The sequence below is a fragment of the Electrona antarctica genome, assembly GCF_951216825.1.
Source record: "Electrona antarctica genome assembly, contig: scaffold_26, whole genome shotgun sequence".
NCBI classification, from domain to species: domain Eukaryota; kingdom Metazoa; phylum Chordata; class Actinopteri; order Myctophiformes; family Myctophidae; genus Electrona; species Electrona antarctica.
In genome coordinates, this window is record NW_027636995.1 from 2,095,925 (window position 1) to 2,210,895 (window position 114,971).

Sequence of the window (114,971 nt, forward strand, 5' to 3'; positions counted from 1 at the left end):
CTGACCTAGAAGAATGTATGGGCTGCTTAGCCCCTCTTGGAACCCTTTCAGAAATTTGGATGTTACTTTACGTAGGGTCCATATGCATTTATTCCACGCGTTATGGTACACAGATGTACATACCCTCCGTGCAGGTCGTGCTGCGGCCTTTTGGTGGTGGTGAGATGTTTCAAAAGAAGCATAAATCGGCTATAGGAGACAACGGGAGAGAAATTAAATTTGGCGCAGAAGCCGTAAAGTATTTTTTTTGACCGTTTTGGCTGCTCTGAAATTCTCTCGTCCTTCCTTCCTTGACTTCCTTATTGACTTCCCATTGTACCGCCTCCCGCACCAGGACTGGCTAGCTGAGACAGAGCAGATCAGAGGCAGGAACGTAGGGACGCGCAGCTAGCTGGAGGCGGTACAATGGGAAGTCAAGGAAGGAAGGAAGAGAGAATTTCAGAGCAGCCAAAACGGTCAAACAAAGTAAAAAATACTTAACGGCTTCTGCGCCAAATTAAATTTCTCACATTTCCGTTGTCTCCTATAGCCGATTTATGCTTCTTTTGAATCATCTCACCACCACCAAAAGGCCGCAGCACAGCCTGCACGGAGGGTATGTAGCCTACATCTGTGTACCATAACGCGTGGAATAAATGCATAGGGACCCTACGTAAAGTAACATCCAAATTTCAGAAACTTTACGGAAGGTCCCGAGAGAGGCTATGGGCTGCTATAGTATGACGTTTAGACTCAAATTAATTAGTGATACTTATTTTTATTTTTTTTACCTGAGAGTGTGTGGCACATTGTCTTCCCATTTAGTAATGTCAATGTTGACACATCAGCCTCCTCTTCCATGGTCTCCTCTTTAATGTGTGGAGGTTGTGGTTCCTCCTTGACCAGACTGGACCTCCTCTCCTCATGTTCAGGGGAAACCTCTTTACACACAGACACAAGGAGAAGTAGACTAGGTCCGTTTCCCAAAAATATGAACCCTGAAGGCAAATCGTGTTAATTTATTACATACATGTTTTCTAGGGGTATTAAGGTCTGCTGAATCCAAATCTGCTGTATGTATAACTCAAAAATGGCCGCTAAGCCTTCAAAATGGACCATTTAAAGATGGCGGCCACCACTGTGCTGAAACATAATAAAACTATATATGTTTGACTAAATAAGGTAGAAAATAGACTGAAATGTCATTTTTTATGTTTTCATATATGGAGAAAACATTGACATATTCATATTTAAGATAAATTGTGAAGGAACCACTTTTATATCATTTATATTGTGAAAATTGGCCTCTTAATAATTTATTATTTTTTTAATTATTTTTTAATTTTTTTTTTTATGATGAATAATTGCTTCAAGCCTTAATTTGTGTTTTTGACTTGTATTTGCATGCAGCAGACACATGGACTTAGTCCCAGTCATCCTCGGTGTTCTGGCAGGTGTTGCCAAGTTTCTTGCAACTGCACGCTTCAATGCACTCCATGTGTCCTTTCCTGCAGCCGCAGCGTTGACTGAGACACCCCTTTGTGCAACTGCATGACGTGATCTCCCTGCATGCTTTTGGCATTGGTGGCAGGGAAAGCAGCCGTGGCACCAACTGACCATTCAGGAGCATCCATCCCATTTCGGTCACTGGAGGAAGACCAGGGTGTGGCAAGTGAGCTTGGTTCCAGACAAGAGCTTGATAATAGGAACGCATGATGTGAAACTTTGCTGCATCTGAGGTTGGTGGCAGAGTCTCTTGTGGACGACCCATACAAAACAACTTGACTCTTGCTTAATTGCATGTATCAACTTCAGGCACACCGTATATCTTACAGATGAATTGCTCTGTTGACTTCGCTATTGCTGCTGTGAGAGGACCTTTTCCAAGCCCAATGAGATCTGTGTGATGTTGCTGGAACACCTTCCAGGCTGTTTTCTTACCATGGCCACTGAACTGAGACACGCTGTCACAGCCAGTGACAGCATGGAAGGCAAGTAGTGTATCAACTTGAGCAGAAGGCAACTTGCGAATTTCATGCACTGGAAGATACTTGGGAGCCATGGAAACCCTCTTCCGGCGAGTGCGCCTCTTTTGTGACGGCGTCTTGGGCATGAGGTCCGGCTCTGTGCTGACCTCCCTGCATTAAAACTATAACCCTAACCCTAACCCTAACCCAGCTTTCATGTAGAGACGCTTGCATTGCATTCTGTCATAGTGTGCCAGAAGTAAAAGAAGAACATCTGTATCACGTGCTGACACAACTAGTGTTTCCATTTGAGCATGGATGCAGTGCAAAATCAGTTGTGTGTCAGCTTCCTCATGGTCAGCATTTAGGGAAGAGATTTCAAGATCTGGATCAGATGACTTGACAGTGGTCACTTCAGCAAACCCCCCTGATACAACAATGACCGGAGAATTCGGACTGTGTTTAATCAGATGGTTTGAAAGGAAGAGAGCAAGGTCTGCTTTATTTTCCTCAAGTGCCATGAAGCCAGACCAGTCTGATGGAAGAGGAACTGACTCGTTCTCTATTTTACGACGTATTGGTCTGTGGCGCTTCTTGCGTTTAGTCCTCGTGCCTGCCTTGATTGTTTCCTCTTGATACCTGTCAAAGAGTACATCAATCCTCTGGCAGTTTTCTCCCATTTTAAACACAGCTCCAGCAAACATGTTGCCATATTCACCAAATGTTCTAATGCCAGGTGGCTTTCCTAGTGACATCACGAGTGCTCGGCCATCGATGAGCAGGCAGCTGGAATTGTCAAGTGTAACTTTTGGAGGGGTTTGAACTTGTTCTGTTAGTATGTTTACTAAAACAGATTTGTTGGTGGAATGTAGACTACCATTAGTTGTGGCCAAAGACAGTGGGATGGGCATGAGCTCATGCATAAGGATGTTTTCAAGGTTTACCTGGCGCCCTGCTCTGTAAGCTGTAATGAGCCTTTGTAGAATGTTCCTATCTACTTTGACAGTGTTTTGCTTGCCCTTGGAAAGTTGCACAACTTCATATAAAGAGGCAAATGTCTTGGCTTTATTCTTTCGAATGGGTGATTTCAGAGACAGGTGCTGGTCACTATCTGGAGGCTCACACAGACGTTTGTCGACAAAGACTTTCATTTGTGCTTGTCCAAGTTCTTCTGCATTAAGCAGAGATTCCTGAATCTCAGATGTGACTATACATCCTTGTTGATCATGTTTTTCAATGTGTCATCTTGAAACACCATGCTGTTTCAATGACACAACTATTCTGCCTTCATCAGAGTCGTCTTTCTCCATTCTTCTTTTTGTGCACTCATTGTGTGTGTACTCATCATCTTCATTGCCTGATGTCATTCCTAGCAATGCTGTTGTCTGAGAAACTATATCTGTCCTCAGATTATATGACAATGTCCATCTACTCAGTGCAGATGCTATTCTGGTAATACCTACTAAGCCTCCACTCTTCTTTCCTGTAGCATTTAGCCATTCTGTACTTTGGTCCGCCGATACCTGATTGAAGTGTCGATCAGTGCGTTTTACCACAAAGTTGCCTTCCTGGAACTCAAGGAGAACCTCTGGTGGAAGAACTGACATCTCAGCCAGGTATACAGTACCCCATCTGGCGTAGTTAACATGATCATACCTGAAGAAGAATGGCACCATACGTTTGAATGCATATAGGTGGAGATCCCATAATCCATCACGTTGTGCTCTTGTGAAGCAGAGTAGGATGCTAACCATAGTCATATAGTTCCACCAGAACTCAGCATTTGGATCATCAACTACAAGAGCTGCAACAAACTCTTTCAAGGGCTGCTGAAATCTGTTGCTATTCAGTTTGTCGATCATCTGTGCAATGTGGTCAGCATCTATGGATGTACAGACATCTGACAGTTCGGCTCTCTGTGTAACATCAATGTCATCCAGATAAGTATAGAGCTTTGGGAGTAATAATTGCCAAAGAGCCTGTAGAGTAATTTTGTGCGCCCTCATGGCACGTGCATAGCCCTTTCCTGCCATTACATGTTGTGCAGCATTAGCTCCCAAGAGATCACACACTACCCATAGCTCACTTAGGCCAGAATCAGCCATGTGTCGTCCTATTATACCAAGAAAGTTCATGGCAATATGAAGTCCTCCAAGGCAAGGGATAAGCACATCCTTGTATTCCTCTACTGACCACTTCAGCTCCATCAATTTGGGATACAGTGCCTCGTCCACAGTCAGAACGACATGCTGCTGTTCCATTGCTTTGGAAATATGGATCACTCGCTTTACAACTGTGTTGTGAGTGCGTGCGTGCGTGCGTGAGTGAGTGATTGTATTGTTTCTCTTTCTGCAGCTGAGCAGCCTTTCTGTGAGGTTCAGCTCCTTCTGAGAGAAGCAGCAAGGTGTTAGTAGCTGATATTTGAGTTAGGCCATCTGTTAAATACCACATGCTTGCTATATGCTTTTTGAGCAAGTATTATGGAGTTGGTTACCTTTATATAATGACACATTTATGTATACAATAATTGGGAACATATTGTAAGTTATCGGATAATGTTGAAAAATATTCACCAATAAATGACAATTTTAACAACATATGAGTTTTACGCAATTTACTCACACTTTATTTGAAATCAGAATATTTAATTGGATTCCCCATATATGAAAACCTAAAAATGTTTGGTCAAAAATATGCTATGTAATATATTTCAGTATAGTGGTGGCCGCCATCTTTAAATGGTCAATTTTGAGGGCTTAGCATCCATTTTTGAGTTATACATACAGCAGATTTGGATTCAGCAGCCCTTAATACCCCTAGAAAACATGTATGTAATAAATTAACACGATTTGCCTTCAGCACTTTAAATAAGCACATTTTCTTAAATACAACCTAGTCTAAAGAGAAGAGCTATAGCATTTCTAAATGTATGACATTTATTCTCCTATTATTTGATTTGTCAGCTTAACAAACCTGGTCTGTATAATATGACTTGTGGCTGTAAAAGGACGTCCAGAAGTTTGTCTTGTCTCTTCAGCAGAGTTTCTAGTGTCTCCATCTCTCTCTGGAAGAGGCTGAACATGAATCCTGCAGCAGTGCTGAGGCGCTCCAACACAAACACTCCGACAAGCTTCAGCTGACCAACATCACTCTGCTGTTTTTCCAAAACACACAATATCTCCTCTCCCACCGACGTCAGGTGTTCATTTATCGACAGCCTCAGCCTTAGAGAGTCCGTTTGACGCATTCTACCTCGTTTGTAAGACATTTTTCACCACGCTGATTTGTTCCTCTCCGCCATGAAAAACAACACACATGCACAACAACGTGGTTCACGCATGCGCACTAGCAGCAGCGTCTTCTTTGCTTTACGGAAGATGGCAACCATGGCAACCAGTTTTTGGTGCATTACCGCCACCTTGTGACCCAAATCTTGGATCAACCTAAAATCTACCTTTACTACTATATCAAAACCCTCTTCCAACCAATACGTGGTTATGTGGCACTGCTAAAAAAATATGATAACTAGTCCTTACACGTTCAAATATATGAACACCAAATTATGTACAGTGTGGGTACAGCGATGTAATAGATCCTATTATTGATGTATGTATTTTGAGGTGTAGGCCTGATTAATCAGTCTGGTGTCAGAGGCGCTTGCCCGGTGTTGGGTGAAATCACCCCTCAGCTAAACACCCGCGTGCCACTTGCCCGTGGGGTGCATACGTTGATTAGACATACCAACAGTCCTACAGTCATTAGTCCGACAACAATGTTGCACCCCGACATGCGCTGCAGGTTAAAAGTAACCCGTGCTGCAGGTTTAAAATCACCCGTGGCTCCCGACATGTGTTGCGGGTTAAAAGTAACCCGTGGTGGGTTAAATATCACCGTGCCGCCAGCGTGCGGTTAGGGTTAGGTTAGGGTTTTGGGTAGGGTCTCGGACTTGACTGCATAGGACTGTTGGTATGTATAACCACATTGCCGTTTTTAGCCCAAGAGTGTTTTTTGTGCAAAACTAATGGATTCAGAATAATGAAACTTTGACATTTTTGCCTTTATATAGGATGTCAATGGTGGTCACAAATAAACCCTATTTATTTGTCCCAGGGACCCCACACGGTAACTCTGTAATTTCTCAACCATTTCGGACGCGGGGCGGCTCTCCGGAACCGGGCCAGCCCCCTAGGCACGTTCCTGGTGGTCTGGATGTCCCAGGGACCCCCAGGGACCCCCCCCCCCGGGGACCCCCACATGATATCTGTCATTTCTCGACCGTTTCGGACGCGGTGCGGAACCGGGCCAGTCCCCTGGGCATGTTCCTGGTGGTCTGGATGTTCCGGGTACCCCCCGGGGACCCCCAGGGACCTCCACATGGTAACTCTGTCAGTTCTTGACCGACCACTTCGGACGCGTGGCGGCTCGCCGGAACCGGGCCGGCACCCTGGCCGCGTTCCTGTGGGTCTGGAACTTCCGCGGACCCCCGGGGGACCCCCACACGGAGTTGCACCACTCACTTCACACAGGTGTGATTGTTTAATGCAAAATGAGTTAATAGCACAGGCAGACTTAAGAGCATATATCTAACAGGGAGATATAATTAACAATAGATGCCACATTTATATGGATAAATTCATGAATCAATCGTGGTTTCATTCACCTGTGTCAGTTGTTTTCAACCCGTTTCATTTCAAGGGCCATTATTTATTTGGCTTTTGAGCCACCGCCCACCATTTGATGACATTTAGCCTCTCAGACCCAAAACTAAAGAATATGTTGTTGTCGTTGGATTAGATTTGGTCTACAATTCCATGCTTTTGGCAAACGTTTATCAAAATAACAATTCTTCTACATTCTACATATACAATTGTGTAGACTTCTTGTAAATGAAGCAATGCAGATGTTTAACCCCTTTTGGACTGAATTAATTTCTAATGATGAAAAAAATAATTTATTTGTGTTTCTGCCATCAATCAGATGCTATATTAAGTTGAGATACTCAATTTGAATTTAGCACAAACAATAATATAAATGTAGGTATGTGCCAAATTTGGCACATTAGGCTATTAGGGTTATTATACTATTACACTATTTTCACAATTACACTATTATACTAATTATACTAATTACACTATTACTCTTATTACACCTATTACACTAGTACACGTATTACACTTATTATACGTATTACACTATTACACTTATTGCACTATTACACTATTACCCCATTACACTATTACATGTATTACACTATTGCACTTATTACACTATTACACTTATTACACTATTACAGTTACTACTATCTCTATGATGTGATGCCATGTCCTAGTGCCTGATGGGTCAAATTTGTCCCAAACAGACAGTAGTCCTAGTGCCTGATGGGTCAAATTTGTCCCAAACAGACATTGCCAAATATCTCAGACAAAAGTAAGGTCAAATGTAATCTACTTCAATATTTCTATAGTTGAATCATCGAGTTAGCTGGTGTGTATTTTTATTTTAGCACAACTAAACTCAGATTTGGGCAGTAAGTCTTACACCAGCTATAGAGCCATGTGCTGTCATCTTTTTCAAATGAATGTAATTTATTCTCCAAACCACTTGATGGCGCCAAAATGCTTCCAGTCCTACCTTGGCATGTGCCAAAACTGACCCTTCTTTTTCTACATCGCCTATATTTGGCCATTAACTGGTATGTGCCAAATTTGACCCAGTCGTCCAAAAGGGGTAATGTAACTCTTGAGAGCGTAAAGTGACACAAAATGGACCATTTGGTTTAATTTTACATTCTCAAGAGTTACAAATCTATAAGGGTCCATTTGGTTACAAACTCTTCATCGGTCAGCTGGGGACCACCTGGAACCCTCTCAAGGACCACTGGTTTTACCACTACCTAGACCACTGGTTGAAAACCACTTATAGCGTGCTATTTAAGTTTACAACAGGAACATGAACGTGAGCTATAATATGAATGGTCATGTAACATCTGAGGTGACAAATCTGAGGCGCCAACGCAGTAACATAGACAACACTGCCTCTCTCTCTCTCTCTCTGCCTCGCAGAGCGAGCGCGACACAATAGGCAGTGTCGTTTTACATCCCATAGCCCGAGGTTTTTTTTGATTGATTGATTGAAATATTTATTAACAGTGTGGTGAATTATGAATCCATAATTCTTCAATATCTCATGTTCTCTTACAAAATGTGACATGTGTTTACATGCAGTAGACCTATTTTAGCTCATCCTATTTGGAGGTGTCGGTCCGAGATGCTTGTCTCAAACTTCAAGCACTTGGCTCGGGACCCCCGGGGTGTGGATGGCTCTTCAGTGCCTTTTGTTTGAGTTCAGTTCCTGAGTCACACACTCACACCTAGGGCCATCAAATGCTAAACATGGGTTCAAAGTGGCCACTCAACAAATGGCTGATCAATGCGTAAGCTGGGGTTGACTTCAGGGGAACAGTGAACACGCCTCTATTCTCACCTCTTGTCTGTGAAAATTGTACTTAATGTCATGCAATTGAATGTAATCAGTTCAGTCAGTTGGCCAGTCACTACCTGGTGGCTGGTCAAGGCCAGCCAGGCCTATGCTATGCTATGCTGTGTACTTCGAAATAAACATCAAGGAACATCTCACTCTGTCTGCTGCCGTCTCACAATTATCTCAATGCTCTCCCGTTTTGGTTAAGTTTGTATGGTCTCGTGTCATAAGATACGACAGATGGTGCGCGATCCCGACCTTCATGGTGTTTGCACCAGTTAGGAGCAGAATCGGCGGCTTTTTTATTCAGTCTAATCAGCGAGTTTTTGTGAGAGACGGCGACGACGGGTTCCAGCGGAACGGGGACGAGGATGACGACGGACCACCGCGATGAGGAGTGTTGCGCAGCGGCGACGTGCGTCTCTTTCCACACGGCCGGTGGACAGCGGTGCAGTCGGCGAGGAGCGGACAGCCACACGGAGGCCTTCGATCATCAACTCTACGCAGGGGACGGCGAGCAGTGGAGCGATACGGCACGGGGACGCCAGCGGAGGTCCACGACGGGGTGAGGCGACCACTCGACGCTTGGCGCGGCGGTTTCCACTTTCGGGGATTCATTTCGGAGTGGACAGGAGGACAGTGTCAAACAGCGGCCGTGTGGTATGCGGTGTACTGATCACACATTGCACGCACGACACGTGCCGAAGAAGGACACATCTCCGTGGCGGCGGTGGCTTGGCTTTCCATGGCCGACTGACGACGCAGGCTGAGGGCCTTCACGGACCTGAGCAGGGGTCTGTGATGAAGATGTTGCCTTTTCTTTCTCGTTTTCCCATCTCTGTTGTTTCAGAGCTGGGAGGGGGGGAGATGGTGATGAGATGTTATGAGAACTTTCAGCGAGAGAAGCGGTGAACATTTTCTCAACTTGGTCCATGCAGCTGAGCGAACTTTGAGGTAACGGAATGCAGAATACAGAAGACTTTCCTTTGTCCGTACAGAGAAAAGATGGACTTTCCTTCTCTCTGGTTACAAAATTGTGCGTCATGTTTGTTTCAACATGAAAAAATAGGCCTCATGTTGGTATGTTTTGTCGTATAATTAGGTAAGTTGGTTCATAAGTAGCCTAATTGTGAATCAAATAGGTGTTTTCCTAGAGACGTGAAGAGAGTATTAACTAGTTAAATATTGCTTAAACTCTGGCCTGTTAATGTATTTGTTTATGGTCAGGATAGGTCTGGAGACTTATTTTGATTTTGGTCCTGTGAAACTCCAAAGAGAGAGTTTCATGTGATTTGGTGTGTATGTTCTATATACCTTAGTGGAGCAGAGTTTTATTTAAAGCATTATAAACGTATAGATATGTTATGGCACGTCCTAAATTTCCTGAAAGCGGCAATGTCTTGTTTAAACGTCAGCTAATTGTAACTTACTAATCATTTTCCATTATCCATTGTTTAAGATTACTTGCCAGGATAGTGATTAAATTACAGGGCAACCGAATATTACAGTGTTTTAAAGAGGGTTTAATTTCACTCTTTGAGGGGTCCATGTGATGTGTTCATTGTTCTGTAACATTTTTAGCCATAAGAGATACGAAATTGTATTTGTACCTACTGTAATGGAAATCATTTATGTCGAGTTGTGTAATCTTGAATGTCTGTGTTTGAAAACCATTTGGGAAATTCTGTACTGTGGAGCTGTTATTCTGGTGTCTTAAATGTATTGTTAAGCTGAGGGTCAAGGGGGGTGGTAACTGGTAAGATAATTATGGTTTCATATTCATAGTGACAAACTGAGTTTGTCAAAGGGGGAATGTGGTGAATTATGAATCCATAATTCTTCAATATCTCATGTTCTCTTACAAAATGTGACATGTGTTTACATGCAGTAGACCTATTTTAGCTCATCCTATTTGGAGGTGTCGGTCCGAGATGCTTGTCTCAAACTTCAAGCACTTGGCTCGGGACCCCCGGGGTGTGGATGGCTCTTCAGTGCCTTTTGTTTGAGTTCAGTTCCTGAGTCACACACTCACACCTAGGGCCATCAAATGCTAAACATGGGTTCAAAGTGGCCACTCAACAAATGGCTGATCAATGCGTAAGCTGGGGTTGACTTCAGGGGAACAGTGAACACGCCTCTATTCTCACCTCTTGTCTGTGAAAATTGTACTTAATGTCATGCAATTGAATGTAATCAGTTCAGTCAGTTGGCCAGTCACTACCTGGTGGCTGGTCAAGGCCAGCCAGGCCTATGCTATGCTATGCTGTGTACTTCGAAATAAACATCAAGGAACATCTCACTCTGTCTGCTGCCGTCTCACAATTATCTCAATGCTCTCCCGTTTTGGTTAAGTTTGTATGGTCTCGTGTCCATAATAATACACGACAACAGTTTGCAGAATTACAGTACATTTCAAGCACAAACTCAATACAAAGGCTGTTAACTGTGAGTGGACGACCCAATTAAGCATTAAACTTGTTTCCAATAGGGTCCACCATGTTCAATTCATCAAAAACATTTAGAGACGTACAAATAGACACTTCTATATAGACAAAGAACAGAACAGGAATTCATCATAATGGAGGTAAAAAGGGAAAATAAACATATACAGTGAGGGAAAAAAGGGGTGGGCGGTGGGGGGGATTCACGTTCAGCTCCGTTCATTTGTTTGTTTTCCTTGGAGGAGCTGCGTTGGGTCCCCAAGTCGGCTCCGTGGCCGTACCTTGAGTTGGCTGTGTGGCCGTGACCGTATCGAGGGAGGATGGTAGACTGTAATTGGCTGAGATACAAGCAGCCTCTGTTTGACTGGAATTTTCACAATAAAGGACGCTGGGGGGAAGAAGCCATTTCATGACGTCTTTAATAACAGTTAATTGTTCTGAGAGAGGTTGAAGGGGTGCGGGGTGGGGGGTGGGGGTTAATGGGTAACAGGAAAAAAAAAACAATGCGTGTTGTCGGTACATTCCTCATCTCCTTGAGTTCACAATCTCGTCGACCGCCTCCCTCTCCTTTCACTGAACATTTTGGCAACAGATTTTGGTCATGCAGGTCCCACTCCCTCGACCTCATTTCAGTCAGAGTTTAAGTCTGCTGTTTTGGCGTGCATCCCAAGTCCACCTTCAGAGCCGGTTGATGTTATATGGGTATTTATGAAGGAAATAAGCTAATGTCGGCTATTTTCACCATGCATACTTAAGTTCATTGTTGCAAGTGATTGACCAACATAGGGGTACTTAGACATTCACTTAGACGTCACTCATAGCCATGTTTGTTTCTTAGATAGTTTTGTCCTGACCACAAATGATACAAATATAATATAACAATAAAATAATGATAATAATAATAAACTTTATTTTTATATTTGAGCATCTTTTCATGACATGAAAGGCAGCTCAAAGTGCTTTACAAAGCAAGAGAAATAAAGAAAAGTAAAGACAAAACATTAAAATAATAGCAGTTATGCAATACAGTGAGGACATGAATAACAACTTTTAATGTTAAAAGCTCAACTGAAAGCAAGAGTGTAGAAGTAGGTCTTGAGCAATAATGTCTACAGAGGCTGCCTGTCGAACGTATAGTGGGAGTTTGTTTCACGCCGTCGGTCCGTAGAAGCAGAAAGCTGCTTCACCTTGTTTTTTAGTTGCCACTTTTTAGGCACATTGATCAGGTCACCAGTGGAGGACCACTATTACCTGATTTTCTTGAGGCCCAACAGTGTTATTTAGACAGATGCCAGGTTCATGGTTCACATGGTGTCCGAGTTCATTGAGGCCCTACCTACACCATCTCTCTGCATTCTAAGGCCCCAATCCCAATCCGCTCCCTTGCTGACTCAATGAGCCCTCACTGACTTAGCTGCACGTTCATGTGAAATCTGCGAGGGCTTGAGGGATGTCCCATTTGAAATCGGTAAGTCAGTAAGGGCTCAGCCCCGCCCCTTTATGTGCCCTTTGCGAAAGTCAGCATTGATGCCGAATTTGGCTGACTTTGGCAAAGAAATTACCCAGTTCATAGCATTCATGAGGGGATCCTCCGAACGACACTCATTTAAAGGGTAAGACCACTTTTTTTAGAGGTTTGGGTTGTTTTCTTACCTTATTATGGGCAAACTAGTCCATTCCATGAGTTATTTCGCTCCGTTGTGTTGTTTATTAGAAATTTGAGAAATAAAAAAAGTCGCTCATTGACTTCCATTGTAACGGGGAAACAGCTCTCAAAGTCAGTCTTTTAGCACATGAATCAACGCAACAAAAGCTGATTCTGACAGTTTATGACACCAGGAAAACTCATGCGGTTTTATTTTCGTCTTTTAAGATAGATTTATAAAGTTACTATTTTAGTCGGAGATAGACTGAAGCAGTGCTACGGCGTTCCCAACTCTCGCGGGTCGTCTTGCGAGGTTTCGTTTGTAAACGGAAGTCTCCACGCTGTTTGAGATGCATCCAGCTGCAGCCTCGCATATGAGCAGTCCCAGACACAGACACTTTACACACTTCTTCTAAAGTGTCTTCTAAAGTGTCTCCCTCAAACACGTCCACTGTGTATGTTTTTAGTGACAAGCGGACGAGATCAAATCCATGTGTTTACATCCCCGTCATTTCCAATAAGGAAGTGGTGTACAGTTTTGGTCCAATCAGATCGTTTTTCACAGCAGTGATTCGGTCGGCGTAGGCATACCTACCGGATCTTCTTTCTACACAAATTAGTCAAAACAAGACAAAGTTGACATTTTTTATTAAAAATAAAACCGCATGAGTTTTCCTGATGTCATAAACTGTCAGAATCAGCTTTTGTTGCGTTCATTTATGTGCTAAAATAGTGACTTTGAGAGCTGTTAATCCGGTACAATGGAAGTCAATGGACCCTATTTTTTTTTCTTAAATTGCTAATAAACAACACAACGGAGCGAAATAACTCATGGAATGGAATAGTTTGCCCATAATAAGGTAAGAAAACAACCCAAACCTCTAAAAACCCTTTAAGTATGCAAATTAGTTAGTGTATCGTGGTTAGAATGTCAACAAACACTGTTCTCAAAGGGAGACGGAATGGAAGGATAGGATATATATTTAATAACAATAATAATAAGGGAAAACATGAGTAATGAGCAAAGTAAACGAGCAAAGTAAAAGAATATGGAAATGCAATTTATAATGAATATAAATGTATTATATATGAATATTATTACAACCCCTATCACAGTGTATTTATTAAACTAATACTAAAATAGACATGATAGACATGTATAAATAGGCCAAGCATGTAGGCACTGGCTGTGAATAAGGACAGTTCTTATAAAGTGATGCAAAGTGTCATGAATGGCAGACTCATCTTGAAAGTGCAGTTCCTTTCACAACAATTTGTACAGCTGACGTCACTAAAGTCAATGAGGGTTCAGGACTCAGGGCTTGAGGGAGGCAATTGGGATTGGGCCTGATGATTATTTACCTTGCTTATTTTAATTAGCTCTGGGTAAGATTGTCTGCTAAATGTCTAATTGGTAAATTACAATTGTAAATTGACAAAGTTTAACATGTGGTAATTGTCATATTGTGTGATTGTGTGACTATATGCTTATATCTATGATTTGTCAAAAATGTGTAGAAGGAGAAGTAGTCCGCACACTGTTTCGTAGCTCCCACAGGAAATGTATTTATTTAAAGATGACGTTTTGACCCCTTATGGGTCTTCGTCAGGCATGAGTACAACAACGTAGGCGTGTTATATACAGATAGGGGCAAGTTTAACAAGCCACTGTTTGCAATGACGATAATTACACTGACACACCCACCACGTCTATGAAGTCAGGCTGAGTAGTGTCAAGCCAAGAATAGAAAGTTATAATATATAAAAGTCAAGGGTAAGGTGGTATAGACTGAGGTACAGAAAGACTGATTTACTGCAACCAAACACAATATAACACTGCAAAAAAGAAAATCAAAACACAGCCTACATGAAGTGACCAGAATAAGGAAAATAATAAATGTGTGGATTACTTAAAAGGAAGAGGAAAATAAATCCTCGTATCAGAGGTGAAATTGACCAATACATTTGCAAAAAGCTCTAACTAAAGTGGTTCTTCCCCTGTATGCATCCTCATGTGTGTTTTAAGAGTACCCACTGCAGCAAAGCTTTTGTTACAAACTTCACAAGTAAATGGCTTTGCCCCTGCATGAGTCCTCTAAATTAGATTATTCCTATAACTATAGCTTTTTCTGCAAAACTTTACAAGCAAAGGGGGTTTCCCCTGTATGACTCCTCATGTGAACGTTTAGACTACTAAGTGTAGACATAGCTTTCCCACAAACATCACATGTAAAGGGCTTTTCTCCTGTATGAGTCCTCATGTGCACTTTTAGATAACTTTCATGACCAAAGCCTTTGCTACAAACTTTACAAGTAAATGTTTTTTCCATTTCCCCCATATGAGTGGTCATGTGGTAAGCTAGAACATGCTTACGACCAAAGCCTTTGCTACAAACCTTACAGGTAAAGGGCTTTTCTCCTGTATGAGTCCTCATGTGCTGTAATAGACGAGCTTTTAAACGAAAGCCTTTGCTACAAACATCACATGTAAAGGGCTTTTCTCCTGTATGAGTCCTCATGTGCACTTTTAGATAACTTTCATGACCAAAGCCTTTGCTACAAACTTTACAAGTAAATGTTTTTTCCATTTCCCCCATATGAGTGGTCATGTGGTAATTTAGACCAGTCTTACTAGCATAGCCTTTGCTACAAACCTTACAGGTAAAGGGCTTTTCTCCTGTATGAGTCCTCATGTGCTGTAATAGACGAGCTTTAAAACGAAAGCCTTTGCTACAAACATCACATGTAAAGGGCTTTTCTCCTGTATGAGTCCTCATGTGCACTTTTAGATAACTTTCATGACTAAAGCCTTTGCTACAAACTTTACAAGTAAATGTTTTTTCCATTTCCCCGATATGAGTGGTCATGTGGTAATTTAGACCAGTCTTACTAGCATAGCCTTTGCTACAAACCTTACAGGTAAAGGGCTTTTCTCCTGTATGAGTCCTCATGTGCAATTTTAGTAAATATTTACGATCAAAGCCTCTGCTACAAACTTTACAAGTAAATGGTTTTTCCATGTCCCCTATATGAGTGGGCATGTGGTAAGTTAGACCACGCTTAGTACTAAAGCCTTTGCTACAAACTTTACAAGTAAAGGGCTTTTCCCCTGTATGAGTCCTCATGTGCTCCATTAGAGAAGCTTTAAAACCAAAGACTTTGCTACAAACATTACAAGTAAAGGGCTTTTCCCCTGTATGACTTCTCATGTGAATTTTTAGACTACCAATTTGAGACATACTTTTCCCACAAACCTCACATGTAAAGGGCTTTTCTCCTGTATGAGTGGTCATGTGGTAAGTTAGACAATGCTTAAGACCAAAGCCTTTGCTACAAACATTACAAGCAAAAGGCTTTTCCCCTGTATGCATCCGCATGTGTCTCTTAAGAGTACTCCCTGCAGCAAAGCTTTTGCTACAAACTTTACAAGTAAATGGCTTTTCCCCTGTATGAGTCCTCATGTGCTGGTTAAGATGTGAATTCGAATTACACATTATGCCACACTCTGTACAACTAAACCTTTTCTTCCCTGTGTGACTCCTAATGGAATCAGTTTTTTTTGTTGTTTTCAGATCCTGGGACAGCTTGTTGCTCAACGACCAGGCTTGACCTTTCACATTGTGTGTCTTGTGTGATGTCGGTGTGTTTAAATCTGATGGACCTTCCCTGGTCTCATCACTGTCTTCAGTGTCAGATTTATTGTCTGATTCAGAAGAGTTTAAAGACAGGAGCTGGTTATCACTAGTTGGCTCCCACTCATCACTGTCAGATGCATTGTCCGATTCAGAAGAGTGTAAAGAGAGGAGCTGGTTATCACCAGTTGGTTGTGATGTTCCACAGTCCTCTACATCAGCTTGTGTATTCATGTGTTGGGTTGAAGTGCTGGCTAGAGGCTCTGTCTCTCTGCCTTCGTCATCATCATCACTTTGCACTGCAAGTAATGTCAATGTTGACCCGTCATCCTCCACTGATCTTTGAAGTAGCTTCTGTTTAATCTGTAAAGACTCTGGTTCCTCCTGGACCAGACTGGACCTCCTCTCCTGATGTTCAGGGGAAAGCTCTTCTTTAGGCAAAAGATAAAATGAAAGAAATCCATTAAATGTTGAACTTAACATTTTCCATGCAGTGTTTCCGCTGTTGTACTACAAGGAAGTAAACACTTCAGACACATTTCCCGTGGTAGTTGGAGGAAATGTTAGCCATGGTGATGCTCGTTCTTAACGAGCATGATGGCACACCTTCCCACTGTTTTGAGCGCCTTGCTACATTTACAAAGCTAACGTGTACATGAACGTTCAGATTTAAAATCTAAAGTGCTCACCTCCGGGATGTTAGAATTTTGCACAGATGGGTATTAGCACCCGTGTATCCCGTAATCTTCAATAAAAAGCATTTTAATCCGATCTGTGGCCATTTTCTCAAGTTATGTATCAGAGTGCAATACACCTCCCAACCGATAGGGGTGCGTAGTTGAAAGCATGGTGAAAGACTGAGAAACTGGCCGGCGGTGGGATAAAATAAATATTTTTATTGAACGCATAACGCAAAAAGGGTGCTAATAACCACCCGAGCAAAATTCTAACATCCGTGGCCCCGGGGTGAGCACTTTATATTTGGAATCGGAATGTTTATGTAGACTTAAATGTAGTCATAACAGTCATGTTTCAGGGCTAGGAGAAACAAAATCAACTCGATCAACTTTAAAGTCATTCTCATTCATCCACGATCTGTATTATACTGTACTCTGTGCTGTACTACTCTGAATTGGACTGTACTCTGTACTGTACACTAGGGCATTAACGACTTGAGATTTTTCCAAGTCGACTTGTCAGACAGTAAAGTCGAAGTTGAGTCGATTTATCGTTTTGTATGACGGGGGGGGGGACGGGGGGGGGGGTGGAGGTGCGCACGCTCAACAGGGGCGGATGGAGGTGCGCGCAATACGGAGCCTGTCACACTGGTACACAGACCAGAAAAGAGAACACAACAGGAGAGGGGGCATCATTGGCATCATCAGAATACAATCTGCATTACCTTCCACGTGAACCTTCTCCTCCTCCTTCCCCTCCAACTCGATAACGTTACGTTCTCATGTTAGTTTGTTACTTATTTTCTGAGCCATGCAAATAAACAACAACCCGCACTGACCGGAGACGGAGAGGTTCATATGATGTGCCCCGCGCGTAAAGCTAAACCAGAAACAGGAGTCATTGCGTCAGCACGGATGTAGCCTCGGAAAGCCAGACGTTTTATTTCCAGCATGGAGGTGAGGGGGATATCGTTTGGGGATAAAGTTTGCGCGCTTCTATCTGTTACTTCTCTGACGCAGCGCAGTTCAAACTTCAAATTCAGCCAGTCAATAGTGGGACACCGCTCGCTGAGAGCCACATACACAGCTGCAGTTGGTTTTTAATTAAGGGCGCGTTCTGAACTTCGAATGCAATGCAAACTAATAGACCAATTATTTGTTTACAAACATTGGGACTGGGCGCACGGGTGACTGTTTCATGTAATCAATTCCCAACAGTGTTGCGCACAGAGAACAGCTGATATACAAGCTCATATCGCATCGCAGATGCGACTGTTGTGACTTGTGAGCGTAGAGGTCTGCGTGCGCGACACCATCGCGGGACGAAGCATAAATTATACTTGATGGGCTGCAGGTGCACGTGCAGCCGTGCACAAATAGGCTCTGCTGCCGTGTTCATGAGCGCACCTCCCGTTCTTATGACAGCGACTGGAGGTTCTGTTTTGAATTGCTATTATTGTTCAAACACAACAGAAACCAAGGATTGACTTCTGTCCGTGACAATAATCAATGCTACAGTTTGAATTCTGTACGCACGCACACAGAGCAAAAAATATGATATGGGCCCTAGTGGTAAGAGGAGGGACTACAGGCAGACCCGTGGATTCATGACCGGGAAACCCTGTGCAGCTGGGCTTTAACATTGAGCGCTCGGTTGCACTTCCGCATTGGACCACCACAATTTGGTGGTCCAATGCGGAAGTAGACGTTTTGAGACGGTCCTTCCGGGTGCTTCAAAACGCCACTGAGCAACTTCCACTGACATGAATAGCGGAGGGGGCGGAGCTTCGCGCCAGATCAGTCTCTATCCTTCTTTATACTCTATGCTGGTACCACGGAACGTTGCACGCAGGTGCATGTGCACATCGTGGCATGCACACAAAACAGCTGCATAGCCTAAACCTATTGTTAAATAGTGTATGAGTTTTAGAAACACAAACAAAACACAAAAGTAGACTTAAAATGGTCAGACAAACATCTTTACTGCACACTAGCGAAACTAAAAAGTTAGGGGGAGGTGGGCGCCAGCCACGCCAGTAAACCTAGACCACTGGGTACTTGGTGCGTCTTTGTGGTGACTTCTCTTGAATAGGGGGACGCATTCTAGCATGCACGCACGTGCACCGTTCCGTCCCTGTGCGTGAACGTCAAAAGATTACTGGCACCATGGCGTGGTACTGCGTTCTACGAGCATGACACCACTGAGGAAGAGTGCAGCAACAACAATGAATGGACTAACCTGTCATATCATCTACAACAGATGTAAACAAAAACTAAAAGCACGATTGAATAAAAGTTCTAGCGGTTGATCCACCTGGACGGTAAATCCGCTAATTTGGTATGGAACCATGTTTGTTTTTAATGACGAATGGATACGTGTCTTCATATACGGTAAGAAAACAGCTTGTGCGAAACTCTCCTTTAAGTAATGAAGGAGGTTCTTCAATGCGGTGCAACACATTTACGTTTATTTTACTGCACTGATCTGAATACTACTTCCGGCTGTCTGTCGTACAATACAGTCAATAGAAATCAGTACAGTAACTGTAAAGAGTAAAATACTCTTTTCTAAACGCACCATTCCAATAGTTATAATAAACACAAACACCTTTGTTATAGACATAATATTTCAAGTGCCAAACCAGGCAAGGATCTAGTCCTACACCTACAACATAGCAGAATAAAATAAAACTTACTGGTTTCCAGGTGGTCGTCATGTTCCCGTTTCTGTACAGTGCAGGCTGGTTGTGGAGAACTCATGATCACCTGCAGGCTGGACTCCACACACTGGTCTGGAATGAAGGAATTGAAGGACTTAAACAAATATCATCTGGTGATATGGTGTGATAAGAATTAGGGATGTCCTGATCGGATCGGGTGATCGGAAATTGTCATTTTCAAATGATCGGGAGAAATAAATCGGAGATTTTCTTTTTTTATTTCAATAAAAAAGTGTGTCTAAATAGGCTTGTGTCTAATGTAAATCTGAGAGAAAGATGTATAAACAATGATATTTTGTGAAAACTGTCGTGTTTATGCTTGATGTTTGTCCTCCTGGGGCACTAGTTCCAGCAGTGGCAAACACTTGGTCTCAAAGATTATGCAACAAAGACATTCACACAGGCGTGAAATAGTCCCATGATGAAAACAAAGTAACGCAAGCCCCACTATGCATGATATGATAATGTCCTGTAGTAGGCCTACTATCTATCTCGATAGATAGTCAAATGATAGCCAAAGCCATGCAAATGGTGTTTTCTCTACAAGAGTTTAACTTTTACTTCTGTTCCATAAGCTGTAGTTGCAACTGCAAGATTCACTCAATCTAATTAACCAATACATAATTATTTTTGCTATGATTCCCTGCTTTCATACGACATGAAAAAAATAAAAAGTCCACAATGTCCTTCTATAGTTCTAATAAAAGTAGTCACATATTTTTGCCTTTGCACAATTGAAAGGCAACTAACTAGACTAGAGTGACATATAGTCCAGAGGCTTAGTGCACTTTTTTAGGAGAATAGTGCACTTGCGGATAAAAGCGCCAAATTTTGTATGAGGCTTCTTTATGTCATGCTAAATGATTTTAGCCTAGGAGCCCTTGTCAAATATCTATTTTAAATATCAAATTGCAAGACTATCAATATCAATGAAATATGTGAAATATGTGAAAATCCGCCTAGTATTTTTGCAGACTATATACATCATAAAATGATCAGATTACTTCCAAATGTGATAAAGTTGACTTTTTTTGACATTATTAAAGTCACAGAACATGAAATATCATCAATAACACCTTTATTGCAATGAAGAATACAAATGAATATGCATCATAGTGCGAAACATGTTATAGAGCTGTGCGCATTCTGCCTAGCTGTCACAATTGCATTTGCAAAGTGGGGGACAGTCCAAATTATAGGTATACATCACCTTTTACAGGTGCATCTGATCAGCTCTCTGCAAGCTCTGGAAACCTTTGGAATGGTCAGTAAACTAGCACCCATGACCCTTCTTCCTTGGCCCATAGTTTTGTGGAGAAGGAATCATTTGATGGCTTTGTGTGCTGGTGGCCCAGATGCCTGCTTGGTAGACTGCCCGTTTCACATGTGAGTGCACCCTGGGTGGGAGGTAATTTCTCTATCGTTCGATTTTGTTCACAGAAGAGTTATTTTCTTTTTTCGTTGATGGAGCTCAAAGGACTGGATTTGTCGTACAAAATTACTGTCAGTCTTTCAAGCTCCCGGAAGTGCTGGCAGTCAACATCTAGTTGCTGGAAGGGATGCTTTGTCAGATTGACGAATGTTTCTGTCGCAGGCAGCATCATAGGCTTGCCAGGTCCGCCAAGCTGACTTCTTACCCTTTCCATTAATAGCCGGGGAGCGGGAATAGAGATGAACCTGTGATGTCATGACATACTTTTTATTTGTGTTTTTTCTATTAACTTGGTCATTAAGGAACACAGAATGAGAGGTCTGCTCTGACCAAATGAATAGAAAAAAAAACACAAATAAAAAGTATGTTATGACATCACAGGTCCTCTCAAATTTTGGGTGACTGGCTCCCCGGCTATTAAGGCATATGTTGTGTCACAACCGGAATATGCGTGAAACATAGGCAGGGCTCGAGATTTGGGTTCCCCTAGGCTATTGCAGTCTACCAAGCGGGCATCTGGGCCACCAGCACACGAAGCCACCAAGTGATTCCTTCTCCACAGAGTTAACCCTTAGACAGATTACTACTGGAAAACACGTGGAGTTTTGCATTAGTCTTTTCTGCCCTGTACGTGATTTTCCGTAGTTCTCTTTTTTTATTAATACCAATATATTAATTCGGTCCGCACCTCTGTATATAGTATTGAGCATAAATATCAACTACATTTCCCAGAATTCCCGTGTCACGTGACACACGTGTATGCTTTCCTATTGGAAACTGACGCCCAGCCCCCAGTGAACAGGGGGGTTGGTTGACTCCTCCGAGGTGGGCACTGGAGGAAGAGTTTTTCAGCCAGGTTTGCAGTCGCCGCAAAAAAAACAATCTGAAAAATGATCCATCCGTGTCCAGTGGCATTCTCCAGTCCCAGACCGTTGGCCGGGCTGCAACATCCACCCTCGCGGATTACACGTGTGCAATGTTTTTTCTTCTCCCCACCGGAGTTACCACCAAGGCTGATGCCTTCGCTAAAAGGTAATTTTATTGTATTCGAAAATGCCCTAATATGACATGTCTAGTAAGACGATCCCTATATTTGGCCCGAGCCGACCTAGTGCTGATATCAGATAGATGTGGTAGAACCATATATGGATAGATCTAACTGGTTTAGTCATCGTGACATGCATAGTCGGAGAATATATAACAAGGGTCGGTACTATAGGTGATCGACGTAGCTAACAAAAACATCTGATCAAATGAATGTATTGTACTGTGTCTTTGTGGGCCGAATCGTGGCATCGTGGCATACAAATAGATGTTTGTATAATTAGTATCACGATAAAATAATATGGCGACGTTAGAATGACACCACCAATGAGTGATCGCGTGTAATGTAGCTGCCCAGCGTATATCCAGCACCATCACGTCACCACATTCCACTGGCTGTTGGCTAGTAGTAGTTGCTAACAAACACTGCACAAATGGTACTGGCTATTGGCCGGGCCACAAGCCCGGGCAATAGCCAGTACCAATGTTGCTGGATGATTGCGACGCAATGGTGCTGGATATACCCTGGGCAGCTAGCTACATTACCACCGATCACTCATTGGTGTTTCATTCTAACGTTGCCATATTATTTTATCGTGATACTACTTATACAAGCATCTATTTGTATTTGTCATGCCACGACTCGGCCCACAAAGACACTGCACAATAAAATCATTGATCGCCAGCAGCCGGGTAAAACGCCATGTAATAGTAGCGTGCACTGACTACAGCTAAAATGTTTATTTCTTTTTATATATTTAGAACTGGCATCAGATGAGGAGGAGGAGGAGGAGGATGAAGAGTCAAGACTGCGATGGCGTTCTCCGACACTGAACCGGATTCATTCATTCATTCATTTCAGGGGGGGGCAGTTTTTGGGTGTTTTTTTTATTTAGCCTACTCACACATAACCTGACTCCGCCAGATGGGGCAGCAGAGAGTACACTGGGTTCCCCCCTCCTGCTCCCATCTGGGAACTCTCAGGCAGACTTGATGCCCGGCCACAAAACGGCCTGGCCAATCAGCAGCAGCTAGAAGCGAAGTTGCTCACAAAACGGCCTGGCCAATCAGCAGCAGCTAGTAGAAGCTAGAAGCTGCTGCTAGAAGTTGCTAGAAGCTGCTGCTGATTGGCCAGGCCGTTTTGTGGCCGGGCATCAAGTCTGCCTGAGAGTTCCCAGATGGGAGCAGGAGGGGGGAACACAGTGTACACTCTGCTGCCCCATATGGCGGAGTCAGGTTAACTCACACACACACACACCGTCAAGGACTGGGTTTGGGGACATTTGGGAGGAGTAGCTCTGATCCATAGCTCTAAATGCGCATTTAGAGCTATGGATCAGAGCTAGGGGAGGAGTAACTGTTTTTTATGTAGGCCTATTTATTTTCTGTAATATTTATCATTTTATTATGTTAGTAGTCGTAAAAAATAAAAGACGCTTTTACAATGAGTTAGACCTGTCATGACTATTTTGTTCACTATTGTGAGGTTTATTGTATATGACTAAGCAAGTTTCAACTGTGATTTACTCTGTAACGGTAGATGGTAATAACTCAATTTCTTTTTTATAATACAGTATACATTCAAGTCTATATTTTGATACATATCATGGGCACCAAGTCATATCAAAACAATGTCCTTGGATGTGTTTTTTATCAAAACTGTGTTTCTTCATAACAGGTTTTTGAGATACATGCATGAATAGACAAGGTACTGGTAAGACTATGTAAACATGGTATATATCAAAATGTGCGTTAGAATGTCTAATTTTACCCCAAAAAAGAATTGAGTTTATATGATGTTCCAATTTCAGAGCTATGGGGACTTTTAGCTGGATAGGTCAGATTGATCATGACTGACCATGCTATTTATAGATGGCAAAATATCTACAGTGGTACATGTGAGAAACTTTTTATTTTATTTTAATTGAACTAGACAACTCACCCTTTAAAATGAGATATTGCATGGCTATGTATGCCCAGCAGAAAAAAAGTTATTTAGAAAATAAAACTTCAACCGGGCATAACTTTTTTTGGTTGTCCTAGAAACAGAAACAGTGTAAATGCAGGCTCTTTTAAATGGCTTCCAACACAAGAACTAAACATTTTATCAACTCAGTTCATTTTTTTCCTGGAAGCAGACAAGTCAAGCTTTCTCTGAAGGTCTTTCGTTGTCACACATTCACAACAGAGAATTTTCAATAAATCATTCAAAAACGCCATTCTGGCCATAGAGAAGTCTACCTACTATATAGAAATCCTTGAAACGCTCAAAGAGTTAAGGAAGAAGAATCATGGGTGCCAGTTTGGCTGACCATTCCAGAGGTTTCCAGAGCTTGCAGAGAGCTGATCAGATGCACCTGTAAAGGTGACTGTAGTGTAGTACCTGAAAATGCAGTAATACAAATTTGGACTGTTCCCCACTTTGCAAATGCAATTGTGACAGCTAGGCAGAAAGCACAGCGCTATAACATGTTTCACACTATGATGCATATCCTTGTACTATAATGGAAAGGGGGAGCAAACCAATATATTTATCCGTCCGGCTTCTCCTACGAAACTTGACAATTCTGCTCAGCAAGCCATCCTGGGAAGCAGTATAGGGGAAGGCCTCTCGGAGGACATGAACACCCTTTCTTCATACCTGAAGGACTGCCGCCTCAAGCTCAGTGTTGAGAAGACTGTAGCAACAATGTTCCACCTCTACAAAAGGGAAGCAACTCGCCAAATCAACATCATGGTCGACGGTGCCCGGCTACAGTCCCAGTCCTCACCGACATACATGGAGTGAAGCTCGACAGAACACTGTCCTTTAAACAACACCTGGACAGTGTTAAGGGAAAGCCCGTGCCGCACTGATACAGCATCTAGCTGGCACCACGTGGGGAGTCACCACAAAGACACTGCGCATCTCCACCGAGGCCCTAGTTTTCCCTGCCGCTGAATACTGTGCCTCAGCCTGGAATCGCCCCAGCAGAGGTCAGGCGAGAAGCAGCCACACTGGCCCTCACTCGGAAGGCACAGTTGAGCAAATCTCACCTCCTCCACAAGGTCGTCACGGAGACACCACAGCGTACGCATCTCAAGTCCCAGCGGCCCTTTGCCACACAGGCCCAGGAACTGCTCGGCACAACACCAGCCGACACCTCCAAGGCTTCCTGGGTGAAGGCAAGATGGAGGGACCAGTGGAAGGCAGCAGATCCTTCCAGGCTTCACTACTACATCGAGGATCTCACAGATGTTCCTGGCCAGCGCCTCCCCCGCAGGGAGTGGAAAACCCTCAACCGCCTGAGGACGGGTGTGGGACGCTTTGGTGCATCCATGCAGAAGTGGGGTCTCACAGACAGTGCCCACTGAGAATGTGGGGATCCATTACAGACTGTGGAACACGTGCTGACCAGCTGCCCCACATACCGGCCACCAAATAGTGATCAAGGCTTAATTGACCTAGACAATGACACACTGGACTGGCTTGCTGCAATGGAGCTGAAGGTCTAAGGACATATACGACAGAAGAAGCACAAACAAATTCTACATGCCACAGGAATCCATCTGCACTACATTGCCTCCGCTCACCTGTCATATGTATTGTACAAATATTGCTTTTGTGTGCCATACTGTTATTGTGCAACATTTTGCTGTGACGCAAATTATATCACAATTTCCACATTTGCCGACCCCTCCCCTTTTCACTTCACACACACACACACACACACACACACACACACACACACACACACACACACACACACACACACACACACACACACACACACACACACACACACACACACACACACACACACACACACAGCAGCACGGTATGGTACAGTACAGTATGGTACGGTAACGTACAGTATGGTACAGTAACATACAGTATGGTACAGTAACATACAGTACAGTACAGTACAGTACAGTACGCTACAGTATGGTTCAGTACCGCACCCAAAATGTAGTCTGACTGAACAAGTGGGCACCCTGCACAAGTGGCCACGCGGACAACTGGCCACCTGGATGGTGTGGCGCGAGACCGTCCGATGGCCGGTCGAGTTATAGTTCATTTGTATGTATTCTTCATTGCAATAAAGGTGTTATTGATGATATTTCATGTTCTGTGACTTTAATAATGTCAAAATAAGTCAACTTTATTACATTTGGACATAATCTTATCATTTTATGATGTATATAGTCTGAAAAATACTAGGCGGATTTTCACATATTTCACATATTACATTGATAATAATGTCTTGCAATTTGATATTTAAAATAGATATTTGACAAGGGCTCCTAGGCTAAAATTCAATAACTGACCCTAACGAACCATCATGCAAAAAATTACGCTTTTATCCGCAATTGCACTATCCTTTCACTAAGCCTCCGCACTAATATCACATGGCATAAGTGTTTTCTAAAATATAAAGATCGGATATCGGTATCGGCATGTCTCAAGATCAAATGATCGGAATCGGATCGGGAGCGAAAAAACTTGATCGGGACATCTCTAATAAGAAAAGCTGCAGATCATTTATAATCATTCTGGCACCTGAGCACGTGTATGTGTACGCATCACAAGACAGCACAAACACTCATCCTCTTCATTTGAACACAAACCGTTACGTCTATTTATTAAGAATCCAAAGTGTGAATACAGAAAAAGAATCATGTCATAATCTTAACTGACAAATATGATATACAATTAATGCACTATGGCGTCATATCTGAACTAGCTTCTCTGTGAGACCAGTTATTTATGTAACATCACTGCAAAAATTTAACAAAAGCCTATCTTCCTATCACACACACACACACACACACACACACACACACACACACACACACCTTAGCCTTGACGCAGTTTAATCATTCGCGTTGGTTTTATACACACATGTATGACGTGGTGACCCATTTTATAATCATAATGGGTATCTTGGGCTATTATTAGATAGGCTATGGACAGACAGTTTATAGAAAAATAATACGTTTTATTGCTTGTAGTCAGCTTGTAGATCAGCGTGATGGGCCTATAGTCATATCCAAAGCTGGCTGAGAGACTTCATACAGTCTAGCAATTTATTGCCTCTGAATAAAACAATATTTGATATAGTTATAGCCCACATGTTACTGATTAAAGAGAATGTTAATATTGTTGTAGGCCTAATCCATTTTTTTTTTCATAAGCAATGGATTAAATAAACTGAACGGAGCCATGGCCATGCGTATAGCCTATACTGCGCATAGCGAATGCGATGGATAGCAATATTCTCATAATAAATAATAGCCTATTATACAGCCTATAGGCTAAAGGCTATGTGAATATGGTTGATATTATTTTATTGTTACGTTTGGTTTCACTGTCAATTGGGCTGCTTTATTTCTGCTTGTGACAAAATACGCTCTGTACCGCTCTTGCTTCTGATATCTCTCTCTGGAAAAAACATCAACTAATAATGCACGGACACGCTGCGCATCTGGGGTTCTTAATTAAAGAGCATGCTGTTCCCAGAGTTTGTATATAGCCAATGCACCACCTTCTAGGCTACCACAGATGAGATGACGCGGCCGTTGAAGAAATTTGTCGGTGTCACACACACACACACACACACACACACACACACACACACACACACACACACACACACACACACACACACACACACACACACACACACACACACACACACACACACACACACACACACACACACACACACACACACACACACACACACACACACACACACACACACACACACACACACGGTAGGTCGGACTAATGGGCAGTCCCCGATCTACAAGCTCTCAATGGCAACGCATTGAGAGCAAAGAGCATGTTTTCGCTGTGCAACATGCCTCCAAAGAACACATGATGATGGCTTCTATGGAATCAAGAAGACTGAAATCAGTCTTGATCACTTTTATAGTCTGACTCTGAACTGTCTGACATGTTGACTAATGTTTAGATCTAGTTTGAAAGAATTGAAACAACTATTATGTTCCTCTATGAAACAAAACGTATAAAGTAGCCGGAACGAGTCTAAAAGTAAATGTTTTCAATTGCGTTGAAACCTCTGAGTCGTAGCTACGCTAGAAACAGCTGACTGGGCCCGGGCGGCTGGCATAGGGCACCTTGGCTGGTAATCCATTCTGGCAGTGTGCCGCGGGTTCGACTCCTGATCCCGACAGCCTTTACAGCCTTTACCCCCCATCTCTCTCTCAGCCTACTGCCTATACCTCGAAAGCGAAAGCCGCAAAAAATATCTGGGGAAAAAAAAAGAAAAGGCTGACCAGGGCTGCTGAATGCTCATGCTGCCGCGATTCCCGCGAAGCTGCTGCACTCTATGCGGTGTAGTGATACTTACCACAAAAAATAGTACCAGGTGACAGAGGGGTCAAAGTTGAAAGAAAGTTGCTTTATATGGTAGAAATAGGTTAACAATACAAATTACGCTAGTTTTGGCCCACAGAACTACTTAATATTCCCAAAAAACAGAACAGAACTCCCACCACGGGACTCGGTCAGTCAATTAATACCTTTGCAACCACTATACTAATGGCAAGTATTTCATAGACTATAGTAAGTCCAAAAATCCGAACTATCACTTTAAAGCAGAAAAGACATCAATTGCAAACATTTTATGTTCAACTTGAGGTTATCGTCACATGTTGACCACCGACAGAGCCACGGTCAAAGTGCAGCTTCTGTTCACGGTTCAATTGCAAATTGTTTGCCAACAAATCAAAGTGGATTTCATGTCACAAGTTCAACCGCTCTGGATTCTGTGAAGTTATCTGCTGATAGCTGGCTGCTGTGCTGTTCTTCCATGTCGGCTGGATGTTAATTATTTTAAAAGAAATACAATATTGTCACCTTGATATTTTTCAGTGGTCGGGCTTGCATTCTCGTACTTACTCTTAATCCGCCAGCATTTATTGATAAATTGTGATATAATTCACGCCAGCATTTTTCCCTGTTCAGCTCTTATTTTGAAGAGCCAAATTTCCAGACCGGAAGCGTGTGTGACGATGCAAGATCTCTTCCTTGTTTACCGTCCGGTCTAATGGAGTCTAATGGAAGGCAACACAGAGTCTGCTCTGGGCCGTGGAATAAACCTTGTTTTGACCAAAAATGCTACCAAAAATGGGCTCAATGACTTGATTTCCGGTTTCGTCATTATAACGCGACGGCCTCGTCACCAGGTCCGGGACAAATCCGCTATTTACTTTTAATTATTTTAAAACGCGAATTAAATCGGCAGATTTTAAAGGGGTGATCGGCAACTTACCCGATCTGGAGAAACAGATCTTTTCTACCATTTAAGTGGTATAAAAGTCAATCAGATAGTACCAGTAAGACGCCTAAGGGCGCTCTACGCTCGCTCAGCGCTCACCTTCATTTGCGCATTGGGCGCTACGCGCTCCGCTCAGATACACCCGCTCAGCAGCAAAAAATGGCAGGGGGGAAAAAATAAATAAAATTCTGTTTTGCTGATATTGTCTAATTAAACACATCGTCATTATTGCCTGGAGCATAAACATGTATGCGTTTAAAAACACATCAGGGTTTCATGTTGCACTGCTGTCTCGTTAACCCAGCTGGGTGCAGTGAATAATAACCTAATGTTATCCTGACCTAATCAATCAACGTCACAGCGGTAAACTCTCCATATAACGTAAACGTTAATGTTCACTGCAGACTGCATACATGTAAGATACAGGCAAGTTACATGATGACAACCAATGTTAGGCCTACAGTCCACTGTACAGGCTATTTCGTTTCCAAAATGCTTATTGTAGGCTACCCGTCGTCGCATGTGTCCAAATCCAAAAGAACAGATCTGTAAACTGTCGACACGCCATGAGCGGTGCATTGGTGATTTGTATGTCTATTCTCATGGACAGTCCGTGACGCAGATTACGCGTATGGGCTTGAGAGGCAATGATTGATGTAAACTACTAGCCAAGCTTGGCAGTTGATAGCCTAATAACATATACGGGACTGTTGCACTTTGTGAACGGGGACTGGAAATAAAGTTCTGCGTCACTTCAGAGGAATTAAAAGGAGCTGCTACTAGTTTACTTACCCCTGGCCCTGGAAAGCCAACGTGTTGAATGTGAGTTGCATAAAATCCTTTATTTCTGCGACTAAAGTCCTCTCTCTCTCTCTCTCTTTATAACAATTGAAACACGGCCCCAGGCGCCGCGGCCAATGGCCATATGGCTTTTTTCACTTCATCATCATCTTTCTCCACTTCTCCTTCAACGTCAGGGAGGATGTAAAAATGCCTTGATCATGTTGCTGGCACTGTCAAGCAATGATATTTTGTAAAAAAAAAAAAACTCTCTATGTTATGCTAGTTGCTTACATCCGGTCTCAGTCAGAGATCATCTGTAACAAGACTAGTCACACTACTCACACGGAGGCGTGAAAGACATCCATGAATGAACACAAAGCAAATGCAATCCCCGCTATGCATGATGGGATAGGTCCATACATAGATAGAGGACTGATATGTAACTATCTCTGAATGATATAGCCATTCTCTATAAGAGGTTTAACTTGACTTCAGTTCTATAAGCTGTAGTTTCAAAACGATTCACTCAATCTAATAATAAATACAGTAGCCTATTTAAAAAAGAAGATAACAGGCAAACGACAAATGATTCTACATTCTCGAATTGTAAATGAATGGACTTCTTGTAAATTAAGTAATGCAGATGTTTAATAATAACAATATATATCTTGAGAATGTAAAATAAACTACACTTTAGAAACAAAGTGTGTGTGTGTGTGTGTGTGTGTGTGTGTGTGTGTGTGTGTGTGTGTGTGTGTGTGTGTGTGTGTGAGAGAGAGAGAGAGACACAATTATGGCATACAAACTCTCACAACTGGGTTGAACTGGCCAATAAAAATAAGGTTCTGTTCAGAATCGATAGTGGGCTTGATAAGGACCCGGCTCGATAAGCCTACTCGATAAGGTGATCATTATCAATACAAATTAACGAGCTCCATCCCTAGTTTTACATCACCATTACATCACCTAATCAACATGAGTTAGACTTTAATTAAATTATCACCCCTCACTTCACACGGGTGTGATTTTTATTTTTTACCTGAGAGAGTGTGGCACCTTGTCTTCCCATGTAGTAATGTCAATGTTGACACATCAACCTCCTCTTCCATGTTTTCCTCTTTAATGTGTGTAGGCTGTGGTTCCTCCTTGACCAGACTGGACCTCCTCTCCTCATGTTGTGAGGGTTGTGGTTCCTCCTTGACCAGACTGGACCTCCTCTCCTCATGTTGTGAGGGTTGTGGTTCCTCCTGGACCAAACTGGACCTCCTCTCCTCATGTTGTGGTTCCTCCTTGACCAGACTGGACCTCCTCTCCTCATGTTCAGGGGAAACCTCTTTACACACAGACACAAGGAGGAGAGAAGAAACCTCTTTACACACAGACACAAGGAGGAGAGAAGAAACCTCTTTACACACAGACACAAGGAGGAGAGTAGCCCCTTTCGGGAAAAAGATTAAAAATACTTAACGGCAACTCCGATTAGCGCTATTTCGCACACATTTCAGTTGTTTCCTATAGCTGTGTTATGCATCTTTGAAACATCTCACAAACACTAACCCTAACCCGACGGCGCGGGTCTCCGTGAACATTGAGTATGTAAATCTGCGTCCTATGGAAAGTGGAATAACCGATGATGGACCCTAGGTAGCTCCTTTCGGAACCCTACGTTAAAGTTTCTGACATTTGGATGACTTTACGTAGGGTTCCTTATCATCGACTTCAAGCGACATGGGATGCAATCTGACTTACACTTCTCCGACGGATCTCTGCGCTGTGGATGTGACGCTGACATATTCCAAAAGAAGCATATGAACGCTATAGGAGACAACGAACCCTCTGACCCCCCCCCCCGCGAACGGCTCAGAAGCCGTTAAGTATTTTTAATGTTTGTACGACCGTTTTGGCAGCTCTCTTCCTTCCTTCCTTGACTTCCTTATTGACATCCTATTGTACCGCCTCCATCACCGTGGCTGGCTACCTGCGACAGAGGCAGGAACGCGCAGATAGCCAGTTCCGGCGCTCAAGGAAGGAAGGAAGAGAGCTGCCAAAACGGTCGTACAAACATTAAAAATACTTAACGGCTTCTGAGCCGTTCGCGGGGGGGGGGGGGGTCAGAGGGTTCGTTGTCTCCTATAGCGTTCATATGCTTCTTTTGGAATATGTCAGCGTCACATCCACAGCGCAGAGATCCGTCGGAGAAGTGTAAGTCAGATTGCATCCCATGTCGCTTGAAGTCGATGATACCGGACCCTACGGGTTAGGGGTCCAAAGGAGCTCAACCCGGGGGGTCCGGAGACGGGCTAGACCCTAGGCTACCGCCGTACAAAATTCAGAAAAGGTAACCGAGGGTCCTGAAAGGGGCTATAGAGCTATAGCATCAGCACAACTACTCAAAGTGCTTTTCTAAATGTATGACATTTATTCTCCTATTTGTTGATTTGTCGGATTAACAAACCTGGTCTGTATAATATGACTTGTGGCTGTAAAAGGACGTCCAGAAGTTTGTCTTGTCTCTTCAGCAGAGTTTCTAGTGTCTCCGTCTCTCTCTGGAAGAAGCTGAACATGAATCCTGCAGCAGTGCTGAGGCGCTCCAACACAAACACTCTAACAAGCTTCAGCTGACCAGCATCACTCTGCTGTTTTTCCAAAACACACAATATCTCCTCTCCCACCGACGTCAGGTGTTCATTTATCGACCGCCTCAGCCTTAGAGAGTCCGTTTGACGCATTCTACCTCGTTTGTAAGACATTTTTCACCACGCTGATTTGTTCCTCGCCGCCATGAAAAACAACACACATGCACAACAACGTGGTTCACGCATGCGCACTGGCAGCAGCGTCTTCTTTGCTTTACGGGAGATGGCAACCATGGCAACCAGTTTTTGGTGCATTACCGCCACCTTCTGACCCAAATCTTGGACCTAAAATCTATCTTCTATATCAAATCCCTCTTCCAACCATTGACAAATTGATACGCGATTAATGGCACTGCTCAAAAAATATGATAACTAGTCCTTACCCGTTCAAATACTGTAGGGGAGAACGGGGTAAGATGAGCCAGCGGGTAAGTTGAACCACCCCCTTTATCTAGAAAACTGTGTTGCCATGTGACCTTAAATCTAGTAAGCATCCATCATTTACACCTGGCTGTGAAGTTGGGAAGCACATGGGGAAAGTAGAAAACATTATTTTACACAAAAAATAGGTTTTTGTAGGTCAAAGTAAAATTTCGACACATCATGTAAAATTACTGTTATACAAAGCAAAATGTACCTAGGTCTAAAATGTAATATCATACACGTTGATGATTTGCCAATGGATAGAACCATGTGAATCATTTAGCAAATAAATTGTCTGAAGTAACTTATTCTAGTCAGTTTTCTAAAATGGAGGCTGGGGGCAAAATGAACCAATGTCCGGGGGTAAATTGAGTCAATGGAAATCACTATTCATATTTTTTTTATTAAGTCTTTGCTACTCCAATTATACTGAATGACCTTTAATTTGCATGTACTCATTTAAGAGAAGTTTGCAATATTGTATTAACAATATTGCAAATATAAGGTTCTGAATAACAAACTTTTTTAATTGTCTTAATATTGTTTAAATAATAAATAAACAAATAAATAAGACTATTTGCAAAAGGGAAAACTGTTATTATATTATTATCGATAAGTGAATATCTGTTCAAGTTTAAGCTTTTAATATTCAAATATCATGTGGTTCAACTTACCCCTCGACTTGGATCAACTTACCCCTTACCTGGGGCAAAATGAGCCACATTACCACTTTTTTTTAAAAAGGTCATATTTTCATGGCCCTTTGTCATAGATGCTTACTCATCATTTCAATTGATAGAAGACATCCTGAAATATGGGTAGATCATTAGATTTGACTGCCATCTCATTTTGCCTTGCTTCCAGGACAACTTAAGCAAAAAGTGGTTCATCTTACCCCGTTCTCCCCTATATGAACACCAAATTATGTACAGTGTGGGTACAGCGATGTCACAGATCCTATTATTAATGTATGTATTTCTATTTTGAGGTGTAGGCGTAATCAGCCTGGTGTCAGAGGCTCTTTCCCGGTGTTGGGTGAAATCACCCCTCAGCTAAACACCCGCGTGCCACTTCCCTGTGGGGTGCATACGTTGATTAGACATACCAACAGTCCTACAGTCATTACTTCAACAGCACCGTCGCTCCCCGACATGTGCTGCAGGTTAAAAGTAACCCGTGCTGCGGGTTTAAAACATGTGTTGCGGGTTAAAACTAGCCTATGCTGCAGGTTTAAAATCACCCGTGGCTCCTGACATGTGGTGCGGGTTAAAAGTAACGCGTGGTGGGTTAAATATCACCGTGCCGTGGTTAGGGTTTTGGGTAGGGTCTCGGACTCATGACTGCATAGGACTCTTGGTATAACCAAACATATGGACCCGCAAGTAGGCTATAGTACAGGAAAGGTGCAATTGTGGGGCACTGGGCAAGTGTGGTTGGCTCGATAGAGACACACGGGGACTACAAATGTCACGCCCCCAAATGAGACAGCATCGCCACTTCTGGTCCGTTTAAACGATGCACTGCAGGCTCATAGACGTCAATTGAAATTCAACTGTAGCCTACTTTTAAAATAATCCGAAATTAACTGAAGACTAGGCCTATATTGATTTGAATAAAAATATCATCCAAATGTATGAAGTGTCTTTGTCAACATATATTGTTGTTTTCTCAATAAAGGATGTATTTCACATTTAATGTATACCACTTGAATGAGTTACCCATAATGTTAAAGATGGAGTGCCATGATTCTTTTCCACCCTAAAACATGATCATCAGGTCTTATTGTTATATAAGGAGGAAGAAGTTTTTCAAAAAAGTGTACAGTATTTGTTAAAATGTCGTTTTTATGTGGGCACTGACAAGGATTTTCCCATCACCAAAAGGACATTTAAATATATTGAAATGTGTCTATACAAACTCAGCTTTGAAGCTCGGAACCACGCTGTGATTCCCCTGTTCCCCCACCCCACCCCCCTACCTTCCTTAGCAAATGTTCCTTTAATCTTGATAAGCTTGTATTCACCTCTGCATGGTCCCTAAACCCCCTTCTCATCTCTCTTTCAGTCCCCACCTTCTGGGTGGGGCCTATGACTGATATAAACTGTACCTTTGAATCCTGCACAGCTGTAGTTGTATGATAAAGGCGGGGGGTTTAGGGGAGGGGCTGATAATGTGATGTCACTATATTCTGTTTCTTTCATTGCCTCCAGGAAGAAACCCTAAATACAAAGGGAATACATCATTCCACATAAAAACGAGTCCAGGGTGTCTAATGAATTACTGTCACCTCATAGACACATGCAAAACTGGAAAAATACACAAATTGTGGCACGCCATCTTTAACAGAGCAGATGGGAGACAGCAGACAGAGAACCTGTCGCTTTTAAGGGACGTCACTGCCTTTACGAGGCTATGAGTGCCGACTTTGAAGAGTGGAATTCTCAATAATAAATCCCGATCCCGACTGCCTTTGTTAATTCATGTCTATATTTTGAACATATGTCATGGGCTTATATATATGCTCTATACCGCGGAGCTCCGACGGTGTGTTTTACCGCATTGTCAACTTGTTGTAGGCTATAAATATAATTAACTTGGCTGAATAGTTGGGAAAATAACCCAGCTAAATTGAGGAGTGGCATATCCTGACATTTTCAACTAGGCTTAGTGAATTCCCCAGATGAGTATTAATAATAAGTCTTGCAAGATGCTGTTTAGATAATTTTCCACAAATACATACATAAAACGAAACACAACAAATATATCTGGGTATTGAAAACCTCAAGGGATGCAACCGTGACGTATATACCGTGCAACCCCTTTAACTTGAGATTTACAATGCTAGCACTTTTGAATCTCTGATGGAGTATATTATAGTACATTGTGGGTTGTATATTCAGGTATGGCAGGTATGTGACATAGAAAAGGACAAATCAAACATATGGGAAACTTTATTAGAACACAAAAAAATTCGCTACAGCCTCAGTAATGGACCAGTGAAATTAGGGTATTTTATGATGCCTCTCATAGGGATTGCATTGACAGCTGCAGTTGAAACGGACCAGAAGTGGGGCCGCTGTCTCATTTGGGGGCGTGAAATTTGTAGTTTGTAGGCCCCTCCCACTGATTTAGCTAGCCAATTACAATGTCAAGTCACCCCAGCTGTGATCATGTGTAAGTAATTAGGATCGGATTTATCCCCCAAAAAGCATGTTTGCAACAAACGTTTAAAAATTCCGCATTTGCGGCGCCCCCTATGGATGAAAATGGAATTGCTTTGGGCTCTCGGACGTAAAATGTTGAGGTATAGTGTGTGTGTGTGTGTGTGTGTGTGTGTGTGTACACCTATGCCTGTAACGGCATGTGTGTAAACCACTTTATAGTAAAACACCACAACAAATATAACAAAGAACATGTGAGCCATATTTATACCCGGAAATTATACAACTAAATTCACAACATGAGGAGAACAAAAGGTTTTTTTTCAAGCCATTCAATTAGGACAAGAACCCCTTTTGGTGTTTTAATGGCTATTTTTGAAAATGTGGCGCAAATCTTTGAATATATTCTTTCAGAGCTAACGTTTTTCAGATGGGGGTCCGCGGCCAAATACAGATAATTCTGGGGGTCCTTGACATGAAATAGTTTGAGCACCACCGACATGGAAACAGGTTTTTCAGAAAACTTTTAGGATTTAGAAGACATGTTTGTAGAATCAATCAAATGCACGTACGGAGTAATCTCACTGTTGTCGACCAATAATCCATGGATCCCAACCTATTGAGCAGTGCTTTTCAACCCTTTTCATATCAAGGCCCATTCAATATTCTGCATTTGAACCATGGACCATCATTTAGCCTCTCAGACCCAAAACTAAAGAATAGAGTTCCAGACCCCCAGGAACGCGTCCAAGGGGCTGGGCCGGTTCCGGCATGCCGTCCCGCGTCCGATACAGTTGAGAAATGACAGAGTTACCGTGTGGCAGTCCCTCTACTGTATATCCTCTACTGTACTGTACTGTACTTTCACTATACTGTACTGGCACACCCGAAATCATCATATATACAGTTAATACGTGCGTGTGTGTTTGTGTGTGTGTGTTAGGTTGCGCACAGGTGGTGAAAAACAACCATGCTGTTTTAGTGCTCATACCCACCCAGACACCCAGCCAGCCACCCACCCACACACATAGCTCCGTAAGGGAGTGGTTGCACCACTCAAAAAATCTACATGACAAGTTGGGCTGATATGACAGTGAATGGATACGGAGCAAATTTATGAAATTTCCACACAGACAATGTCTCCCCCCCCCCCCCCCCCCCCGGTGGGGAACCTATACTGTCCTTTACAAATCTACTGGATGGATGATCCCGCACAACAGCAATCACATAGACATAGAGAACGTAAGCAGCCCAATGCACATCCATGGTTGATCAAAGTTTATATCCAGAGATTTGATTTGAGCGTTGTAGACAAAATCAAAATAAATACAAAATAAACATCACATAATGCATCATAGGCGTATAGCCTGGGTTCCGTCCAGCCTGCATCGCTGCATCGTTCCGTGAATCTGTAACTTTCGCTCGCGAGTGACAAAACAGATTCACGGAATGCAGCGATTCAGGCTGGAACTCAGGCTATTATAATAGGCGTGGTTATTGCTGTATTCCTTTGTTTTGTTTCATGATATGGACTTCAATAATTAAATAATACTGGCATTCTAAGCAGGCGTGTAGTGGTACTTTTAGAAGTGGGAGAGCACATCTATACTGCGTTTGTTCTTGGAATGCATCGATATGGAAATTCTTGGCCGATACCGATACAGCTGGTCAGTGAGTGACACACACCTCTCAGCTGTGCTGAACTGAAAGTGACTGGAGTTAGTTTAAAAACAAAAAAGAGCCCTTGAATATGACATGATAATGTTTACTGTGATAATGGTAAGCTTACATTTCATATCACAAACACCATGGAGCAGTGGTTCTCAACCAGTGGTCCGGGGACCACCAGTGGTCCTTGAAGGGGTTACAGAAGGTGGTCCTGCAGTTAAATGGAGAGTAAAATGAAACCAAATGGACCCATACCGGCCATTTGGTTTCATGTTACGCTCTCAAGAGTTACATTATTGTTAAACATCTGCATTAATTAACTTACAAGAAGTCTATACACTATTAGAGAATGTAGAAGATTTTTTTATTTTGATGTTTGAGACGATGAGACGTTTGCCTGTTGACGTCTCTCCTAATGGTAGCAACATCAATACAGCATGAAATTATGGACACAATCTTATCCAACAATAACAAAATATTCTACGTTTTGGGTCCGAGAGGCTAAATGCCATCAAATGTGACAAATGTGACAGTCATGGCGGCAAGACTAACTGTTCAGGAGAGGAGATAGACTGATTTTCATTTGTTTTAATGCAAAATGAGTTAATAGTACAGGCAGACTCTTCACATACTAGAGCAGAAATAATTGTCAGAGCTGAAATCAATATGTAAATATTAATTAAATGCTTAAAATGTAGCTAGGTGTAATGTTAGAGGCCATAGAAGTGAACCTTTCAAGCCTGTTTTCGCAACTCGCTGTTTTCTGCAAGCCATTAGTCTATAAGCCATATCTCCAAAAGTGGTGGGTCAAACTGAACAAACAATGTCAATTTGAAGATGATTCCCTGCTTTCATATGACGTGAAAACAAGAACATGAATAATAATCCAATGACCGTATCCTATTCATGGTGGGTCACAAATGGTGGTCTGTGTGTGGCTCAGTTGCAGAATAAATAATGGGCCTTGATATGAAAAAGGTTGAAAGCCACTGCCATAGAGTAAAAACTGCAACTTTAACGAGCCGATACCGATATTGACTGATAGTGGCAAATATCGACCGATACAGATATGCGGCCGATAGACAGATTAAAAGAAGTCATGAAACGACACTTTTAGAGCATATGAGATATAATTAACAATAGATGCCAAATGTATATGGATAAATGCATGAATCAACTGTGGTTTCATTCACCTGTGTCAGTGGTTTTCAACCCGTTTCATTTCAAGGCCCATTATTTATTCGGCTTTTGAGCCACGGCCCACCATTAATGACCTTTAGCCTCTCAGACCGAAAACTAAAGAATATATTGTTGTCGTTGGATTAGATTTTGTCTACAATTCCATGCTTTTGGAAAACGTTTATCAAAATAACAATTCTTCTACATTCTCTAATGTTGTAGACCTCTTGTAAATGAAGTAATGCAGATGTTTACATTCTCAAGAGATAAAAATCTATAAGGGTCCATTTGGTTACAAACTCTCCATCGGTCAGCTGGGGACCACCTGGAACCCTATCAAGGACCACTGGTTGAAAACCACGTATAGCTCACGTTCATGTTCCTGTTGTAAACTTAAATAGCACGCTATGATATGTATCGTCATGTAACATCTGAGGCGACAAATCTGAGACAGCAACGCAGTAACATAGACATCCTTTACGGCACTGCCCCTCTCTCTCTCTCTCTCTGCCTCGCAGAGCGAGCAAGCGAGCGTGACACAATAGGCAGTGTCGTTTTACATCCCATAGCCCGAGGGGGATGGTAGACTGTAATAAGGGCCTTTCTCGGCCCCACCCCTCTCACATTGTTTATATTGTGTTTAGGATCCAAGATGGCCGCAGCACCAGGAGGGGGTGGGGCGGAGGTCAGACACTTGCCTTGTGTCCAACACCTGACTTGTGTCTGAACACAGCTTTGATGGATCTGTTCTACCCCCCCCCCCCCCCCCCCCCCATCAAACAAAATGTTTGGTCAAACGATATGGGAAATGCATTGGAGCGGCCATTATACACAGACACAAGACAGACACAAGACGGGTGTCTTGAATGTGTGAACGCAGCCCAGTAAGGCCACCCCCTCCTGGTGATGCGGCCATCTTGGAAACTAAAACACAATATAAACAATGGGAGAGAGGTGGGGCCGAGAAAGGCCCTTATTGGCTGAAATACAAGCAGCCTCTGTTTGACTGGAATTTTCACAATAAAAGGACGCTGGGGGGAAGAAGCCATTTCATGACGTCTTTAATAACAGTTAATTGTTCTGAGAGAGGTTGAAGGGGTGGGGGGGTTAATAGGTAACAGAAAAAAAACAGAAAACAACAACGCATGTTGTCGGTACATTCCTCATCTCCTTGAGTTCACAATCTCGTCGACCGCCTCCCTCTCCTTTCACTGAACATTATGGCCATGCAGGTCCCACTCCCTCGACCTCATTTCAGTCAGTTTAAGTCTGCTGGTTTGGCGTGCATCCCAAGTCCACCTTCAGAGCAGGTTGGCGTTTTGGGTTTGGGGTAAAACGAGTCCACCTTCTCCGAGCAGGTTGGCGTTAGAAGAAGAAGAAGAAGAGACGTCAGTGGAACATGGTGGTCATGGAGTGAGAACGGCAGAAAAAGCTGCATCATGCAACGCGCCGCACGGCCGCCGCGCACACCGGAAAACAGCCCGTCTACAAGGTCTAAACTAAAGCATGGTTTCTCAAACACCCCATGCCGTGAGTGACACCCTAGGGTGCCGTATAAGTCCGTGACGCAAGCCCAGGGGTGCAGCAGAACACTTATCACTTCAGTTTAACCACGTAGACCCGTCCAGACTTTGTAAAGCGGCCCGTGAGTTTTGCACTGTTCTTGATGCGTTCTTTTTCAAATCTACAGAGTACACACAAAGTACTCTTCACCAAAAATTGCAGATCTATATACAAGCTTGTACTTCCGACTATTTTTGGCGAATGTTCCCCGGAGAATGGGCATGCCGAAGTGGTTAAACGCCAAGTAAAAGAAAACACGTTCTGTCCTATAATTGGAAACGGATATTGTCTGAAGTTTTCCTCGTGACGTACTGGATCTTAGAGGGTAACATTTCACATATTTCCGTAGCGTACAATATGACTTCGTTCCTACTCTCACCTATGGCCATGAAGTGTGGGTCATGACCGAAAGAATAAGGTCGCGAATACAAGCGGCCCGAAATTAGTTTTCTTCGACGGGTGGCTGGCATCTCCACAGGGTGAGAAGTTCAGTCACACGAGAGAGACGAGAGAGAGTCGCTGCTTCTTCGCCTGGAAAGGAGCCAGCTTAGGTGGTTTCGGGCATCTGGTTAGGATGCCTCTCGGGCGTCTCCCTACGGGGAGGTCCTCGTTGCACGTACCACTGGGAGGAGACCCCGGGGCAGACCAAGGCGCAGTTGGAGGAAACACATCGACTCACTGGCCTTGGAACGTCTCGGGATTCCGAAGGAGGAAGTCAACTAACGTTGCCCCCACGACCCGACTACGGATAAGTGGTCGAAGATGGATGGATGGATGGACGGACAATATGACATAAGGTTCTAGAAATTAACACTGTTATTCAGGTGGTGCCATGGGTGATAAAAGTTATTTACAGGGGTGACCCTGAGCCAAACGGGTCCGAGAAGCCCTGCTCTAAAGCTCGTATAGATCGGTCGGTTTTGCCGATGCTGCAGCGACACCGCGACGCGCGTCTAAAATCAGGCGTTCGGTTAGTTCTGGCGTAGCCGACTCACTCAGTCAGTCACCGTTCAAACAACAAATCACAGACACAGAGATATAATTATTCATATTAAATCCGATTGCCAATACACAGTAGCCCCTGTTAGACTGTTTGGCTGCTAACACACAAAGAGGGTGTGACCAGAGAGTCGCGTCAAGAGGCGTTAAGAAAACGGCTAGAACAGCTGGCGTCTCTAACGTTTTTTTTTTAACCCATTTAGGAACGCCTTTTGGTGTTTTAAGCATATGTTATACTTTAGCTATTGAAAAATAGCACATCTACAAGCTCATAGCGCTTTTAACTCAAATCTTTGCTTCTGTCCCTGGAACTACATATTTTCAGACGGGGGTCCTTGACCTGAGAAAGGTTGAGCACCGCTGATATAGAAAGGTGGGTTTTTCAGAAAACCGATTTAGAAGCCATTTAAAAAAATAAAAAAATCTGCCTCAGGTCTAAATGGGTTTAAACAGCTGGTGGATGGAAATTACGCTAGTGCGCGGCTTCAACTTGTGGTGTGGGCAAAAAATGATAATAAATGAAATGCTTTGCCCTACAAGTTAAAGCCGCGCGGTGCACTATAGGGTCATTTCCGTCCCCCGTCTGTTTAAAAACCCAGAAGAGACGCATTTTCTCGGCGCCTCCTGGCGTGACCGTCTGGTTCTACTCATAGAGAGGAGAAGAAGAGAGAAGGAAGGGGAGGACCGGAGAGGAAGAGCAAGCGCGTCTCATCGAAAAGGTATACGGCCCGCTAAAACACAGCTGTCGTTGGTCAAACCAATTAGGGTGTTTTTTTTGTTTTGTTTTTGTCGATAAGTAAAACGCACAGATTTACAAGAGTCACACACCCTTGTCGGTCGGACAGACAGACAGACAGACAGACAGACGGACGGCAGGCAGCCGTCGTCGTCATGTCACGACACGGAAGCGAAAAGCGAAGAGTCCTGCACCGGCGCGTCAACAGTCAAGAGACGATTGGTGGGTTCTGAGAGACAACCCTTCCGTGGCGCTCTCTCTCCGGCAGCAGCAGCAGCCATGGTGTCCACGTCTTGGGGGGGAGATGCTTTGTCTTTAGGGAGAGGGAGGAACAAAGCCAAAACGAGCCTTTTTTTCCCACCAGGTCATCAGCGATGCAGCAATATGGCAGGTTACGGACCTGTGTGTGTGTGTGTGTGTGTGTGTGTGTGTGTGCGCCTGTATACCGGCGTGTGTGTGCGTGTGTGCGTGCGTGCGTAGCGGGCTACACGATGAGCGGTCCGCGGCGGGGATGCTTGGGACTCTGGCCGTCCCTCGACTCCGCCCCCGGCTCCTCCAGGTTGATGTTACTGGTGGAGACGTGATGGGGGCGGGGCTCCAAAACGGGCCTGTTATAACCCCCGACGTACATCAGTCCTGAGTGAGAGAGAGAGAGAGAGAGAGAGAGAGAGAGAGAGAGAGAGAGAGAGAGAGAAGAGAGAGAGAGAGAGAAAGAGAGAGAGAAGCAGACACGAAAAAGGAGGAGAGGGATAGAGACGAATAAAAGGGAGAGAAAGAATGCAAGAGAAAGTCAGACAGAGAGAGACAGAATACAGTACATATCCCTCTGCTTGTTGCTAATGGGACATTGCACCGTGTTGTGCTGCTGTCGCCCCCTAGGGGACAGCAGTGTAAGCGCACCCCTCTTGGACGGTGGCTGAATTTCACAAATCCGGATGGTTCTCAAAATTGGGGTCTCCGGGGACCCGTCTGGGTTCCTTGAGCTCTTAAAGGTCTTTACTCTGTACCTACTCTGAGAGTGTACAGGTCCGTTTGGTTCCATTTGTACACTCTCAGGCCCATTTTCCACTGGTTGGGAACCGGTTCAGTTCTTTTTGGTTCTTAGTCCATGAGCCAGAGCTCCAAAATTGGAATGTTATGAATTGAGTGTGCAAAACCATACCTATATTAGATTGTTATCACCATGAAACTTCCCCAGTTGATTACTTACACAAAGACAATGATGTATTGTTTTCACAAATCTTAAAATGTTAAATATGCAAATTAGGCATTATATAGGAAAATATGCACAAAAAAATATATATATATATATATATGAAAAAGCTACTACTGTGGAAGGGTTATCATATTAATTTACTTATATTGATCCTATAAACAATTTAATATAGGTATGGTTTTGCCCACTCATTCATAACGGGTTCCCATTGGGAACCAACCAGTGAAAAGGGGTCAGTGTACAAATGGAAGTAAGGGTCCGTTTGGTTCCATTTGTACACTCTCAGAGTTACCGGGGTCCATCAAATTAAATAAAGGTTTGAGAACCACTGCACGAATAGCCTAGGAAGCCTTCCTACTGAGCCATTTCAAAGGATCCTTGGCTAATAAAGACATGTATGCAACCACAACACATTATACTTTCCCTATATAACTAAGATTTTAATAAATTAATCATTTTAGAAATAGTAGTACGACTTTCACTCAAAGCAAGTTGATGTCCATTTGTGGTTCTTCAGCCCTATGGAATGTATGAAATGCATGTGCTAATAAACAACGTAATACTATACTTCCTACGGTTAATATGAGCATCAAAGCAATAAGCCTATCTCACAGAATTTCCCCGCCCCCCTAAATACGCCCCCTTTCGGGGTTAGTGGTGATAGCGTGACGTCACTCCATAGACGCTTCATGTTAACAGAGGTAATTTAAGAAGTCTACAACTTTTGTTTTCTCAAGGTACGGTTTGTTCTATCTGTTCGACCTGATTTACCATCTTGTTTGCTTCATAATAATATTGGTCTGTCACATTTTTACATTAGAAAATGTACTTAGATTCTCCAGAGAAAAAAACGTGTAAATGCTCATGTTAAAGACACCACTATTTACCGGAAGTGGGCGTGGAAAGCGGGCTGTGAGATAGGCCTATTATGTTAAATACTGTTTTATTTATTAACACAAATCCATAGGGCTGGACCACGGACGTATGACGATGACATCATCAACTTTGCGACAGGAGTTTTGACCCTATTTTACCTATTTCACCATATTGAGTGAAAGAATAACTATTTCTAAAATAAATACAATATTTAAGGTACTTTTAATTAATTATAGTTACAGAGGGCAATTATAATAACATATTTGGAGGCATATAAGTCTTATTAGCCAGGGATCCTTTTAACATTTATTTTGACAAAAAACAATCAGGTTTACACTAGCTCTGGTCCATAGCCCTAATGCTAATTCTGCCCTGCATTAAGGCTATGGGACCGATGGCATCTAGCTCTCACATGAAATGCAGACCAGCCTCTCTTCTGTAGCGGGAATATAAAGAACGTTTTACCTACACACCAATACAAAGACGGGTTGTGTCATTAGAAAGCTACTTTCCTTAGTGGACGCACTCTAAGCCCCCGACCACACGTATAATATGAACCTTTTGGCCAGAAAGGGATTGTTTTTCCACCATTTTTTTTTACTTTTAGTTACTCCACTGCGCCCTCTACCGATATGTGACCAAATTTGACTGAGGGACTGCCATTGGATTTTGTCATATCAAAGCAGGGAATCATAGCTTCAAATTGACATATTGGTTGTTCAGTTTGAGCCACCAGTTTTGGAGATATGGCTTATAGAGTAATGTCTTGCAGAAAACAGCCTTGAAAGCCCTGAGAAAACAGGTTTGAAAAGTTCACTTCTGTGGTCTCTAACATTACACCTGCTACATGTTTAAGCATTTATTTCATATTTGCACGATGGCAGGCTCTCAGTCAAATCTGGTCACATATTGCCAAGAGAAAAACCTCATAGGTGAAAATAATCCCTTTCTGGCCAAAAAGTACATATTATACGTGTGGTGGGAGGCTTAGGGCCGATTCATACTCCTATTTTAGAGCCGAATAAAAGTCGGTTCGGCTCTGTAGAGCTTACAATGTGATGTCATTTGAGGTTCGGGGGGGCGGGGACCGTCCTAAAGTCGGCTCTTCGGTGCTACTGAAAATGTCTGACGAGCCGAAATCATTTCGGCACTACAGCGCCGAAACAGTGGTAAAATAGGAGTATGAATCGGCCCTTAGAGTGTGTCCACTAAGGAAAGTAGCTTTCTAATGACACAACCTGTCTTTGTATTGGTGAGTACGTAAAACGTTTTTTTTATATTCCAGCTACAGAAGAGAGGCGAGAGAGCTAGATGTGATCGGTCCCATAGCCTTAATGCAGGGCAGAATTAGCATTATGGCTATGGACCAGAGCTAAGTTTACACATACATTTACCCTCAAAGGACCACAATGGAAAAAATAAGGTCTCGAAGCTTGTTTGTGTTTTATTCCTTTTGACAGATCACGTACAGATACATGTTCATGTAGATGAATTTCGTTCCTGTCAGTAAAAATATGATTTATCGGTTGATTGATCAAATAATTCATCAATCATGGGTTCACCATGGGCCTTTTTGTGATTTGATCTAATTTACTGGATAATAATAATAAAAAAGAAAATATCTCACGGTGGCAAATACTGTACTTTTTTAATTGAACATTTGGGAGCCTACAATAAAATACAGTTTAGGAGAAAAACTTATTTCCATTGAAGTCAGCTTTCAGGAAAGTATGACCAGCAAGTTAGAAGCATTAGACAGGTTTTCTACAATTTTGTACAAAATATTCCATAATTTCGTAAAATATTCTACAATTTTGTAAATTATTCTACAATTTTGTAAAATATTCTACAATTTTGTAAATTATTCTACAATTTTGTAAATTATTCTACAATTTTGAAAAATATTCTACAATTTTGTAAAATATATTTGGTCAGATGGGCGGGGCCATGACAGCTTTACAGATTTTGAAGTATAGGCCTGGATCCAGAAAAAGGTTTACTGGTCTAGCCAAATCAAAATGTCTGAAATAAATTGTAAAGCTACCCGAAGTGCACAATAAAATTGCAATAAAACAAGTCTACTTTTAAATTAAAATGCTTTGGTATGTAATGCTGAGCATGGTGTTAAACTGCCGGGGAAAAGCAACTACAATTCTTCTTCTAATACTAATGATTTTCAATGTTGCTTATGAGTAGGGGTCACTGAGTAGGGGTCACAATGATTAATCCAATAACCGATAAGAAATTAATACAATAAAATAAAAAATAAATTGCACCGAATTAACTTTGTTTTTGAATAAAAATATGGTGTATGGCTGTAATAGCTATTTTTCACAACGTGCTACCATGACATGTTGTGAGCTTCTGTCAAAAAAAATCGAATATTGATCCTAATATTCCTTTCCAGCTCGATTTGGCACCTGCCCACAGTACCAAAACTACTAGTAGCTGGTGTACTGACCATAGTATTATGTGCTTAAGTGACCAGCCAACTGGCCTGACCTGAACCTCACAGAGAATCTATAGGTTGTATTGTCAAGAGGAAGGTGTGAGACATAAGACTGAACAATACAAATTCATTTATCAAAGAAAACCTGGGCTTCCAGAACACCTCAACAGTGCCACAGGCTGATCACCTCCATGCCACGCCCCATTGATGAAATAATTTGTTCAAAAGTAGCCCAGACCAAGTATTGACTGCATACATCAATATATAATTAGTTAGCTATTTAGACTCTCTCTGAGCCTCCCTGGTAGTAGGTTTTTGGTATTACGGATGTCATTATGTTTGTCTTTGTCATGTCCTGTATTTGTTGTTACTGGCAGAGCTGTGTAACATTTATTTGCCTCTTCGCTTGGCCAGTGCGCACTCGTAAAAGAGACTATGGTCTCAATGTGATTTTACTGGTTAAATAAAGGTTAAATAAAACAAATAAAAATAAAAATACTTGGTCGACATTTCTCAAAGGAAAGCATCGGATTCCTTTAGGATGTTGCTATGGCAACATATAGATTTCTTAAATGTTTTGGAATAAAGAATTGAAGTTCTTCAGAGAATTTAGGATTAGGTAAGGATTTAGAAGGGGTTTTTTTAACCAACTCAGGACGGGAACCCCTTTTGGTGTTTTAAGCATTATGTTATACTTTAGCTATTAAAAAATAACAGATCTACAAGCTTGTGGATCTGCTATTTTAGAAAAATCTTGAAAATGTGACGCATATCTTTGAATATATATTCTTTCAGAGCGAACATTTTTAACTCAAATCTTTGCTTCTGGGATAGACATCATATTTTCAGATGGGGGTCGACGGCCAATTACACATATTTTTGAGAGTCATTGACATGAAAATGTTTGAGAACGAAACATAGGTTTCTTTCAGAAAACTGTCTGTAGAATCAGGTCTAAATGGGTTTTTAAAAGCGACCATATTAGGTCTAAATAGGTTCAAATAGTAATAAAAAAGTACAGTTTTGGACATAACGTACAAGGTTCCCACCCGGCAGTGACAATATATTAGCTAGTAGCACTAGTGGTTAAAGCACATCATTAGAAATACATTTAAAAGCGTTAGTCATTAGTCCCCACGTTTAGGCGACACCTAATCAGTGGCGTGCACAGATAGACACTAGAGGGTGCTAGAGCACCCCCTGCCCTTTTCCCCAATTCTTGATAAAAAAAAAAGCTTCTAATATATTATTCATGCCCCAAAATCTATAAATCTCACACTATTAATGCAACCGGCCTGTCCCACGCGCTGCACAAGGTGCCCTTTTTTCACTTGAGCACCTGCCCCTCTAAATGTCTGTGCACGCCACTGCACCTAATCCACCTAATCTCTAAATCTATCAGCTAACTCAGTGGTTTTCAACCAGTGGTCCTTGAGCTCTCAAGAGTCCTTGAGCTCTCAAGAGTTAACATTACAAGAAGTATAGAGAATGTAGAAGAACTGTTTTTTTTTTCAACAGCATGGAATTGTGGACAAAATCGTATCCAACGACAACAACATATTCTAAGGGCCGATTCATACTCCTATTTTAGAGCCGAATAAAAGTCGGTTCGGCTCTGTAGAGCCTACAATGTGACGTCATTTGAGGTTTGGGGGGGCGGGTACCTAACCTGACTCCGCCAGATGGGGCAGCAGAGAGTACATTGAGAGTACATTGATGCCCGGCCACAAAACGGCCTGGCCAATCAGCAGCCGGGCAATTTGTGGCCGGGCATCAAGTCTGCCTGAGAGTTCCCAGATGGGAGCAGGAGGGGGGAACACAGTGTACTCTCTGCTGCCCCATCTGGCGGAGTCAGGTTAGCGGGTACCGTCCTAAAGTCGGCTCTTCGGTGCTACTGAAAATTTCTGACGAGCCGAAATCATTCCGGCACTACAGCGCCGAAACAGCGGTAAAATACGAGTATGAATCGGCCCTAAGTCTCGGGTCTGAGAGGCTTAGATCTCATCTCGTGGTTCCGTGGCTCAAATAGCCGAATAAATAATGGACCGTGACAGTGTTGATTTTTTTTTGACGAAAAATGTTAGGAAGGGACTATAGTGGACAAGAGATCCAGTATAAGTCATTTTACACTTGGTTGCATGCTGAAAATAGCCAATCTACAAGCTCACAATGCGTCGCAGCACGACACTAAATGAAAAACTATTGAAGAGACTAATGACTAAAAGCTAAAAGCAAGTGTTATTAGCCAAAAACAACAACACTGGACCGTGATATTAAAAAAGGTTGAAAACCACTCGTCTCTAATCTCTAAAATCTATCATCTATTATCCTGACTCTCTCTCTCCATCATACCTATTCCTCAATGTTGACCGGACACGAGTCCTCATCTGTCCGTCCAAAAGAGAGAGAGAGAGAGAGAGAGTGAGCACAAACCCAGAGGGGTGGGGGTGGGGGTGGGGGTGGGGGGGGGGGGGGGTTGGTGAGGAGGAGCAGAGAACGCACAGAGGACAACATCCAGGGAGAACACGCACGCACGCACGCACGCACGCACGCACGCACGCACGCACGCACGCACGCACGCACGCACGCACAGGATGAAGACATGGTGATGGAGGAGGATGAGGATGAGAGATAACGCAACACTTTTTTTTACAGCAGCGCTTCTCAAAAGTGGACTTCTGGGTTCTGGGTTCTGGGGACCCCCCCACCCCAGCAGCCTGTGGTGCCCTCCTTGGGGGTCCCCAGACAAAAGGAGCATGCAAACGGCTTTAAAAAAACCCGCTACTTTATGATTTGTCTTTTAAAAAGTGAAACTGCAGATCTATAAGCTCAAAGCTGTGAGCTCGAGGGGCCACATACATGGGGCCCCCACCTTCACTTAATGCCGGCCCTCAGGTTAACACAATGAGTGCCGCCTGCTGGACGACAGTGGTATGGCGCTTGGGTGCCGGTGATTTCTGGCCATTCCACTATGACGCGCATCCGCTTTTGGCTTCCATCTTGGATGCTAAAGCATAGCATCAATGCTATACCGAGCTAAAAATGAGGTCCATCCTTGCTCTAGAAAATGCCAATGTTCCCATCGCGCTCACCGGAAAAGTACCTCCGAACATCGCCGATCTGTTCCAACACCACGGACAGTGCATTAGTTTCGGAGGAAAAAAAGCGTGCAAAGGCCCGCGACTAAAACAGAAGCTAATGTGGTTGGGTCAACGCAAACGGTGCGGGGGGCGGGGTCCTATAGCAACGGTGCACAGCAACCGGAGTGGTTAAAAGAAAACATGAAACACAGCGAAGCAATGTTACAGCGATATCAAACGCCTCGAGACAAGCCTGCCCGTCAAGAGCGCCCCGCATTCTGTTACAGAACGCTTGAGAAGTCAAGAGCACCCCGCGCATGGCGCACAATTAATTAATAAACAGGACGAGTATACGTGTCAAAGGGATCAAATGTGGCCAAATTTGACTGAGTTTTGACATATTGGTTGTTCAGTTTGACCCACCAGTTTTGGAGATATGGCTTATAGAGTAATGTCTTGCAGAAAGCGAGTTGAGAAAACAGGCTTGAAAGGTTCACTTCTGTGGTCTCTAACATTACACCCAGCTACATGTTTAAAAGCATTTATTTCATATTGACATGTCAATTTCATGCTCTAGTATGTGAAGAGTCTGCCTGTGCTATTAACTCATTTTGGATTTAAAAATAAAAGGTTTTTCTCCTCTGGTGAAAAGCTGGAGGTTGCGCGATGGCAAGCTCTCAGTCAAATCTGGTCACAAATGTGTTAATATCAGAATATTGATATTATTTATTTCAGTTACAGTTTCAAACATGCAAACATGACCTGCTTCAATTACTTCAGTCTAAATTAGTAGCTTAATGACTAGTATTAAAATGTTAGTCTTTTTTTATGTCCAATGTATTTCTATTTAGTTCACAACAAGTTGAATTAAAGGCATTTGAACGGCATTTGAAATTAAATAATTTTAAATTTTCCAATTAAATAGCAAAAAGAAAATCAGGATTTCAATTCAAATATAGCAAAAGATAGCCGATCTACAAGCTCAAAACGTTTGCTATGATTTATTTTTGGGAGGGGGAGGGGGGTTGTAGTATGGAGGGATGTATGGAAGAAAGGGTTGCAGATGGATGTTTTGGCAAAGCGGCTCAGAGTTGACATACACACTGACCTAGCCCTGAAACATGACTGCCATGGTAATCATCATGACAGTCATGACGCAACTGCAGCCTGTTTTACGCGATCGCTACATTTACAGTCCAAACGTGTATATAAACATTCTGTTTTCAAATATAAAGTACTCACAATTTGTCCCACGGGTGTTAGAAATTTGCTGGTACAGCGATTAGCATTGCTGCATCCCGCGTTGTTTAATAAAAAGCATTTTTATCCGAGCTCCCCGGCTACTTTTCTCAAACGGGGTTCGTTTGGGAAATACAAAGTTGCACACCGGGAGCGCACTCGCCTATTAGTCTGTATTGGCAGTGCTGTCAGCGTGCCTATATCGAACACACCCAGTGTTTCAGACTGCCACACTCCTCCCGACCGATAGGGGCGCGTAGTTGAAAGCCAATGGCAAAAAAACAGCTCGGATAAAAATGCTTTTTATTAAACAACGCAGGATGCAGCAATGCTAATCGCTGTACCAACAAATCTCTAACACCCGTGGGACAAATTGTGAGTACTTTATATTTGAAAACGGAATGTTTATATACACGTTTGGACTGTAAATGTAGCGATCGCGTAAAACAGGCTGCGGTTGCGTCATGACTGTCATGATGATTATCATGGCAGTCATGTTTCAGGGCTAACACTGACCATGAACACATAACCCCCGCGATGTGTCACGGACATCTCTCACGTCCGCGCACGCACACACACAATCAGCACACACACAAGCATCATGCAGACAGAAGCATATATACACCGACACACACACACACACACACACACACACACACACACACACACACATACTGTACTCACTCACATGCACCACAGCTCAGTTCACTGGGGGGCAGGAGAGGAGAGTGCACGACTACAACAACAACAACACCGAAGCACAACACCAATTGAAAAGGAATGACGGACGACTGAGGAAAGCCTAAACAAGGCTGAAGTCTCTGGACTCTGTGTGTAGAGCTGCACTCTGAGTCCCCATTTCTCTTTGTCGTTTAGATATTGATTGATTGAAAACGTATTCTGTTTGCCCTCTGCCCTTCCAGCTAACAGCAACACTATAAAACCTCTCTTATTTCTGACTGGCATACTGACAGTTGTACTCATGCAGTAATTATCTTCCTCCTCCCTCCTCCCCTCCCCTCCTCAGCACTCAATGGTCCATGGTTTTTTTTTTCGGTAAGGTTTTTGCTCAACTCACCGGCGAATCGGCTGTCGGGAGCCTGCTCATTATCCAGCCCCAAAGAGGGCGTGTCACAGAGGGCGACGCCCTGATTGTTATTGGCCAACTCTGGACACCTGCTCCGCCCACCTGCAAGCGAGGGGCAAAGGTCAAACAAGAGCAGCCAGGCACAGCGGGGGAGGGGGGGGGGGGGGGTTTGGGGTTGGGGGGGGCAGTGGTTCTCAAACGGGGTGACGTTGGAGGTGGTAAGTAAAGGGGGCGGGGGCGGTCATGCTGGAACGGCAATAACACTCGCTTTGAATGTTATCAATCGATAATCACCAATATGTTCCTTATCAGGCCATGCAATGAAGCAATATGGACATTTCCTATACTATATTAGTAGGCGACTAAGAAACACAGAAGTGAAATGACTGCCGCCGACGTGAAAACATCGTGAAACTGCGCTATACAACAACTTCGCTTTACGTTTACTCTTTTACGTGGCCGGTTAATACTGAGGTTAGGGTTAGGATTAGATGTAGGGTTAGTAATATAGTTAGTAGACGGACAAGGAGGCAAACGCAACGTCGGACAATGGCTGACAACAACGTTAGTAATATGTAGGAAATGTCCACACCGTCTCCATTGCATGGTCTTGATAAGGGCTGATGACGGAGATTAAATCGTCTGATAACATCAGACACCGCTAATGACAGCCCAATATTGCGTTAGAACAGTGTTTCCCTCTAATGCAGTGCTTCTTCCTAAAATTAACTATAGTGTAACTTAATATTTGTTCAGCTCAGTATAATGTTAATGTCCACTTCTTTCACCAGCACAAAACCTTCTCATTTCTTCTTTTGTTTGGCTGGAATTCAATTAATATTGAATGAAGAAGAAGAACTCCGGGCCACAACACTATAGGCAGCAAAAACCTTCTAATTTATTTAGTTTGGCCGGAATTAATATGAAAAGAAAATATGAAAAACTCCAGGCCAGGTAAAAACCCACTGAGGTTTAATAGAATTTATGGACCAGGGATGAATTTTTCATCACAGAGTATCAAACAAAAGCAAAAATATTGTAGTAAAGTATAGTATGAATATAGATATGAGTACCCTAAAGTAGGCTACCCGTTATGAAAAAAAGGGGAAAAAAGACATATTTCCAGGTATATATTAAGTAACTCACTAATGACACAGATGCTGATTCAATCAATGCCTGATTTATACTCATCAATACTCATTGCGCACAGATGTCACGCACCTGTCTGAAATAGCCAATCTACAAGTGCGTTTGTAGTCGGGATATTTTCGGTGCGCGACAGTCAGGCATATCGCAATGGTAGCAGGCGTGCTGCCGTGTTCTGTGCGCGCGTGCGTGCGTGCATGTGTGCTTCCACGTGTGCGACTGTGCGCTGCGTGACCATGACGGGGAAAAGATGAGTGAACGGCCAGCAGCTCAGCACAGACAGGGACGCAGGTTGAGTGGGCAACTTAAAAGGTATATTCAGTGATTCCACTTAATAAGGGCCTTTCTCTGCAAAATGTTTGGGCAAACCATAATGGGCTTCCATTGGAAATGCATTGCATTAAACACAGACACAAGACAATGCATTAAACACAGACACAAGACAAACGCAAGACAGGTGTCTTGAATTTGTGAATGCAGCCCAGTAAGGGCATATGTCAACCCCGCCCGCTCACCTCCGCCCCTAAACACAATATAAACAATCTTTTTGGATAATCCTCCTTACTATAGACTAGAGTGTGCTGACCATAATATTCCTACCTGTCCCCAGTGAGCCCCTGGGGTAAAAAAAAACCCCTAGTTTCAGTTTTGGTGGCGGGTGAGAAAGCCTTCATCCAATCAGGATGACAGAGGGGCCATCCTCCAATCATGATCGAGTGGGGGGGGGGTTTGAGCTTTTGAGTTTTTGAGCAGGCTGGGGCGCCAACCCATACTGCTCCCGGGGTGCCTTCTACATTCCGGCTGTCACCCGTCTCTCCGGTGGTCACCAGACTATACCTGGTTGTCACACTGTATTCTTCTGATAGTAATCATTGCTATAGTGTTTGATCAGAGGTTACCATGTCTCTCCAGCTCTTTAATAAACAGAAATTACATTTTCAGGTAGGTGACAAAATGTCTGCCAATCAGGAGAAAGTAGCCATTTATCAGCTTACATTTTTTATAGTGTTCCAGTTCCAATTTTGTCTGCTCATTTCTTTAGTGTCACCACTTACAATTCCACTTGTTTAATCTGTGCCCTGACTGCGTTCTCTATCCTGATTGGATAAAATTGGTATCTCGACCCATGAAAATGCATTTTCTGTTTAACAAAAAGCTGGAGAGACATGGAGACTCCTGTTACTGAGTAAACACTCTATAGCAATGAGTACTATCACAATATAGAGCTTTTTTAACACTTATTTTAACCCTAGAACACTAAACATATTTCTTTGTTATTTTACCCAATATAAAATATTCCATAAAAATATATTTCTCATAAAAATATATTGCAGTACAGCAATACATGGCAACTTGAGGTACTCTTCTTTAATATTTCATCATGACTTTTCACAAAAAAACTAAAAAATAGATTTCAAAATCGGTGAAAAACGTGCATATTATTTTTAAAATATTCCTAAAAAAAAGGATAAATGAAGTTGGGAACTTCTCCTTTGGTCCACCCATTCCTAAGACACGTGAGAATGGTCCAGTGAAGAAAAAAATTAAATAAATAAAAAAGTCCATTGTGGGTGTATTGGATTTCTCTCTATCACACCACTCCCTCACCCCTCAGACATCAGCAACATTATGATGTCACTGAGCATCATGAAGGTACCGAAAGACCCATCCACCTCAGACATCAGCAACATTATGATGTCACTGAGCATCATGAAGGTACTGAAAGACCCGCCCACCTCAGACATCAGCAACATTATGAAAATTGCAAAAAAATATAATCGACCGGGTGAAAATCAACCCATGTTTAGTGTTCTAGGGTTAAAAAGAAAATCACACACCCTACCTTTAACATTAACACTTTTTTTAGTGTAATAAACAATAATAATGAATGTATGCTTTGGAAAACGGTCTTCAAAATGGTCTCCATTCCCCAGGGACCCCAAATTACGCCCATGGTCACGCATGGACAGCTTCACGCCCTCTTTTGGACGGGACTCAAGAGGAAGGGTTTTCAACCGGCAACCAACCACCACTGTCAGTATAATAGTTCTCTCTGTCTGTCACTCCCTCTCTCATGCACACGTACCACAACACAGACAACACTCCACTACACACACAGACTACACACTCAACCCCTCAACACGAGCACGCACACGCACATACTGCACACACGCACACAGGAGTGACGCACGCAGCAATGCGGGTGGTGCACGTGTGAACTGTGAACATGTTCTATACAGTTCAAAAAGCGCATGCGGGCTGAGGAACACACGCACGCACACACACACACACAGTAATTTATAAAGCGGTGCAAAGCATTGCAAATGCCAATTTGTTAGCATGACGCTGCATCTATAGCTAGAGAACCTTGTTAATTTTCGAGTGAAGCACACGTCCACCAATTCTGAACCAAGTGGTCCACTAGTGGTTCTCAAATATTATCATGTAAGGACCGCCAAATAAATGTGTATTTGGCAGCGGACCGTCATCTGAAAACATTTTGTGCCAGGAGATCCCCATTACACGATTTGTGTTGTTAATCCCTTTCTGTGCCACAAGGTGGCAGCAGAGTGTAGGTAGACCCTGCCAGGGGTTTATGCCTATATGCAAATAGCCTCGCATAGCCAGCCTTCATGTGCCTTTGCAATGCATATTGCCCCAGGCAGATTAAGTCTGGCCCCTCACAATATTGTGGGAGGACTTCACGGCTGAAGTTGTGACGAGCTCAACCGGATTCGTCTGGAACCAGGCTATAACCAACCAGGACCCAGTATGCAAATATATGGGGTGGGACATTGCAGAAAAAAAGTCTAACACTGAGAGGGGCGAGACTAATATCTACACACTAGTGATATTAGTATCGCTACGCAAGGCTAATATGCAAATGTCTTCTACAGAATCAGTTCCACTCAACCTCCCCTGCATGTGTCCTGATAAACAGGCTTCTATAGAGAAGCAGGGATATGAGAAAGCCTTCATTTCACTTTCATACAGTTGCTGTCGGGGCAGAAACCTTGAATCTCTCCATGAAACAAATGCAGCACTTTAATACTTTGTCGTATGACGGTTGTGAGCTTGTAGATCTGCTAATTTTCTCAGGGTTTTTTTGGGGGTATGTTTTAAAAGTGAAATGACCAGCTCAGTGGCCTTGTGGTTAGAGTGTCCGCCCTGAGACTGGGAGGTTGGGGTTCAATCCCCGGCCGGGTCATACCAAAGACTGGGAAAAGAATGGGACCCAGTGCCTCCCTGCTTGACACTCAGCATCAAGGGTTGGATTGGGGGTAAGTCCCTGCGACATACTAGCGTCATGTCCAGGGGGTGTACTTGTACATCAAGCTGCCTCACGCTACAGAAACAGGAGATAGGCTCCTGCCCTATGGGCCTCATGGCTCGGCAAGGCTACTTACTTATGTTTTAAAATAAATAATGATAAATAAAGGAAAATAGGGACTATACCAAATTGAAAGTGGTCAGGTGTTTCTGTGGGGTTTTCTAAATATTTCTAAATGTCTAAATATTTCTAAATATTAACCAATTAATAAGTTGCTTCTGACTGAATAATTCCACACTGGATCCAGCGAAACACAAGTTTGTTTTTGTGTTTCTTTCGGACATAATACAAGGTTTCCACTTTCCACACGACAAAGCGACGATATGTCCGTGCATGTTGTTGCCGTTCTGCTGCTTTTCAGCCCATGAAGCGGAAGCGTTTTGAGAGGCAGCAGCACATCATCTAATCATTAGATCAGTGGTTCCCAACGTGGGGTCCAGGGACCCCCCAGGGGTCCTTGAGGGAGTTCCAGGGGGGTCCCCAGCTAAATGATAGTTTGGAACCAAATGGGACCCTTATGGGTCTGTAACTCTGAGAGTGTAGGGTCCATTTGGTTCCATTTGTATACACTCTCAGAATTAAATTAACATTGATTTTACAATATAAATTGGGGGTCCCCAGAGATAGAAATGCCATTAAATGGGGATCCGTAGACTAATGCATGTCAAACTGGGGGTCCTTTGCAATTAAACGGGTTGAGAATCACTGCAAACATCTTCTCTTATGGGGCGTCTGGCATATCTTTTCAAATGGGGGGTCCGCGGGGCTAATTAGTGTCATTTTAGGGGTCCTTGACATGAAAAGGTTTGGGAACCACTCCATGTATGGGTTAGGTTATGACGTTATATGTACGGCCATGTTGGGGAGGAAAAAATAAATCATTAGATAATGTATGGGTTAGGTTATGACGTTATATATACGACCATGTTGGGGAGGAAAAAATAAATTGTGAGTGCTGCGGGAAAAAATGAGCACAAATGATTTAGCCAGACTAATATCACCGTGGCAGATTGGGTTGGTTTCCACTCAGCTGTGTTGATTTCATCGACTAAAACTGAGACGAAAAATGTCCGTCGACTACCTTTTTCCACTGACGGAAACTAAATGGAAACTAAATAAAAACTAAGCTAAAACTAAGACTAAAATATACTGACAATTTCATCGACAAATAAAAACTAGACTAAAATGTCAGGAAGGGACTAGTGGACAAGAGATCCACTATAAGTAATTTTACATTTAGTTGAATGCTGAAAATAGACGATCTACAAGCTCACAATGCAGCGCGTCGCGTTGTGGGCTTGTAGTTCGGCTATTTTCAGTGCTATTTTCAGTGTAAAAACAGCCATTACGACGACAAAATACATTTCAGTTGACTAAATCAACTGTAGATTAAATCGACAAAAATCATATGATATTTAGGCGACTAAAAATAGACACTAAAACATTCCAGGTGACTAAAATGTGACTAAAACAAAATTAAACTATTCAAGAGACTATGACTAAACTAAAATCAAAATTTGCTTGCCCAAAACAACTTTGAGCTAATGTGACCGGAATCTCACAGGCAAACGAACTAGAACTGCGTCTAAAATCATCTTCATAACTAATAACAAAAATGATCCAAAAACTAAAACTAATGACTATTTCAAAACTATAAAAACAAAACAAAAAAACGGTTTGAGTCATATTATATATATTTTTTCTCCCTCACATGGCCCAACGAGTGACAGAGAGGGTCGACGAGGAAAGGTGACAGACAGTTCAGGGGTCAAAGGTGAATGTTCGGTTTCCATAGTTACCCTTATCGTGAGGCGGGGAGCGGCGATCGTCTTCTGTGACGTCATTTCCCTGGTGGCACGACCAGACAGACATAGACAGACAGACAGACAGACAGACAGACAGACAGACAGACAGACAGACAGACAGACAGACAGACAGACAGACAGACAGACAGACAGACAGACAGACAGACAGACAGACAGACAGACAGACAGACAGACAGACAGACAGACAGACAGACAGACAGACAGACAGACAGACAGACAGACAGACAGACAGACAGACAGACAGACAGACAGACAGACAGACAGACAGACAGAGAGTAAGGATGAATTCAGACGGCAGCGACTTTTCTCTGCAACGTTCGAATGCTTCATTTGTTCGGTTCCAGGTTCAATTCCAGTCCTCAGCCCTCAGTGTCCCTGAGCAAGACACACTTATCCCCTAAAATTTGCTCCCTGAGCTCCGTAGAATGGTATACTGTATGTGCAAATATACTGTGATGAAAAAAAAAACACCACCAAGGAGTGGGGACCAAATTATCATTCTTATTATCGTTATTTAAGGGGGATTTGACAGAACTAAATCGTGGAGAAACTGTGAATTAAATGTAAAACCAAACTAAACAAACCAGACTGTTGTAATCACCTCAGAATCCCGTCCTTCGTATTTATGCTCCTTTGGCTCCTTGGCCACTTCCTGTACGACGGAGAAAGAAACACATTTCTGAGTGAGGAAAGTTATCCAAAAAACACTCAAGTAAATACAGACACTCAAAAAGGATTGAAGTAAAACTACTTGGTAAGCTTATTTCCCCCCAACAATCAGATACATGAACGAACTGATAAGAACCAGAGCCTATCAGGGAAAAGGAAATATAGAGTATAGAGTGCTCTTTTTTGCAGTCTATATTACATTATTTTGTTTTGCTGTGTTTTTACTGTGTTTGCTGATTGATGTTATATTATATACTTGCTGCTGCATTGTCTGTAAGGAAGCCAAACAAAAACAAGTTTTACTCTCATGTACCTGTACACAAGATGTAACAATAAAGCACAACCAACCTTGAACCTTGACCGTGGTTACTGTCCACTACTGACATGTCTATAATGCCCTCTTTTCCCCCCCCATCAATAATCCTCACCCCAGGACCGGGCGGTTAGCTCAACCGTCTGGGCACCGAGGCTGCTGAGCCAGCCTGACGGCGTGCCGCGGGTTCGACTCCCGATCCCGACGGCCTTTCAAGGTTCAAGGTCTTTATTAGTGTCCCAGAAGGGCAATTAGCAGGTTTACAGCAAAGCAGTGGTTTAAAACATACAAACAAAACAAACGGTACAGGACAACAACAGACATGAGACACCATAGCATAAACAGAGGTCTGGGCGCATTTAGTGCAAGTATAGAATCTAGTATAGCCTTTGTCACGTGTCTCCCCCCCCCATCTCTCTCCTCATTTCCTGTCAGTCTACTTTCAAACTATCAATAAAAGGCAGAAAAAGCCAAAAAAATATCTTAAGAAAAGAAAAGAAAAATCCTCACCCCATCCTGCTGCGACGGCCCCCTGCTCTGCGTGCGGGAGGAGGAGGAGTCCCCCCGCCTCTTCTCCCCGCCGTCCTTTCCCTCCTCCTCGTCTTCCTCCTCTTCCTCTCCGTCCTCGGCGTCACCTCCCCCGCCGTCCCCCTCCTCCCCCCCCTCCTCCTCCTCTTCCTCCTCCTCCTCCTCCTCCTCCTCCAGGTCCTCGTCCTCCTCGTCGTCCGGCTCCTCCCCTTCCTCCGCGGCGGCCAGGTAGGACCCTGACATGGAGGACATGGAGTGTGACGACGCCATGGACATCACTGACTGGGCCAGGCTGCTGCTGCTGACCGGCTCTATACACGTCATAACGGACGAGACACTCAGCATCACTGACTGACTGGGGCCAGGCCATGAGCCATCTGATAGAAGGGTTACTGGGATATTGAGGGGGCAGAAACCGAGCGCTCGAGCGCTGTTCATGCAGCCTGGAGAGGGACAAGCTGTGAGTTTGAAATACGTTGTTTTCAAACGAGGGGCGGCGCAAATAAGAGCAATTTTAGGCATGTGTGCCGACATGCAAACTGTTTTAAAGTATCGTACAGTAACAACTAAAGTCTCTGTCATTTTTTATGTTCTACGATTACTACAAAATCTAAAATAAAGGGATTTAAGATCATTACAGCTGGGCTGTTGCCTGGGTCCAATGCATTTCTGCCTACTTCCGGTCCAGGACTTGTCCCTATTTGTTGTCCCCATTCTCAATAGAAGTCTATGTAGGAGAGCCGCCATTGGACTGGCACCATGAAGTGAACGGAGTGTACAAATGGAACCAAATGATTTACGTCATGTTGTAGTCACTGATTTGTAGTCATCAGGCAGGAAACCACAAGGTGCAATAAGAATTCCGCCATTCATAGTACTGATTTCTCCTTGTGGTTTCCTGCCAGATGACTACAAATCATTGACTACAACATGACGGAAGTTACCATCCGCTCCCGACCGGATCATAAACCCGAAATGGAACGCTGCCCAGGCTATAGGGCCAGGCTGCAGCTTACCGGCTCTACAACACGTTACGGATATGAGACACTAGCTGACATCACTGACTGACTGGGCCGGGCTGCTTGCTGCTTACTGACATGAAGACATGAAGATACAACGCTACAGGCTACCATTCATTTTAGATGGAAGCCAGCGACATGAAGATACAAAGATACAGGCTACCATTCATTTTAGATGGAAGCCAGCGACATGAAGATACAACGCTACGGGCTACCATTCATTTTAGATGGAAGCCAGCGACATGAAGATACAACGCTACAGGCTACCATTCATTTTAGATGGAAGCCAGCGACATGAAGATACAACGCTACGGGCTACCATTCATTTTAGATGGAAGCCAGCGTCATGAAGATACAACGCTACAGGCCACCATTCATTTTAGATGGAAGCCAGCGACATGAAGATACAACGCTACAGGCTACCATTCATTTTAGATGGAAGCCAGCGACATGAAGATACAACGCTACAGGCCACCATTCATTTTAGATGGAAGCCAGCGACATGAAGATACAACGCTACAGGCCACCATTCATTTTAGATGGAAGCCAGCGACGTCAAGATACGTACAAAGATACATCCGAACATTTGTAGCTGCTAAAAAAAACAAATAAAGTTGAGCTGCTTTAAAGTTCAGCTACAAAGCGACAGATACTACTATATAGCGGCACACACAAAGCCACACATTGGAGCGGCAACACCGGTTAAAAAAGAAAAGATATGCATTCAAAGTCCATAGACTTGGCCGGCCGATGACGTCATTTCGGAAAGCCATGCATTGGAAGGGGCTCTCTTTTGGGTCTTGAGCTAAAATGAGGTTTGTGAACCACTGACTTTGTTGACATCATCAAGGGCCCCCTCCGAAATTACGTACTCTATTTAGTATGCCAAATGGAACAGAACGCCTTTTGAGTTGGCAGCGCCAGCCGTCCATGTATTTGTCTACGGTGAAGACGCGTTTAGTGCGCTCCTCAACTCAGCACTATAGCCATCGCACTTTGGCACAGACAGGGCAGTGAGCATCTCAACGGTTGATATAGGTTGGAACTGTGCTGTGTGTGTGTGTGCGAGCGAGCGCTATATGGACCATGGTATCCAAACCGCTCCTCAGCTCAAAAAGGCCGTTCTGTGGGCACCGCCCCTAAGGAAGACGGGAGCGCTCGCCCCCAAACATGCTCGCCCCTCATGCAAGCGGCTCTGTTCGTTAGAAATACGTTTAGGTTTAGGCAGTTTTACTGAGGTTACGTTTAGGATTACCTGGTTGGCGACCGTTCTGAGGTCGCCGGATTTGACCCGGCCGGGGCGAGCGTGTTTTGGGGCGAGCATTCTTGCATTCCCCCCTCAGTATACGAGTATGTTTTAGAGAGCTGAGAAAGATAGACGGAGCACCGCAGCCATATCGGAAAGAAATTGGTCCTCTTCCTTACTTCCGTCACAGGTGTTACCAATGAATGATACTAATTAAGGCTCTCAAACTTTTTTTAATTTTTAATTTCAAGAACCCCCATAACTCTGAGAGTGTCCATTTGGAACCCCCTCAAGGAACCATGAGGGTACCTGAAACCCACTTTAAATGTTGTTGTTGTTTTGGTTTTTTTGGCCCTGAAACCCACTTTGAGACCCACTGGTGTAGCAGTGTTTCCAGCGAGTGAGCCAACACGCACAATAGCAGCACACTGACTCTGTTTGACCAGAATGGAACAGAGCCTTCGTTAGTATCATTACTACTGACTCTGTTTGACCAGAATGGAACAGAGCCTTCATTAGTATCATTAACACCGACTCTGTTTGACCAGAATGGAACAGAGCCTTCGTTAGTATCATTACTACTGACTCTGTTTGACCAGAATGGAACAGAGCCTTCATTAGTATCATTAACACCGACTCCGTTTGACCAGAATGGAACAGAGCCTTCATTAGTATCATTACTACTGACTCTGTTTGACCAGAATGGAACAGAGCCTTCATTAGTATCATTACTACTGACTCCGTTTGACCAGAATGGAACAGAGCCTTCATTAGTATCATTACTACTGACTCTGTTTGACCAGAATGGAACAGAGCCTTCATTAGTATCATTAACACGACTCCGTTTGACCAGAATGGAACAGAGCCTTCATTAGTATCATTAACACCGACTCCGTTTGACCAGAATGGAACAGAGCCTTCATTAGTATCATTAACACCGACTCCGTTTGACCAGAATGGAACAGAGCCTTCATTGGTGTAACTTTTGAGGCCCAATTTATTTCCGACATGGAAAGAGAGACAGAGGGATAGGGAGCAAGCAGCAGGGGGAGGGGGGGGGGGTCTGGGGGGAGGGAGGGACGGACTAACCTGGGCCAGTGCTGGGTATTAGACAATGATAAGAGACAGTACGGGCGCTGAACCCGCCCCGCTTGAACCCGACCGCTCATAAGATGCAATGGGAAAGTGGTCACAGCACTCACATGTAAAATAAATGCATTCTATTCCATCACACTTTCAGGTGCAGTTTTTCCTTCCCAGTGTGGCGGAGGAGGAAGAAGATGGCTATAAGGATGCTGTTCACCGTGATCTCCCGCTCTTGTTTTTAAACATAATACTCCTTTGGTTTCTCTTGTGTGTAAAACAATTAGTAACGATTCTCAAACTAGTGGAGGAGCATAGGGATTAAAGGGATATTCCGCACTGATTTGTACTAAAAGCGCCACATTTTGCACAGATGTAGCCCAGGGCGCGCTCGAATGATTTAGTTAGGGCGCCCGAGCCGGTGACCTTCAGGGGTCGCCACAACGGCCAAATCCATATGGCCACCATTAACTATAAGGCAAACTAAATGTCATTATGCTTTAGCCCAAGTAGCATCTGACAAGTCAAACTAGGGGGTTTTCATGATTCTGAATCCATTCCAAGCATTAGTTTCGCACAAAAAAAAACCCGCAGTAAACATGGAATGATGTTGCATCGTCACACACCCCAACATAAGATCACAACATCCGGTCTAGATTTTTGGCTCTTCAAAATAAGAGCTGAACAGGGAAAAAATGCTGGCGTGAATTATATCATAATTTATCAATGCTAGCGTTCTAAGAGTTTATGGTGGCCATATGGATTTGGCCACTGTCGGGTGCCCTAGCTCATTTTGACCTGAGATCAGATTCTAAAAATGACTTCTACATCCTGACAGTTTTCTGAAAAAGCTATGTTTCTATGTCAGTCGTTCTTCGATTTTTCAAAAATAGCAGACCTACAAGCTCTTAGCGCGCCACTCGGTGGCGCGCTATGAGCTTGTAGATCTGCTATTTTTCAATAGCTAAAGCATAACATAATGCTAACACCAAAAGGGGTTCCCGCCCAAAATGGGCTAGCTAAATCATTTGACCTGGGCAAAATGCGGTGCTTTTAGACGAATTACCGCAAAATGACCCTTATCTCTCCCTATGCTCCTCTACTAAACCATTCGTCCGGGGGGAAAAAAGACAGCCTCCAGTCTCCAGACAATTATCATCAGACAGACTGATTCTACACCTGGCGAAGTTTATCCTTGGTCATGTGAATTCTCCCCACTACTAGGTGCTATATAAATAAAGCTTTTAATAGAATTATTATTCTTGTGTGTGTGTGTGTGTGTGTGTGTGTGTGTGTGTGTGTGTGTGTGTGTGTGTGTGTGTGTGTGTGTGTGTGTGTGTGTGTGTGTGTGTGTGTGTGTGTGTGTGTGTACCTTCGGGGGAGGTGATGGTGGAAGACAGCGGGGTTCCCGTGCACGAGGACTGCTCTATGGCTCCAGACGACGACAGGGTCAGGTTCTCACTCTCGGGGGTCACGCCGCACTGGGAACGCCAAAAGAGAGACCCACATCCACAGTCAACAAGCTGAGGTGTTCCCATAGACAGAATCATAATATCATTAAAGGTATATTCAGTGATTTGACTTAATTCAAATATCACTTATTTTTTCTTTTTTTCTGGATAATCCTCCCTACTATAGAGTGTGCTGACCATATAAGGAGTTCCTCCCTGTCCCCAGTGAGCCCCTGGGGTCAAACAACCCTAGTTTCAGTTTTGGTGGCAGGTGGCAAAGCCTTCATCCAATCAGGATGAGAGGGGCCTTCCTCCAATCATGATCGAGTGGGGGCGGGCCTTGGTGCACATGCTGTTGGCCTGTTGCACTTCCCCCCACTGTAGAGCGTGCATGTGCACATTTTGTTACCGGGGCGGACTGGGTGGTTTTCCAAATCACCCAAATCACTGAATGCTCCTTTAAGCATTGCAATATAAATCAAATCGGCACCTTAACCCTGTAAAACCCGGATTAATTTCTACTTGCAAAAAATAGATTTCAACCTTACTACTACTTTTCACTACTAGGACTTATCAGAGGAAATTATGTAAAAAAAATATTATTATTATTTTTTTGCAAATGTTATGCACATTTATAATAATTATTAAAATAATAATAATAAATGAATAATTTACATTTGGGGGATATCTTTCACAATAATGAATAAAACATGTTCTAGACATTCTAATGATCACAAAAAAACATATTATAGTTATCCAGAGATTTTTTATTTGTGTGAATTTCAGCCTCTGTGGGGGGTATTTATATGCAAATATCATGACCAATGGCATTGCAATGAACATCAATGATGACGTTTAGGTGAAAAAAGAACATAAAAAATATATATTAATTAATTAATTAATTAATTAATTAATTAAAATATGTTGTATTATTACAACGATGGGTGTAGGGCTAGGCATCGAGATCGTATCGAATCGGGAGGCAAGTGAACCGTCCCACCCCTTATATTGTTTAGACCGATGCTATATAGTATGTAGGTTATTGGTTCACCTGGGAATGGAATTGGCCTAGTTTACTGAGGCACTGCACGGCCTCTCTGCATTCATGGCAACTGGCGGCCCGGGGGCCACATGCGGCCCTCACCTTCACTTAATGTGGCCCGCAGGTTAATAATATCAGAATACCGATATGATTGATTTCAGCTGTTACAATTCCAAACATGACCCGCTTTAATTACTTGCGTCCATATTAGTAACTGCATGACTAGTATTCGAATTGTATTGTCTTTGTTTTGTGTTTTGTGTTAAGGATTTCAAAACAAATAATAGCAAAAATAGCTGATATACAAGCTCAAAACGCGCCACAGTGCGACAGGTTTTGAGCGTGTAGATCGGCTATTTTTGCAATATGCAATGTGGCCCTCTGGAATGAGTGTGGAACTATAGTGGCTATAGTGGCCCTCTGGAGTGAGTATGGAACTATAGTGGCCCTCTGGAGTGAGTATGGAACTATAGTGGCCCTCTGGAGTGAGTATGGAACTATAGTGGCCCTCTGGAGTGAGTGTGAAACTATAGTGGCCCTCTGGAGTGAGTGTGGAACTATAGTGACCCTCTGGAGTGAGTGTGGAATTATAGTGGCTCTCTGGAGTGAGTGTGGAACTATAGTGGCCCTCTGGAGTGAGTGTGGAACTATAGTGGCCCTCTGGAGTGAGTGTGGAACTATAGTGGCCCTCTGGAGTGAGTGTGGAACTATAGTGGCCCTCTGGAGTGAGTGTGAAACTATAGTGGCCCACTGGAGTGAGTGTGGAACTATAGTGGCCCTCTGGAGTGAGTGTGGAACTATAGTGGCCCACTGGAGTGAGTGTGGAACTATAGTGGTCCACTGGAGTGAGTGTGGAACTATAGTGGCCCACTGGAGTGAGTGTGGAACTATAGTGGCCCACTGGAGTGAGTGTGGAACTATAGTGGCCCTCTGGAGTGAGTGTGGAACTATAGTGGCCCTCTGGAGTGAGTGTGGAACTATAGTGGCCCACTGGAGTGAGTGTGGAACTATAGTGGCCCACTGGAGTGAGTGTGGAACTATAGTGGCCCTCTGGAGTGAGTGTGGAACTACAGTGGCCCTCTGGAGTGAGTGTGGAACTATAGTGGCCCACTGGAGTGAGTGTGGAACTATAGTGGCCCTCTGGAGTGAGTGTGGAACTATAGTGGCTCTCTGGAGTGAGTGTGGAACTATAGTGGCCCTCTGGAGTGAGTGTGGAACTATAGTGGCCCTCTGGAGTTAGTGTGGAACTATAGTGGCCCTCTGGAGTGAGTGTGGAACTATAGTGGCCCTCTGGAGTGAGTGTGGAACTATAGTGACCCTCTGGAGTGAGTGTGGAATTATAGTGGCTCTCTGGAGTGAGTGTGGAACTATAGTGGCCCTCTGGAGTGAGTGTGGAACTATAGTGGCCCTCTGGAGTGAGTGTGGAACTATAGTGGCCCTCTGGAGTGAGTGTGGAACTATAGTGGCCCTCTGGAGTGAGTGTGGAACTATAGTGGCCCTCTGGAGTGAGTGTGGAACTATAGTGACCCTCTGGAGTGAGTGTGGAATTATAGTGGCTCTCTGGAGTGAGTGTGGAACTATAGTGGCCCTCTGGAGTGAGTGTGGAACTATAGTGGCCCTCTGGAGTGAGTGTGGAACTATAGTGGCCCTCTGGAGTGAGTGTGGAACTATAGTGGCCCTCTGGAGTGAGTGTGAAACTATAGTGGCCCACTGGAGTGAGTGTGGAACTATAGTGGCCCTCTGGAGTGAGTGTGGAACTATAGTGGCCCACTGGAGTGAGTGTGGAACTATAGTGGCCCACTGGAGTGAGTGTGGAACTATAGTGGTCCACTGGAGTGAGTGTGGAACTATAGTGGCCCACTGGAGTGAGTGTGGAACTATAGTGGCCCACTGGAGTGAGTGTGGAACTATAGTGGCCCTCTGGAGTGAGTGTGGAACTATAGTGGCCCTCTGGAGTGAGTGTGGAACTATAGTGGCCCACTGGAGTGAGTGTGGAACTATAGTGGCCCACTGGAGTGAGTGTGGAACTATAGTGGCCCTCTGGAGTGAGTGTGGAACTACAGTGGCCCTCTGGAGTGAGTGTGGAACTATAGTGGCCCACTGGAGTGAGTGTGGAACTATAGTGGCCCTCTGGAGTGAGTGTGGAACTATAGTGGCTCTCTGGAGTGAGTGTGGAACTATAGTGGCCCTCTGGAGTGAGTGTGGAACTATAGTGGCCCTCTGGAGTTAGTGTGGAACTATAGTGGCCCTCTGGAGTGAGTGTGGAACTATAGTGGCCCTCTGGAGTGAGTGTGGAACTATAGTGGCCCTCTGGAGTGAGTGTGGCACTATAGTGGCCCTCTGGAGTGAGTGTGGCACTATAGTGGCCCTCTGGAGTGAGTGTGGAACTATAGTGGCTCTCTGGAGTGAGTGTGGAACTATAGTGGCCCTCTGGAGTGAGTGTGGAACTATTAGTCTCCATCGTCAAAGTTTCCCACCCCTGCTGTACTGTTTGTGTTTACCTTGCTTACTGTAAGTCATTCTGGGTGAGAGTGTCTGCTAAATTGTAAATCAGCTGGTTCTCCATCGCTATACCAGCTGAGTTCTCAGCTGGTGTAAATTGTAAATCGTACCTCTTGCTGGTTCTCAGCTGGTTTGCGGCGGCAGTGAACCTCTGACTCGCTGCACGTCTTCTCATCCTCCTCTTCGGGGAGCACGGAGGAATTCTGGGAAAGCGACCTGAAATTAGAAAAAAAAAGTACTAGGATGAGAAACAAAAAATATACACAGAAGAACACTGCTAACATGATAGCATGCTAACATGCTATGCTAACATGATGGTCTTACTTGGATCCACTCTTCTTGAGCTTGAGTCCCTGCTGGCCGGAGACCGAGTGGTCCAGTGGGGAGTGGGAGCGAGCGGGGGCCGGGTGCGTCTCTCCGCTGTACGGGGGCAGCGCTCCGGTGATGTGGCTGGGACCCGAGTTGAGCGGGGGTCCCCCGCCAGCCAGCGACGTGCCCAGGGGTCCGTTCAGCGCCTCCAGCAGGGACACCGCCTCGTAGCCCGGGGGGATGTGCTCCGACGCCTGTAGTGTTACACACACACAGACACGAGTTAACCCATTCAAGCCTGACGTCGAAATTTAAAAAATGTCTTCTAAATTCCGACAGTTTCTGAAATACCTCATGTTTCTGTATCAGTGGTGCTCAATATTTCATGTCAAGGACCCCAAAAATGATATGTAATTGGCCACCAACCCCCATCTGACAATATGTTGTTCCAGGGACCCCTCAGAAGCAAATATTTGAGTTAAAAACGTTCCCTCTGAAAGAATATATTCAAAGATTTGTGCCACATTTTCACGATTTAAAAAAAATAGCAGACCTACAAGCTTGTAGCGCGCCACTCGGTGGCGCACTATGAGCTTGTAGATCTGCTATTTTTCAATAGCTAAATTATAACATAATGTTTACAACACCAAATGGGGTTCCCGTCCAAAATGTGTTAAAGGTCCGTTTATAGACCGACACCAGATTCTACTAAATGTCTTCTAAAATCATGACAGTTTGCTGAAAAACCTCATGATTCTATATCAGTGGTTTTCAAAATATTTCATGTCAAGGACCCCAAAAATTATATATATCAACCCCCCCTCTGAAAAGATGTTGTTCCAGGGACTCTCCCAGAAGCAAACTTTTGAGTTAAATACGTTTTTGTTCAACGTTTTCCTGTTATCTCTCCTAATGGTACCCACATATCATCACAGCATTTTATTTAACAAAAACTGAATATTCTTTAGTTTTGGGTCTGAGAGGCTAAATGTCATCAAATGGTGGTCCGTGGCTCAAATGCAGAATAAATAATGGGCCTTGATATGAAAAGGGTTGAAAGCCACTAGTTTAACCCATTAAAGACCTCAGGCCTTTCTGTGTGGAGTTTGCATGTTCTCCCCGTGTCCCCTAGGGCAGGGGTTCTCAACGTTTTTGGCTGGGGACCCCCGGAAATGCTTTGGCAACGTCTCGCCATGTCTCGCGACCCCCTAAAATGTTAGGAAGGGACTAGTGGACAAGAGATCCAGTATACGTCATTTTACAATTAGTTGCGTGCTGAAAATCGCGTCGCAGCGCGATTGTAGATCGGCTATTTTCAAGTGTAAAAATAGTCATTACGACGGCATCAAGGCCAGCACAAATACATTTCGTTCGACTAAATCAACTGTAGATTTAGTCGACTAAAACTACACTAACACTGAAACATTCCAGGGGACTAAAATGTGACTCTAGAACTAAATTAAAACTATTCAAGAGACTGACTAAAACTAAAATCTAAATTTGCTGCCAAAAACAACACTGGAAGCTATAGGGGACACACGGGGAGATACCGAGTACTCCTCAGAGTCGGAGGTCTGTGAGGTGATGACAGGGTTGAAGGTGGAAGCTTGGGGACATATGGGGACGTACGGGGACATACAGGAGACACACAGGGACGTACGGAGACATACAGGAGACACACAGGGACGTACGGAGACATACGGGGACATACAGGGGACATACAGGGGACGTACGGGGGACACACGGGGACGTACGGAGACATACGGGGACATACAGGGGACATACAGGGGACGTACGGGGGACACACGGGGACGTACGGAGACATACGGGGACATACAGGGGACATACAGGGGACGTACGGGGGACACACGGGGACGTACGGAGACATACGGGGGACATACCGAGTGCTCCTCAGAGTCGGAGGTCTGTGAGGTGATGACAGGGTTGAAGGTGGAAGCTAGGGGACATACGGGGACAGACGGGGTTGTACGGGGACGTACAGGGGACACACGGGGACGTACGGAGACAGACGGGGGACATACAGGGGACGTACGGGGGCGTACAGGGGACACACGGGGACGTACGGAGACAGACGGGGGACATACAGGGACGTACGGAGACAGACGGGGGACATACCGAGTGCTCCTCAGAGTCGGAGGTCTGTGAGGTGATGACAGGGTTGAAGGTGGACGGGGACAGAGGGCTCAGTTTCTTCCTCATGGCTCGGATCTGCAGCAGAGCCCGGAACGCTGTCGGAATCAATGCGTGAACAAAGAGAGAAAAAAAAGACGAAACGATACGTTATTCACGTCAACAACAACCAAAGATTTGGACACATACTAATGGCGCTTGGAAGTGTCCACGGGGTGCTGATGGCCTAGTGGTTAAAGAAGTGTCACTTCACCCCTTCTGCGACCAGGGCTTATTTTAATGACGTTTAGGACACAAGAAACACTTTCCTGGGGTTTTTGTGTGTGTCATACAGTATGTTTTTTTTTTTTAGATATTTTAGTCATGACTCCATGTTCATGACCAAATGCCTGTCATGAAAATGTGGTCTCACTTCCTTCCTGGACTACAAAGTCACACCTCCATGCAGCCTCTCCCCTCTCCACAAGGAGGGGACGTGCACTAAAGCATTATGGGCGTTGTAGGAATTCAGCAATCCAGTCAAACCCTAGTCAAACACACAGACTTCATTATGTTTCTGGCCATGGGGTGCAAATTTCAAATTGTGCTGCTGTTATCTACTACAAATACAAATACTGCAGTCACTTCAGCCCCAAGAATATCTTAAAAAGCAATGATTTACATAATCTGTAACAACTCTAACAAGTTTTAAATTACTTTTCCTACATTTTTGTTGTTGACATGGCCATGTAGAAAGAATTTCTAAATTCCATTTGTTTGGAGTGTTCAAACTTCCAAACTATTATTTTCTTCTCCGTGGGCCTATGCCATAGACTAGTATATAAAAGGATAGAGACTGATCTGGCGCGAAGCTCCGCCCCCTCCGCTATTCATGTCAGTGGAAGTTGCTCAGTGGCGTTTTGAAGCACCCGGAAGGACGGTCTCAAAACGTCTACTTCCGCATTTGCCAACCAAATTTTGGTTGGCAAATGCGGAAGTGCAACCGAGCGCTCAATGTTAAAGCCCAGCTGCACGGGGTTTCCCGGTCATGAATCCACGGGTCCGCCTGTAGTCCCTCCTCTTACCACTAGGGCCCAGAGCTTCAACGTTGGAGCGCCTCACTGGCCCCTTGGCCTATGCAGGCCGGGTTAGATTTCTATGTCAGAGAGTGGGCCATTTTCTTTCTTTAAATACGACAAACTATAAAAACTGACAACTGACAAAAACAGCAGATCCACAAGGTCAGATCGTGCAGCATTTATGACACGTTGTGAGCTTGTAGATTATTGTTGAATAGAAACATACAAATACATGGAAAGATATAGGGACGCCAGGGTTGCTATGGTTACACCTACTGTACTACAGTGTGAAGATACACTGCAGTGGAACACTGCAGAGTGGTACACCACTTACATACAGTACTTGCATACGCCACTAGATGGCACAAAGATTCACCTGCTGGAAATACTCACAGACGTCTACTCTACTCCCTACTTTACAAGAGAGCGAACATAGTAACCAATTAACAGAATGGCACATATGCAAGTAATGCAACACCCATGTGTAAGCTCAGTTAACATTTAAACCGTTGCTGTTGGGAGGAAACCTCATTTTTGATTTTTGTTTTTGCCATAAATCAGTGCTGTGGCAGTTGTGGCCGACCGGATTGCGGAGCGGTCTTGATACCGGAAGGTCGCCAGTTCGAATCAGCGGTCCGACGCGTTCAAATTACCACCGCTGAAGTGCCCTTGAGCAAGGCATTGAACCACTACCATGAAATGTTCTATGAGCAGGGCCTGGCTGGAAACAAGTTCTTGAGCTTAGCCCAGATACCCTGGGTAAATATGGTAACTTTGCTTTGCTATTGAACAGATGCTGTATTTATCTGGTACCATTAGGAGTGATAACAGGCAAACGTTGATCACAACAACAATTCTACATTCTCTTGTAAATTAGGTAATAGCATATGTTTAACAATACTTTAACTCTCGAGAGCCGTAAAACCAAATGGACCCGTACGGGTCCATTTGGTTACATCTTTGTTAAACGTCTGCATTACTTAATTTACAATAATCTACACAATTAGAGCATGTAGAAGAATTTTAATTTTGATCAACGCTTGCCTGTTAACTCTCCTTAACCCATTTTGGACGGGAACCCCTTTTGGTGTTAGCATTATGTTATGCTTTAGCTATTGAAAAATAGCAGATCTACAAGCTCATAGTGCGCCACCGAGTGGCGCGCTACGAGCTTGTACAATTTACAATTTAGGCATTTAGCAGACGCTCTTAATCCAGAGCGATTTACATTAAGCAAGAACAAAAAGCATGGGAATACATCACATGTAAAATGCATTTATCGCGAAACATGCGTAAGCTAAGAACGTAACTAGAACATATCTATATAATGACACTATACATATAAACTATAACTAGAACATATCTATATAATGACACTATACATATAAACTATACATATATGCTATACTATGCTGTACATATATACTATGAAGTGCTATGACTACATACAATGCACTTGTAGGTCTGCTATTTTTGAAAAATCGAAGAACGACTGACATAGAAACATAGGTTTTTCAGAAAACTGTCAGGATGTAGAAGACATTTTTAGAATCTGATCTCAGGTCAAAATGGGTAAAGATAACAGGCATACCAACATCAATACAGCATGGAAATGTGGACAAAATCATATCCAACAACAACAACAAAATATTCGACGTTTTGGGGTCTGATCAAATGGTGGTCCGTGGCTCAAAGGGCCTGAAAAGAGTTGAAAACCACTGCTATAAGCCATCAGAAGACTTACATTGACTATGTATGAAATGAAGTTACAAAAAAGGCAGTGTTGCGTGTAGGCCATTGGGCTGCTATCTATACTTTGTAACCCAATTATTTGTTTGGCTTCCTCTGTGGTTTGCTCTGCGGTTTGTTATGATCATTTAGAAACAATGGACAAGACAAATCAGACAGACAGAAAAAAAAGCTCTCTCTCTATACAACTGTCAAAAAGGAGGAGTCGCGATCACATGACACGATGACAAAGACACTCATTCACCACCGGGCTTGTTATGGAGGGTTGGATTTACTGTGGCGTGTTTGAGGGGCGCTAGCCCCTCCTATGTCCAGCTTTGAGGGTTCGTGTAAATACAAATATTGTCCTAATTTAAAGGCCCAAACCACACCATCTGCAACTCCTTGCAACCAGTGTTGATTTCGTCGACTAAAACTGAGACGAAAAATGTCCGTCGAAGACTAAATGTATTCTAAATGAAAACTAAGCTATGATGACTAAAACTAAGACTAAATATATTGACAATTTCGTCAACAAATAAAAATTTGACTAAAATGTTAGGATATGGACTAGCGGACAAGAGATCCAGTAAAGTCATTTTACACTTGGTTGCATGCTGAAAATAGCAGATCTACAAGCTCACAACGCGGCGCGCTGCGACGCGTTGTGAGCTTGTAGATCGGCTATTTTCAGCAAGTGTTAAAACAGCCATTACGACGGCATCGAGGCCCGCCAAAACACATTTTAGCCGACTGAATCAACCGTAGATTTAGTCGACTAAAATCCTATGATATTTAGTCGACTGAAACTAGACTAACACTAAGACATTCCAGGTGACTACAATGTGACTAAAACTAAATGAAAACTATTCAAGAGACTATGACTAAAACTAAAATCATAATTTGCTGCCAAAAACAACACTGCCTAAGGCCCAAACCACACCAATGCAACTCCTTGCAACGGCCATTGGGAGAAAAAAATGGGAGTGGCATGGCCATTGACAATGAATGGCCAGTTTTGAGTGATTATGTAAACACTAAACCTTTTTTTTTTTAAATATGTTTTTTATCCCACGATTCTGTAACCCATTTTCACCCCTGTGTCAATTATCTATTGTGATCCTGGGCTCTAGTACACACCCTCTGCCAACCTGGGGAGAGCAACGGACTTGAACTCAAGCTTCCTTCATGCATGAGTGTCCAGGTTGCTCCTTTTGTACCTGACAGGGGGGGGGGGTTCCCTGGTTGGACGTAGCGCGTGGAAGGAACACGTTATTCCAACCAGTTCCTTTCCCCTCCATCAGGCGCCCCGGCTGGCCAGGGGGAGGCAGTTTAGAGACCAGGATGGACTGCATGTTTTTTGTGAGGGTACCTGCCCTAGGGGACACGGGGGGAACATGTGAGGGTACCTACCCTAGGGGACACGGGGAGAACATGCAAACTCCACACAGAAAGGCCCTTTCGTCAAACCCCGCCTCGGGTATGGGCACTGCTAAATCCCCAAACAGTGTATTTAGAAAGATGGAACGAAAATGGAGCCCATAATGTTTCTAACAGTCACTGATGGAGTGTGGGTGGGGTTTGGGATGTTACAGTCGCTGATGGAGTGTGGGTGGGGTTTGGGATGTTACAGTCGCTGATGGAGTGTGGGTGGGGTTTGGGATGTTACAGTCGCTGATGGAGTAGGGGTGGGGTTTGGGATGTTACAGTCACTGATGGAGTGTGGGTGGGGTTTGGGATGTTACAGTCACTGATGGAGTGTGGGTGGGGTTTGGGATGTTACAGTCGCTGATGGAGTGTGGGTGGGGTTTGGGATGTTACAGTCGCTGATGGAGTAGGGGTGGGGTTTGGGATTTTACAGTCGCTGATGGAGTGTGGGTGGGGTTTGGGATTTTACAGTCGCTGATGGAGTGTGGGTGGGGTTTGGGATGTTACAGTCGCTGATGGAGCGTGGGTGGGGTTTGGGATGTTACAGTCGCTGATGGAGTGTGGGTGGGGTTTGGGATGTTACAGTCGCTGATGGAGTGTGGGTGGGGTTTGGGATTTTACAGTCGCTGATGGAGCGTGGGTGGAGTTTGGGATGTTACAGTCACTGATGGAGTGTGGGTGGGGTTTGGGATTTTACAGTCGCTGATGGAGCGTGGGTGGAGTTTTGCATGAGAACAGTCCAGCAATCAAAACCAATCAGTGCTGTGGAGAACGGGCTTTCATGTGACACTTATCTATTCAAAGACATCAGTGATTTGACTGTCAAATCAAACGACTTGCTATCATGCATTCATGTATCTCTGATGTCCGTGCGTGCGTGCGTGCGTGCGTGCGTGCGTGCGTGCGTGCGTGCGTGCGTGCGTGCGTGCGTGCGTGCGTGCGTGCGTGCGTGCGTGCGTGCGTGCGTGCGTGCGTGCTGCTGCTCACTCATGTGGAATAATCGCCATCTGTTTGAACATTTGGCGTATTAAGCACAGTGGACTAGTCCGTCTGTTTTTTTGTCTCATTTGTTCTTGTTTTGGTTTTTTTCACATGTAATGGTTTTTCAGATACACTGAAAGAGAGAGGAAAGACAGGAGATAGAGGGGGGGGGGGGTGTGGGGGGGGGGGGCGGAGGGGGGTTGGCATGCAGTAAAGCGCCTCGGCTCAGATTCTACGCAGGTTCAGCTGTGAGGACTATGGTACTATTTATATCTGTGGTTCTCAAACATTTCCGTGACAAGTATTAGCGCCATAATGGTAGATCAGGGGCCTTGCAAGGATTTTGTGCCAGGGACCCCCCCTTCAGTTCGGTTACAGTCTGGCGACCTTGGAACGGACACCACCAGATTTATCTAAACGTAACCTCAGTAAAACTATGCCTAAACCTAGCCTTATTCCTAAATGTAACCTCAGTAAAACTATGTCTAAACTTAGCCTTATTCCTGAATGTAACCTCAGTAAAACTATGTCTAAACCTAGCCTTATTCCTAAATGTAACCTCAGTAAAACTATGTCTAAACCTAGCCTTATTCCTAAATGTAACCTCAGTAAAACTATGTCTAAACCTAACCTTATTCCTGAATGTAACCTCAGTAAAACTATGCCTAAACCTAACCTTATTCCTAAATGTAACCTCAGTAAAACTATGCCTAAACCTAGCCTTATTCCTGAATGTAACCTCAGTAAAACTATGCCTAAACCTAGCCTTATTCCTGAATGTAACCTCAGTAAAACTATGCCTAAACCTAGCCTTATTCCTAAACCTAGCCTTATTCCTATTATGTAACCTCAGTAAAACTATGACTAAACCTAGCCTTATTCCTGAATGTAACCTCAGTAAAACTATGCCTAAACATAGCCTTATTCCTAAACCTAGCCTTATTCCTATTATGTAACCTCAGTAAAACTATGACTAAACCTAGCCTTATTCCTAAACCTAGCCTTATTCCTATTATGTAACCTCAGTAAAACTATGCCTAAACCTAGCCTTATTCCTAAACCTAGCCTTATTCCTATTATGTAACCTCAGTAAAACTATTCCTAAACCTAGCCTTATTCCTATTATGTAACCTCAGTAAAACTATGACTAAACCTAGCCTTATTCCTAAACCTAGCCTTATTCCTATTATGTAACCTCAGTAAAACTATTCCTAAACCTAGCCTTATTCCTATTATGTAACCTCAGTAAAACTATGACTAAACCTAGCCTTATTCCTAAACCTCAGTAACAGGGTTCAATATTAGGTCCCATACTCTTTCTGCTGTACGTGAACAATCGGGAGTCGAACGGGGATCGGGAGTCGAACCTGCGGCACACTGCCAGACTCAGACTACCGGCCAAGGTGCCTGGACCGCTGAGCCACGGCCCAGGCCATAAAAAGCGAATTATTGTTAAACGGCAAAAAAACAAGGCTATGTTGTTCACTCCACGTGCTATTGCAGCTCCACCCTAGATGGAACTTCCATCGATGGCCTCTTTCTGTCCCAGTTGGACTATGGTGATATGTATAGGTTTGCTTGCTCTTCCACCTTGGCCAAACTGGATCCCCTGTACCGTGCTGCACTGAGATCCATAACCAACTGATCCTGTACCGTGCTGCACTGAGATCCATAACCAACTGATCCTGTACCGTGCTGCACTGAGATCCATAACCAACTGATCCTGTACCGTGCTGCACTGAGATCCATAACCAACTGATCCTGTACCGTGCTGCACTGAGATCCATAACCAACTGATCCTGTACCGTGCTGCACTGAGATCCATAACCAACTGATCCTGTACCGTGCTGCACTGAGATCCATAACCAACTGATCCTGTACCGTGCTGCACTGAGATCCATAACCAACTGATCCTGTACCGTGCTGCACTGAGATCCATAACCAACTGATCCTGTACCGTGCTGCACTGAGATCCATAACCAACTGATCCTGTACCGTGCTGCACTGAGATCCATAACCAACTGATCCTGTACCGTGCTGCACTGAGATCCATAACCAACTGATCCTGTACCGTGCTGCACTGAGATCCATAACCAACTGATCCTGTACCGTGCTGCACTGAGACTCATAACTAACTCACATTTCAGAACACATCATTGTTCGATCATGTTGCAGTCGGTTGATTCTCTTTGACCTTGCGCAGGCTGCATCATTGGTATATTTGCAGTACTTAGTTTAGACAGTTTTTGGTTTAGACTGGTCATTGGTTAGACCAGTCATTAGTCCTACAACTACAACCCATCTCAAACCCTCACCCTAAACCTAACCTCCCACGAGGCAGCACACCTAAACCTAACCTTAACCCATGTCTACCCAATGACTAGTCTAAACTAAGTATGCACCCCCACCCATTTGCCCCCCTTACATTTCCTCCAAATTTAATTTGGTAAAAAAAGGGTCTAAACCTCAGATCAAATGTCTGTCTACGGTGTGTATAGTACCAGCCTTTAAATCTGAGGGGGGTAAAAAGTGTTGGCCTTGACAGCTTCAAAAGGATCATCTTAACTGTACAATCCAACACCTGCACATGTTCGGATGTGTACTAGCCTTCGCATATGCCCATATATTTATAGTTTTTTTGGTTCCCGTCCATAAATGTACTTGTGTGCAAAATATCTTGTACCCGGTTAATGTTAGTGTACTATTTTGGATATATATATAGTACTCACGCAGTCTGCAAATGGGGCAGCAGTTGGCCTGGTAGCGCAGCGTGTCTGCGCAGGCGTTGCACAGACACAGGTGTCTGCAGGGCAGGATGAGCGTGTCGCGCACGTCCGACAGACACACCACGCACTCCGCGCTGTTGTCGCTGATCTCGTCGTCTGCCACCTGCCGCACACACACACACACACACACACACACACACACACACACACACACACACACACACACACACACACACACACACACACACACACACACACACACACACACACACACACACACACACACACACACACACACACACACACACACACACACACACACACACACACACACACACACACACACACACACACACACAACCATGTAAACCCTGAATGACCACTGGAGTCCCCGAGGATTCTATGCTAGTGTTCTGTTGTTGTGGGGAAAATAGCAGCCGACACTTGTCGATCAGTCAACGTGTTGACTGTATGCTCGGCGTGCGTGCGTGCGTGCGTGCGTGCGTGCGTGCGCTCATTTTCATACCTTCGATTCTTGGCTGTTGTATTTGTTCTCGATGCCGTAGATCTCCTGCAGGAGGTAACTCACTCCATCCACCTGACACGGAGAGATTAATAGACGTAGTTGTTTACACTGGCAGCCCAGATCATGCATTAATACAGGGATTCTCAACGTTTCTGCATGGCTGTATGGGGGACCCCCGGAAATGCTTTGGCCATGTCTCGTCACGACCCCCGCCCTGCCCCCCCCCCTCCCCTCCCAATACAAATAGACCGCTGCCTACAATATCTCTTAACCAAATACAAGCCAAGGAACGACAGGTTACGTTTTAAGCCCTATAACCCCCTGTGCCAGGACGTAATTTTGCGTCTTAAAAATGTAAAACCTTTTTTCTTTTTTAAAATAGAAATGCTGGCCACTGGTCTGCGTTTCTATTGTAGTATACTGGCATGGGTTGTGTTAATAATAGAGAAAATACATCATAAATGAATACTGAAACCAGATATAATCATTAAAGGTGCTATAAGCAATAAAATATGTCAAAAGTTTAATGACTTTTTGTATTCAGACAGCCAGCAATGGGTAAACCGCTCCCCAACATAATTTAGTCTCTGTGACACATCTAGGGGCCGCAATCTGCATTCAAAGATTTTCCTAGAATGAATGTTTATTATTAATGTATTAATCTAATTATAGTAAACTAATACTATTATACTCAAAAAAGGATAAAGATGGAGGGAAAATAGACCTTTTTACAGTACAATAATGTTTCAAGTTTACACATACAAATAAATTACACAATAATCAACACAAACACTTTATTTAGAACACACCCAAATTAAATCATATGACATGTTCAATCAAAGTGCCGGTAGGCCAATCAGAGGCAGGCGGGGCGTAGCCATGTCTATGCTCGGAGCCTCGGACGCAAACTAGATATACGCAGCATTGCCATATAGGGCGTTGCAGAGTCTGGGTTAACACTTCCGCCTCGCAGCCTTTCAGGGCTTAGGAGGCACTCCCATTGGCTTAGCCGGCATTTCAGAGTATGGGTTCAGACTCAGGGCAGTCAATCATGACTATAGGTCCTCAAAGCCAACCTGAGCGTAACAGGCCAGGCTTCACCTGGTAAATATGGTAAAAGACAGGTATAATTACCACTTGTTTTTGCTTCAGAGGTTTCACACAGTAGCTCCCGTCCATATGCTGGCAAAGAAAAGACACACACACACACACACACGTTAGGGCATTCACCTCTAGTCATTTTTACTAGTTGACTAGTTGCCTAGTTTACTAGTCGACTAGTTGTTGAACTATCTATTGTGTAAAATAAATAAATAAATAAAACATGTAATACATATTTGTACATTTAAAAACTGTGTACATTGGTGACTGACTATATCTTGGTATCTGACTATAACTATAATCTACCTGATCTTGAGGCCTACAAAATCGGGGGAAAAAATATATATTTTTCTTATCAACTAGTACCAACAAGGTCGACTAGTGGATTTACTAGTCGACTATATGCTTAATGCCCTAACACACGTTATAGCATTTTAAATGATTTCGGACAGATTCATGTACATTTACACATTTGCAATAAGCTTATTGATGTTCCGTTCGATATATACCTTCTCAAATGTAGCCAGCAGCACGTGAGAGTGGCCCATATGGTCTGTGTAGAGAGAGAGAGAGAGAGAGAGAGAGGTCAGGGTATAAGCCGGACATTATGGGTACATCCTTGGGTGACACTTTACAATAACGACCTGTTATAAAGCATTTATAAACAGTTTGTAGATGAGTAATAATCATGAACATACGTACATGTTTACCTAAACATTTATAACTATGTGAATAGTTTACTACTTACTAATACCTTACTAATAACATATAAATGATGTTTAAACATAGTTATAAATGTTTAGGTAAACATTTACGGATGTCAACAATGATTGTTCATAATTATTACTCATCTACAAACTGCTTATAAATGTTTATAAATGCTTTAAACATTTCAGAGGTTTCACACCGAGTGCCGCGCTACGAGCTTGTAGGTCTGCTGTTTTTTGAAAAATCGTGAAAATGTAGCGCACATCTTTGAATATATTATTCTTTCAGAGCGAACGTTTTTTAACTCTGGAAAAACATATTTTCAGATACATATCATTACATACATGTATGATACATACACTACATATCATTCAGGGGGGGGGGGGGGGTCCTCAACATGAAAAAGGTTGAGCACCACTGACAGAGGTTTTTCAGAAAACGGTCATAATTTAGACGACATTTTGTAGAATGGACCTCAGGTCTAAATTGGGACTCCATTTTGGGCGGGAACCCCTTTTGGTGTTAGCATTATGTTATGCTTTAGCTATTGAAAAATAGCAGATCTACAAGCTCATAGCGCACCACCGAGTGGCGCGCTACGAGCTTGTAGGTCGGCTATTTTTGAAAAATCGTGAAAATGAAGCACAAATCTTTGAATATAATATTCTTTCAGAAGACTTTTTATTTATTTCGACGTCAGGCCTAAATTGGGTGAACTCACCCTCTCCCTCGTCGACCACAGCCTGGACCACCATGGGGAACACCTCCTTGTCCATGTCGAACAGCAGCTACAAGGAAGGAACAGTCCTTATACAGTAAGTAGAGACCATGTCGAACAGCAGCTACAAGGAAGGAACAGTCCTTATACAGTAAGTAGAGACCATGTCGAACAGCAGCTACAAGGAAGGAACAGTCCTTATACAGTAAGTAGAGACCATGTCGAACAGCAGCTACAAGGAAGGAACAGTCCTTATACAGTAAGTAGAGACCATGTCCTTATACAGTAAGTAGAGACCAAGTCCTTATACAGTAAGTAGAGACCATGTCGAACAGCAGCTACAAGGAAGGAACAGTCCTTATACAGTAAGTAGAGACCATGTCAAACAGCAGCTACAAGGAAGGAACAGTCCTTATACAGTAAGTAGAGACCATGTCAAACAGCAGCTACAAGGAAGGAACAGTCCTTATACAGTAAGTAGAGACCATGTCAAACAGCAGCTACAAGGAAGGAACAGTCCTTATACAGTAAGTAGAGACCATGTCAAACAGCAGCTACAAGGAAGGAACAGTCCTTATACAGTAAGTAGAGACCATGTCAAACAGCAGCTACAAGGAAGGAACAGTCCTTATACAGTAAGTAGAGACCATGTCAAACAGCAGCTACAAGGAAGGAACAGTCCTTATACAGTAAGTAGAGACCAAGTCCTTATACAGTAAGTAGAGACCATGTCAAACAGCAGCTACAAGGAAGGAACAGTCCTTATACAGTAAGTAGAGACCATGTCAAACAGCAGCTACAAGGAAGGAACAGTCCTTATACAGTAAGTAGAGACCATGTCAAACAGCAGCTACAAGGAAGGAACAGTCCTTATACAGTAAGTAGAGACCCTTTGTTTATATATCGTTGCTGCCGGGCAACTGTTAACACCCCAATCGCCCAGGACGAAGTTCACCGTCCTTTCCTATTAGTAACGCCCGACGCCCAAGACGAAGTTTTGTCCAAAAGACGAAGTTCATTGATATGAAAACGAGATCGCATCGCTCCACAGCCTGGGAGCGCCTGTTGCGCAATCCTCGATGTTGCGCAACAGTGAGACGTCATCGAAAATGTTTAGCCGACGAGAACGAAAATCTTAAAACGTTAATATAACTCGTGATCTAAATCATCCCGTCTAATTATAAAAAAAAGATCCTGTGTTAGACGGCCCTCCGCTGTCCAGTCGCTAGTCGCGATAGATTTATTCTTACCTCCCGTTGTTGTCGATCGCATCGAGAGTGGTTTGAATTGGCTACATCTAGCTGCTATACAGCCACATCCGGAACAACATCCGGTCCGTCGGTAAAAGTGCTCCGTTGCTATAAATCGACTGGGCGCTATACTTTAACGGATTAAATAACCCCGGGCAATTAAGGTGTTAACAAAAACAGAAAGAAAGGAAAGAAAGAAAGGAAAGAAAGAGATACAAAGTTGAAACATGGGGATATTATGGCGAGGTTTCCGGCGGTCCTCCTCCCCCTACCTCTTCGTCGGCCCATTCGCTCAGGTTGACGGAGTGAGAGCTCAGACAGAACTGCTGACACACTCCTCTCTTGAAGTGAACCGTCTCCGACTGCAGAGAGCTGTCCTGGGGAAGGTACCTGCATAAAGCAAAGTAAGCAAAGTTATTTGTTTACCCAGGGTGAATGGACTAAGCTCGACGAACTTGTTTACAGCCAGGCCCTGCTCATAGAACATTTCATGGTAGGGGTTCAATGCCTTGCTCAAGGGCACTTCAAGGGCGGCTGTGGCTCAGGAGGTAGAGCAGGTCGTCCAATGATCCATGGGTCGGCGGTTCGAATCCCGGCTCCTCCTGTCTACATGTCGAAGTGTCCTTGGGCAAGACACTGAACCCCAAATTGCTCCCTATGTGCTGGTTGGTACCTTGCATGGCTTCCGCTGCAATCGGTGTATGAATGTGTGTGTGAATGGGTGAATGTAATGCACAATCTATATAAAGCGCCTTGGATAAAGGCGCTATATAAATGCACCATTTACCATTTACCATTCAGCGGTGGTAATTTGAACGTGCCGGTCCGGGGATACGAACTGGCGACCTTCCGATAACAAGACCGCTCCGCAAACCGTTCGGCCATACCGCTGCCCCAATGGAGGGGGGAAGGGGAGCGCAGAGAGTGTTAGAGGGGCAGCGGCTGAAATCCCATATAAAGAGAGGGCACTTTTGGACAAACATAGCGAAAATAGCAGATCTACAAGCTCTCAACGCGCCGCGCTGCGACGCGTTGAGAGCTTGTAGATCAGCCATTTTCGGGGCGCAACCCAGCACTCTTTATATTAGCATAGTGGAGATGTATGATGTAACGACATGGATTTCTAAACAAATTTGTTCAACGCAAAGTACTGTGTTCAAGCTCGGGAGACTTCGGAAAAAAAGCAATTCTCCTAGAATGCTGGCATTTGCATTTCTTTCACCATTAGTAAATGCTGCATTCGTGGTCTGGAAAGGGCAGTTGTTTTACAGAAGGGTAAAAGGGCAGGGGCTGAAGCCCCCTTTGATGTCTATGTGTGCCCGTCCCTGTGGAGGGGAGGGTAACAGTACAGTACTGTCTGTCTAGTCATGACTGCAGAGAGCTGTCCTGGGGAAGGTACCTGCATAGAGGGGAGGGGATCTACAAGCTCACAGCGCGTCGCGCTGCGACACGTTGTGAGCTTGTAGATCTGCTATTTTCAGCATGCAACCTAGCATAAAACTGGATCTCTTGTCCACTAGTCCCTCCCTAACATTTTAGTCTAGTTTTTGAGTGGTGCAACCACTCCCTTATGGCCCCTACACACTGTAGGAGTTTTAAAGTTGTCGGCGAGTCATCAGATCGTTGTGCATTTCACACTGCAGGAGTCTTTTTTTTTAATTGGCTGTCATTATATCTTTGTGGCTTTCACACTAAACGATTGTTCACACACTGCAAGAGTTCACCAAGATGCGATCCAGACCCGATACATATAGGCAGCGGCCGCTACATAATTGTTTTTTTTTATTCCAATTCATTTTGACATGCACGTGCAGGATGCCGTGATACATGCGCGAGACCCACACAGGGCGCATCTCTCTCTCTCTCTCTCTCTCTCTGCGTGCACGGCACGCCACACACACAAGAATAGCCAGACTGCCAGAGGCTACACTGGGCGAAATGTTTGTGATAGCGCTATAGCGAGACAGGACGTTATAATCTTGAGTTTCATTAAATAACTCTGTCTCTCCACACACACACACACGCTCTGCACTCTGGATTCCGATGCTGTTTTATCAACATTATTCAAGTGAAATGCGTAACGGCAATATTGGGCTAATATAGGACACACACACACACACACACACACACACACACACACACACACACACACACACACACACACACACACACACACACACACACACACACACACACACACACACACACACACACACACACACACACACACACACACACACACACACACACACACACACACACACACACACACACACAAGTTTGCTCTGCACTCTGAATTCCGGCTATATATATTGGGCTAATATAGGCTACCAATATGTACGACACATTAATGAAGGTTATATATATATATATATATATATATATATATATATATATATATATATCTGATCATTTATTATATAGTCGACAGACAGACAGACAGATAGACACTAGACAGCAGTGCTGTGAGCAGTGTGCTCTCATTGGCTGTAATACAGGCCTTATCGGGGCGCAGTCGCAACCCAGTTCATACTGCATGATATCCAGTCGGCGACAGAGTCAAATATCAAACGTGCTAGATGTTCAGAGCCCGATTCTACGTCAGATCGGGGGTTTTGACGGCGAGCGCCAAAAATGCTCCCCGACAGCATAATCGGAGCAAATATCGGGCAGTGTGTACGAGCCATTACGGAGCTATGTGTGTGGCTGGCTGCCTGGGTGCCTGCCTGGGTATGAGCACGAAAATAGCATGGTTGTTTTTCACCACCTGTGCGCAACCTAACACACACACGCACATATTAACCGTATATATGATAATTTCGGGTGTGCCAGTAGAGTACAGTGACAGTACAGTACAGGGTACACTAGAGCGACCCCCACGCGGTAACTCTGTCATTTCTCTACCGTTTCGGACTTCCGGGGACCGCCACACGGAGTTGCACCACTCACTTCACACGGGTGTGATTTATTTTAATTGTTGACGAAATTGTCAATATATGTAGTCATAGTTTTAGTGACTACGAAAATAGCATGGTTGTTTTTTACCACCTGTGCGCAACCTAACACACACACAAACACACACGCACATATTAACTGTATATATGATAGATTCGTTTATATTTTGGTTTTATTTAGTTTTATTTAGTGAAAAAAGGGTAGTTAGTTTTAGTCGACGAAAACAACACTGTTTAATACATTATACAAATCAATGATTTAATAAAATAACGGATTGATGATGTAAAGTTTCCAAAATAAATCTGAAAACATTTTTTTTTCTTTTTTACAAATGGTGAAAATATTGTGCCTGGACTGACCACTGAAATAACGAACATGCACTTTCATCCGATCATCTCGGATTTCTCGTGCACATGATTGTAAAAAGAACATGGCCTACTACACTCCACGCACACACACGCACAGTCACACACACACACACACACTCACGTTGGCACTCCGTTGTGGAACTCTTCGAGGGCCTGGTAGTAGATGGTGATGGCCACCTGCGTGTCTGCGTCGAAGGTGAACTCTACGTTGTAGCATGCCCTGCTCTTCCCTTCCACCTCCTCCTCGCCCTCCTCCTCCTCCTCCTCCTCCTCCTCGCCCGCCGGCAGCTTCGCCGGCAGGTCCTCACTGCACCTGCAGGGGGGGGGTAGAGAGACACACAGAGAGAGAGAGAGAGAAAGAGAGAGAGAGAGAGAGAGAGGGAGAGAGAGAGATTTATGGCACGGAGAACAGTGTTGATTTCGTCGTCTAAAACTAAGACGAAAAATGACGACTACCATTTTCCACTGACTAAAACTAAAGGGAAACTAAATTAAAACTAAGCTATGATGACAAAAACTATGACTAAATATATTGACAATTTCGTCAACAAATAAAAACTAGACTAAAATGTTAGGACGCTGCGACGCGTTGTAAGCTTGTAGATCTGCTATTTTCAGCATGCAACCAAAAGTGTAAAATCTGCCGTTACGACATCAAGGCCTGTCAAAACACATTTTAGTCGACTAAATCGACTGCAGATTTAGTAGACTAAAATCCTATGACACTTGGGGCAGTATTATGCGTGTCTTAAGTACCAGGTCTTATTACTTAACTTAAGACCTGGAGGTGTGATCAATGCCATTTGGCTATTCTGAGTGGCCAAACAGCATTGACCACGCCTCCAGGTCTTAAGTTAAGTAATAAGACATGGTAATTAAGACACGCATAATACTGCCCTTAGTCGACTAAAACTGGACTAACACTAGAACATTCCAGGTGACTAAAATGTGACTAAAACTAAATGAAACTTATTCAAAAGACTATGACTAAAACTAAAATCAAAATTTGCTGTCAAAAACAACACTGACTGAGGGGGAAATGTACACCAGGCTGGCTGCATAGGATGCAGAGCGGGGTCTGGTATGGAAGGCGCGCGCCTGCAGCATCCCATATGACTGAGTTCAATAGATTCTATTCAATTTAACACGTTCCCGTTCCCGTTACTATAGGCAGGATCGTGAGGCCAGTGCCAGGCAATAAGGGCCTTTCTCGGCCCCACCCCCTCTCCCATCGTTTATATAGTGTTTAGTTTCCAAGATGGCCGCAGCACCTGCAGGAGGGGGTGGGGTGGAGGTGAGCGGGCGGGGTCGACATATGCCCTTACTGGGCTGCATTCAAGACACTTACTTGCCTTGTGTCTGACACCTGCCTTGTGTCTGAACACAGCTTTGATGGATGCGTTCTGCCCACCCTCCCCACCATCAAACAAAATGTTTGGTCAAACCATATGGGCTTCCATTGGAAACGCGGCACATTAAACACAGACACGAGACAGACACAAGACAGGTGTCTTGAATGTGTGATCGCAGCCCAGTAAGGGCATATGTCAACCCCACCCGCTCACCTCCGCCCCACCCAGTGGCGAATATATCGACGGTGCAACCGGTGCAATGCACCGAGGCCCAGCGCCCCCCAAGGGGCCCATGAAGGGGGAAGAGGAAGAGAAAAAAAAGAGTCAGGACGACGGTGAAAGCCTGGTTTCAGGGGCTATCGGTCGCAGGAAGAGTAACACCAAGGATTCGTCAGTGATGTCACTGACTGACTGGTTTATAAACAGCTTCAAGTCCATACTACTTCCGTGTTGCATAACAGTGACATCACTGTCCAATCCTTCTTGGTATCTTTACCACCTTGTTTCAACGTGTGTGTTACGGTGTTCATACGCTGCCTGTCAGCAGCACAACAAGCTCAGCTGTAGCCTATTCTGTCACGTTCCGTCGCGCTAATGGAGGCGGTGGTACGTACCGTACGAGCCGCAGAGTGTCCTTGCGGATGTTTATAAGGCTTCGTAGCGTCTTCACTGGTTCGTGGGGAGGCGGGGCCGCATACGGGAACTGCAGGGGAAAACAGCGTCACATAATGGTATATGATTAGAGGCAACATACAGTACTTCACTGGTAATGTCTGTCTGAACTCTGAAGGCAAGTGTGGCCATTTTAAATCAACAACTAGACCGGTGCCCGGCTGTAAAGCAGGGGTTCTCAACCTGTGGGTCGCCAAATTATTTTGGGGGTCCCCAAAAAAAATGTTTTCTTTGCAACTGAATGGCTGTAAAATGGAAATTTAGAGTTTACATAGTACACACAGTACATGCATACACTTTCCTTTAATGATTATATCTGGTTTCAGTATTTTTTATGATGTATTTTCGCTATTATTAAGGTTATTGTAGCGGTCAATTTGTATTGGGGGGTGGGGAGGCAGGGCGGGGCAGGGGGTCGCGAGACATGGCCAAAGCATTTCCGGGGGTCCCGAGCCAAAATATGCTGAGAACCCCTGCTGTAGAGCACCGGGTCGGTAACGAAGTTGGAGTTGGAGATCCGTGGCCCACCCGGCTATGCAATACCCGTTGTACCCGTGTCAGAGTATACCCGTTCCACCCATCTGTCTGTGTCCCCTTTATTGCCATACAGTATAAAGATTATGTATCCGTCTCTGTGTGTCCCTGTATTCCTATATATGGAGTTCTGTGTCAGGTGCACGCCCAAATATGACGGTGTGTTGCCTAATCTCAATGTGACGTCATGGAAAGTGCAGGTGAGGTCCACTGGCAGAGCCTGACCAGAGCCTTTTGTGGTGGTTCTGGATAACCGTGTATCTGACACCGACTCGACACCGGGCACTGCACTCCCTGTGGTGGTGTGGAATGCCTCTGCCAAATTTGAAGTCGACGGGGGGATTACAAAACGTACACACAGACGTGGTGCATTTATTGACACAAGTAGTAATAACTCTATTACCACAAGTAGAACTAGTACTTCTACAACAACTACTACTACTACTATTAATAATGATAATACTTAATTTTGTTAAAAAGCATGTGCCCTGTGTTTACATTGATTTATTGATTGAAAATGGTATTAACAGTTTGTAGACCACCTCAACCAACCACCCCAATTGTATGAGTTGTTTTATGCATGCTCTACAGATTGGACAAAATGTATTTGAATGAATTAAGAATATAGTGGCTAAGGCTTGGTTAAGGCTTGTAAAATCTGAAACCAGAGCAACAACAGATGCCAACCATGAAAAAGAAAAAGTCTTGGGTCCGCATTTAAACTCTCCCGTATGGCCACAGACAGAGAAATTGCAGGTCTGCACACTGTGGCCTTGGCCCGGGGTTCATTAACACATTATAGCAGACAGGTGTGCTGACGAGTGCTGAGCTGGACCTAAAAAAGAAAACTGCTCGGCCAGTGCCTTTCTGGTGCCAAACTGCCAACGGGGCCGATACTTTATTCAGTCAACGCAACCGTCTGTGTCTGGGGCTTCTCGCATAAGCACACAGTGTTACAAAAAGAGTCAGGCAGGGTCAAATAGTCTAATTATCATTCTCTGGTGCGGTTCGGCCTGCCGCCTCGGTCGTGCTCAGGACGGACGGACTCACAGCCGGGTTCAAAGGGCAAAGCGGCACTCTCTGTCATGAAGTCATATATATACTGCTTCAATCTGTGGTCTTCAAACAAGGACTTGCGTGGGGAAAAGGGGGATCCTCCTGCACACATGTCACGGTGCGACTGTAATAGGCTACTATATATATATATATAATAATGAATAATGAAGTTAAACTCTGGTTGAAATCAGGCCAGAGGTGCGAAGACTAATACTAATACTAATACGTTGCTTGTACTTAGATTAGATGTATTTATGTTAGTATGTAACAGATTGTTTTAGGTAGATGTGTAGTTGTAAAAGATTGTTTTGGGTAGATGTTTAGCTGTATAGAAAGGCCTAACCAGGGACTGGGGTTGCAAATTAGCCTTGGCTACAATCCCTATGTACAAGCCTACAAGGCAACGGTTTCATGTTTTTACAACTAGATACATTGTTTTTTGTATTGTCCCTGTTAAATAAAGGTATAAATAGATGTTATGGGTCCCTTTATTTTTTTGGTTTACTACATTTTGTTGATAATTATTATTAAAAAAACATTTATTTTATTTTAAAACATTTTCAAAAAACATTCCCCCCCCCCAAAAGAAAAAATCAGCAGCATTTTTTTCATGAATTAAAAACGAATGAAATTATAATTTTTGTTTTCCGTAATTCCACGAAATAAATAAATTAGAAAACAAAAAGGTTTCAGTGATTGTGAAAATAGCAAGACGTCAAATTTCTTCTTTTGGGTCCACGGGCTAACCCATCAGAATAAAGGAATATACGGTAGGTTCAAAATCAGCCATAAATGTCACTTTAACAACAACCAAACACAAACGGACAGAACTTAGGTTAAGACAGAGTTACGAAAACTCTGTTCACTTCATCTCTTCTACATAGACTTCTATTGAGAATGGGGACAACAAATAGGGAGTCCTGGACCGGAAGTAGGCAGAAATACATTGGACTCAGGCAACAGCACAGCTGTAACGATCTTAAATCACTTTATTTTAGATTGTTTTGTAGTAATCGTACAACATAAACATTACAGAGATTTTAGTTGTCACTGTACAATACTTTAAAACAGTTGGCATGTTGCACACGTGCCTAAAATTGCTCTTATTTGCGCCGCCCTCGTTGAAAACAATGTATTTCAGACTCCAGCTTGTCCCCCTTTCAGGCTGCATGAACAGTGCTCGAGCGCTCGGTTTCTGCCCCCTCAATATCGTAACTCTTCTATTAGATGGCTCTGGGTTGACCAGGTCGACAGGAGGTGAAACAACGACCTTCGAACCCCTCCTCCTTGTGCTGCGTTTTGGGAAAACGGGTCTATAACCCGCTGACCGTGTGAAAGAGGAGACGACCGGACGGTTTTGGGTTCTGAACACCAAAAACAAAACAAAACAAAAAAAGAATCAGAGAGTTCCACCAACTGAGTTTTTGGAGGTTTTGAACGGACACCGAGGACACACCGTGCCTGAAGGAGGAGGATGTGGTTACGACCATTACCTCCTCCACACCGCTACTACGCAGTGGGGGAAAGTAGCTAAAGTTTAAATTAAAAACTGTATACACTGTATACTTATAAGTGCAAGTTTGGGGTCCATTCACTCTATACTCGAGTATTACCATTCTTTCATCGTCTCTAATATCCCATTCTGGGCGGGAACCCCTTTTTGGTGTTTAAAGCATTATGTTGTACTTTAGCTGTTGAAAAATAGCAGGTCTACAAGCTCGTAGCGCGGCACTTGCTATTTTTGAAAAATCGTGAAAATGTAGTGCAAATCTTTGAATATATATTCGTTCACAGCGAACATTTTTTACTCAAATTTTTTTCTGGTGGGGGGTCCCTGGAACAACATATTTTAAGATGGGCGTCGGTGGGCAATTACTTATATATTTGGGGTTGTCCTTGACATGAAAATGTTTGAGCATCACTGACATAGAAACAGGTTTTTCAGAAAACTGTCAGGATTTAGATTTCTTTTGTAGAATCGTCCTCAGGTCTAAATGGGTTAAGTGCAAGTTTGAGGTCCATACATTTATTTGACAGCGTTAGTCAAATAAAAGAAAATACCTCCACACTATACTACTCAGTGTTGGAAAAATACCGCGGGTACAATTTTGAGGTGCATTTACTTTATACTCACTCCCTGCCTGGGAAGAGGATGTGGTTAAAATATACCCCCCACCCCACCCCCCATCTGAGCTGGGAGGAGGGGCGAGTACGCTGGAATTCTGGCCCCACACAGTAGGGGTGTGCGTGCGTGCGTGCGTGCGTGCGTATGAATGGCGCGTGCGTATGAATGGAGCAGTGATTGGAACAGTATTCAATACATTAAACATGTGGGCATCGCAGGAGTCTTTCCTGTAAAATCTAACACGCGCACACGCGCACGCACACACACGTACGCGCGCTGAAAAGCAGCATTCATTAGCAGCGCTGGGGTCAAACAGTGTACCTCTTGTAAGGCTGTGAACCAATTAGATCCAAGCCTCACCCAACCCGTAGGTAGGTAAGTAGTGCACACTGACTGGAGCACTTCAGTCATAGAGTGTAAGGAAGGATAGAGACTGAACCGGCGCGATAGCCTATTCATTTCAGTGGAAGTTGCTCAGTGGCGTTTTGAAGCACCCGGAAGAACCGTCTATACTTCCGCATTTGCCAACCAAATGTTGGTTGGCAGATTGCGGAAGTGCAACCGAGCTGCGCTCAATGTTAACCCATTTTGACCTGAGATCAGATTCTAAAAATGTCTTCTACATCCTGACAGTTTTCTGAAAAAGCTATGTTTCTATGTCAGTCGTTCAAAAATAGAAGACCTACAAGCTCGTAGCTTGTAGATCTGCTATTTTTCAATAGCTAAAGCATAACATAATGCTAACACCAAAAGGGGTTCCCGCCCAAAATGGGTTTAAAGCCCAGCTAGCTGCACAGGGGTTTCCTCGTCATGAATCCACGGGTTCCGCCTGCAGTTCACGCTCCAACCACTAGGGCCGAGTGCTTCAACGCTGTGAGAGCCTCACTGGGGGCATGACTTCAGTCCAGGTTGACACATGTTCAACGGTTTCATATCAATTATTATTATTATTATTTATTTTTAAGAATACGCTGCCGAACTGCACACAGTATACAGTAACAATTTATGTAAAAGAAGACACGTTTCGGTCACTGATCGAAACAATGAAAATTGATTTCCCCTGCAGTGTCAGTAAATAAATAATTTGATGAACAAGTTCGAAGGACCATAAACCTTAATTAGAGACACCTGGTCATCGGTGTAACGAGACAGTGGGACTGTGTCTGGGATGATATGAGAGCAGCAGTGTTCAGAGTTTTAGAATGACGTGAAAGAATATGGGTCATATTTGGGTGAATAGCACCGTGGAACGGTATACACTGACACCACGCTAGACAGGAACGCCCAAAAACGTCACATCCGGTTTTAGCCTGGGGTAAGAATGTTCTATGGCTGCCAATGCAACTTGGTCCAATCCTTAATCACAAACGGACAAACATCTATGCCGATGCTATCTAACTTGCGGAGGTAGCGTGCCTTGTCCACGGGCAACAGATCTTTCAACGTATGGCATTGCAAATACGTTTGATAATCGCTACTCTGCTCAATATTGTTTTGAAAATGCCGCAAATTGCATTGCAGTGAACGAGCGGAAATCACAACTTCCCCCGGTTGTGGGCGGAGTCACAGTTTGAGGCGCTGTTTACGCTGTGGTGTCAGTGTATATTACCACCTGGCATCATTCATAAAACAATAAAACAAATATATCCATCCAGGGACGTGCACACGTATAGACATCAAAGGGGGCTTCAGCCCCTGCCCTTTCACCCGTCTGTAAAACAACTGCCCCTCTCCAGACCACGAATGCAGCATTTACTATATATGGTGAAAGAAATGCAAATGCCACTCCTTTCCATGCCACGCCGGAAGGCAGCATGGAATACCCTAGGCCTAGGGTACACTCACATGTTCTCCCCGTGTGCCCTAGGGTAGGTACCCTCACATGTTCTCCCCGTGTCCCCTAGGGTAGGTACCCTCACATGTTCTCCCCGTGTGCCCTAGGGTAGGTACCCTCACATGTTCTCCCCGTGTGCCCTAGGGTAGGTACACTCACATGTTCTCCCCGTGTCCCCTAGGGTAGGTACCCTCACATGTTCTCCCCGTGTCCCCTAGGGTAGGTACCCTCACATGTTCTCCCCGTGTCCCCTAGGGTAGGTACCCTCACATGTTCTCCCCGTGTCCCCTAGGGTAGGTACCCTCACATGTTCTCCCCGTGTCCCCTAGGGTAGGTACCCTCACATGTTCTCCCCGTGTCCCCTAGGGTAGGTACCCTCACATGTTCTCCCCGTGTGCCCTAGGGTAGGTACCCTCACATGTTCTCCCCGTGTCCCCTAGGGTAGGTACCCTCACATGTTCTCCCCGTGTCCCCTAGGGTAGGTACCCTCACATGTTCTCCCCGTGTCCCCTAGGGTAGGTACCCTCACATGTTCTCCCCGTGTGCCCTAGGGTAGGTACCCTCACATGTTCTCCCCGTGTGCCCTAGGGTAGGTACCCTCACATGTTCTCCCCGTGTGCCCTAGGGTAGGTACCCTCACATGTTCTCCCCGTGTGCCCTAGGGTAGGTACACTCACATGTTCTCCCCGTGTCCCCCAGGGTAGGTACCCTCACATGTTCTCCCCGTGTGCCCTAGGGTAGGTACCCTCACATGTTCTCCCCGTGTGCCCTAGGGTAGGTACCCTCACATGTTCTCCCCGTGTCCCCTAGGGTAGGTACACTCACATGTTCTCCCCGTGTCCCCCAGGGTAGGTACCCTCACATGTTCTCCCCGTGTGTCCTAGGGTAGGTACCCTCACATGTTCTCCCCGTGTGCCCTAGGGTAGGTACCCTCACATGTTCTCCCCGTGTGCCCTAGGGTAGGTACCCTTACATGTTCTCCCCGTGTCCCCTAGGGTAGGTACCCTCACATGTTCTCCCTGTGTCCCCTAGGGTATGTACTCTCACAAAAACATGCAGTAATCCTGGTCTCTAAACTACCTCCCCCTGGCCAGCCGGGGTGCCTGATGGAGGGGAAAGGAACTGGTCGGAATAACGTGTTCCTTCCACGCGCTACGTCCGGCCCGGGGAAACTCTCCCCTGTCAGGTGAAAAGAAGCAGCTTGGACTCCTCATGCATAGAAGGAAGCATGAGGCCAGTCCGCTGCCCCCCCCCCCCCCCCCCCAGGTTGGCAGAGGAAGTGTAGCGCCCAGGATTACATTAGATAATTGACACTGGGTGGAAAACATGGGTTGCAAAATCGTGGGATAAAAAATTAAGAAAATCCTCTTAGTAGACTGTACTTTCCTGTTAATAAAGTATTCAATCAATCAATCAATCTGATGACCTTCAGGCAAATTGTTTCATATGTTAAGAAGAAACTCAAAAAAGAAGATCTAATCTATAGTTATTATTTAGTCACAATTAAATCTCTTGTTAAGAGTTAAGACTGAGGCCGATTCTAAAAAAATCTTCTGAATCCTGTAAGTTTTCTGAAAAACCTTATGTTTCTATGTCAGGGTCTAGGACCCCCGGAACTAATTAATATGTAAGAATCAAAGATTTGAGTTAAAAACCTTCGCTCTGGCCTGGGCCATGGCTCAGCGGTCCAGGCACCTTGGCTGGTAATCCAGTCTGGCAGTGTGCCGCGGGTTCGACTCCCGATCCCGACGGCCTTTACTGCATGTCTTCCCCCCCATCTCTCTCCCCATTTCCTGTCAGCCTACTGTCTGTCCCTCCATAAAATATATAAAATAAAGGCGAAAGCCACAAAAAAAAACATTTAAAAAACGTTCGCTCTGAAAGAATATATATTCAAAGATTTGCGGCACATTTTCGTGACTTTTCAAAAATGGCAGATCTACAAGCTCTGAGCTATGAGCTTGTAGAGATTCATGTTGGCCTGATTTCTACTTAGTTGTGTGCGTGTGTGCGCTCCTACCTCCTACCCTCCCCCTCTCTAGGTTGAGAGTGACTGTGCGTTACAGGAATGGTAAGTAAGCTGTTGGCTTAAATCCATGTTATTACCAACCTCTGTACTTAGTATGACTGCACACACACACACACACACACACACACACACACACACACACACACACACACACACACACACACACACACACACACACACACACACACACACACACACACACACACACACACACACACACACACACACACACACACACACACACACACACAGAGAGAGCTTGTACAGATCTGCTATCTTAATGCCAATACTGGTAGTACCTTTACTGACGTCCCTAGGCCTAGGGAATAGGGATACCCAATGAATCGGTCATCATATCGGTATCGGGCCGATATTGGCCTTAAAAATGCATACCGGTATATCAGAATCAAAACATTTTTTTAATATTTTAATTTATAATAATTATGTGAAGCTGAAAAAGCCTTTTGTGACGACAAAGGCTGCAGGTCAGCGTTTTCTCGGGAAGGTTTCAACAAGTTGGAACATTTCAATCACTAGGCTTGGGCAATATACCGATATTACCGTTTACCGCGATATTTTAAATCAATACCGGTAATATCGCAGAGTATATAAATAATACCGAATACCGGTAATATCGCGGAGTATATAAAACACCACTCAATAATACCGAATACCGTCATAATACTAATATCGTGGGGAAATTTTGACTGGAGAGGAGAGGAGAGGGGAGGGGAGGGGAGAGGAGGGGAAATTTTGACTGGAGAGGAGAGGAGAGTGGAGGGGAGGGGACATTTTGACTGGAGAGGAGAGGAGAGGAGAGGAGAGGGGAAATTCAGCCCGTCAGTGTGATATATTAATGTTTTATTAATAAAACCGATAATACCGATTATCGCGATATTATTCACGTTATCAATATCGATATCAAAAAATCAATATCGCCCAAGCCTATCAATCACGGCGTTGCTTTTTCAAATGCAGTGTTTTCTATGCCTTTTCCAGAAAGGACAACGTTTGAACTTCATTTCATACAGATATTGGACATGGGTAAATATCGGTTATAGACCATGACAACAGTGTTGACATTGATTATTGGTATCGGCTATAGGTATATGGCGATGTCAGGGAGATATGAAATTTCTGGCAAAGCAAAGTTCTTTGTTTACCCAGGGTGAATGGACTAAGCTCGAGATGCTTGTTTACAGCCAGACCCTGCTCATAGAACATTTCATGGTAGGGGTTCAATGCCTTGCTCATGGGCACTTCAGCGGTGGTAATTTTAACGTGCCGGTTCGGGGATTCGAACTGGCGACCTTCCAATAACAAGATCGCTCCGCAAACCGTTCGGCCACCGCTGCCCCTAAGATATCGATATCGATATCAGACATGATCTCATTCTGTATTAAGAAAAAGAGAATAATCATTTTGTCCATTCTGAAAAAGGCATGTAAACACTCAATTTCAAAAGGCAACGCATCTTTATTCCAAACAGCTTGAATATAGTATTTTTATTCAAAACTGTTCCAATTTGGTGACCCTTTTGAAAACATCCCCAGAAAACACAGATATAATCTGCAGCCTTCATCAACACAAAAGGCTTTTTCAGGCTTTATTTAATCATTATTATAATGTAAAATATTGGCTAGAATATACTTTTCTATACCAAAATTGCATTTTAATACCGATATGATGACCGATTAATAGCCCATGCCTAGTAGGCCTATTGGCCACAAATTGGTCACATCGGTGCACCTCTAGAAGTCACATTTTAAACCCATTCAGGACGGGAACCCCTTTTGGTGCATTATGTTATACTTTAGCTATTGAAAAATAGCAGATCTACCAAGCTCATAGCGCGGCACCGAGTGCCGCGCTACAAGCTTGTAGATCTGCTACGATTTTTGAAAAATCGTGAGCGCAAAGTGTGGGCGCAAATGTTTGAATATATATTCTTTCAGAGCGAACGTTTTTAACTCAAATCTTTGCTCCTGGGGAGGTCCCTGGAACAACATATTTTCAGATGGGGGCCAAATACAGATAATTCTGGGGGTCCTTGACATGAAAGAAGTTGAGCACCACTGACATACGGTAGAGAAATAGGTTTTTCAGAAAATTGTTAGGATTTAGAAGCCATCTTTTTTAGAATCGTCCTCAGGTGTAATTCGGTTACGTACAGGCCTTGTACTTGTAACATAGTATTTGTATATGGTGTTAAATGACGGGACACGGGACACAGCTAGTAGCTTGTACAACACTTTACTAGTCACCGGAAGTCTGATACATGCAAAGCATGCTGGACCTTGTAGTCTATCGTATACATACAGTAGCCCTACTGCCACATATGGTGGTATTGATACTAAATCAGCGTATTCATTCCACCGTAGCCATGGGGTTATGTCGCTACAGTCTACAGTCCCATCTGCTATACGAGACCAACAGAAATGATGCAACACTCATAATACAGCTGCAAACCTCTTTGGAATCAGTTTAAATTCTGTTCGGCCATAATTGTCGCCGATGATTATAGCTTTGGTGTATATTAGGGCAAAAAGGAGGGGGACCAAGTACTGACCCCTGCACTGGGAGCAGATCTACAAGTTCATAGCGCGGCACCGAGTGCCGCGCTATGAACTTGTAGGTCTGCTATTTTTGAAAATAATCGTGAAAATGTGCCTCAAATCTTTGAATATATATATTATTACAGAGTGAACATTTTGACTCAAATCTTTGCTTCTGGGGAGGTCCCTGGAACAACATATTTTCAGATGGGGGTCGGAGGTATATTACATATAATTTTTGGGGTCCTTGACATGAGATATTGAGCACCACTCACTGATACAGAAACATGCGGTTTTTCAGAAAACTGTCAGTATTTTGAAGACATTTTTTTAAAATCAGGCTTAATTCTACGGTACATGGAGTGACAAAAACAGAACGCCCTCTGTGTCAATATTTTAATTTCACCTTGCAGGCAGTGCTGCCTGTCAACCTGTCCTGTCAAACCAGACACGTAATCTAAAAGTATCAACATATCTCTGCTGTCAGGAGGAAACCTCATAACTCCAAAATGTAAATTTTTTAAGGAAATGAAAAATATACATTTTTCAGGAAATTAAGAAAACCTGATATTTTTACAACAAAGCAATACAGCCTCATCAAAGTTGGTGTTGTAACTTTATATATTGTCAATTACTCCCATGAGAGGGGGAGAGGTGGTGGAGTTAGTGGATTTAGCAGACATTTTGAGGGTCCAATGGAGTTAAGCGGTTTTGTCCAAAGCACTTTTTTACTACTTTCCAATTTAGTTCAATATTTTCGAAACAACACACAGACGTCAATAGCAATGATTTATGAAAAATTGAGTTATGAGGTTTCCTCCCGACACAACGTATACTCCATTACACATGAGATGGGAACAAAATAAAGTAATAAAGTGGAGCTTTAACCGTTGGTTTGCTGTTGTTTCAGAGGTGCCCTTAACCTGTTGGACTGCCCTAATATGGTGAATAGTAGTAGACCTGAGGGCGAGAAGCCATTCTACAAATGGCTTCTAAATCCTGACAGTTTTCTGAAAAACCTCATGTTTCTATGTGAGTCGTTCTCAAACATTTCCATGTTATATATATATTTTGAGGACCCTCAAAATAATATATATATGTAATTGGCCACCGACCCCCTCCTTGAAAACACCAAAAGGTGTTCCCATCCAGAATGGGTTAACTACTTCACCATATATTTAGTATTCACCTCCTTGGTGAATACTAAATAGTTAAACTGTAATATCTATCACCAAGTCTCCAATCACCAATGCACAGTGCTCAGTGTGTTTGTACGGTTGTAATCCACGTAACTCGAGAACCGTTCGCTCCACCGACTTCAAATTCGACACAACGCGTTCCACACCACCACAGGGAGTGCAGTGACCGGTGTCGAGTCGGTCGGACCCAGGGTTGTCCAGAACCGTCCCAACAAGGCCTCTGCCCGGGCTCTAGACATATATGGAGCTGGTGGCCTGTTCTGACACACGACACACGACAGGCCAACAACACACACAAGGCCCGCCCCCACTCGATCATGATTGGCCCCTCTCTGTCCTGATTGGATGAAGGCTGGGCCACCTATAGCCAAAAACAAAACCTATGGTTTTTTGACCCCAGGGGTTAACTGCATGGGGACAGGGAGGAACTCCTTATATGGTCAGCACACTCTATAGTAGGGAGGATTATCACAACAAAACCAAAAAAACAACTGATATTTGAATGAAGTGAAATCACTGAATATACCTTTATAATAGAGAAGATCCACTATATGCATGAATAATCTCCCTGACCAGCGATACTCGGACACATTAGTCCTACCCTCCTACCCCAACAGCTGTCCCAAGTGTGAGTATATATACGTACCGCTACTGGTCTGGTGCCCAGGAAGTTGAGGTCTGTGTTCTCCCCAAACAGGTAGCCCTCTGGGTGGGTGGAATCGAACTTCTCTCCCCCCATGATGAAATGGCTGGCGAAGTAGCTTCCTGTGAACAGAGAGCGATAACAGACCTTAGAGTATATACAAGTAAGACGCGCGAACGCGGGAAGCAAACGCAGCTCGTAAATTGCAATAACAACAATTAGAATAAATGACGTACTTTAAGTTCTCTTTTCTTTTTCTTTGTGTTTTTTTAAGATTTTCTTTTTTTAGTGTGTGTATGTGTGCGTGCGTGTGTGTTTTCTTTTAAAGTTTTCTTTCCTTTTTTAAAAAAAGTTCTTTTAAAGTATTTTTTAAGTTAAGTTTGTTTTAAGTTAAGTTTTGTGTGTGTGTGTGTGTGTGTGTGTGTGTGTGTGTGTGTGTGTGTGTGTGTGTGTGTGTGTGTGTGTGTGTGTGTGTGTGTGTGTGTGTGTGTGTGGTGTGTGATACAGCTGCGCCCTCTGGTGGCGGGCGGGTGGTGTTACAGCGTGACACACACACACACACACACACACACACACACACACACACACACACACACAGACAGACATGTTCTGCTAGGTCTCATAGTGCTCACTGCGTTCGCAATTAATAGAGACGGCACCCAGAGGAAACCCTGAGGCGAAATGGACATAGTGGCCGAATTTGGTATCGCAGCGCTGCTGGGCCAATTCTGGTCCGTTGACTATCATTGGGCACGTTCATGATGACACGTGAACGCTGTTTCATACGTGAACGCTGTTTCATATGTGAACGCGTGCAATGATAGTCAACGGCCAGCGCGTTCACGATTTGGCCCCAATTAATCCCAGAATGCACTCTGTTTTCCTACCCGGAAGGAGGAGTGAAATCGCTGCATGCGCTTTTGAGCAACTTAATGCAAGTGGATGGGAGGAGAAATCCGGTGCCGTCTCTATTAATATATACTCTAAGTAACAGACAGAGACGTGTTGTTCAGCTATAACAAAGATCTGGGGGGAAAGAAAATACTGCAAACGCTGCACAATGAGCTTGAGACATATAGCACTGCTTTGCTGCTGCAACTATGGATTTATTGCCTTGTCTACAGACGAATCCATGGAGCGGTGTCCTGGAGGCCAGGTGTAGGCAATCAATACTGAGGTTGTCAAGCTGCGCTTGTTGTTTTGCGCGTGTTGTTTTCGTTGACTAGAACTAAGGTGAAGATTTTTCGTCGACTACCTTTTTCCACTGACGAAAACTAAATGGAAACGAAATGAAAACGAAGCTATGACGACTAAAACTAAGACTAAATATACTGACGATTTCGTCAACAAATAAGAACTAGACTGAAATGTTAGGAAGGGACTAGTGGTCAAGAGATGCAGTATAAGTCATTTTACACTTGGTTGCATGCTGAAAATAGCAGATCTACAAGTTCACAACGCGTCGCGCAGACTCGCGCTGCGACGCGTTGTGAGCTTGTAGATCGGCTATTTTCAGCTAATGTATGTATAACAGTCATTGCGATGCCATCAAGGCCCGCCAAAACACATTTTAGTCGACTAAATCACTTGTGGATTTAGTCGACTAAAATAGTATGATATTTAGTCGACTAAAACTAGACTAAACACTAAAACATTCAAGGTGACTATAATGTGACTAAAACTAAATGAAAACTATTCAAGTGACTATATGACTAAAACTAAAATAAAAATGTGCTGCCAAAAACAACACTGATGAACACCTCAGCTACGGCTGTGCCCAGGCCAGAGCACCCCTCCATGGATTAGTCTATAGAGCGTCGCAGTCCTGCCCCCTTTCATGACGACGCCAGGCCCAGGAAATAGTTCCCAATGCATTTTTCCCATAGACATTTCAAAACTTATTTATTTAAAGACCAAAGACCGTACAAAGCCAACTCTTGTCGTGACAAATCATGACAACAAACACAATCTTTTGGGCCAAACAAATAATTACAAAGAAGAAAAACAACAAAAAGAGTGTTGTAACCTGCCGTTTTCTTCTTCTTTCTAATTATTTGTTCAGCCCGAAAAATTGTAAATGGTAAATGGTGCATTTATATAGGGCCTTTGTCCAAGGCGCTTTACATAGATTGTGCATTACATTCACCCATTCACACGCACATTCATACACCGATTGCGGTGGAAGCCATGCAAGGTACCAACCAGCACATCGGGAGCAATTTGGGGTTCAGTGTCTTGCCCAAGGACACTTCGACATGTAGACAGGAGGAGCCGGGATTCGAACCGCCGAATCCCGTGGACCCATGGATTATTGGACGACCTGCTCTACCTCTTGAGCCACAGTCGCCGGTTGTCGATCGCCTCGGCAGTGTTTTGGCTACATGTTGCTACTTCAGCTACTTCCCAAAATGGCCACCTTGAAATAGGTCCTGACGAAACAAATTGCTGGGCGTCCTGATTTAATGGTTACAAATACCCCTGGGCGTTAAATGTCGAAACACTCTAAGAGAGATCTTATTCCAGGCCAAGGCTTCATCCATTAGAATTATAAGATTATAATCACATTCTTGATGTATTTACAAACTTAAAGTGGTTCAAATCTAAAAATGACACAGATGCTTTCCCGGTTTTAGTGGGTTTACCGTTAACGTAACCTTTAAGGAAATCAATCAATCAATCAAGCCCCACAGGGCATTTTGGTCCAATCCTTACGGTTGTTTTTAGGATTGATTTTAAAATTAATTGTACTTGTTTATAAAGCTCTCAATGGTCTCGCACCTTCCTACCTACATGACTGCCTGCCTAAATATGTCCCAAACCGCCCCCTATAAGGTCTTCCACTGCTGGCCTGCTCGCTTTGCCTAAAAAAATGGCAACAAAAAAAAATACGGGGAAGCAGCTTTCTGCTTCTACAGGGCCGACGGCGTGGAACAAACTCCCACTGTACCTTCAACAGGCAGCCTAAAGCTGTAGACATTTTTAAAACACAGCTCAATACCTACTTCTACACTCTTGCTTTTAATTGATCTTTTACATTTTTTGTCCTCACTGTATTGCATTACTGCTATTATGTTTAATGTTTTATGCCTTGCTTTTCTCCATTGCTCTGTAAAGCACTTTGAGCTGCATTTCATGTCATGAAAGGTGCTATACAAATAAAGTTTTATTATTATTATTATTATTTTGTGTTATCCTATTTTGTTCCTCAATCTTTCAATTTTTTACAGTTTTAAACATTTTATCTATATCAATGATTATTCGCCATGCAACTCCTCGCAACTAAAACGGTTGCGACTAGTAGTCGCATGAAACCATTATATCCTCAATGGCAGTAGCAAGGGGGGAGTTGCATTGGTGTGACAACATGTCTTTAGTTAAATTGTTAAATTGGTGTGGTTAGGGCCTGAGGCACAAACCCCACCCACGTAAGCTGAAACAAAGCATTTAATGACCCCCCCAAAGTACCAACTGACTACCGGGCGGGTCCGTTATTGACGTAAAGGACTGCATTCTTGTTCAACCGAGGAGACCGAGGCGTCGATGACAACAGCAGGAAATAAAACCAGAAGTCCTCCTGCAGGGCGTAATCACGCTGTCGGCCATTATCCTCCTGAGACTGTAATAACGGGCCAGTGAACAAGGGAATAACTTCAACCATACAGTTACAAACTCAGCATTCTAGATTCCATCTGGGACACGAGCTGGTCTGCCACCCATGATGCAAATCTGTTTTCTAACTCCCAAAGTGGGGTCCGGGGACCCCCAGGGGTCCTTGAGGGGGGTCCCCATGCAGCTAGTTTGGAACCAAATGAACCCTTATGGGTCTGTAACCCCCGGTTTGACCGGAATTATATAGGCTATAGGCAAACTGCATCAGGATATACTTGGAAGTACCAAAGGCACTCAATAATATAATACTAGGTGTTGTGAATCATCTCCATGCTTCTCCAGTATTGGTCTGAATGCTATAGTTAATATGTATTCAAATTTCCATTTCTTATTTGTAGAAACCATGGCTCATGGAGAAATAAACTGATAAGTTAAAAGTATACCTTGGACTTGGTGTCACTGTCACAGAACCTGGGTGGAACTTGGGTGAGGAACTTGGGTGGTCAGCACTGATCCAACTGAACACAACCCGCTAATATTTAAATACTAGCTTTTACAAGGTTTAATAATGTGTCAAAACTAGTGTCTAATATAATGTGTCACAACAAGTTGCAGTGGGACGAGTTGTGACCTTGTAGATCGGCTATTGTCGAATATATAGGGCTGAATTGGTAAATGTATGTTTTATGATCATCTCAATTTGAAAAGTAACAGTGAGACTGTATAATAATGTCGGATTTATATAATACATTTATAATGTATTATAACACGCTTTGCACCATATCACTTCACCGAAAATAGCCACAGGCTCCATCAAGCTTGCAGATCGGCTCATTACGATTAAAAAAAAGTAAAACGCGCACACACAGAAAGTAGGAAATCCGATATCGATCAGATTGTAGATTGTGTCAAATCATGCATCCGTCAAAACACAGTTCTAAGCTGTGATGAATGATGATATAGGCCGGGGAGTGCGTTGCGCACTGCAGCACACACATGTATGCAAGTACACATAGGTGTGTACTGTAGTGTACATACGGTAAATAAATATTATGTACCTGGCCTGGGCTTAGCCTGATTATCAGACTGTAGCTTTCTTGAAGCTTCAGTCTGACATTGTCTCCTGTCTGAGCGATTTCAAGGGGGAGGGGATTAGAATTTCCCTCAACCAGTAGCCATTGGTGTTGTTTTTCCCTCCTTCCTCTGTGTGTTGCGCTGCGTGATGACGCTAAAAACGGGACTCGGCGCCGATTGGTTGTTCGTTAGACCCACCCCCACCACCGATTCTCATTGGATAATACATTTTTGTACCGAAGAAATTATAGGTTCACAGTGCAACACCAGAACAAGAGACGGAGTCCACTCAGAGAGTGGGCGGGGTCTTTGGGCTGGATCCAGGCTAGCCTGGGCTGGCTTAGCGGTCCAGCACCGTGGCTGGTAATACAGCATGACAGTGTGTCGTGGGTTCGAGTCCCGATAACGACGAACTTTGCTGTGTGTCTTCTTCCCCCTCGTCTCTCTCCCCGTTTCCTGTCTACCCAGTGTACAGCTATCAATAAAGTCAAAAAGCCCCAAAAATATCTTAAAATCACACCCGTGTGAAGTGAGTGGTGGGGGTGTGGGGGTCCCCGGAACCTCCAGACCCACAGGAACACGCCCAGGGGGCTGGGCCGGTTCCTGGCGAGCCGGCGGAGCCCCCCCGCGTCCGAAACGGTTGAGAAATGACAGTTACCGACCGTCACACCCGAAACCATCATACAGTACAGTTAATATGTGTGTGTGTGTGTGTGTGTGTGTGTGTGTGTGTTAGGCTGCGCAACAGCGACACTTGGTTGTGAACTGAAAACCAACCGAACGCTATTCGTGCTCGGACAGACCCAGCCAGGCAAGCAGGCAGCCAGCCAGAGACAGACCCAGCCAGAGACACACAAAGCTCCGTAATGAAGTGGTTGCACCACTAAAAGAAAAAAAAAAAATATATATATATATATATATATATATATATATATATATATATATATATATATATATATATAGTATACTGTATTATATATATATATATATATACAATACAGTATTATGTACATAGTTAGACACATGATGTGACACGACGAGGCAGACACTATCGCTAGTTCAAAGACGGGGCTCCAACCCTTCGTCACCTTGTTATTACTTACAGCTGGTGTCTGACAGGTGAGTTGAGCCCCGGCTCTGTGTCACCAGATCCCACGCAGCCGGGGACACGCAGCGACAGGAACCAGGGCTGACGACGGATCAGTTTCACCAGCACAATACAGCCTTTAAGGGCCAACACTTTAATGCCAGCCAGCCCTGTCCTTCCTATCCGACCACCTCTCCTTCCTTACTTTATCCTCGGGTGACAGCAGCAGCTATCGAGTACCCAAAATGGAACCACAGTTTGCACCGTTTGTGCCAAATGTGTTCCATTTCTACCCTCTCGCTTGAGTTGACAATCAGGATTTGAACGTGTATAGGAGAGGTTGTTATCAAACTAACACGCTTTTTCTAACTGATCTTGTATTTATTTATCTATTTTGATACAAGTTTGTAGGTCTGCTATTTTTGATAAATCGTGAAAATGTGGCGCAAATCTTTGAATATATATTCTTTCAGGGCGAAAGTTTTTTTTTTTTTTTTATGTTTTTTTGTGGCTTTCGCCTTTTTTTATGGAGGGACAGACAGTAGGCTGACAGGAAATGGGGAGAGATGGGGGGGGGGGGAGACATGCAGTAAAGGCCGTCGGGATCGGGAGTCGAACCCGCGGCACACTGCCAGACTGGTGCCTGGACCATTGAGCCATGGCCCAGGCCAGAGCGAAAGTTTTTAACTCAAATCTTTGCTTCTGGGGGGGGGGGGGGGTCCCTGGAACTACAAACTTTCAGATTGGGGTCGGCGGCCAATTATATACATGACATTGCTTGAGAACCACCGATATAGAAACATAGGGTTTTTCAGAAAACTGTCAGGATTTAGAAGATATTTGTAGAATCGTCCTCAGGTCCAAATGGGCTACGGTAAGTGGGGGAACATAGAACCCGGCAAACATAAAACAACAGGGAACGCTCAGGTTGTGAGCGTAAAGGGCATGCCTGTGGTTAGTTAGAGCACGGTGTTATGTCACCAGTCCAAACAGGGCAGTGAACTGGACACCTTGCTATGATGACAGAGTACTGTATGTGCTGCCGTGTCCGAGCACGCACACACACATATATACAGTACAGACTTACAGAGTGACTGCACGGTTCGAGGGGAAATTGCTGACACATCCTTTCAGAGGGGGTGGGCATTTTAGGGGCTGTGCCTTGAGTCAGGCGGGGCTGAGACGAGGTGAAGGGGGGCTTAATGAAACGTCCCTATCAAACATGGTTTGGTTTCACCATTATATGATCTTTGAATGAAGAGAATATCCTGCGCATGATTCGGTTTGATGCTGCTGAGCAGCACTCGGTGCAGCGCTATGAGCTTGTAGATCTGCTATTTTTCTTCTTTTTTTTTTTTTAAAGATTTTTTTTTGCGGCTTACGCCTTTTATTGGTTTTTGAAGGGACAGACAGTAGGCTGACAGGAAACGGGAGAGAGATGGGGGAAGACATGCAGTAAAGGCCGTGTCGGGCTCGGGAGTCGAACCCGCGGCACACTGCGACTGGATTACCAGTCGGGTAACCCAGACGGTTACGCCACCGCCTGGGCATCTGCTATTTTTCAACAGCTAAAGCATAACATAATGCTAGAAACACCAAAAGGGGTTCCCGCCCAAAATGGGTTAAGGCATAAGAAAATGCTATGAACTACCAGAGGAGGAATCATCTCTGATAATAAGGATGATACTGTATTTCTCCACTTTCTCTGAAGTCAGCGAGACATGTACTTATAGAATAATGACAACTGTTGACACCACAAGTAAACAGTTGTTGTGATGGGGGAGTGGTAGTGGCAACCGAGAGGTATTCTTATCATTAATAGGAGCCCCAAAGTCCTGACGTCACTTGCTCATCCCCTGGTTCTGCCTGGTTCACGGAAGTAGTTTCTCTATGGAGAATAACATGGGTCATCTTAAAATAGTTTCATATAAGCGTTGTGGTCCAAAAATAAAAAGCTGTCTCTGCGTTATTGTCAGGGAGGTGTCTCTGTATCGTTTGCGACAGTCAGTCACTCATATATGATACAGTCTGTTTATAGCGAAAATGTAACTAATTCAGCAGCAGCAACAATAGCTAATAGTTGATTCTTCATATCCATATGAGTGAAACGGCCTGGATGACAACAGACATGTTTATTTTTCAGCTTGTAGATCGGCTATTTTCAGCAGGTGTAAAAACAGCCATTACGTTGGCATCAAGGCCCACCAAAACACATTTCAGTTGACTAAATCAACTGTAGATTTAGTCGACTAAAATCCTATGACATTTAGTCGACTAAAACTAGACTAACACTAAAACATTCCAGGTGACTAAAATGTGACTGAAACTAAAATGAAAACCATTGAAGAGACTATGGGCTCCATTCTCGTCACCGCTAAACCCCTTATCCCTAAACTTCTTTTCCTTTTTTTTACTATTTTGAAAAACATTTCTGAATAATTCAACTAGCCAATCTACATTGACACGTTGTGAGCTTGTAGACTGGCCATTTTAACTATTCAAAAATGTTTTACAATATAGTCCAAAAAAAATCACACCCGTGTGAACCGAGTGGTGTAAGGTCTTATATAGACTGATCAGCTGTGGTCTGACGTAATGAAATCACACCCGTGTGAACTGGGTGACCATAGCAACCATGCTCATTTTTTGGTACGAACAGACACGTAAACTAACAAAGCCAGTTGTAGGAGTGGTTTACACCACTCAAAAAAGGCTAGAAGTTTAGGAATAAGGTTTAGCGGTGACGAAAATGGAGCCCTATATTATAACTCAAATCAAAATGTGCTGCCAAAAACAACACTGCCAGAAACAATGTTATTATCATTATTATTATTACCTCAGCTGGTGTTTTACGGTACGCTCTGTGAAAGGGTCCATTAAGGACAGGTCCCATCCCATCTCAGACCACTCTACTAGGAACATTAAACAGATTGATGTCAGACTGTGCTGACAGAGCAGTTATGGTCAAACACACACACCGGCCATGACAAGGCTACCGGTCAACCTAATTGCTATCGACACAGGGGATCCCGCCAGGGGTGCAACAGTTAAACAAACCAATCGATTGAATTGGTTACAATGAATCGTCAATAATCAATAGTTTCGTGAAATAATCTATTAATAAGCTATCTCTATTTTGAGCATGATTTTTTTTTTTTGAAACAATTTACAACATCCGATCTGTAGATCTGTTATTTTCACTATTTCTGCATGCCACAGTTGTGTAACTAGCAAACTGGTTAATAAATTCCTTGATATAAAAATCAGCTTCTCGAGACTGGACTGCTACAATATCAGAGATAGAGAGAATAAGATGCAGTGATTCTCAAACATTTTCATGTCAAGCTAGCCCCAAATGCTGGGGGTCTGCTGCTGCAGCATTTGGCTGCAGACCCCCCAACAGATCTACAAGTTCACGATGCATCGAAAAAAAACGCCCCGGACCCCAAAAAAGGGTAAGATAGGGCTTTGATAACCGATTTGATAAGTGATAACTGATCCGCATTTGCCTGGGTTTCCCCCCCCCGGAACCCCCTCAAGTACCCCTGGCCTGCATGGGGGACCCCACTTTGAGAACCAATTGGTACATTAGTGTGTCAGTGCCAGTGTGGAGCCCCTCTCTCTCTCTCTCTCTCGCTCTCTCTCTGTAGGTAGGTACGTGTCTACTCAGTCTCACACCACCAGACAATGTCACTATATGATGATGATTACGACGATGATGTTTAAGTTTGTCTTCCCGTTTCATTTCAGGGAGGGAGCCCCAGTTGGATATACACTCACTGTAAAGTCCTGTGTTCATGTGTTTATTGATGTAGTAGGCAGCTATAGGCTACACTCCCTCAGAGTCAGAGTCACACTGCAGACCCTAGAAAAGCCCTATAAATGGTCCATTAATGTGGGCCTTAACTCTGGTGGTTCCCTGACCCCACATTGGGAACCAGCGATTTAAATACCATGATATTTAGTCTGTCTGTCTGTCTGTCTGTCTGTCTGTCTGTCTGTCTGTCTGTCTAGTGACATGTTCATGACCTGCTGCTCAGTCAGTCAGTCAGTGACAGACACAGACTGACAGTGTGTGTGTGTGTACTTCTGTCCTAGCCCACACTCACTCACCAGATTTGGGTGGATAACGGTAGACGGAGTTGGAGGGGATATCCACCTCTTCCACGCCGACGTTCTGCCTGCTGGTCAGAGCGCCCATTTCCAGCAGAGACGTCGTCAAAAGCAATTACAAAATAATAACAATAATAATAATAACGACGACGATGACGACTTTAAAAAAGCACCAGAAGAAGCAATGGAATGATCCCTAGGACAGAACATAACACTGTACATTGGTGTCGTTGTTGTTGCTCATGTTCAACTGAACAACGTCCCCTCAGTAGTCATTCTCATTTATAATCCCACTTCGTGCGTTGTTGTTGTTGCACACACACTACACTACACACACACACACACACACACACACACACACACACAAGGCCCTTCTTCTTCTTGTGAACGTGCTTGTGATCAGATCAGCTTCTCGTTGTGTTGTTTGCTCTTATAAAAAGAAAAAGACACCATAGACAAGAGACTAGACAAGATCCTTTGATGTTGTTCTTCTGATGCCTGCGGATTAAAAAAGAACGCAACAGCTTCCCCAAGTAGTAGTTTAATCTACTGATGATGATGGTGATGATGCGTCGACTGTCTGCTGTGGCATAAAGCAAGCCGCATCTCTCTCTCTCTTTCTCCGTGGCCGATGATGATGCTGCTCGATGCACACAACAATAAATGCTGTACTCGTCTTCCTATGATGCTTGCTAAAGTATTAATATCTAGCGAACAGCACGTGATCAAAGCAGTTTAAAATTGCGTCCAGTTTGGGATGCTGCCTGCCTGACTGTCAGTTTCTGATATCTATGTCTCCCCCAGCATTCATGACGTCGTCGGCTATAAATCCCTGCTGTGCTGTGTGTGTGGACCGTGGGTAGGTTTTGCGCAGTCCTCCTCCTGGAACTGTAAGCGAAGAGGCTTCCTATAAAGCCGTGTGTGTCTGGTCCGTCGTCCGTGCGTGTGGTGGTGGTCCGCGGACCGCAGTACGACCCGGTGTCGCTCCGATCCTCGACCCAAAGAGGAAAGATAACGCCGATCTACAAGCTTGACACTCAATTGCAGATTGTTGCAAGCATGTATAGATAGCGCTATCGTGTCTCCCCACTGCTACCGCCTTGTAGATCTGTGCTGTTGATGTTTTGTTTTTTTCGGTCAGACAAACGACTCTTTGTTTCTCGCGAGCATAGACTGTGAAAAGCTCGCGAGAGGTTGGAATTTATAGATGCCATGGCCCAGAAGGATGCAGGATGATGATCTGACTGTTGTTGGCTTGTTGCCTCGCTGTGATTGGGTGCATGGTCTCACTGACTGTTGTCAACTGTTGCCTGTTGTCAGGGCAACTGGCTGCTCATTCTTTGTACAGTTCATTCAATACAAGTCAAGTGATTCACATGATTGATTGATTGATTGATTGATTGATTGATTGATTGATTGATTGATTGAATACTTTATTAGTCGTTTAACAGTATGGTAGCCTACAGTAAGACATTTGAGCTAAAAAGGACAACACAAAAAAGTCCCGGGAACTTAATTGTTTCCATTGTGGTCCTATGTATTCAATTCATCAACATACAGTAGCATAACACCAAAATACAATATCATCAACACATGATATAAAACACACTATAGAGGGGGGGGGGGGGGTGCAGTGTAATGCCATCACCGTTTTTATATGAGTTTACCTCCACCTTGGGCCTCCTGAAAGATGGATTATCAGACCTGTTTTGAAGGAAGCCAGTGATCCACATTTTCGGGATTTAAGGGATGGTGTCAGGGCACTCCACACTTTGGTGGCAGTGCTGTAGAACGGGAATTGACCCATTTTTGTTCTATAGGTGGGTGGCACTGGTATCAGGCCATTGTTGTCGCTCGACGCATCCCTCTTATCTATTGTGGTTGTGGGTGTTGCTCACTTCTTTGAGGTATAATTAGTCAGATATGACATATGACGGTAGGGAGGGCAGAGCCCCTTTGACTATATAAAGCCAATCCCATTTTAATTCCCATTAATTGCTTATCCCTGTCTTCTATACCCTGAGCATCCTAGACTATAGCAAATTGTGTTGGAAATAGGTGGGTAATCATGGCCATGTGCTCCTATCGTGTTTGTTTCGGGAGGTCTGAAGCTTATTTGTCTTTAGTTACATTGAAATGTTTGAGAGCCTATTATCGAGTCCTGCGAGCACTTTTCTTGACAAAAGAGGACATTCTGCCCAGAAATCAGTTTGTTGTCAATGTCAAGAATACAGCCCAAATACTTGAGATGACTATCATCAACTCTGACTTTGAAATACATTTAATTTACATTACTTTTTGGACCCAAAAAGAATGGATTCTGTTTTTGGATTCGGATTTTCGTAATTGTACTTTTCTTGACAAAAGAGGACATTCTGCCCAGAAATCAGTTTGTTGTCAATGTCAAGAATACAGCCCAAATACTTGAGATGACTATCATCAACTCTGACTTTGAAATACATTTAATTTACATTACTTTTTGGACCCAAAAAGAATGGATTCTGTTTTTTGATTCGGATTTTCGTAATTGTACTTTTCTTGACAAAAGAGGACATTCTGCCCAGAAATCAGTTTGTTGTCAATGTCAAGAATACAGCCCAAATACTTGAGATGACTATCATCAACTCTGACTTTTTAGACCCAAAAAGAATGGATTCTGTTTTTGGATTCGGATTTTCGTAATTGTAGGTAAAGCATAGCGCCCCTCAAAAATGCATGATAGAAAAACAGAACAATTTCATAAAAATGTGAAGGCTGTAGTAGTAGGCTACAGTGATTATACAATGATGCTGATTCTAATGCTTGTTTCCATTGTGGTTGGTCCTATATGTGTTCAATTCATCAAGACATACAATAACATACAATAAATCATCAACACTATAGGACAGTGGTTCTCAACCAGTGGTCTGGGGACCACCAGTGGTCCTTGAGGGGGTTCCAGGTGGTCCCCAGCTAAATGATGGAGAGTTGGTAGCATATAACCAGATGGACCCTTATAGATCTTTAACTCTTGGGAGCGTAAAATGATGCCAAATGGACCCGTATAAGGATCCATTTGGTTTCATTTTACGCTCTCAAGAGTTAAGTTATTGTTAAATATCTGCTTTAATTAATTTACAAAGTCTACACCTAGGCCTACAATTACAGAATGTAGAAGAATTGTTATTTTGATCAACGTTTGCCTGTTATCTCTCCTAAATGGTACCAACATCAATACAGCATGGAATTGTGGACAAAATCTTACCCAAGGACAACAAAATATTTTTTTGTTTTGGGTCTGAGAGGCTAAATGTAATCAATTGGTCCGTAGCTCAAATTCTGAACAAATTACATGAAAAGGGTTGAAAACCACTGCTATATGACCTTCTGGGCCATGGGATCGACACTCTACTCCTGAACGTGACCTTGCTAGGAGTGAACCATAGAGCCGACTGCAGTGCAGCGCGACTCGCGAGACCCACCTACTGGCTCTAAAGAGGAATACACACTAGACCAGGGGATTCTTGAATAAAGTTCCACTTTAATGTCCAAACGTATCTCAATTTGTGAATTTGAGATACATTTGGACATTAAGTGGAAGATTCTCGAATGCAATAGTTCGTCAAATTAATAGAGAGACGTAACGATAATTTATGAGAACGTTTATCCTTTTCTTTGAGATAATAAATGTGTTGTTTGGAGAAAGTTTCTCATTGTTTTTTAAATAGGCTACTGAATCATCTTCCAATGAATAATTTAATATGAAGGCCCCAATGGAAACAAGCAAATTGAAGCAATATAGTGCTTTCTTTGGGTTTAAAATCCTTTTTCTGCAACCCGTTAATAAAGTAATCAATCAATCAATCAATCAATCAATCAATCCATCAATCCATCAATCCATCCATCCTCCGAGCCACACAGCCAGCTAGGTGGCAGTGTGGCTTTGAGCGCGGAGGTCTAACGGACAACCAAACAGCCAATCAGAAGAGGCCTAGAGCAGGGGAGGAAGGAGAACGCTCGAGCAGGAAGGAGGAGAAAAACAAAAAGGGAGAGTTGCAGTGTTGCCATGTCTGCTTATTATAAGCGACTTTGGGCTTGTTTTTCTCTAAAGTTGCCTGTAAATATTGGTAGTTGCGATTTTTTGGGAGGTTTGTTACTTACTTGCTTATTGTTTCCTAATCCTAATGTAGTTTAAACCAGAGATTCTCACACATTTCCATGTCAAGGACCCCCAGATTAATGTATTTTTCCAATTTAAGGACCCTACAACATGTAGGCTATGCATATCAAAAAAATATTCCACATTTCACAATATTCCATTTATTTTGCCATAAATCAGGTAGCTTTAAGGTACGGCCATGACAGCAATGGTAGGAAAAAATATATTAATATTAATCATATTCGGATATTCGCCCTAGCTATAGTCGCTTCTTTTGGGTTTGTGTACGAAGACTGTCACTTCTATAGAGTTGGTCATTGGATATTTAGTCTCCATATAAGGGGATATATTCGACTAGGTAGGACGTTGGGTTATATGACATATAACATG

The 114,971-nt window shown here is 43.7% G+C and overlaps 1 protein-coding gene and 1 long non-coding RNA gene across 2 annotated transcripts; both read right to left on the bottom strand.

The window, feature by feature from the left end:
* Nucleotides 1-13,475: 13,475 nt before the first annotated feature.
* Nucleotides 13,476-31,401, bottom strand: LOC306919530. Its single transcript, XR_013789564.1, has 3 exons — nt 31,126-31,401; nt 19,518-19,613; nt 13,476-16,575 (listed from the first exon to the last, which is right to left on the bottom strand). It is a non-coding gene; the product is annotated as an uncharacterized lncRNA (long non-coding RNA).
* An 11,277-nt stretch (nt 31,402-42,678) lies between these two features.
* On the bottom strand, nt 42,679-111,600 carry rnf157 (ring finger protein 157). Its single transcript, XM_079532326.1, has 20 exons — nt 110,444-111,600; nt 100,564-100,682; nt 88,528-88,616; nt 86,683-86,874; nt 83,511-83,628; nt 81,992-82,058; nt 81,072-81,115; nt 80,596-80,643; nt 79,462-79,533; nt 78,939-79,098; nt 71,000-71,112; nt 68,879-69,117; nt 68,665-68,770; nt 64,932-65,040; nt 60,374-60,522; nt 60,194-60,343; nt 59,303-59,353; nt 58,675-58,723; nt 52,390-52,500; nt 42,679-43,087 (listed from the first exon to the last, which is right to left on the bottom strand). Exons 1-20 carry the CDS (start codon nt 110,529-110,531, stop codon nt 42,936-42,938), a joined length of 2,226 nt encoding a protein of 741 aa, XP_079388452.1. The 5' UTR covers nt 110,532-111,600; the 3' UTR covers nt 42,679-42,935.
* Nucleotides 111,601-114,971: the final 3,371 nt, after the last annotated feature.

Coding starts and splice junctions, on each gene's coding strand:
- rnf157 (XM_079532326.1), bottom strand. CDS start 110,531: ATGGGCGCTCTGACCAGCAGGCAGAACGTCGGCGTGGAAGAGGTGGAT. Junction 71,113..78,938: donor CTGCCCCATTTGCAGACTGC/GTGAGTACTATA, acceptor TGATTCCGACAG/CGTTCCGGGCTCTGCTGCAG. Junction 52,501..58,674: donor CTCCCCGCCTCACGATAAGG/GTAACTATGGAA, acceptor CCTCGCTTGCAG/GTGGGCGGAGCAGGTGTCCA.